General features: G+C 41.4%; 5 protein-coding genes across 5 annotated transcripts in view; 3 read left to right on the top strand and 2 right to left on the bottom strand.

Annotated features, from left to right (window-relative positions):
- Nucleotides 1-8662, top strand: part of INTS7 (integrator complex subunit 7) — an 18115-nt gene extending 9453 nt beyond the window's left edge. Inside the window, exons 11-20 of the mRNA XM_053458687.1 lie at nucleotides 158-397; nucleotides 913-1050; nucleotides 1697-1903; nucleotides 2552-2746; nucleotides 3644-3747; nucleotides 4115-4183; nucleotides 4424-4556; nucleotides 5802-5900; nucleotides 6195-6380; nucleotides 8180-8662. Coding sequence (XP_053314662.1) covers nucleotides 158-397; nucleotides 913-1050; nucleotides 1697-1903; nucleotides 2552-2746; nucleotides 3644-3747; nucleotides 4115-4183; nucleotides 4424-4556; nucleotides 5802-5900; nucleotides 6195-6380; nucleotides 8180-8500 — 1692 coding nt within the window. The 3' untranslated portion in view covers nucleotides 8501-8662. The remainder of the gene's footprint in view (nucleotides 1-157; nucleotides 398-912; nucleotides 1051-1696; nucleotides 1904-2551; nucleotides 2747-3643; nucleotides 3748-4114; nucleotides 4184-4423; nucleotides 4557-5801; nucleotides 5901-6194; nucleotides 6381-8179) is intronic.
- A 16172-nt stretch (nucleotides 8663-24834) lies between these two features.
- On the top strand, nucleotides 24835-56154 carry LPGAT1 (lysophosphatidylglycerol acyltransferase 1). The gene is made up of 8 exons (XM_053458701.1): nucleotides 24835-24992; nucleotides 28831-29096; nucleotides 44580-44698; nucleotides 47544-47639; nucleotides 47860-48133; nucleotides 51248-51374; nucleotides 53440-53546; nucleotides 54737-56154. Exons 2-8 carry the CDS (start codon nucleotides 28859-28861, stop codon nucleotides 54886-54888), a joined length of 1113 nt encoding a protein of 370 aa, XP_053314676.1. The 5' UTR covers nucleotides 24835-24992; nucleotides 28831-28858; the 3' UTR covers nucleotides 54889-56154.
- On the bottom strand, nucleotides 26109-27703 carry LOC128483109 (basic salivary proline-rich protein 3-like). Its single transcript, XM_053459161.1, has 2 exons — nucleotides 27497-27703; nucleotides 26109-26717 (listed from the first exon to the last, which is right to left on the bottom strand). The coding sequence occupies exons 1-2, from the start codon at nucleotides 27701-27703 to the stop codon at nucleotides 26109-26111; spliced, it is 816 nt and encodes a 271-aa protein (XP_053315136.1).
- A 7965-nt stretch (nucleotides 56155-64119) lies between the features above and the next one.
- CENPF (centromere protein F) lies at nucleotides 64120-84968 on the top strand. Its single transcript, XM_053458703.1, has 20 exons — nucleotides 64120-64339; nucleotides 65868-66048; nucleotides 67013-67209; nucleotides 67398-67510; nucleotides 67706-67797; nucleotides 68166-68454; nucleotides 68572-68774; nucleotides 69428-69553; nucleotides 71927-72055; nucleotides 72448-72570; nucleotides 73066-73201; nucleotides 73440-75421; nucleotides 75964-78237; nucleotides 79094-79246; nucleotides 79429-79590; nucleotides 80205-80366; nucleotides 81942-82098; nucleotides 82465-82947; nucleotides 84082-84269; nucleotides 84690-84968. Exons 2-20 carry the CDS (start codon nucleotides 65887-65889, stop codon nucleotides 84888-84890), a joined length of 7332 nt encoding a protein of 2443 aa, XP_053314678.1. The 5' UTR covers nucleotides 64120-64339; nucleotides 65868-65886; the 3' UTR covers nucleotides 84891-84968.
- A 989-nt stretch (nucleotides 84969-85957) lies between these two features.
- Nucleotides 85958-138134, bottom strand: LOC128483108 (spermatogenesis-associated protein 7 homolog). Its single transcript, XM_053459160.1, has 11 exons — nucleotides 138010-138134; nucleotides 133991-134065; nucleotides 122442-122531; nucleotides 117486-117533; nucleotides 104926-105047; nucleotides 101650-102113; nucleotides 100895-100958; nucleotides 98981-99123; nucleotides 96468-96545; nucleotides 93715-93772; nucleotides 85958-86113 (listed from the first exon to the last, which is right to left on the bottom strand). The coding sequence occupies exons 1-11, from the start codon at nucleotides 138032-138034 to the stop codon at nucleotides 85958-85960; spliced, it is 1323 nt and encodes a 440-aa protein (XP_053315135.1). The 5' UTR covers nucleotides 138035-138134.
- Between the last annotated feature and the right edge of the window lie 6045 nt (nucleotides 138135-144179).

The following is a 144179-nucleotide window of genomic DNA, read 5'->3' as shown; positions in this document are numbered from 1 at the left end:
TGACATGGATTCTCACAGTTCCTTCCATTTACTATAATCTATAACTTTCTGTTATGAAAAAAACAAAAAAAAGGGTGGAATAACAGCACGTGCTACAGGGTGCTGGAGTTGGAGTTAATGAACCTGTGCTTATTATTCTTCTTATTTATTTTCATAGATAGCGTTATCGTGCATGGTTAAATTGGCGAAGAGCCGTCCTTATCTGAGCCAGTCGGTGGTGGAGTCCCTGTTAACGCAGCTGCACAGCGCTCACGACTCGGCCAGGATCTACATGTGTCACTGTCTGGCGTCTGTGGCCATGCAGCTCCCGGTCTTGGGGGACGGAATGCTGGGGGACATCGTGGAGCTTTACAAAGTAATCGGCCGCTCGGCCACCGACAAGCAGCAAGAGCTCCTGGTAAGAAAATGCCAATAAGCAGATAATTACCGGAGAATACGTTATTAATGCTCGCGGTGAAGACCGAAGTGTGTGGGTTTTGTTTTCCTGTAGAACGTTTTAATAGATATTTTGGGATTTTGTCAGAATGGAGTCTTCAGATAAATATGTAATATGTACTATACAATAAAACAAGCATATGTCATTTTTTTATGCACCTAAAGTGGGTCTGTTCGCTAGAGAGAGACTTGGCAGGAGAATTCACAAAAGAATAGTCGCCCGCGTCACTATTCATTATGAAGGGCCAACACTGGAAGAAATCCCCAGCATTAACGGCTGAGCTGGCCCCGTATAATGCATAATCAAGTGTTTAAGGAGACTTTCAAGAACTCTTGCTGGTTTAACTAACTATATATTTTAAAATAGATATTTATTTTGTAAGCGGAAGACGGTAAAGAGATTATCTGACTTCATTTACATTAGTGATGTCACTAACTATGTCACAGTAAATATAATGGTTTATTTTGCCTGCACAGGTGAGTCTGGCCACAGTTATCTTTGTTGCCAGTCAGAAAGCTCTGTCGCCAGAAGTAAAGACCATCATCAAACAGCAGCTAGAAAACGTCTCCAATGGATGGACCGTGTACAGGATAGCCAGACAAGCCTCAAGAATGGTGCGTTCTGCGGTCTCTCCTAGATTCCGCTTCTTTCAGTTATATATATATATAGACTTTAAAGCATGAATCTTCCCCAAATCTTGTATTTTATTGTTCATTATACTAAATTAACCCATTGTGGCTGATCCCTTAGATGAGGGCCACTTAAGTCAACGGCCTTCCTGATTTTGAGGCTTGATGGAGTTTAAATGTCTCCTCCACCTGTTGCAAGCTTTAGCGAAGTCTCAGACTGGACCCCGTACGGATTTCCAGTCAGCTGCAAAGTGAAGGGGGAACATTTGCCCACCTTGCTCTCCATCTACCCCGTCCCAGAGACCTGTATATATATATATATATTCGTGCAGCACATCTCCTTGGGGCTGTACAGCGGGACTCCGGATCATTCTGTTTGCATATTAATATACGCAATAGGGGTCCTCCGTAGGTTTATACCATGGGACTCCCTATTCTCACGATCTGCATGATTATTCCTCCCATTAAGTTATCTCTCCCCTATTATTACGTTGCTGAGCTTTTTTTTTGGTTCTGACAGCCTTTGTAAGGGTAGGAGGGAGAGAAGGAACTTGATCAGATAACGCTCGCTCTGCTTTTATTTTAAGTCAGAAAGCACAGAATACATTATTGTCTGTCTTTCTCTCCGTAGGGAAATCATGATATGGCCAAGGAGCTGTACCAGAGCCTGCTGACACAAGTGGCGTCCGAGCACTTTTACTTCTGGTTAAACAGCCTGAAGGAATTGTCCACGGCCGAGGAACGCCTGACCGCGCTGCAAGAAGACGATTACAGCTCGGCCCTCTCTTGTATTTCCGAGTCTTTGAAATCTTACCACAAAGGCATAGCATCGCTGACCGTGAGCACATTGGCTTTATGATCTTTGGGAGGAGAGACATACAGGGTGTCTCTATACGGAAGAATACATTAAAGCTGTAATTGTTTCCAGCTGCCGTTCTAAACCCCCACATGGAATGTTTTATTCCAAGACTGCCGCGTTCGTATATACTGAACGTATCCGCGCAGGCGACATAAACGTGATATGCGAGGCTTATTCTGTATAGCGTTACGTTTCAGACTATTCCCCGTCCTGATTCCTACACCTGTAGAGTAATAGATTTAAAATATTTTCTTCTCTTAACCTATTTAGGATCAAAATTACTGTTTTTATATATTTTTTCCTTTTCACGTGAATATTTATTATAAAAGTGACAACCCATAATGATACAAGCCCTGTACAGTGCAAGTCCTGGAAGCGGCTTAGAGACCCCAGTAGGAATATAGTGTCGTCTTTACTGCTGGATCATTTGAAACGAAGGATGGTGTATTAAATGACCGTGTTACGCATGATGTACGAGCTAAAAATATTAAGCGTATTCCCCTCGATAACTGAATATAATAGTAATACAATGAATGTGTCGGATGTGCCGCTTTCTCTTTAAACATGAACACGATTCGCTGAGATGTTGCTGAAGGACCCCTGGTAATTTTGTCGCTTGGTTTTCAGGCTGCCAGCACCCCCATGAACCCGCTAAGCTTCCAGTGCGAGTTTGTGAAGCTGCGGATCGATGTCCTGCAGGCGTTCTCTCAGCTCATCTGCACCGGTAACAGCCTGAAAACGAGCCCCCCTCCGGCCATCGCGTCCACCATAGCCATGGCTTCCGGGAACGATCTCCAGCGCTGCGGGCGCATTTCAACCCAGGTATGTCCTGCGGCTCCTCACCCTGCGCGCGGCTCTCTACGGTCCTGCAAGCGAGTGGTTTAGTGTGTGGGGGGGGGGGGCAGAAGGATTTATAGTTCTGAAATCTGCTGCTCCCCAAAGCTCCAAGCACCGTCACGCTTTAATACAGGCTGTAGCGGGGCGACAGAAGACAATCCCACTATGTGTATATATATATATATGTATATATATATATATGTGTGTGTGTGTGTATGTATATATGTGTGTGTGTATATATATATATGTATGTTAATACATACAATTTAGCTGGTGGCAACCATTCAGCCCGTCTGGTCTGCCTCTTTTTCCTGATGTCAAGACTCAAACCTTAATCAGTTCTTGGCCTCTTCTTTGATTCAGGATTGATTCCCATGCATGTATAAATTCTCTTACTGTGTTAACCTCTGCTACTACTTCTGCTGAGGGGCTGTTCCACTTATCTACCCCCTCTCTGTAAAGTAAAAGTTCCTTATATTACATATAAAGCTCTGACCCTCTAGTTTTAGATGATGACCTCATGCTCTGACGTTTCTCCTCCTTCCCTCCTGTACTTTGTGAAATCCCTTTAAGTATTTAAATGTTTTCAATAAACTGTCCTTGGCAGAGCTGTGTCGGCTCACGCTGTGTCCTTTTCTCAAAATGCTGCTAAATACCCTACGTTAGAACAAGAGGTCATTAACTAAAACTAGAGGGTCTGGTGTTTAGATAAAGGGAACAGTGACCAGAAAAAGTGGTAGAAGCTAATGCAGTAAGGGAATGTAAACATGGATGGGACAGGCAAAAGCTTTCATGAATCTAAGGCAATATCAAGGACAGACTAGATGGTCCTCATCCGCCGTTGAATTCTGCGTTATTTGTCGCGTGTTATTTGTCTTGCAGATGAAGCACTGTATGGAGGAATTCAAAAATCTCGCCGCACGCTACAATGATCTCTACAGATCTTCTTTTGACGCGGATTCTGCAACTTTGAGAAACATAGAAATGTATCCTTCGTTATTGTGACAATCATCGGAACTTGTTTTCCCCCTACAGAAGCCATTTTTCAGATTAAATCGTATAGACTACTGTCAGAGCGAAGTAAATATACGTATTTTTGGTTGAAGTACAGCTCTCTTTCATGCAGCCCTGCTGCAGCAGCTGCCTTCCTCATTTGTGGTCTGGCATTAGATGTTGCTGATTGGCTACTTGAAGCAGCGCAGGAAAGCGCTCCCATTTTAAGCAATGCTTACCACGAATACGCACAGGGGTCTCTGGGATACAGATTTGCTTTTGCCGATCTGGCCGAGGGAATTTCTTATTTTATTGAAGACATTAACAAGCCTTAACTTTTTGTTATTACTTACGATCCAGACAACAACAGAGCTGCCTTTTGATTTCGTATACCATCGAAGCCCTTATTTTGGACCCGGAATCTTGTAGGTAAGTGTGCCGTGTCCAGATCCCGTATTCATATTTACTTTGCCCCGTGAGTGTCTGCGTTCATTAAAATGCCAGTATTTAGAGCCACGTGTTGGTCTCCAGCCAGCGCATGGGGGGCAGACGATGCTCAACAACCTTTGTGTAGCAGAATTGGACACCTGTGGCCCTCTTGGTGTTGGCTGACTCCATTAGCCTCATCCGACCTTGGTAATTCATGCAAATCTGTTATTTGTATTGCAGTTTCCAGGATTGCAGCCTGAGTGGCTCTGGGCAGGCCGACAGTGAATACGAGAGGAAGATGCTCTCCGTTTTTAACCACGTACTGGAAGAAGTGGAGCTCCTCGGCAGAAAATACCCCCCTGTGTCTTACCTGGTAAGCGACCAGCAAGTTTTAGGTGATTCAGATACCTAGCTGCAGTACGACGCTGCGTCTTCAATGTGTATTAGTTGTACGTGAGCAGAGCGCATAATCCTCCTGAAGTCCCGTCCCCCCGTCTATCTGTTCAGATCTCCTGAGATACATAGGTGGCGAGTATTGCTTTGTTCTGCTCCCCTACCCTATAATAGGAATGTAATTGAAAGCAGGTCATTCTAGGCCTGTTTGGACACTTTAAGAAAAATCCTAGTTTTTTAGGATATTAAGCATATTTTAGTGATGATTTTTTTTTTTTTTTTTTTTTTTTTTTACCGCATCCCACCTTGTGTTTATTTCTGCTTTAATAAACACTAACTTATTCACCTACTCTGAGCTCACTTTACTTTTCCTCACTACTGAGAACCAGGGAGGTGTTTCAATGGGGAGAAATTTTAATGTATAAATACTTATGAGTTAAGGGACATATAGAACATATTATAGTTCAGTCCTTCTAATAAAAAGGGTTTTTTTCAGTAACAGAAATGGTGAAGGTTAAAAGTGAAGTAGTGTCAAAGCATCCTATAGGTTGCTATGGTGATTGCACCATAGTTCCTCCGTAAATGCATTAGTTGCATGGAAATCATCCGTTTAAATTAATATCTGTATGCTGTTGGTGCGACTGATGAAATGCATGAGAAAATGAAATAAATGAGCGTGGAAGAGCAGTATTAATGCGTGCGGTAATTGAATAAACACGTGTGCGCTGAGCCCACGGGAGGGATACACGGGAGGGATACACGGGAGGGATACACGGGAGGGATACACTGGAGGGAATCTCGGAACAGATCTGAATGGCTGTGTAATTTAATGCGGTGAAGCCGCATGGGATGGTTACACGTAGGGTTACCTGGCAAACAGCGGGTATCTTATGTAGTCTGGCTTTACAGACACAAACCAACTTACTTATCATGTTTTTAATATTTAAACATTTTATTTTCATGCCATGACACTTATCTACACCTTCTCACACATTTACAAAACAAATGTATTTGTTCACCCCTTAGGGGAAACCCTCAGTATAATATCTATATATATTTATACTCCTGATTAATGTATTTCCTTAGAGGGTCTGAGATCTGTGACCGCTGCTCCATTCTGCATGCGGCAAATATACTGATCACAGAACCGATCCTTTCACAAAGTAAGTACGCTGGATACATTAACTGACTGAAGTTTTTGTTTTCTGCGTCCGTGTCTCCCCAGCACACCTCCTGCCTGTGCAATGCGGTCATCAGCCTCCTAAAAGTCCCGCTTTCATTCCAGAGATATTTTTTCCAGAAGCTGCAGTCCACGAGCATCAAGGTAAGAACCAGCCTTCCCGTGCCAAAGTGTAAAACAAATCGTGTGTATTGGATTTTGGATTGTCAGAGCAAAAATACTGTATAAATATACATGGGTATGTGTGTGTGTGTATATATATATATATATATATATATATATATATATATTTTCTCTGCATCCTTCAGTGAGTTAAGTGCTTAATGTAAAAATAATAGAATTACACAGCAGATAAGAACCATTTGCCCCATGGAGTCTGCCATATTTTTCTGTATGCTGTAAACCACAAAACGTATAACCGTTTTTCTCCTTGTTCAGCTCGCCTTGTCCCCATCTCCTCGCAATCCCACGGAGCCGATCCCCGTCCAGAGTAACCAGCAGCTGGCCTTGAAGGTGGAGGGAGTTGTACAACACGGCTCCAAACCGGGGCTGTTCCGCAAGATCCAGTCCGTCTGCCTCAACGTCTCGTCCGCGCTGCAGAGTAAACTGGGCCAGGACTTTAAAGTAAGTGCTGTAACTGTCATAGGATTCCCTCATTCATACTCTATCATAGGATTCCCTCATTCATACTCCTCAAAGTTAGCATCACCCTCTGTTGGGTGAAGTGTTGCTCCTGTGTGCTTAAAAGAGAAGGTTCTTATATAAAGGCACAATGCTGCTTTAGGTAAGGATTGTGCTTCCACAGGTGGTATAAATGTAACCTGTACCATTGTCTTGATGTGTTGGGTTTGAATACTGGCGGGTTCTAAATGTTAATCTTATACTGAAGATAATACCGGGATCTTGGCGTGTTAGTATCTGCATGGTCTTTGGTTATTCTCTCCTGCTTTTATAAAGAATAACTACCCTTGCCCCCCCATTAAATACCCCGGACAGAACCCGTCAAAGTTCCCTAGTCTGTTGGTGACCTGTCACCCCCTTTATATGTAATTGGACTTCTTGTTTGTTAACCGTGTGGTTTAACGGCCCTTATGAGAACGTATGAGGTAGTGATCCGCTTACGGAAAGGCGGCCAAGAGTGTTACTTTAAACCTTAACAAGGGTTGTTCTAAAATAGTTGATATTTGCGATGATTTTATCATCTTACCGTCCTGGAGCTGCTTTTACCTTTTCATTACTTTGGAGTAACACAAGGTAGGACATACTGATACAGAAGGATAAGAGGACCCTGCTCCTGCCAGCTTACGATATATGAGAAGTCTATTATAAAGCGTACCTGTCAATGAAAGATAAGTGTATAGGGGCAGCCTTTCACCTATACATCGTGCAGCCATTCAGCCACGGAATGTATCAGAGGAAAGATAAATTAAATTCCCCCCAAAACGTCTGTGCGGGCACTAAGGTACCGGTGATCCTAGCTGGTATCCGAACGGTCGCTCTGTGGACATATGGGCTTTTCTGCTCGTCTGACTCGTTTGCACAGATGGAAGTGCTTAGTATTCAGGTTCCAAATGAAGTGACGCTAGACCTCATCTGCCACGTCGGGGAGAAAATAAAATGTTATACAATAAAGAAGAAGGAATCCCGCCTCATCGCAAAACATAATATACTACTGTCTGAACAGTCCCAGAAATCAAATGTTATACAATAAAGAAGATGGAATCACTAAACATAATATACCTGTCTGAACAGTCCCAAAAATCAAATGTTAAGTAATTCTTCAGCAGTTTATTGCCTTTTTAATCACGGCAGCCTAGTTTTCCCCGTACAACTTATTTCCCCAAAAGCATAGTCAGGAATTTAAAATTCCAGAGCTGAAACATCAGCCAAATTTCTGATTTCCACGGTAACATTTTGGAGAATTCATTTCTTTTTCCTTCCCCGTACTTAGCACTTTGCTGGCTTCTGACAGCGATGCGTGAAATACAGGGTGGCAGCCGTCAAATATATTAACTCCAAATATCACGCTACTCGAGAGTCGTTACAAAAAGGAGGATAATATGAGGCGGGATGGTACTTTTCCGTAGATGGTGTTCTATGCCGCCTAAGCTGTGTATTGTACGCCGTAAATGTAATGCATTGTGTGATGTGTTGTGCTGCGTGTACGCTATATGGGAAGCTGCAGCTTCAGAAAAATTATGAATGAAGCAACATTTTCCGTGATTAAGGAACTTGGGGGGTCCCAGCAGTATGGTGTTGCTCAGCCACTGGGATGTGAGGATATTTAAGCTTGATTTATAACCGTGAACGGCTGCTTTGTAACCCCATATATTTTTTTTCCTGTATTTTCTAACCCATTTAATAATTTGCATTATTCATTTTAATAATAAACCCCGCACTGATGACTTCTTCTTCTTTGCTAGATCTCTGCGGAGGGTGTAAGAAGTGAGATGGAACAGAAGGTTGAGCCGCACAATGATTACTTCAGCACGCAGTTCCTGTTAAACTTCTCGGTGCTCGGGACGCACCAGATTACCGTGGAATCATCCGTCATAGACTCTAACGGGATCCTGTGGAAGACCGGTCCAAAGACTACAATCTTTGTCAAATCTTTAGAAGATCCGTATTCCCAGCAGATACGATTGCAGCAGCAACAGCAGCAACAAGCGCAACAGCCGCTGCAGCAGCCACTCCAGCCGCCACCCCAGCAGCAGCAGCAGCGAAATGCATACTCCCGGTTCTAGTTGGCCGGCGACGGGAGCGTAATACAAATCTATTCCTTTTGGTTTAGTTACAGTAATGGTATTTTGTAATATTACCGTGAATGGGGAAATAGCACAATGTATATGTTAATTTCAACATCTTTGCTTTATTCTGTCTGCATAAAAGTGCAACTTCCTAAAGCAGTATTCTTGTTTACATTTTTTTTTCTTTTCTTGATAAACAACGCTTTGTTCCTGAAATATGCGACCTGCAGCTCCTCGTCTATGGCTGCAATCTTATTACCCTCAGCCTGCCTTTATTGAGGTTGAGTTGCTGCATCATTTTGGAGAGCCAACACGCTTGATGTACAAAGAGCAATAAAGAGGTTAAATGCTGAATGACGGTAATGGCTACGACAATCCCCTTGGTTTACATGGTAAGTGGTCCCAAAAAGGTCACAAGCCCCTAATTCTAATTTTAGGAATAGTTCTCTGTTTGTGCTGCATGTCATTCATGAAGCATATGAAACTGCAGCTCTCCTGCTACATTCAGCATTTCAGCAATTGGTCATGGAAATCATCATCTCTAAGCACATACTGGCTTTACACCTAATATTCCCTGTTGATGTTATTTTCGTTAGTGTATGGACACGGTAATCTGTTTAAAATGTCCGTTTTTGGTACAAAATGAAATGAATGGTACAAAATTTTATGTATGGGCTTTAGCCACGTTATTTAATGTACAGGTGGTGTGATGGTGTGGAATTAATATATTGATAATACATGTAATAAATTCAAAGAACAAACAAGGGCCCCCCAAAAATACTATAACGATTTGTAATTCAAGGCAATTGTAACCATTTCCATACTGAGTCATAAGTTACAATCTATGAGCACATCCTCATCAGTGAATCTACAATCTCAAGCATGAAACATGATGTAAACAAGCTGTACCCAGGAGCTCGTGCACATCGGCGCTGTCACCCAGGGTAAAGGCGATCTATATATGTAATAAAGCACGGTTCCGTGCGGTCACTATCGGTCACTATCGGTCAGCGGTGACGTTGTTGACACAAGGCTCTCGTGTGCTGTAAGGTTACTGTGTTCTGGGATGCAGCCAGATTTCCGGACAAAAGTGCAAAGATATATGTTAAAGGTCTTTACAGGATAATAGTGAGTAGTGGTTGACACGGGTTACTGGGTCATCCAGCATTAAATACTTTCTCGTCGGGCCTGGACTGGTAAAAGAGACATCCAAGTCCAGCCTTCTTGCTCATCCTCTCCCGAAGCAGATCGCAGGCTCTATGGTCACGGGTTGAATGCAATGTACACCTATTCCTAGGCCGTGTCCCAAATGTTGTAATTACCATTACTAATGTTTCTGTGCCCAAATAAAAGGTCATTTTATGAGCTCTGAGGGCACTTGACCAAATGTGTAGCCCATGACCAGCTATCGAAAACGTGTCTAGTCCTGCTCTCCTGACGTTCCTCCCTTTGATCCTGTATGACCTTATATATATGTATATATATATATATATATATATATATATATATATATATATATATATAAGCTTGTCTTCACGCTGGGGCTATATACACAGCTAAAGCAGAGGAGAGTCTATGGCCACAAATGCTTAGGGGCCTGACCCTGGGAAGAGCAGCTTCTCAGATCTGACCAAAGTCGATATTTACCATCCTATGTATGTATGTGCCTTGGTGATAATATCGGGAGTACTTGGGGGTGAAATGTTTTATGGCTTCTTGGAAAAAACGTAAGATCTACTAACATAGAATTTGATGGCAGATAAGTTAATTTTCTATAGGTCTCTTTGGCCGAATTTTTTTTTGTTGAATTCTTAATGTATACTGGACCCGGCAACAGGAAAAAAACTATCCGTGTTTTCTATTCAAGACATTTTATTTTAACTGTGCTACAGTTTTGTAAACCATTAAAAAAATGATATTTCTATTGATTTTATGTGAATTTATCATTTAAGTTGTTTTGAAGATTCCATCCAAAGTCTACTTTTTATGACATAAGAGATAAAAAATACTGATAAATTGTGAAAGTTTCTTAAACTCTTGACAAAGCAACACGGGTAAGGATGTCACACAGCTCTTGATGGGCTGGTGGGGAGATCAAAGATCGCGTGACATTATAGATGTTTAGACCTCCACCATCTTGTACATGTGAAGTAATGAACAGGATATGGCATCATATCCCAGCACTTGGAGCAAGTCTAGTAGGGTGGTTGGATCCAGGGGCGTAACTAGAAACCTCAGGGCCCCGGTGCGAGAATCTGTTAAGGGCCCCCCCAACCCCCAACCCATCTATCCCTTTCTCACGATCTACCCTCTCCCTCCCTACCCCCCCTTCTCACGATCTACCCACTCCCTCCCTACCCCCCCTCACGATCTACCCACTCCCTCCCTCCCTACCCCCCCTTCTCACGATCTACCCACTGCCTCCCTACCCCCCCTTTGTAGGTCACTTACCGTCAACTCCTGTGTTGGGAGCGTGAGGCGTTTGTCTTGGGTGCCGGCGCTTCACTGCTGAGCACCGGCATATGACGTCATATGCCGGCTCTCAGCGTGAAGCGCTGGCACCCGAGACAAACGTCTCACGCTCCCAACACTGCACTCTGGGCAGCGCTGAGGCAGGCGGCGGCTGCGGCAGCAGCGATGGTGGCAGCGGCGGGGAGCGGAGGCATCCTGGATTTATGTCAGGGAGCCCAAGAGTTGCCGAGCGTTCGTTTTCAGCAACCGTTCGGCACCCCTTGGGCCCCCCTGACTGGCAGAACTCCAGGGCCCGGTCGCAGTCGCGACCCCTGCGACTCCAGTAGTTCCGCCACTGGTTGGATCGGGCAACTGGTTGGATAGCAACCCCTATAAATACTTTTCTGCATAGGGCAGCAGGGCCTGTCCTGCAAAACCAGGGGTAAACCTCCCTTGCTCACTTACTACCCAACCCAACCTCCATAATGCCTTTACCTGACACTATGATGCAGCTGAGGGCCACTATATGACATCATACCCTGGCACTCAGCAGAAAGGACAGTAGCGGCAAAGGTGTCCACTCATCAGGACAAACCCCAAGCGAGACAGCATACAACAGGGGATAAAAGGATTGGAGGCAAAAGGAACATGTTTGGGTAATGTAAGAGTAGGCAAGACCTTGACAGAAGGACATACAGAATAGAATGCTGTTTGCGACCGGGACTTCAGAATATTCCATCTAAGAAGACACTTTGCCGTCTGCCTCAGAAGAACAAACGCATCTAATATTCTGAAGAACACAATGGATAGTTTATTATCTGCTTCACGAGGATACTTTGGATTTGCAATATTGATTCATGTCAGTTCTGTCGCTTGTGTGTTTTTATTCTTTATAGATACATTTATAGAGATTTATAGATAACAAAATACAGATACTTGGAAAAAACAAACCTGGTGTTCCCATTTTCATCCCAATTAACCATTCAGTTTGTGAGTTCAAGCATGTGAATAACCATTCGTACGTTTTACATGGCGTTCTGTTCCATAAAAAGTATAAAGTCCATTCTAAAAATATACACCATATCTACAAACATGTCAGGCTGCTCTTACTTAAACACAATTATTTAGTCTCGCTAACATCGCGGGCCCTCCGTGCCAAGTCCCAAATCAACATTCCCAACTCACGCTGTAATACTAAGGACATTGATTCGCACCCAGCTAAAGAACTGGTGCAGATTATTTATATATCACACACATACATACATACATACATACATACATACACTACCGCTCATAAGTCATGCTGGGGTCACTTTCATGGAAAACAAGGACATTTCTGGCTGTAACATAATTACAAAAGGGGCTTCTAACCATCAATTAGCCTTTTAAACCACAACGTGCCACAGGAGTGATGGGAGTGATAAAGGGCCATTGGAACACAGGAGTGATGGGAGTGATAAAGGGCCATTGGAACACAGGAGTGATGGGAGTGATAAAGGGCCATTGGAACACAGGAGTGATGGGAGTGATAAAGGGCCTCTGTATGCCTATGAAGAGATTCCATTATTTTATAACACTTTTCCTGCTCTGGTTGTGACTTAGGGTTTTTACGTTTTGGGTCTCTTATAACACAAAACATTCATAAGTAGGACGATACCGGCCATTATGAAGCAAATTCATCCCATCATCATCATACATCCATCGCTCACTCGCAGGCTGATGCCGAAGGCCATCCTCTTCACCTTCAAATTTAAGAAATGGAGCTGACCTTGCAGATTTCATGAATAAAGCATGTTGTCCGTGTTTAAAGGAATAACTAATTCAGTTAATTTTACCATATTTTCAGGACAAAAAACACTCATAGGTCATTTAAAAAATTTAAGATCAAACGGAGCATCAAATTCCTCCAAACTGAGGCACATATACTGCGAGAATGGAGATTTACTTAAAAAAATCTGTTAAATGTGGGAAAAAGTTAAATATTTTTTTAGCTGCATCCGAGTTAAAGACCTCATACCCTGCTGCTTTTTGCAATAAAAATCTGCAAGTTTCTGTAGCTGTAAAGTTCAGTTTTACTTGAAGATTTCCAGTGAAATGGATTTCCAGCAGAACAGGGGTGATGGGGTCAGGGATGGCCGTAACGAAACCTAAAGACAGGGCCCACGTGTCCACTCCACCCCATGCTCTTCCCACCACCCTGCCCTATGCGCCTCCGAGTGCCCCACCCCATGCTGGCAATGGGGTCATCAGGCTCCAAATCTTTGGAAAGGGGCCACTAGGACCCAATTCCCAGAAAGCAGCCATCTGGGGCCCAACGCTTGAGAGGGCCCAGCCACAACGGACAAGGGGGGCCTCTCTGCTTGCCTGGGCCCCCATACACGTGTCCTACTTGCACCCCTGTGTGATTGAATGTGTTTCCGTATACAAGGTTCTCATTGGGCCCACAGCGGTGGGGTTTGTACTCTTATATCTGATAAACTGGACTTTTGCGCTCACATCCGGTTGGAGATTTGACATTCCGAAAAGCAGAATATCCTATGATGTCATAATGATGTCTACGTACTTACAGGGAATGGGTCCATTCATGACATCACACAACCTCACATGCCGGAAGCAAAAACAAGATGTTGGTAAAATGTCAGAATTTAAACTACGATATACATGTGTGATAAATAATCCTTCTTAGTGTATGTAAACCATGTTGTAAATAATGAAGGTGCTGTTCCACTTACACAAGCATTGCTTGAACTCTCTAATACAAACAAACCTTCGCAGATCCGTCATATTATTCCTTCCGCTGAAGGCTTAATCACATAAAAATGCCAACTGTAATACCTTTTTCAGTTTCTATAGCAACAACCTCTCAATGGCTGCAATCAAGTATTCCCTGAAAAAATACCAAAGATTTTACATGGTTAAAGAATTAATTCACAGCATGGGTTGGAAATTCAACAGCAATAGGAATGACGTTTCTAATGCTGCATTTAGTTGTAAAATTCAGAGGAGTTGGTGGAACCGCATCTTTAATTATTTTTTTTACAGCAATAAACAAAAAACACAATATAAAGTGCAAGAAATCTCCTGTGGAGATCAGGAAGGCGTCCACAGCAAATATATGGAAAAAGAAAAAAACACAATATATATATATATATATATATATATATATATATAAATTATAAAGTATTTTAATACAATCCCCAGTTATAATTACACTGACTTTTTAAAAATGGCATTTTATAGCATGTATAAAATGCAAATAAAGTGCACATTAAACCAGCTTAAAAAAAGCACCCCGTTCTGTATTTGGCTGCTATATCTCAGCGTGACGACGAAGGGCAAGGAAACGACAAAAACCACAATCTATTTCCGCAAGGCTGTGGGTAGCCCCACTTATTTGGCCGTAACATCCACAGACGTGGTAGCCCACTATGATGCCCCCGATGGAAATCAGACAGGGAAAGCGTTTTCCAATGGATAACAAAAAATAATATGCATTACACTCAAATACACAACAGAGTGGGGCGTGCGCCCTGGATAATGGATTTTACAAATGTAGCTGAAAAAATCTTGGGTTTTTAAAGCTATATTACTGGGGAAGAGTTTAAAATAAATACCTTCATTTTGTTGCGAGACAACGTTTGAGGTTTATTTGACACAATGCCCTTGCGGCAGACAATATGTCGGACGCGCCTTGGAGCACCAGGGCTACATGAGACGAGGTTATACCAAACATTTCAGGTAGTAGGTTGTCGAGCTCCTCTGCGTGTCCAGGGGGTCTAAACATCACACCACTGCACACAGCCACCTTACCCAAATGGCTTCCACGTTCTCCTTATTACTTTTACTAAAAAGTTTCCTTTAGGCTATTTTTTTCCATCCATTATTTCCTCCCTCCCTCTCTGCCATCTGTATCCTATCTATATGACACGTATCGTGGTATGGCAACCTCCCAGTCATTCTGCTCAGTGTACCAGGTCTCAGTAACCACATTTAAATCAACATTATTCCCAATCGCAAGATATTTTTCAACCTATGTGTCAAAACATGCTGTGGTTTTGCTTTTTCTATATTATTATTTATTATGCGCTGTACAATGGGAGGACAGGACACAACAAGTAGTAACATAACAATTTGACTTACAGAGACAACAGGCGAGGAGGGCCTATCTATACCTTTCATTTGCTTTCCCAAATCTAAGCCCTGCCCTGAACCCCTTTAATGCTAACTTCACCCCCGACCCTAGTTTAAAATGTCTTAGAACCCTCTAACCATCTTCTCCCCCCCCAGTACCGCAGACCCCTCATCATTGAGATGCAGTCCTTTTCCTACGTTTGTCATTTAGTGCCATAGAATCTTTTTTAAGGACGCCCCGCCTGCCATTAATTTGTCATTAGTACCAACATGGGCTGTGACTGCTGGATCATCACCAGCCCTTCCCAACAATCTGTCCAACCGGTCAGGGGCGTAACCAATTTTCCATCTAATTTTTCTTAGTTGGCGTGTGCTTTAAATTTCTCTTGTGCAAAAAGTTTCACAGAGCAAAAATTTTTGGACATGTGCGCTCTCTTAAAAAGCTATGTGCACGCGCACAAGCGCACAGCTTAGAGGGAACACTGGGCGTAACTAGAAACCACCGGGCAGTCCCATGACGTCGGTGGGGGACCCACTGATGTCGGTGTGCGGTCCCGCTGATGACAGTGGGCGGTCCCGCTGACGTCTGTGCATGGTCCCACTGGTGTCGGGGCTTGGACATCGCAGGAAACACCCCCATTTAAAGGGGAAATGTGCAGGGAGCAGGACGTGTCAAGACCCCGGTCCTGCGACCTGGAGGATCCGGGTGTTGACCCAGAGAACCAGAGAAGCGATACTTCACCCAGAGATCTCTGGGTCAAACCCAAAGACTTCCTAAGTATGGTGGCCACCTCTTGTGTGTCCGGCATATGTTGGTTTGGCCATTCAAGGTGTGTCTTTCTCTAGACAGCTGGAGAGCAACTGGGAGCCGATTCTGAAACATGGGAAGTGGTAGCTGTGGTTCCACGGTTTCAGGTATTACCCCACAAAGCTCAAAAAACTCTTCCTCCGACTCTGGTTTGACTGTATTTGTTGCGTTTTTTGTAGATATTATGGTTTCTATTTTCACAGTTGTGTCTTCGCTGTTACCCAAATGGCTTCCAGGTTCTCCTTATTACTTTGTATAAAATTTCCTTGACCCATGCACTTCACATTATCATTACGGCACTGTGTATTAACTGTTCGAACACCGAAAAAATGACACGGAGGCACATTGGATTTAGAATTGGCGACGGCATTTATTTACTAAATGCCGCGACATTGTTTATTACTCCAAATTTAACAGTATTAAAGAAATGTACACGTCTTAAAATTCTGAATTTAAAACTGAACCGACCATAACTTAATGGTCCTATTGACGACACCAGCCCCGCCAGATACCACCGGTCGTTGTAAAACTCAGGACACGATGGGTCGGGGCAATAAACACCTTGAATGTAGAAAAACCTGTATGGGCATCACTCTAACATCTATCATCTAACCTACAACATGAATGTATGCCCATACCACAAACTAGATCAAGGTCTAAAAACCTCTGGATCACTCCGCCGGATCCCAACGCAATCCAATGCAGCATTCCTCCGCTGAACTCCTAGACTCGGGGAGGGAGGGCGGGAATCTTCTCTCCTCTGTATATCAGTTTGAAATAATAAATATGGTTATTTTCACATAAATTTATACAGTATATTTTCCCTCCAAAATAAATCCCACCCAGGTGATACTGAGTCGCTGACCGATGTTTGACCCCAAATCCTCCCCCAGTTCCTTCCTGAGTGCATGGCTGGGTCATGTAACCCCTTCTGCCTATACGTCTCCAGGGGTCTCTTTAGGCTATTTTTTTCCATACATTATTCCTCCCTCCCTCTCTGTATCCTATCTATATAACACGTATCGTGGTATGGCAACCTCCCAGTCATTCTGCTCAGTGTACCCGGTCTCAGTAACCACATTTAAATCAACATTATTCCCAATCGCAAGATATTTTTCAACCTATGTGTCAAAACATGCTGTGGTTTTGCTTTTTCTATATTATTATTTATTATTATTATTATTTATTGTTTTATATAGCGCCATCAAATTCCGTAGCGCTGTACAATGGGAGGACAGGACACAACAAGTAGTAACATAACAATTTGACTTACAGAGACAACAGGCGAGGAGGGCCTATCTATACCTTTCATTTGCTTTCCCAAATCTAAGCCCTGCCCTGAACCCCTTTAATGCTAACTTCACCCCCGACCCTAGTTTAAAATGTCTTCCAACCCTCTAACCATTTTCTCCCCCCCCCAGTACCGCAGACCCCTCATCATTGAGATGCAGTCCATCCCTTCTATAGAGTCTGTGCATTTATCTCCCCAACCTCCCGCTCCCTCCCTGGTGTAGCGCGGGGTACAGGAGGTGTTCCAGAAAATATTTCCTTGGAGGTCCTTTTCCTACGTTTGTCATTTAGTGCCAGAGAATCTTTTTTAAGGACGCCCCGCCTGCCAATTATTTGTCATTAATATCAACATGGGCTGTGACTGCTGGATCATCACCAGCCCTTCCCAACAATCTGTCCAACCGGTCAGGGGTGTAACCAATGTTCCATCCAATTTTTCTTAGTTGGCATGCGCTGAAAATTTCTCTTGTGCAAAAAGTTTCACAGAGCAAACATTTTTGGACATGTGCGCTCTCTAAAAAAGCTATGTGCGCGCGCACAAGCGCACAGCTTAGAGGGAACACTGGGCGTAACTAGAAACCACCGGGCAGTCCCATGACGTCGGTGGGGGACCCACTGATGTCGGTGTGCGGTCCCGCTGATGACAGTGGGCGGTCCCGCTGATGTCTGTGCATGGTCCCACTGGTGTCGGGGCTTGGACATCGCAGGAAACACCCCCATTTAAAGGGGAAATGTGCAGGGAGCAGGACGTGTCAAGACCCCGGTCCCGCGACCTGGAGGACCCGGGTGTTGACCCAGAGAACCAGAGAAGCGATACTTCACCCAGAGATCTCTGGGTCAAACCCAAAGACTTCCCAAGTATGGTGGCCACCTCTTGTGTGTCCAGCATTTGTTGGTTTGGCCATTCAAGGTGTGTCTTTCTCTAGACAGCTGGAGAGCAACTGGGAGCCCATTCTGAAACATGGGAAGTGGTGGCTGTGGTTTCACGGTTTCAGGTATTACCCCACAAAGCTCAAAAAACTCTTCCTCCGACTCTGGTTTGACTGTATTTGTTGCGTTTTTTGTAGATCTTATGGTTTCTATTTTCACAGTTGTGTCTTCGCTGTTACCCAAATGGCTTCCAGGTTCTCAACCTATGTGGCAAAACATGCTGTGGTTTTGCTTTTTCTATATTATTATTTATTTATTATTATTATTTATTGTTTTATACAGCGCCATCAAATTCCGTAGCGCTGTACAATGGGAGGACAGGACACAACAAGTAGTAACATAACAATTTGACTTACAGAGACAACAGGCGGGGAGGGCCTATCTATACCTTTCATTTGCCTTCCCAAACCTAAGCCCTGCCCTGAACCCCTTTAATGCTAACTTCACCCCCGACCCTAGTTTAAAATGTCTTCCAACCCTCTAACCATCTTCTCCCCCCCCCAGTACCGCAGACCCCTCATCATTGAGATGCAGTCCATCCCTTCTATAGAGTCTGTGCATTTATCTCCCCAACCTCCCGCTCCCTCCCTGGTGTAGCGCGGGGTACAGGAGGTGTTCCAGAAAATATTTCCTTGGAGGTGTTTTTCCTACGTTTGTCATTTAGTGCCAGAGAATCTTTTTTAAGGACGCCCCGCCTGCCAATTATTTGTCATTAGTATCAACATGGGCTGTGACTGCTGGATCATCACCAGCCCTTCCCAACAATCTATCCAACCGGTCAGGGGTGTAATCAATGTTCCATCTAATTTTTCTTAGTTGGCATGCGCTGAAAATTTCTCTTGTGCAAAAAGTTTCACAGAGCAAAAAGTTTGTGCGCACAATATCCGCGCGGCATAAAGTTTCCAAAAAATAATTATTTTTTCCTTTTTTGGGGAAAAACTGCACAAGCGCACAGCTTAGAGGGAACACTGGGCGTAACTAGAAACCACCGGGCAGTCCCATGACGTCGGTGGGGGACCCACTGATGTCGGTGTGCGGTCCCGCTGGTGACAGTGGGCAGTCCCGCTGACGTCTGTGCATGGTCCCACTGGTGTCGGGGCTTGTGTGTCCGGCATATGTTGGTTTGGCCATTCAAGGTGTGTCTTTCTCTAGACAGCTGGAGAGCAAGTGGGAGCCCATTCTGAAACATGGGAAGTGGTAGCTGTGGTTTCACGGTTTCAGGTATTACCCAAAAAACTCAAAAAACTCTTCCTCCGACTCTGGTTTGACTGTATTTGTTGCGTTTTTTGTAGATATTATGGTTTCTATTTTCACAGTTGTGTCTTCGCTGTCACTCCGTCTGCGTTCCCGCTCTGTAATCCTGTTTGTGTTATCGCTAATTTGCTGCAGCATGAAAGATCTAAGATCTTGAAAGCGACGTTGAGGATCCGTAGCATAGGACCGTGGATCGCTTTGACCATGTCAGCGGCGTGAGGCGACAGATCTGTTTCCACAGGTTCTTCCTGATGGAAGATGTTGTCGTATTTAGTGGATCCAGTCATGGCCGTTAGACACGCAGGTAATATGTAGAGCATACAGCACCTTGCCAGCTCTCTAAAGCTCTCGCTGTGGGGTAGTTTGCAGAAGTGTTTGAGTTCTGTGATTGTTTTATTTTTCCCTCTTTTTAGATATTAGGCTTTTAACGATCATATATAATATGGACAGTACTGGGATTATGATGTGGTCATTATTGCCCCAGTATATTCTTGTATATATAGGTTTTTCCCCTATGGGCAGTTCTGTAGATGTGTTTATGGGTATATTTGCAGGGTGTGTTATTCATTTCCCAGTAGGGGAATAGATTAGATTTATATTAAAATGCCTGTCAACGCTCAGGGTTTTTGCCCCAATCTCAGGGTGACGGGGCAGATTCTCAGGGTCACACACTATGTTATGGTTGATATCCCTGCTTGAATACAGGTGACTCAATGGACTGCATCTTTAAATAACGACAAGTCAAGATCTCCACGACGACTGGAATTAGAGCCATTTGGTAACTACGTATAAAGGGTTAATATTTCAGGAGCCGCAGGGTCCGCTCGTTCACAGAGATCCCAGGTATGGTAACGAGATCTCTCTGGGCGACCAGCAAAAGGGAAAATGTTGCAAGCTTTACTGTGTTAAATGGAGATAACAGGAAGTGTTATGCAAATAAGCGACTTCCTGTGCGGCAACGCATGAGCCGGAGCGATTAGAAGGCCGTGTCCCGCTTCTTCTGCGTTGGTGACGTTACGGGCAGTCTCCATACATAACGTTATGTGCTGTCTCGTGCGGGTTAGACGCTCTATAAACCCCCGGTATTATCCCGCGACGGCCTCACGTTCTCTCAGCGATGAATGCGTTCTAGTGAAGGGCCTGATGTGGTTTCACAATCCCAATTCTCACTACTTTTCTTGTGTTGCACATTAGTCGGGATAAACAGACGTTCTAGATCAGGCCTTCTTAGAACGAAGCAGAAGTGAGGAATGTTTGATAGTCATGTGACATGTCCAGCTCTGCAGAGTGTTTCTATAAGGAAAGCTCTGCAGAGCCCCTAATCCCACCAGCTTGAAGCCATACCTGGGAACTCTCCGGGTTTGATCCGGAGTCTTACCAGGCTTAACTTTTTTTTTAATATAAAAAATGCATTCTTTGGTTGTATCGTGAAATAAATATTCTTTCTTAAAGCCTCTAATAGAAAAGGGCCGCGCGGGGGGGAATCAGAAAACACGTCAGGTAGGTGAGGACCGTATCAGATGGATGAGGGCAGCACCGTTATTCCGGGATCAGTGCACCGGTAACGTGGTCATGGAGATCCCTCACCTCTCCGCTATCCTTTTACTGACCCCCCCATAGCCTGCAGGTGCCATGTTTCTGTTTCCGGCCATACATCTTTTATTCACTAACACCTGTCCGACAGATCAGTTAAAGGCACAGGGTTTCTGTTACAGCTGTAAGTAAGAGGAACCGGCGGGGAACACGAGATCCTTCGTCAGGAGATCCTCGGAGATCGTAGCTGCCGTCCCCTCGCCGACACGTTTGTAACTAAAGTCACGAATTCAAAGTTTTTGTGAGGCTTAATAATCGACTGGAAGGAATAAGATCCGCTGGGGTTTATTTGCTCATCATACTGGAGATTGCAAAAAATCCTCTAAGTGGAACAGCAGCGTTAATGGCCCCTGACTATAGATATAAAATAATTGTGTTAACTGTTAGTGATCCAAAGCGTCAGGATGGAAATCACATTTCCGGAGATTATTAGATGTGAAATAAAGAGACAAGGAATGTGTCATTTACGGAATATCCTGATACGGAGCGTACAGCGCGGCAGGTATTCCGTGTAACGGGTACAAAGTGCGGCAGAAGGGGCAGATTCTCCGGGTCACACAGTCTGACTCCTTCCTATTCTCCCCCCGCTGGGATCATATATAAGACTCCCAGTTGGTTTTGCTTTTGCTTCCAGTATGTTATGGTCGAATTTCCTGCTTGAACACAGGTGATTCAATTAAGTGTATTTTTAAACAGTGACAAGTCAAGGTTTCCATGATGACCCGTATAAGCGTGATTTGGGTAACACATCTGATGAGTTACTACACAGAATCTTCCCTATGGGCTATTAAAGAGTTAATATTTCAAGGGTCTCGGGGTCCACTGATTTAGAAAGTTCCCGGGTATGAAGGGCCAACTCCAATGAGCTTCTGCTGCAGGAAGCGCGTGGCTGGCCCTGTATAATGTATAGTGAAATCAGAGAGATAGTCTCCTTAGCCATTGAATTATACATTATACAGGGCCAGCTCAGCCTGACTGTGTTATGTCCAACTCTGACATGATTCAGATTGTGTCAGCGCTGAACCCAGAGGCACCTCCAGCCCCCGGTATTAAATAACCTTCTAACCCCCACTGTTAGGGCTCTAGCTCAGGGGTGTCCAACCTGTGGCCATCCGGCTGCTGCAGGACTACATCTCCCATAATGCTCTTTCAGCTACGGACCTGGCAGAGGAGTATGGGAGACGTAGTCCTGCAGCAACTGGAGGGCCACAGGTTGGACACCCCTGCTCTGGCTGATCAGCCTCGCTGGAGTTTGCCATCGGGGTGGCCCGTACCCCTGCACAGGGCCTGGGCAAGCACAGGGGCCCGGGCTCCCTGATCTCCTCGTTGGCAGAGGGGGCCCCAAGATTTCTGATTGGCTCCCGCGTTTCCTTATGACGCACCAGGAAATAAACGTAAAATAACCATGAAATATCTGCAAATAGAAACTCATTCATGAAACGTTTTTATATAAACGGGGCTTTTAACTAAACGGGGCATTTAAACTGCTGTATTAGAACGTCAGCCCCCCAGGCCTTTACAGTCCAAACGAAGAGTGATTTAAAACAAGGTGATCTACCCCGGCAGCATCTGTGACATCACACACCTTATTACATAACATTACAAGCAGGAAACACAAACTCGCAAGGAATAGAGTGACAGCACAAGAGACAGTCCGCACACAGGCGAGACAGCACGAGAGACAGCCTGCACCCAGGCGAGACAGCACGAGAGACAGCCTGCACCCAGGCGAGACAGCACAAGAGACAGCTCGCACACAGGCGAGACAGCACGAGAGACAGCCTGCACCCAGGCGAGACAGCACGAGAGACAGCCTGCACCCAGGCGAGACAGCACAAGAGACAGCTCGCACACAGGCGAGACAGCACGAGAGACAGCCTGCACCCAGGCGAGACAGCAGGAGAGACAGCACACACACAGGCGAGACAGCACGAGAGACAGCCTGCACCCAGGCGAGACAGCGCGAGAGACAGCCTGCACCCAGGCGAGACAGCACGAGAGACAGCCCGCACACAGGCGAGACAGCACGAGAGACAGCCTGCACCCAGGCGAGACAGCACGAGAGACAGCCTGCACCCAGGCGAGACAGCACGAGAGACAGCCTGCACCCAGGCGAGACAGCAGGAGAGACAGCGCACACACAGACGAGACAGCACGAGACAGCCCGCACACAGGCGAGACAGCACGAGACAGTGCGCACACAGGCGAGACAGCACGAGAGACAGCCTGCACCCAGGCGAGACAGCGCGAGAGACAGCCTGCACCCAGGCGAGACAAAGCGAGAGACAGCCTGCACCCAGGCGAGACAGCACGAGACAGTCCACGCACAGGCGAGAAAGCCCACAGGTGAGACAGCACTCTACCCTTACAAAAGATTACCCTGATCTTCTGCCAAAATGTTAATGAGAGCGCTCACCTGCGAAGGGCACGAGCAGACAGAACACACACAGAAAACACATCAGCATCTTAAGTTTTTCTTTTGTTGTTTGACTGTATAAAAAGACACAGCTGCGCGGGGCGGCGGATCTCAGGTAACCCAGCAGTGCGTGGATCTATGCGTATAAACGAAAGCCTGTGAGCGGAGCGCGGTGTGACATCATAGATCTACCTGCTGGGGCAGGTCAGATCCTACTAAAAAAGGAGCGGGATCCATCATTTCCTGGATCATATGATAAAAATTACATTTTTTATGTTTACTTTCTGGCTTTTACTTCTATGTGTCCAGGACGAAATAATATCAAAGCATCCCAACAATGCGCACACACTGGATCCCAGCAATCTTATGCTTCATCCACTGGATCACACTCTCACATCCCACACACTGGATCCCAGCAATTTTATGCTTCATCCACTGGATCACACTCTCACATCCCAAACACTGGATCCCAGCAATCTTATGCTTCATCCACTGGATCACACTCTCACATCCCAAACACTGGATCCCACTCTCACATCCCACACACTGGATCCCAGCAATCTTATGCTTCATCCACTGGATCACACTCTCACATCCCACACACTGGATCCCAGCAATCTTATGCTTCATCCACTGGATCCCACTCTCACATCCCACACACTGGATCCCAGCAATCTTATGCTTCATCCACTGGATCCCACTCTCACATCCCACACACTGGATCCCAGCAATCTCACTCTTCATCCACTGGATCCCACTCTCACATCCCACACACTTGATCCCAGCAATCTCACTCTTCATCCACTGGATCACACTCTCACATCCCACACACTGGATCCCAGCAATCTTATGCTTCATCCACCGGATCAGAGCAATCTCATATTATTATTTATTGTTTTATATAGAGCCATCAAATTCCGTAGCGCTGTACAATGGGTAGACAGGATATTTTTCCTCAGTACACAACAATCCCAGATGCCACTCAGTGGGTCACCCAGCAATGTCACATTCACTCACTGGATCACAGAAATCATACACTTCGTCCATTGGATCACAGTCTCACATTCCAGCCATTGCATCACACAGCCACTCAGTGGATCGCCCACCGATGACACGTGTCACTCAGTGGATCACAGCAATCTGTCACTTCATCCAGTAGAGGAAGGCAAGCTCATGTTGGAAATCACGGCAGCCCCATACGGTTCCCCAGCCGGATCACTCCCCGCAGCCCAGAGACCCGGATTAAGCGGCCGCCAGGGCCCGGGTTAAGCCCTTATCACGCCCCGTCCTCTTCCCTTATCACGCCCCGTCCTCTTCCCTTATCTCGGATAATGACCCTGGCGACCACCCCCTTCCTCATGGCTCTGCCCGACCGCGGCCGTTCCAACGCCCTCTCTCCCCCGTGACGTCACAGGCGGGGGAGGTTTGCGGGGATCAGATTGGCCGATCCCCCGGCGCTTCGTCCAATCGGCGGCTAGGCCAGTGTGAGTGCGAATAGCGCTGGAGGGGGATCTCAGTCCGCGCTGCTGGGAGGAGGCGGTGGTGGAGGCAGGCTCTCCTACCCCCAGCTCCTCCAGCCGACACCGCCGCACACCGACAGCCGAGGGGGCCCACAGGTGAGCCTGGGACGGAGCGGCCTGGTGGAGGGAGCCAGGGCCATGGAGGGGGGCGAGCGGGGAGACATACGCTGCGAGCCGTTATATGCAAGGAGTTGTGCGCGTGCGCTGTACACTGAACAGCGTGTCCATCCGTCCGTCTGCACAGTGCTCGTTACTGATGTGTATGGCTCCGTATCACTGGATGTGCTTTTACACCGATCGGGCTGCACGGCTGCTGTCCCGGGATATGGCGCTGAATGTCCGGTAATAGCAGTATATCTACTGCTAGTGCATTGGGAGGCACGCGCCGGTCTTAATGAAAGGGCTCTGTATTTATGGGACGTGATTTTGTCTAATAATAATAATAATAGCGCATGACACATATAACATGGTAGATATCTCTATATGATGGGGGGGGGGGGTGTATCAGGCATGTGCAGTTGCATGAATGTGTTACCCGTATAGCTATATGTTACATGATGGGTGACAGACAGAGATCTGTGTATCTGCACATGTCATATATGTTCATATGTATAACGTGTGTTCAGGCTGTACGGCAGCGTGCGGGTCGGGGCCCAATGGCAGCGGATAGATGTCTCTTCTTAGGGTTTTGTTACGTGTGACAGCAGGTCGGATCGGTTTGGACCGCCTAAGTCTGCCTGTTTCCCTGCTGTGAAGATTGAGGCCTTAATCGGTCCTTGTTCTAGATCCAGGAGCCATACGCCTATCCCATGCATGTTTAAAAACCCTTACTGCTGGGAGGCTGTTCCACTTAACTACCACTCTCTCGGTAAAGTGAAACGTCCTTGCGTTTCCATTCTCTCAGTGCGCCAGAGTTACAGGGCCATAGCGTGCTTTGCGGGGGATACTGGACTCGAGGTTTCATACAAATCTCTTTAAAACTAACGACTAATGAACAGACAGTGCTGGTTCTACTTCGTAATTCTACAAGAAATCTAGAACCTGCGACGATGTCATCGGGTAACTTGGCAGCTCTCTCCTCTCTGATGTCATCCAGGCTCTGCCATGAACTTCTCAAAGAAAACTTTGAGGCCGAACACAAGATCCCAGGCCCGTCGTATTCTCAATGACATCCGGTGGGCAGAGGGATTCCCGGGATGTCCTTGAGCTCATTCATCCGTCAGCGGTTCCCTGGTGGAGGATCTTCCCGAGGGGGGGGTTCCCTGGTGGAGGATCTTCCCGAGGGGGGGGTTCCCTGGTGGAGGATCTTCCCGAGGGGGGTTCCCTGGTGGAGGATCTTCCCGAGGGGGGGGTTCCCTGGTGGAGGATCTTCCCGAGGGGGGGTTCCCTGGTGGAGGATCTTCCCGAGGGGGGGGTTCCCTGGTGGAGGATCTTCCCGAGGGGGGGGTTCCCTGGTGGAGGATCTTCCCGAGGGGGGGTTCCCTGGTGGAGGATCTTCCTGAGGGGGGTTCCCTGGTGGAGGATCTTCCTGAGGGGGGGTTCCCTGGTGGAGGATCTTCCCAAGGGGGGGTTCCCTGGTGGAGGATCTTCCCGAGGGGGGGTTCCCTGGTGGAGGATCTTCCCGAGGGGGGGTTCCCTGGTGGAGGATCTTCCCGAGGGGGGGTTCCCTGGTGGAGGATCTTCCCGAGGGGGGGTTCCCTGGTGGAGGATCTTCCCGAGGGGCGGGTTCCCTGGTGGAGGATCTTCCCGAGGGGGGGGATTCCCTGGTGGAGGATCTTCCCGAGGGGGGGTCTCCTCGGTGGCACTGGGGTTAGTTTGTGGCTTGTAACCGTGGGCTTATGTGCTAATGAAACCACCCAAGAGCTTCAGAGACAACTTGCTTTACTTAATGGACCTCCAAGGACGTTCAAGGAGTCCGTCGGATGTCTGACTTAATACTCCAATCTGACCGCTGCCTGCAGGACGTGTTTTGGGTGAATAAAGGCCGCGTTGATGAGTTTTAGTGATTATTTGTATATTTGAGCTGTTTACGTTTGTTTCCTTCGTTGTGTCCCGGTTAGTATATTCGACCCCCGTGGGCTCTCGGTCTCGCCCGGTATAGCCGTCTTAAGGAGCCCCCAGGCCACGTCGTAAGACATTCTTCTACATACAGAAGCTGCAGCCTGTGATATTAGTGTATACAGTGTCGTGGGCCACTGCCCCGATTTATCTTATTATCATTAAACATTAACATTTTTCTTGCGAAGTCCAAATATTTAATTGTTTTATGACAATCCTCTTGATCAGCGCTGATATTATTTTATTGCTGTCTCTAGCAGGGCGAGTTTAATGATAACGATTGTGCAATTTCTTCTATCTCATTCATTCACTTTTTGTTGCATAGGATATAATAGGAACGTGGAATCTGACAGCTGGTTCTGCCCATTTAATCTGCCCTCTACTCCTGATGTAATCAGTCGTTGGTCTCGTCTTAGATTCAGTAGCCATATGCCTATCCCATACATATCCCATCTTCCTCTTCTGCTGGGAGGCTGTTCCACTCATCTACCACCCTATAAAGTAAACCTTTCCTCTTGCTGTAACATAACATTTTCCTGTACTTTGTTCTCTTTGGTGATAAAGCAGCCAGGATGACCGGCTAAACTCTGGAAGCTGTATCTCCTTTTCACGTCGCAGCTGTGTATGTCCTGCATGCGCGTTGAGACGATGTTCCCGTCTAGCGCGCTCTCTCCCCGTACGTCGGATTGTCTCCTCGGATCCACGCAGATCTCTTCTAATCCTGCTTTCTGCTGACACGCGTGATACATGTGCCAGATGTGTAAAGCATCGTGTGTGCCGAAGTTTCAGTAAGAACGTATATGTTTCAGGTTGTCCATGCCCGGCGTGGCATCCCGGAGTACGTTTCCATACACAGCACAGTGATGTATCCGGGGCAGATGTGTAATGGGATAGAGAATAAGGGTATTGGGTTGTACCGTGTTGGCTGAAGTATTATAGACTGCAAGCTTTTGAGCCGATCTGGGTCTCTCTGGAGGAGATGTGATAGAAGAAGCATTTAAAGGGATTTAACAAAGTGCAGGTTTTTTTTTTTTTTGAACAGCCTCCCAGCAGATGTGGTCAGGGGAATTGAAACATGCATGGCATAGTCATAGATGAGACCAAGTACTATAGACAGTCCGCACAGGTCTGATCTGCCGCCACTTTCTATAGACACGCGATAAAAGACTGCTTTGTGCACATGCACGCCGGAGGGCAGCTTGTTGTGTACTCGTGGGTAAACACGCGTTTTATACCCTGTGTCCCCTAACGGATCAGTGCCATCATGGGGGATTCTGTGCCTGTTGAGCCGGACCACAATATCACATTCATTCAGCCCTTCGCTGTGGCGTGACCTCTATCTAAAATAAAGATATTACACATTTATAATATTTATTTATTTTTGGGTTTATTTTATTGGTAAGAGAGTAATTTTTATTTATCATGCGAGTCATTTCAGGTGATTGGTGTTTATTTATTTGAAATGGGATAACATGATGTCGGTAATCGGTATCGGCTGCTCTGTTTTGATATCTAGTTATTTTTTTATTCTCTGATTTATTTTATTTTTGAAATTTTTTTATTTGATTTAATTTTTTGTTGCATTGCTTGTTCATTTACCTGGTTAATGCTGGTAGTCCCCCCCCCCCCCCGTTCAGATGCCCCACATGGCCAAGTTGAACGGCGGCCTCTCATGCCATCAGAATGATGGTTGTATGGTCACATACCAACTGTCCTGGGTTCTGTAAGGCAGTCCTGATTTTCACTCACTGTCCCGATTTTGCCCCCACTTGTACACCTGAAATGTTTAGGGGTGGGCTATAACCCGAGACGAGATGGGGGGGGTGAATAAAAATGTTTCTTGCTGCTTACTGACGCTTGTTTTGTTTTGATGCAGGGGTTGCGGCAGCGCTGCGCGGGTGACGATGGCCATCGCCGCGGATAGGACGGGAAACATGGGATTTCTTATACTGAAAATGATCCTGCGGTTTGCTTTTATGGTCATCAACAACATGTTTGCGATTCCGTCCTACGTGTTCTATTTAATAGCTCTGCAACCTTTAAGACTTTTCAACCCCAAGCTCTTCTGGTGCATCGAGGGAGTCATGTTTAAATGGCTTCTGGCAATGGTGGCATCGTGGGGCTGGACTGCGGGATACACAGGTACGTTCTCGCGTTCTTACACTAACGGGGGCTTTATGGGGCTTTAAGAACCTTGTAAGATTTATTGCTCGAGCCCCCCGCGCAGCCCCCCGTACCATCCGTAACCCCGCTTCGTCTCCCAGAAAACACGGATACCTATTTTCTGTTTTATTAAATGTGGCCGCTGGCAGAGGGTTGGACACAAAAGTATTCTGTGTAACGTACGAGTTCCGATTGATTTTTTTGGGGGGGACTGATGCCTTTTAATTAGTAATAATGTGCTTTGTTAGGACATGAGAGAACTCTCTATCTGTGTGTGTATGTACTGTGTGTACATATGTTAGTATGTGTGTATGTATATATGATTGTGTGTGTATGTGCTGTGAGTGTGTGTATATATCTTAGTGTGTGTGTGTACAGTGTTTGTATATATGTTAGTATGTGTGTATGTATATATGATTGTGTGTGTGTGTACAGTGAGTGTGTATATGAGTGTGTGTGTGTGTACAGTGTGTTAGTATGAGTGTGTGTGTATATAAATGAGTGATTTAAATTGCAAGCCGTGCGATTTGCTTATCCATTGATTATTCCTGAAATCTGGCGCGGCTTTTCCGCCCCGGGGACAGAGATGTGAAGCGGACGGATGTCCCCGGTTGGTGTAAGTGACGATAATGACTGCGCGGCTGTGACTATCGTGTCGCTTCTACGATAACCTGAACGCGTCGCCTGGTTTTTGGTTTAGTTGGAGTTGTTTTATCATTAAGTTAACGCCTGGGCTCGGTGAGAGCTCAACACGAGCCGGATGTATGTATTACGGCGTTTTCTCTGTACATATCCGCCGTCATGCGTTTTATCACCAGGTATGGTGGTCTGTCGGTACGCGCCATACGTTCCATGGAAAGACCCTTTTTCGACGCCTGGAGCTTTTCAGAACAAGGGAACCTATTTATTTTTAAGGCAAGGCTAATGGAAACTCCTTAATACTTCTTGTTGAATCCCCTTAGCAAAATCTCAGACGTTAAAGTTTGTAGCAGATCGGGACACGTACCTTCCCTGAAATGCATGACGGGGAATCGGACCGAAGAGCTCACAATCCGCCATATCTTGGGCGCGCAGGAATAAAGTTTTATGCCACGTTGATCTACCAGAGTGCGTAAGAATTGGTAACAAACCATTAGAAACCGTATGTGGCCATTTGCCCCTCTGCCAGCAGAGGTGTTTATTAAAGGGGCAGTTACTGTCCCAGGCAGCTTCGTGAAAGGAAGGTGGGGGGCATCATGGAAATGTATCATTAAAGTGAGCATGTTGTCAGTGGGTCCCTTTAATTATGATGCCATATTAATATTGACACTTTAAATGATTATTGATTGATATAGCGCATCGTATACCGCAGCGCTGTAAACGATGACTGTGTCGGTACGGCTGATTATTTAGACGAAATCTCTTCTGTGTCGGACGAGGGGCATGCCTTGTGTTTTGATAATTTGCTCGTCTGCCCGGAACGGAGAACATGCGGTTCCTTTTCTTGGTATGTTTAGCGTGGTGTCATACGGTGGACGCAATCTTCGCCCAGCTCGCTTAACTAGAATATATCTGAAATGCGAGGCATTAAGCCGGCCGGCGATGCTGTCCTTTTAAGGAGTATTCATAGAACGCGGGTCGTATCCGTGACGTAACTGCAAAGTTTTTCACAAGAAATGCACCTAAAGGTTTTTTTTTTTTTTTTTTTTTCCCCCGACTTCCTGGAGTGTCGGTGGGACTACGTGGCCGGCTTCAGGTTACCAGACCTCGGTTTGTAGGCAGTTTGGGGAGGGTCGGCGATTGTCAGCCTTAGGGGGTAGTCCGAGTGCCAGAAGTCGTCACAAAGGTCATCGCATTATGTGAGCTCCAGTGCCTCTTTAGTAGATCGCACCCCACCTCCGAAACACAAAGCCGCCGCTCCATACACAGTCGCTTTCTTGTGAAAATCACCTAAGCGTCGGATCGTTTTGCTTATCGGGTTACGGTAAATGGTGTTAAGTAGATCATTCTTTGTTACGGAAGGGCAGGGTCTTTAATAGTTGAATTGTAGAGCGCTGCGTAATACGTTGGCGCGTAATAAATAAAGAATAATAGCTTGATTTTATTTTGTTTTGGTGTTGTGTTCGCATGCAAATGTTTGGATTGGAATGCTAATTATGCCTTATTCAGCATCACAAAAGGCTTCTCAAAAGCTTCGGTGCCCTTGTGAATAATAGTATACATCTTCGCTCATGCATGACATCATAGCATGAATTCTCTGTCATTTTATTGGGGGTGGGGTATTGGCCACATGCAGAAAGGAAACTGATTATCATTTAAAATGGTTGTTTTAAATACTCAAACATTTCAAGTTTCTTTACATTATGAGGATACGTGGGATTCATTCATTCATTCATTCCTTCATTCATTCTCTGTAACTGGAAATCTAGTCTCGGGTGCCGTTCTAGCGCTGTTATGTTCCAACAGCCTGCTTTAGTTTTACACGCCGACTTCCCCTTTTAAATTGTGCCAATAAAAACTATGCCCTTTTGTACGTTTAATAAAATAAGACCTGTAATACAAAACCTCATTTTCCGTCGGTGCTTCGTGGCTCTTATTGAGCCTGACCCTGGGGCTATTCAACTTTCACACCCCAGGCTTAGCAGTTACTTGCCAAAGAGGAGCATGACTTAAGATAAATGGATTGCTCTCTTTATTATTTTTAGGAATCCCCTAACCAAATGGCTTTAGTGTGTGCTCCGCTTGTCTGGAGTGTATGTTTAAAAAAAAAAAAAAAAAAAAAAAAAAAAAAATATATATATATATATATATTAATAATAAAAAGTATGTATATATATATATATATATATATATTATATAATTTTTTTTATTTATTTTTTTAAATACATCTATATGATGTTACAAAGAAAATATTCTGTTTTTTTGTTTTGTTTTTTATACCATTTAGAATCTAGTGAAGGTGAATTAATTTGATTTCCCGCTATATTCCGGTATAGTGCCTTTTATCACAATTGTGACTTATGATGTACAAAGTTACATTTATCATGACCGAGGAAATTAACGTGACCGGATTTCTTTTCTTTTGCCGTTGACATGAGTCATTGTCTGGTAACAGTCTGCTGCTTATGTATCTTTGTGACATTAATGCTAAGGAATGTATCTTGGCCGCCGGCACATGCTGCTTTGCTATTGGTCAAGATCATTTAGTGGGATGGGCCTTCTGTTTGTTTGGTATGTTCCTTCAAAGGTCATCAACCCGCCCCCCCCGTCACCTTGAGCCATTCCTAATTCTGTACATTATGGAGGTTATTTGATATTTGATCCCGTCTTGTCATACCAGGGAGGCAGCCGGCGTATTAATAGAATAATTCTTAATGGTGTACAATACTTACACACAAAAAAAGCTCGTCGACATAGAGCAACTGCGTTTGGATTTCAACTCCCATCACTCCTAGCTGGATAGCAGTGATGGGATTTATAAACCTTCAGCAGCTGAAAGCTGCCTGGCGTTGTCTCCGCATTCTGTCACAATCCCATTCATACTGTCATATACTTTCAGAGTACTTGCATTATTACTGTATATATAGGCATATATAATAGGCAAAGTGTGTAAGTGTGACGATAAAGTCCTGATGTTGCCTATAAAACAGTTCTTTTAATCCAGATCTAAATAAAAAATATTAAGAAACCAAAATTGAATTTAAAAAATGACTAATATTAGGTCGCCTTTCAAAAATAAGACTTAAAACAAAGCCTTAAGGGGGCATGCATCCCCCTGATGATTAACGAACGTCCGGACCAAGAAACCCCGCAGAGTATGAGGAAGCTGGAGCGGGGGAGAGCTTCAGTTTATTTGCAATGAGGTCACTGTCCCCTTAAAAATAACATTTTTCATATATTTACCCCCAAGGTGTTGTGGTCTAAATAAGATCTGCGTAGCATGTTAAGCATGTGTCATAGCCGGTGTCTTATAGTACATTTTATTCCCTATACAGCCTTGGCAAAGATTACTGTGTATTAAAGGGGAAGTCCAGGGGGGGAGGAGGTTAAAAAAAATATTCTTAGGCATAAACCCCAGCTATATACAGTAAAATATAACCCTCCCGGCCGCTGTATACAGTAAAATATAACCCTCCCCGGCGCTGTATACTGTAAAATATAACCCTCCCCGGCACTGTATACAGTAAAATATAACCCTCCCCGGCACTGTATACAGTAAAATATAACCCTCCCTGGCGCTGTATACAGTAAAATATACCCCCCTGGTGCTGTATACAGTAAAATATAACCCCCCCCGGTGCTGTATACAGTAAAATATAACCCTCCCGGCCGCTGTATACAGTAAAATATAACCCTCCCCGGCGCTGTATACTGTAAAATATAACCCTCCCCGGCACTGTATACAGTAAAATATAACCCTCCCTGGTGCTGTATACAGTAAAATATACCCCCCCGGTGCTGTATACAGTAAAATATAACCCCCCCCCGGTGCTGTATACAGTAAAATATAACCCTCCCCGGCGCTGTATACAGTAAAATATAACCCCCCCCCGGTGCTGTATACAGTAAAATATAAACCTCCCCGGCGCTGTATACAGTAAAATATACCCCCCCCCGGTGCTGTATACAGTAAAATATATACAGTAATGTCGGTCGGCATTGATGACAACCTGGTTTTATCTCATTTTGTCCCAATAAACTCCCTTTATCTGCTGACCTGACGGCGGCCATTGTTGTCAGTCATGTGATATTTTGGGTGACTTTCCTGCCCAATCACTGCACTGCGCTGGTGCTTTATCCCTCTCAGCATCTGTATCCTCAAAAAAAATAACAATGGTGGCCGTCGGCTCTCATATTCTCTCACATAGGCCGGAGCGTCGCTTTAAAAACAATTTATTGCACAGACCTATAGAATACGGGCCTCGGGTTATTCCCGGAATGCGATCCATTCTTCAGCAGGGACAGAAAATGGTTTTTATTTGGTAAATTACCCGTTTACAGCATATTTTGTACACCTCGATCCTAAATTGATTTGTTTTGTGTGCTGGAGTCTCTTGCGAATGGGCATATGTTTGTGTTCATTCCCGAGATAGAGAGATTCCTCGGAGACCAAATTAACCGGCGATGCTTCGCAGGCAACTGAATGTCTCTTTCCGAGCGGAATCCCACTGCTTGTGATTGCTCTTTAAAGCGGAGCTCCCACCACATATGATGTCATGCTAAAAATTAGATTAAAACGAGGTTTCTGCTTAAAAACCGTTTTTACGTAACCTGACATTAGACAGCTGTGCGTTAGTCGTGTGTGTGTTAGTCACGTGTGTGTGTAGAGCTCTGGTATCCGGGCCCGAACGCCCAATTCATATTATACTGCCTTGTAGTAAACAATAGAGTGACTCAGTCTTAATAACCCAGAGGGACACTCTGACTAATGAAGGGTCTATGTATGGAATTATCACTGTCCGCTGCAATATGAATTGGTTAATGTGCCACAACAAATGGCCAAAATGCCCCCTTTTAAGCTGAAATGTGCGGAATGGAACCCCCGCTTAGCCCTCCGCCTAGAATTATTTACACAAAAGAATAACCCAGCCGGACCCTATGATTAATGAAAGTCTGTGTAGGAAGGGACTTCGTTAACATCGCCATAAAGCATCAGCTCAGTGTGGTGACTGCAGGGGGGGGGATTTCCCTGCACCTGGAATTTTAATATGAATCCTTTACCTTCTCAGGGTTTCATTTGGAAGAAGTAAGGGTGTGAGGATAAATTCTAGGGTCTGTAATGTACTATACACGATGCCGATTTCTGTTTAATTCCCTGCCATGTCTGTGATGGAGCCGTGCGGTTTAGAGCGCAGGATTTTCCTGACCGTCCACTTCAGAGACGTATCGCTCTCTTTCTGTTTGTCATGCGTGACATCCGTTCCCTTTAAAGGTCATTTTATGTAGTAAAAAAAAAACAGTGGGGGTTTGCGAATGTGATTACCGCGGCCGATCTGCCGACCAAGCTTTATTTAATGATTTAAAGTGTGGTCAACGCTTCCGCAAAAAAGATTTTGTGCGATAAACCACAATTTTATGCAGTCTTTCAGTATTTGTATGTAAAAAATCAGTAAATATAAATGTATTGTACCTTTTTTTTTTTTTTATTTTTTTTGTGTGAATTATTATTTTTTTGTTTTGTTTTCTGGCGTGTGATGGGTTAAACACCAACTGTTGGGAATGTTCTCTCCGTTGAACCCCTTTATTATTTTGGTACGGGAGGGAAGGAGTACCTGTCGCCGTGCCGCGCATGTTACTCTTTGGTCCTGTGGCATTGCAGGCTTATTAGTACGTGTTATGGAAGCGCTTTAACCCTTCGCATGCTGTAACACTGCGGGTAGAGCTACTATTCGGTAGTATACTGAGGGTATTGCGGTGCCAGCCGAATACTTCTGTTTAGATCGTTAGGTCACCATGGTTACTATGGTGAGATTTATTTTTATTTTTTTATTTATCTAATCGCCTAAACCTATAATTTATTAATTTAAATTTAAGAACAAACTTTTTTTTTTTCTCCCCAATGCTTTAAGCTGGCTATGATGATTCGCTAAAATTCTCCTTATATTAACAGAATGGGAATCAAAAAATCTTCTTTTTCCTAGTCTGATGCAGAATGAATGTTCTCATTCTCATTCTTTGCACAGAGGATGGATTTCATTCATAAATGTGTAATTTGAATTTTGATTTCTTATAGTAATAAACTTTAATATCTAATGGCGATGGAGGGTGCGGAGTTAGATATCTGCCATCTTCCTCCTCCGAAGGGTTCACTATATAGAAGCTGAATTTCCGCAGATCGGCCCTTTTTGGCCCCCGTCTAGTCACCCGTTCTTGCTGTAAAGACTCTGACCTTAATCAGTTGTTGGTCTCGTCTTGGATTCAGGAGCCATATCCTTATCCCACGCATGTTTACATTCCTTCTCTGTATTAGGCTCTACCTTTTCTGCTGGGAGCCTGTTCCACTTATCTACCATGCTGCAGCAGAATAGGTAAATCAATAGCGTATTCACCACGCCTAAAGGTACTTTTTTTTTTGTTGTGGCACATTGGAGCTGGGATGCTTCTCAGTTATTACGTTAGTGGCTTTACGTGGCATTAGATGAGCGCGTTTCCCGTAAGCTCCGCGTACCACAGACATCCAACTATCATTACAGCTCAAAGCCGCACATCGCTGAGCCCCGGCAATAAGGCACCGCCGTTTGCCCCATTACTGACCTTTTATCTCCACTGCAGTCACCAAACCTGGTCCCTCCTTCTGGATCATCTCTATTTGTTTTAAATGTAAAATACGGATTATTGGTTTTTAACCCCCGCTCTATTTGCTACTTCTGAGAATCAGCGGATATTGTGCCCGGTGGTGATGGGGGGTCCCTTGTGGGGTCTCCCCATGCAATGGGTGGGCAGCTGGTCTGTTCCCCCCCAAAAGCGACGCTCTATTGATTTTTACTTTATTTCTTTATACACTTGAAGGGGCTTGAGCTGAACCTGTACAATGTATAATTCAGTCTGGGAGGAGACTGACGACAGATCACTGCTTTAACTACACATTATACAGGGCCAGCCAATCCCTTCCTGCAACACAAGCTCACTGAGGATGGACATTCATAATGTTACGTGCCCTGTCAGCCCTCCCTTTAGTGAATAGACCCCGGTATTGCTATAACGCATATTGTGTGAAAGGCAGAAAATGCTAATTACCCATATCCAGTTTTGGGGTAAAATGTGACCCCAAGATCCCGTCGCGTTCATCAAGTGCCTTCTCCGATAAATCGTATATGACTGCGTTTTGTACCGTTTATAATAAAAGGGGCTTTGTGACGGGAAGACTTTTATTATAGTATCGGAGAAGACAGATGGTTTAGAACTCAGACTCTCTGGAGAGTTAATCAGTAGAGCATAAAAACTGTTTATATGCCGTGTTATCATTTTTATAAAGCGCTTCAGCAGTTCTAAAGCTTATTTTTAGCGCTCCAGATTTACTGCTGGGGGCATCGGGGCGCATGCTTCGTGCTCCTGTCCATTGAGGATTAAAAGGGCACGTTCTGTGATTTTACACGGTGAAGTTTTAGCGTCTGTAGCTTTCGTTTTCCAAAACACGACCCGCGGCCTGAAACGGGGACGTTTCCGTGTACACTCCTGTTCGTACACAGAGCCGTTCTGTATGTACGGCCTACGTGTACGGCTGGGTGTACCCTGTATGGATGTGTAGTGACCGCCATACTCCGTCAGGGGCTTAGATGTAAGGAAGTTTAACTTTACTGAGAGGAAGGTGGATAAGTGGAACAGCCTCCCAGTAGAAGCGAGCATGCATTATACAGTGGGGGAGTTTAAACATGCACGGGATAGTCATATGGCTCCTGAATCAAAGATCAGGGGCTGATTAAGCTTGGAGTCTTTACATCAGGAGAATGTGATCTGCCGTCACATCCTACGTTTCTGTGCTCTTGACCCACGCTGTTGGCGTGGTTGATGGCGATGTGGCATTAGGTAACGGAGGGGCACTTTACCCTACTGGGGCATGTAGGTGGGCCTTTTGGACTAGTTCTATCGAGTCCAAAAGGCCCACCTACATGCCCCAGTTGGGGGATGTTTTTCCTAGGAGCCGAGATTTGGGGATTTCTGTGGGAAATCTTACACATGAATGCAATGTGCAATCGAGCCAAGCCATTGTTGCTACCGGGGTCCTTTCTTATTAAAATCTTTAATGTTACACGTCCTTCCTAAATATATCCCGTGCCACCTGTCTCTGACCCGCACCCTGTAACTTTCCCTGCCACCCTGATCGCTCGCACGTCGGAGCTTTCGGTGCTTCTATTCCTGGAAACCCGTCAGCCGCTTGCCAGTGACTCCTAGAAATTATCACCAAAGTTCAGCAAGCAAGACACGAGGAGCCCTTTAACATGTATTTGATAAAGGGCCCCATACTGAGTGTCCAGTGAACCGGGCAAATTTGTGTAGAAGTTGTGAGCCACTTGACAAATCTGGGAGTCTCCTCATTAAATAACCAGAAGGCGCTGCTCCTCTAGAGATCCGTATAAAATGGCGCAAAAAAAATCTCCGGCTCCTGGGATTTTAGACACTTTTTTTTTCTCACCAGTACCTTTCAGTCCTTGGTCCAGTGGCCTGGAAGTGAAGCTCATGAGTGCGGCCCTCAAAAGCCCACCATACTTGCTGGGAACTTTGTATGAAAGTGCCATAAGGCTAAATTGGAAGCTCATGTGCCCCCAACTGCTGTATGGATCCTTGGTTGGATCGAATCTGGTGGAATTGGGGGACCTTTCTCCACATTTGGTGGAAGTGCCGACTGATGCAACCTTTTTGGATGAGAGTTCAGTGGGATGTGGTGAGCGACGGTCTCTTTAACGAAACATCTGTTTAAGGTGCAAGGTCCTCTCCTTTATGGACCGCGTAAATACCATGGATGAAATTAGAGCCATGGAGGAGTTGATCCACGCCGCCCCTGATAGCACGACAGCATACTCTGGAATGTGGGTCAGTTGGCTTGATTTTACTACTGACGAGACTGGCAGATTATTGTCCGGATTTGCACCCTCGGTGAGGGGTTGTCAGAGGCGACTGGCTCCTTCTCTTTTCCCTCTCTCTTTTCTCTGTGTCCTTTCCCCATAAATTTGACGCGTACTTCTCTTTCTATATCATTCCCCAGCTCTGCTGCCTGCCTCGGTTGATTTGGGGAGCTGTGTGTATATCCCTGGTTGGGTCCTTGGGATGACCATTCAACTACCAGCTGCTGGGGTAGGATTCTTTGGATCCTTAGAGCCTTACAGCCCTTGGACGGGATTATCATTATTATTATTATTATTTATTGTTTTATATAGCGCCATCAAATTCCATAGCGCTGTACAATGGGTATAAAGGAAATAACAAGTAGCATGTAATATAACAAATTGACTAACATAGAGACAACAGGTGAGGAGGGCCCTGCTCACACGAGCTTACAATCTAGAGGGGGATGATTACTTACTGTCTGCTGGAGCCATGTTTCTACTCTGGTAATAGTGTGGACATAATGAGTGATGACAAGAGCTCAGCCCCATATTATGGCCTTGGGCCTGTCTGCCTATCTCTTCAGGCATCCTGCTTTGGGCCTTGGTGGCCTCCTGCCCTGCAGATTCCCTGCCTGTCTACCTCTGCAGATCCCCTGCCTATTTTTTTGTCAGGCCTCCAGCCTGGGCTTGCCTATCTCTCCAAGCTTCCTGCCTGGGCTTGCCTACCTCTGCAGACCTCCTGCCTGCATATTTCACCAGGCCGCCTGCCTGGGCTTGCCTGCCTATCTCGCCATGCCTCCTGCCTGGGCTTGCTTCTGCGGGCCTCTCCCCGGTTCTACTGGCCTCCTGCCGGGGCTTGATCTGTTTTGCTCAGAAGGTTGTAAAGTTTGACCCCCAGCAGGAAAATGAATTAGCCTGTTCTAAGCTAGAGTCAGTTGCAGAAGTAACAGACTTCTACAGGCTACATACCATCTCTGAACTGCTATGTTCCCTCGGACTTTTTCAGAAGAAACTTTTTCTGTGCATGAAGTTAAGTTGGCAGCCATTAGATTGTTGTTGGAATTATAATAGATTATAACCAGAAGGCATCTTGAGCATTGCTGTTACTTCTGTGGCTAGATCAGTCAGGATTGAGCTGCAGCAACTGGAGGAGCTACAGAAGAGATTCAGGAACTTTACATTTGGACTCGCTTCAGTACCTACCTTGTGTCTTTTTACTAAGCTCCCCGCAGCTATATTAACGAAGGAAGGCATGCAATTTATTCCTTGCCTGGATGTCTGTCTAATGGATAATGCATCTTCTATATTCTCATATCCAGACAATCCCTGAGAGACTTTAGGTGGATGTTTAATATGTTCCACCTTCAACCGTGCAGACACTGAGGTCCAGAACCTCATAACGTATTTGTTACAGCTGTGCAACAGCGAAGATGCAGTTTTCAGATTTTCCCAGATGTTGCCTGCAGAAGGAGAGACTGCGACTAGGAGTGTCCTGGGCAGATCATGTGCAGACAGTCTTCATGACATACACTGCCCTCCACTAATATTGGCGCCCTTGGTAAATATGAGCAAAGAAGGCTGTGAAAAATAGTCTTTATTGTTTAACCTTTTGGTAACCTTATTCAATACTTGCTACCTCGGAGTGGTCCTATAATGCTTAATGAGGCTGGAGAATATGCATTAAGGGGTCGGAGACCGTTCCTCCATGCAGAATCTCTCCAGATCCTTGAAATTTCAAGGTCAACAGTGGTGGACTCTCCTCTTCAATTCACCCCACAGGTTTTCTATGGGGACTGAGATGGCCATGGTAGAACCTTGATTTTTATGGTCAGTAAACCATTTTTGTTGCAAGATCAGAAAGTATTTTATCAATCCCTTGGAACTCAGTCTGAGAAGCTCTAAACTGAAGATTTCCCAGTGGCCCTGTATGGATTAAAATCACGTGTCCTGACTGAAGACAATTCGAGAGCTCTTGGAGTCTATAAATGGCCTTTTCCCTGTAAGTAGTGAAGGCCTGACATGTGCTGGACATAGATCAGATGGTATCTGTGCGCATCCAAGCTCTGTCCCGCTGTATTGATCAACATCGATTATCTGAGATGTTTCTGTCAGCCAAATATCAGATGTCCTTCAGAAGGGATTTGAATAGGTCTTTAACCGGCTACCCTGAAGATACAGATGCTACACTAGTGCCTTCTCCAGCTAAAAATAATAGTTCTTCATCTTTAAGAAGGTGTTTTCTCTTGGAATTTGTTAAATGCAAGAAGCAGATTCTCAACTTTCTGGGTTGTGAATTTTGCCTTTCGAGGCTAACCTCAACCCCCTTTGATTCTCCGCAAGAAGTATGTTAGATTCTTCGTAGCTCTCGCTGCAGCTAGAAGAGTTGGAGGATTTCTAACCCTCTCCATTAAGAACCGCACCTCCAGTTTGTGGTGTCTCAAGCATTCCACTGTCTACCTGGATCAGATTATTTGCCAGTATTGTCCCAATCCAAGGAATGTGAAGGAAATCCCGCTCTATGCGTTTTATATGTTATAGGACAACTTCCCGGAGAAGTGTTCAGGGCTACCATTGGTGTTTGTATTATGTTGATGGTTCCACAGCTTATGCAGGCTGGAATGGAACCTTCTCCTGAACGATGTGCTCCTGGCGTATCTATGATCAGGTTTGGGAAGACATCAGTTTTGGAAGAATCTGCTGGACACTTTTGGTCTGAATCTTCTCTTGCTGAAGTTTTGTATTTGGCAAGAGTTCTGCTGGCAGTTACTTTGTTTCCTCCCTGCTGCTTTGTAATATCTCCTTCCACGTTCCACCGACAAATGACATTTGCTGTTTTTCTGGTATGTCGGCATTTTTACCTTGGAAACTCTCATAGTTTGAGGTACAAAAAATAAAATAAAGAAGAGTGAATGGGGCTTTTCCTTGGCAACGTTCTAGGAAGCATCCCATTTCCTGATGCCGTCGCTCTGGGTTAGCGTGTCTGGCTGCATACACCGGGGTCGCCGGCCTCTGTACGGCTTTGGCTGATAGCCATTCTTTTTTGGCTGCCGTACAGTTTCTGGTAGTAGGCCTGCGAAGCATGACTTTGTTTGTGTACCGTGGCGGTTTGCAGCCGACCAAACTCATGCATATATTATATTATATTATTTATATACATATGTATAATGTACAAATTATTTTAAATTTTTCCTGATGCTACTTTAACCAGCACGGGGATCTGTAGGGGATTTTAAAATGTATTGTTTTATAGCTGTAATTGTTACAGTTCGCAGTACAAAAATATTGTATTAAGATTTCCTGGATGTGGGGTATAGTGAGCTACAGCACTTCCGTTCTACACTTGTGTCGTCCCTTTAAATTAACATTTGTGGCCCTTTTACAAATACATTGGGGGATTCCGCATAATCTCTCCACATGCATTGGCCCCATCCCTCACCCCCAGATATTCTTACCGCCAATCAGCTTCAGCGCTGGCTCTGTGAGCTTGGTGGGCGGGTTTTGTTTCAGTGGGAGCGCTTTCCTGCTGCTGATTGGATGATTCGAAGCCAGTCTGTGGCAAGAATAGTCCTACCATGGAGTTGGGCATCTGCAGCTCTGTAGTTGCAGCTTCTGCATCAGTTAAGTCATTGTTTTCCTTATTGGGAGAATGCATAATAAAGTACACAGAGAGCGCTTATGCAGTATGCGTTCTTCCTTAGTGGAACGGAACTATCCGGTCCGTTTGATAGAAAGGAGCGCTGGCTCTATAGCGACCTGAAGTTCTATAATCATTCCTATAGAATTCCTGTAGATTTTATCGAAGGACGTTAAATGAACGTATTTTTTACAAACACAACAAAAGGCTTCTTTAAACCACGTGTTTGTAATTAAACATTTTGAGGAAAGGTTTAATTGTTTTTCTATAGAAACAAAGTTGTTCTAAGTAGCTTTAAGTGGAAAAGTGAAGGTCAACAGCCATATTGAATGGTTTTACGTCCACTTAAGCGATGATGGGCTCCTTTTTGGTGCTGATGCAGGCTGAGGGTCAGATGCCGTGGATTACAAGGACGGGGAAATATTTGTAACACGAACATCTCTTTGGCCGGAGGAGGCAGAATGCTGATCCTTCACGTTGAAAGGTCTGTCCTGACATACACTCGTTTTATGGCCTTGGGAAACGACTCGGAAAGCCGATGAGGCAGACGAGTCGAGTTAACAAGTCAACTTTTCAGCAAACACAATCACAGGTCGTCTTTAATCTTCCATGAAGTCATTGACTTTGTGATCCCTGGGAACCTCCTGGTTTGCCTGGTTGGTTAACTCTGTGTGTGTGTGTGTGTGTGTGTGTGTGTGTGTGTGTGTGTATATATGGTTGGTTAAACTCTGTGTGTGTGTATATGGTTGGTTAACTCTGTGTGTGTATAAAGGTGGGAAAGTTCCTTAAACTCTAGGGGCTTTCTGCACGTTTCTAAGAACCGGCTGACCGCGTAACTTCACGGTTATTTAACGACTGAAAGCTTTTTGAGGAAAACAATGTTCTTGAGCTAACAGAATATGAAAATAATTCACTTGAGCACTGGTTTCCGATTGTGTGAACTTTTGCCGGTTCTTTAGATAGATAACTTTGGACAGTAGAGGACCGCTAATGCAGAAGAATTAACAGCAAAGACCACCTTCTCACTCCATGCAACTTACGGTCATACATATTACAATACATAAGTATAACAGCTTTGATTTGCCTGATCATGTCCCAAAATCATGCATTTTACAGTTGTGTGTACTAAACAAATCTGTAAACACCATTCGATAGGCACAGGTTTATGAAAACCCATCTCATACCGCAGAAGGAGCCATCTCCTCAAGATCTGCATTATTCCTCCTCGTTAAGTTATCGCGCTCTTGTTAAGTTGCTGATGGATGTAGATTTGTGAGGGACAGATTAAGGAGAACTTCAGGATAGGAGATAAGACCGGGCTCAACAAACCCCCGGCCGCCATGAGGACTAGAGACCACTTACTGGTGCCTAGGGTTTTGCAGAGTTGCCATCATGAATCCGTGGGGCTCTCCGTTCAGATAATGCACAGCACTCACCACACCCCTGCAGGAAAGTATACTGTATTCATAGTGTTAGAGTATGTAAGTATAGTGTTAGTCTGTGTGTGTGTGTGTATGAGAGTGCGGTGCTAGCGTGCATGGTGGTTGTTACAGTATGGCATTAGCATGGGTGTGTGTGTGTATGGTGTTCTGTTTGTACATGGGTGTAGAATGGTAGCATGACTAGTGTGTGTAAATGAGTGGTGTTAATGTGTGTAGATGTAGTTTAGTGTATGGCAAAGCTCGACAAACCTTAGGCGCCCCCAAAAAAACATGATTGGGGAAGAAAAAAAAAAAACTATCCCTTAACATTTTTTTGGGGGGCTGGCTCCTATGTCTAAACCAAATTTGTCAACCCCTGAGATAAGATATTGCTAGTTGTGTCATGTATATCCTGATATCTCAATGCCAATAAGGGACTGTTTCGGCTAGGTGTCCTCAAAACGATGATGTTTCCCGACGAGTGACAGATCCACTTTAAAAGCCTCTCCGGCCGTCGTCGTCGTGTCATTGCAGCCTGTACAGAACGATCAATATAAGTTGTAAAAGAAAAATACCAGAAAACATGCTCATGCATAATTTATCAGCAAGCGAATGGATTTACTGTATCTTCTTGTGGAATGCGTTTCTTTGTACAGCAGCGTGTTTTATAAAAGACCCTTATCTGCACAGCTATTGTCCCTGAAACCATAACCACCACTTCTCAATCGGTGGAATAAATTGGCTCGGACGTGAGCTCGATTTTATGAACAGTTTAGTCATTACAATAGCAGCAATAGTAAGAGTTTTATGAGTTCTTTTTTTTTTTTTTTTTTTTTCTTGAAATCGTCTTAAATTATAATTGTTGCATTTTCTTTAATTGCAGTTGTAGAATGGGGGGATGACGTGCACACGATTACAGAAGATGAAGCGGTCATGCTTGTGAACCATCAAGCAACGGGAGACGTCTGCACGCTTATGATGTGCCTACAAGACAAAGGCATGGTATGATGTCTGCCTAGGGAAACATGACCGCCGTTATCCTCTTAATGATTTTTATTTTAACTTGTTTTCGACACCATGGGCCATTGGATGATTCCAACCCCAGTCCTCAAGGCACTCCGGGCTTATGTATCTCCCTATGGAAACAGACTGGCGTAATTACTAAATGCTTTCCTGACGCCGTGACTTGAAGACTGGGTTGAGAACATCTGATAATGTACATATGATGTATACATACAGTACTGTGCAAAGGTTTTAGGCAGGTGTGGGAAAAATGCGTTAAAAAAATAGACATGTTAATGGAAATTTTGTTAAATGATAAAAAATATAGTGAGTGAATAGAAGGAAAATCGAAATCAAATGAATATTTGGTGTGACCACCCTTTGCCTTCAAAACAGCATCGATTCTTCTAGGGACACTTGCCTGGGATTTTATAGGCATATAGTTGTATGATTAAACACTTATACCAAACAGGTGCTGATGATCACAACTGTATTGTGTAGGTTAATACACAATTATTAACTGAAACAAACAGATGTGTAGGAGGAACAAAACAGAGCGAGGAACAGCCAAGCTCTCTAACAAGGTTCAATGTCAACACTGAGCACAGCAACAAGACACAAGGTAGCTATACTGCGTCAGCAAGGTCTCTCGCAGACAGAGATGTCACGGCAGACAGGGGTTTCCAGATGTTCTGTCCAAGCCCTGGTACACACATTTACTGTCCACAGGAGTCTGGTCAGAAATGGTCTTCATGAAAGACTTGCAGCGAAAAAGCCATACCTCAGACAATGAAACAAAGCCAAGAAACTCGACTTTAACGAAAACACAGGAACTGGGGTACAGAAACTAATGGCAGCAGCTGCTCTGGACTGATTAGTTCGAAAATTTAAAACATTTGGCTGTAGCAGAAGGCAGTTTGTTCGCCGAAGAGCTGGAGAGCGGTACAAGAATGAGTGTTTGCAGGCAACAGTGACTGAGGTTCCTTGCAAGTTTGGAGCTGCATTTCTGAGGATGGAGTTGGGGATTTGGTCAAGATTGGTCTCCTCAGACAGATACTTATCCATAATTCAGTATCATCCAGGAGGCATCTGATTGGCCCCAGATTTATTCTGCAGCATGATGACCCCAAACATACAACCAAAGCCATTCAGAACTATGTCCAGCGTAAAGAAGAACAAGGGGTCCTGGTGATGGTTTGGCCCCCACAGATCCCTGATCTCAACATCATTGAGTTTTTCTGGGATCACATGAAGATGTGGCACCCAAATCCACAGAACCTGCCGAGTTCCTTAAATAACCGTGCGAGTGTACCTAGAAGAACCGATGCTGTTTTGAAGGCAAAGGGCGGTCACACCAAATATTGCCTTAATGTTTTCTTCTGTTCACTCGCTTTGCACTTTGTAGAGTGATATAAATAAGCTATTAACGTGTCTATTTTGAAGGCATTCTTACGTTACAGCATTTTGTCACACCTTCCTTAAACTGTCTATGTGCTGTATGTTGTGTTATTTAAAGGGACGGTACAATAAAAAAATATTTAAATGTCATTTGTGAGTGAAGAACACATCCGTAAACATAGTCCCATATCTGTTACTGCTAGGTAGCGGTATTAACACCAAAGGTTTTTTCCTTTTAAATGTATTCTCTGTATGGCTTTTCTTTATTTGGTTGTAAATATAAGCCTGTTTACTAGGCGAACGTCCTTATCATACTGCCTTTTGTTGAACAGTAGAGAATGTCTTGCTTATCCGGAAGGAGCCTCCGATAAATATCCAAGGTTGTTGTAAAAAATATTTTTTCCTTTTATGTTTTTCACCATGTTTTATATACGTGTTCCGAACCCTTTTCTGGCCCGGATAATTATGTTGTGGTTTCCATGAGGATATCATTAAATCCACTAGGAATATCCAGGCCTTGCATGTCTTGCAGTAGGAAAGAAAAGCTTAAAGCGATAACAATACTATTTACTGGTTAAACAATAATAAGCATAAAATAAAATACCGTATGCAGAAATTCCAGTTTGTAAACCGCCTCTATCTGCCCGGAAACATTACAATATGCAAAACCAAGAACGGCTTTAAAAGAAAGCGACACGATACTTCTTAATCCTATGCCAGTAATAGAATTTTAAAATAAAATTAAAAAAAGCCAAAACTGAACCTGACGCTGCATATAAATAACATTGTTGCCCAGTTTTGTCTTAGAATACCGCTGCATTTTTCTTTTAACGGCATTTCAGAATTTTCTGTAATAAGTGATATATTGTTTGGCAGGAGACGCAGCGTTGGTTACTGCTGCCTGCAGGCATTGTTTGTAAAGTTATATTATCTCCAGGGGAAAGTAAACTCGTAAAGGGTTTTTCTTTTTTGCATTTTGGGAAACCGTGCCATGCCTAGGTCCTAATTGTCTAGCAGTGGTATTATTTATTATATATATATATATATATATATTTTTTTTTATTTATAGATTTTATGTATTATATTATTTAGATATTGTATTATTTATATATAAATAATACAATATATAAATAATATAATACATAAAATCTATAAATAATAAAATATATATTAATATATATAATTTATTTATTCCTGCAGCACTTTTTACATTCCATACATTCAAAGGGTCTGACAAAACTAGAACTGACGGACTAAAATGTACCGAGCCGTTAGGTAAAGAGGGCTCACGAGCTTACAGTCTAGAGGTTCAGCAGTTTCATTGCCATGTTTCGGGTTCTGATCATTGTTACCTATACATAGTACCTGCAAATAATACACTAATATTTAAGAGTAATAATGGCATTCTGGTTCTTCTCCAGTTAACGGGCTTCCTCTTCTGTCGCAGGTTGTTCGGCAGATGATGTGGTTAATGGACCATATATTTAAATACACCAATTTTGGGATTGTATCTCTGGTGCATGGAGACTTCTTCATCCGACAGGTGAGTTAACTTCTTCCTGAGCCATTAAGAGTAGAGATTATTTTATTTCTTTCTTTTAGAAAGCAGCTTGCCTTTTTGAGGTATAGGCTGCTTCCTTGCAGACCGGTCAATGGCGGACCTCTGCGTGCCTACTGTTTAAACTCTTGGCTTCACCCCAGATCAGGCGAGCTTGTTTCATTTATTTTACTTGTCCGTCCAAATCTGTTGCTTCTCATTGCAGGGCAAAGCCTATCGAGACCAACAGCTTGTCCTCCTAAAGGACCATCTTGAAAAGTACTACCGGAGTCGGGATCGGAAGTGGATCATTTTATTTCCAGAGGGTGGCTTTCTGAGGAAACGAAGGGAAACGAGTCAGACGTACGCCAAGAAAAATAACCTGCCCTTTCTCACACACGTCACGCTCCCGAGACTGGGGGCAACGCAAGTTATACTGAAGACCCTGTTAAGCCAGCAGGAAAATGGAACGGTTACCAGCGGCGATATGGCTTTCACAGGTCAGAATCATTTTAAATGTGTAACTGTCCACAGGGGCCAGTTGGCCTGGTCCATGGATCTGTGAAGATGCGATCCATTAAAGAGATCGTGTGAATAACATGGCACGGTGTAGGTAAAAGGTAGCGTGTCGATCAGAACTTGTTTTCACTAAAGCTAGTGTACTTTACTTATTTCAGCCAAACTCGTGCTCCCTGGGGGTGAGATCCGACCCGGTCCGCGGCGGCGCTCTGCTACGGCCTGGGGAGGATTTAATGTTACTTCGCTGTAAATATTTGGGTTCCGTCGTCTGCTAATTTAGTGAGGAATGTGGAGCCAAATTGAAAAGCGCGTTCCGCTGTCCCTTTTCTACATGAAATATTAATGGCCTGGGATGGATGTTTTAGATTTGGGTTACTTGTTCAATACCTAAGTAGCTGAAAATGAGCTGTGAAGACGTTCCAGAGATCGGATCCGGGGATTCCCCGCCACGTGTACACCGTTCCTTTTCTGGCTTGGATCTCAACAGCTTCAGCAAGGGGTGGAAAAAGGGTTACGACAAAGGGTTTAGTAGACAAGCCCCTGAATACTTAAACAAATTATTGCAACTGTAGATTTTTCAGCAGCGGCATCATTTCTCCATCAAAATAACGCAAAAAACCCTTCCTTTCCATGATTCCTGAGCTAAGATCACAAACCCCTTTTTGGTGGAGTTCGTGAACCGATTTTAAAGAGAAACTCTCTTTTTTTTTTTTTTTGTTTTTTTTTGTTTTCTGTTGGTGTCGTATTTTTATTATATTATAAACTATTTTTGCGTCAGTAAGTTTAAATGTTTTATGTAATATGTGGCATAATCATTGTGATGCAATCCGCTCCGTGTTGTGATCTCCAAGGGGCTTCTTCTCGGATAGCAGGGGATCACCAGTAGCAGAGGACTCTCTTTAGTATATCCCTCCTCTGATTGGTTGCGTGACCCCCCCAAACAGATTCTCCATGCATTTGCAAAAGGGCCACTCATCTGCCATATGTAATAAATTGGTTATTTATATCCCTCTAAATTGAAATAAATGAGAGCGCCTGCTGCGTGTGCATGCAGTTGGTCTCACCACCCTGGGGGGTAAGTATGTGTGCATGCGCGCTGCTGTGGAAGGCTCCCTTAATGGATTTTGTTTGGGGGGGGGTTACAGAAAGGTACCGGCTATTACTGTCAGCAGACATTGACTGATAGGTTTCCCTCGTTTTATTTCATTGTTTTCTCCTTTTACGTTTGGCAGCCATTCATCTTCAGGGAAGATTGGGCTGTAAAATCATCATTTCTGATTGATTTATATAAACGGAAATGTATTTATCGGATTGATTTTCGGTAAAGCACGATGTTGAGTGCTTTGTTACCAGGCTTGATCTTTTATTCTTGTGCCGCGCGATGTACGTTTACTAATAATGTGTCATTGGGGTGGCTGGGCGCTGTATGGTAATTTAATTTGGGTACAGGGGGGGTGCTGCGTGCGGCACCCTCCGGGTTTATGGATGTCTTCTGACTCCGGGGTCACGTCGAGCGACGGTAAGAGGAGATCTGTAATATCTTTGTCCTCCTAAGCAATAAATTATTATTTCACGCCGTTATTTTCTGAATGAGTTCTCCTACTCACCAGGCATGGCTGGTCCTGTAAGGATCTTAATTTTGTGCAATCGTTCTATAAAGATAAGTTGTTCGTAGCGGACAGTGGAGTTGAGTCCCTTTGAGGCGAGGGTTGTGCGGAACACCATGGGCAGGAATTGGTTCCGGGGGTCAGGAGCCTGGTCTTCGTGCGGATTGACAGCTGTGAGATATAAAATGACATTACTCAGCGCATGGGCTGTGTTTGCGAGTTAATCGGATTATGCCCAAGTGCAAAGGTTGATTCCATTTACTTCTGTTTGAACAGCCTCGTGGTTGATTTGATCATGCCGGCCATATGGTAACACGTGTTTGGTTACATGGTTATAGAATGGATATTAATGGTTTGATGTTCTGCATATAAACCATGCATTAATCCATATAAAATACTTTGCTTTCACTGAAGGGGAGAAATGTCTGTTATGAACAGAAGGCACTTGGTTGCCTTGTACTTACCTTTCAGCAGTCCTGCGGCGAGTCTCCCTGCTCGGTCTTGGTGCGGGCTTGTAATGCTGAGCGCCGGAAATGACGTCATCTTCCGGCGCTCAGTATTACAAGCCGGCACCGAGACAGAGCTAGAGGGCTCTGGCAACTCTGAAAACCACTCGGCGCCCCTCTCTCTCTCTCTTCCGCTTTAAAAAAAAAAAAAAAGCAGTTGCCCCACTCGGCTCCATTGTCAGGCCGGCCCTGATCGAAAGCTATTCTTAAGAGTCCTTTTGATGACCAGGTCTAGAGACCATCCAAGGTGCCCACCGGTATATGAAAGAACAAAGGGCAATGTAGGCAGTCTGGTGGTTTCTCTGCCGTCCATAAACATTAAACTCTAAAACTCAGTTCCATCTCCTACATCAGGACTTCTCAATCTACGCTGTGTGCGCCCCTTTGGATGCTTCTTGTGGGGCAAAGGGGTATATCATGACCTGGGCATTTAATGGGAAGCAGAAGCTGTTAGGGGTATTTATTTATCGGGCTGACGTTGAATTATAATACCCTGTCAGGATTTTCCCGTCATTTTGGAAGCCTGGGAAACTCGTTATCGGACTACTTCTCTGTGATTTAGATTACTGCCCAGAAAGAGAAATCCGATATCAGTCTTGAGCGTCTCCTTGGCTGTACACACTTGGTCGTCTGCTTTCGTATTGAGACTTCTGTCTTTTGTTTCTTTATTATTGAAACTTTGGTAACTTTAGACTGTAGAACTATATTGTATGGTGAAGCTTCCACAAAGCGGTGTTTCAAGATTCTGAATCTTCTGTGCAAAGTCCTTCCAGAAACCCAACGAGGAAATCCCATTTACTGCTGGTGTCCGGCCTTAGCAGACAATGCTTTGTGCCAAGAAAGGTTGGCTTAGAAACTCTATGAAAGTGATATTTATTATTATTATTATTGCTGTTGGAGATTAGTAAAAAAATAAAAATAAAAAAAATGGTAATTTTATATTAAGGCTTTTTTTTGTATTTTTTTTTTTTTTTTTAAATAGACCGAAAACCAAAAGGCCTGCAGTGGATAATAGACACGACGATTGCTTATCCAGACGCTAAACCGATGGACATCCAGACGTGGATTCTGGGCTACAAGCGGCCGTCGGTCACGCACGTCTACTACAGGTAGGACATAAGTCCACGTTATTTAATGTGTGTCCATTTTCCTAAGGATTTTGTGTTTCTGGTGGTTGGGGTGCAGACTTTTCAGGGAAACAAAGACGCTTAGTTAGACCTTAGTCCATTCCGCTGGTTTCCTTAAATTTTTTCAGTCTGGAGGGTGAACCCCCGTTATAAATCCCCTTGAAGGCCGCTGGTAATGTCGCTGTAAGTGTATTAAATAGACCAGACCCTACATCTTATCCACTCAATTATCCACACATGCAATTTACAGGCCATCTTACCGTGTGCGCTTTACCGGAACCTAAAAAACCCACGTGCACTGCTCCACCCTCCATTATTTTAGTTATGGTGTTGAAGATCTCGTCTGTGTGTTTATGATCTGTGGTTAATCCGTTCTGCTGTAGATCATGTAATATCTTTACGCTTTAGATAACGAATGACTTCTGGTTCTTTTTAATAATCATTTCATTAATGAGGTGAGACTTACAGGCTCGTAGTTCCCAGCGTGTTTCCCGGCTGCCGTTTTTGCGGCACGTTTAGGACATGAGCGATTTTCCAGTCAATTGGAACGTCTCCTGATAATGACTTTAGCGAGTGCTGCATAGACCTAAGCTTTTAATACCCTTGTGTTTAACCCATCGCGACCCACCGACTTGTATACCTTTTTATATTTGGTCAAACCTAAATTCTCCTTTCCTGGAAAAAAAACCTTGTCTTATATTTTGTTGCTTTCAGGGTTTCATTCTCTCCATTAAATCACACGGTTTTCTAACAAGCCCCGTTTTTTTGTTTTTGTTTACGCTAGTCTTACCCGGTGGGCTTTATTCACTTTGTCGTTGCGTGCTGCTTTTGGCAGCTAAGGAGTTATAACTAGTACCAGGGTCAGGATTATCTCCTGGTGAGAAGGCTCTGGAGAGCTCAGCGCGGGTCATGGGGGAATATTTGATCACGATTAGGCTTTAAGCCCCTGCTTTTAAGCATCGGGTATGTTTGGTTTGAACAGTAAGCCAGTTCTGCGCAACACCTCCGTGGAATAAACCTTCAACCATTTAAAAGGACAGGAACTGTACAACTAAAATGACTACATGGAGTGTTACATATATATATGTGTGTGTATGTATATATGTGTATGTATATGTGTATATACTATATATTAGCCACCTTGGACGGCTTTTAATATAAACACAGGACATGGTTACATCAATACTTTGTTTTAGTAGCAGCAGGAACAATGCTTCACACAACCGGTTCGATTTTCTTTTTCTTCTGGTATTTAATGTTATGTATGGATGAAGCTGGACCTTTAAAAGCCGCCCGGGGTCCCTGTTACGTTACTTTATGGTAGACCAGCTTTTCTAAATAACTGCGGGATCTTCAGGGTTAAAATATTGCATCTGTGATTGGAAAATCATTATTTTTCTTTATAAAAAGTTTAAGTACACTTGCTCATCCTCTAGTGCATAACACAGTAACTTGTGACTTTGTAGTAGTTTGAAGTGGCTTTTTACGTTAATCCCGGTTGGTTGCAGGTTTGTGGGTACAATATTTCGGAATATGCCGCATTTATATTTAGAATGCCAGAATTTAGTAGGCAGCAATCCCTTGTAGGGTTTCTTGGGAACCAACCCTTCATTGTAAATCCTTCCAAGGCAGTCCTTTCCACGTCTGATCTGCCGCCTGGTGCTTGTGAACAGACTGGGACGGAATTACACCCCGGTACAGGCTGGAAAGGCAATCCCTGCTAATGAAGATGGGACTATATGAATTTCCGCTTACTTCCTTAAAATGTAAATAATGTTTGTCCAACATCTATTTGAAGCGTGAACCAGACGTGTAGTAAAGGCTGATGGATATATGGGATCTATAAGGGTTTATGTCCACATGCCTCTTTTAAATAACCAAAGTATTGCCCCGCAACCCGTAGAAAAAGTACACCGTGTAGTTGCTGGGGGTCAGGCGTTCATTAGGTGAATGTGAGATGCCGTCATACAGTGTAATTTCCCGACAGCATTGGGACCCGGCCCCCACCTATGGAGCTAATCTATGTTTCATCATTCATTCCTTATAGAATCTATGCTATAAAAGATGTGCCAATGGAGACCGAGGCCCTGACGGACTGGTTGTACCAGCGTTTCGTGGAAAAGGAGGATCTTTTGTCGCACTTCTATGAAACAGGTAAAGTACGAGGTGGAACGGAGACAACAGATCCATCACTGTGTTAACCGGTCACGCGTCAAAGTCCGTCTTAAGATTAACGTTGTAAACGTGCCCTTCCCTGATGTGTTCTGTCGATGGGGTTTTGCTAGGAAATGGTTAGTACAGTTTGTCTTTTACGCATGGACCAAAACTGTGCCGGGTGATGTCTCGGTGAACCAGAGATGACCGTATCGGCAGGATAAGCAGCTACTTAATCTGTCCCTGACGGTCTAAGGTGTCCTATAAAGAATGAAGGGTAAACGCCTATACAGGTTTGACTGATTCTCTATGATGTTATACTGTGGTCTACTGTCATCAATAGCTCGTTAGTCCATTGTTTGGCTATAAAAACTTAAATACATATATTTTTAGCTTTTTTTTATTGGGGTTAATGGGTTTTTTGGGGGGGACGCTTGTGACCTCATGATCCCTGATCTCTAGGGGCAGCGAACACATGGCGTTCCTCCTTAACAGAATAAGCGTATCCTTTAACCACCAGGTGCGAGGGCCGCCGATGCGTTCTTCTTCAAGTTCCATAATACATCACAATGCTCTGCACGGCTCAAATTAATCTCTATGCCTCCTGTGAACGCAAAGCGGGGGGTGTCCTCCCCCTATAATGTACAAAAATAATAATGGAACGCTGGTGCTCGTTAACATTCTTCACCATCAGTTGAATTAAGGTCGGCCAAACTGGTTAGGGAGTCCACCGGCACTTTGTTCTTCTTTAGTAATTTGGGTTTCACCGTTATTTATTTTATATAGCGCCATCATACTCTGCAGCGCTGTACAAAATGTGAATCTGACATAACAGTACGTAAATTAACAATGTGACTTAAAGAAACGAGGTTAGAAGGCTCGTTGGTCATTTCCTTGTTTTTCCAGAAATGCCCAGATTACAGCGTTTACGCTCAAAATTATTTCAGTGGTTTCTGATTGGCTGATCCTAAAAAACATATAATAGCAATTTATTTCATCCCGCCTGGCTGCAAAACAATTATATATATAAATATATATAATTTTTTTTATTTTTTAATGACCCTTAATTATTTTGCCATGCAGAATTTTTTTTTTTTTTTTTTTTTTTTTTTTTTTTATGGATAACCGATTTCAAAATAGAATGTTGAGAAATTGTTGAAAAATAATTATTATTTCTGACTCTCTTCCAGGGGCTTTCCCTCCACTGCCAGGACAAAAGAAAGCCATTCCAAGAGAGATGATCCTTAACAACAGGTGGCTCCTCCTCGTCCAGCTGTTTGCGTTCTCGTCCGGTTACTTGTGGTACTGCGTTCTTCACTCGTTTTATCAATGCCTGTTTTAAGAGCGGAACAAGAGCAAGAGGACTCCATGTAGGAAGTTTCATGCTCTTCCCAGAGAGCATCATCTTATCTGTGTGAATGTGAATAAGCCACAGTAAAGAAAACAGTGGACTCAATAATTATTATTATTATTATTTTACCTTTCCTGGGTCGTTTTTTAATTTCGAACAAAAAGTACGGCTAAGTGTCAGTGAGCCGCTAACAACTTTAGGAAGCGGAACAAGGCACGTGGCCTTTCGAACCGACGTTCTAAGGGCGAACAGCTAAAATAATTACGGAAGATTTAGTGCATTTTTTTTTTATTATTTTGTTTTTGTGAGATGTTGAAAAGAGATCCTCATGTTTGATGGGTAGTGACAGCAGCCGGCCGCCATCATTCATCGCCAACGGAAATGCGACTGCGCCCAGGCTCCGTGCCGTTACTGATCTGCGGAACGCGTCGCCATGCTTTACGCATTCGGTGGCGTCGGCGCATAATGAGTTTAGCAAACGCCTTGTGTCTGGCATTAGAAAATCACACATCAGATTGAGCCCAGACGTGAAAAGGAACGGTCGCCCTCCATGTGTGTTTACCACAAAGCACCTGCTTTACTAAAGTGTCATCCCTCTGGAGGATAAATGTCTACTTGCTTGTCAAGACTTTTTTTTTTTTCTGTTAATATACATCATTTTTGTATGTGAATTTTAACAATGCAGTGTTTTTGTGTTGGTTTTTTTTTATTATTTTTTTTAACGTCTCCTCTAATTGCACTTTTTAAGATGTAGTTTAAAACGCTGTGGATTGTTTGGTTTTTGAAGAAGCGCTAAAAATGTCTAACCCTCGGGTGTGAAACCCGTGGCCCAATTTATTCATCGGTTAGCCCTGCGGCAAGGAAAGGTTGAGAACGTTTTTACAAAGAGGATGTCTCTGCTTTAATGTCTGTCTGGCCTCTCTTAACCGTATTAACGAAATGAATGTGTGGATCAAGGTAATTGGAAGTGTGTCTGATGCCAAACCAGAAGGCCCTCTTAACCAAGAGACTCGGCCCGCATGGCCAGTGTTCCTCTGAGACGAAATATAAAGCAGATGAGAACACGATTTCTTTATCTTCTTCTTAAACCTCTTCTGCAGATACACAGCCCCCTCTAGTGGCTTCCATTATTACTTAGAACCATTGGTTAACACGCCATGGTCTTTAAGAGTGTTTTGGGTCGTTTTAAGGGCAAAACGGATTTCTGTATCTTGGCGGTAAATTCAGAAGAGGTTGTTAATAAATTCACCAACAAGACTTAATGGCCGTCTCCACATTACGCACCCGTTTCGGTTTCTAGGCCACTGATGACACATTCCAAAGCCACGTTCCAGCGCCATTGACGGTAATTTTTATAGGTAGAAGGAGGATAATACCTAAACCGTTACTGAAACGTGTTGAGTTTTTTGCAATGGAATTTTCAGTAGATACCTGGCTATAGCGAGACAAGGGGGGCTTAGCCACCGTGAGTTGGTGATATCTTGCAGAAGAAATCTAGAATTAGAGGAATCAACCAAAAATGAGATGTTATGCATTTAGGCCCACCAAGGGGTCCATCTTATAACTTAGTAATACCCTTCTTTCTAGTTATTTTCCCGTTATCTTGTAGGAGAGGTCCTTAGCTGCATGTATAATCATTGTGCTCTTCAGAATGTCCACCCATTGACCATATTGTCCATATTAAACACTATAGGCGTGTGGCCCTCAACTGTAGTTCCCAAGGCTCCTAAATGGTCCAGCGCAAGCAGTTGACGGAGTTCTTCCAGATCTGAATGTGCTAAATCGAGGTCAACCTCTTCATTTATGGGGATGTTCTGACAGGTGATCCTTGAGAACCGCTGATCTCGGTAGGATAAAACTCTGGGTGGTTCTTGGTTTATTTGACGCTTCTGACGGAAAGTGTGGACCGTTGCAACCAAAACCGGAGCCCTCTGTTTAGCTTATGAAACACTTGGGTTATAAGTGGTGATCTCCATTCTGAATGGAACCGGTTTGTTACAGTTGTGATCGTTGCCACTGTGATGACGGGATAGAAAAAGTTTATTACACACGAATTGTGTTGCACTAGCCAAGTTTAACTAGATGGAAAAGTTAAATGCTTATATGACATGTTATACTGTAGGAGGGAAGAAATTGTTTTCAGTCCCATCTCATTAATTGCTTACATTGCTTTCTTTTTTGCAACCAATGAAATAGTCAGCAGTGAGACGCTGCTGCCTCGTATGTATAGTTGAGTTCAAACTCCTCGCTGCCTGGACAGATGAGCCGAGTTGTCCCGTAAGCGCTATATTCATATTCATTTTTTTTTATTATCATTTTTGGGGGACAGGGCATGACGTAGGTAACCGGGAAGTATGACAAGGATTGATCACAACGACCACAAAAATCCTAGACTTCCAAACACTATAAGGAAAAAATATTTTGCTGTTTTCAGAATACAATTTATTTTTTCATTAACCGGATATTTAAGCTACTAAAATCCTTATTTGAGTTTTTTTTTTATTATTTGTTTTGTTTTTCCTCCAATCGTGGATTGGAGGACCAGATAAGCAACTTTCATCTTTTTAACGACCAGCTCTTTTAAAGATTGAGGAAACAAAATTGCCAACTACTTTTGAAAATATGAATAGCGAGCCAAATTCTAGTATGTTTCTCATTGTATGTTTTGTAAAATGTGTCCCACCTTTTTTTTACATTTTTTTTTTTTAATAAAAATAAAGAATCCTTTTAATTCACATGATTCATCACTGTGGAGCCAAATCTTTTCTATCAATGCTGCTCTAAACTGCCTGGCTGTGTCAAATATATGATACTTCATTAAATGCTACAGTTTCTAATCTAAATTAGAAAGTACTCGCTCCACCCTGACCTCATTTCCATCAAAAAGTTGGTCATTCTTATAAAATGTGTTATTTTTTCTTAATGAACTGTTTTCACTGGCATTCTAATTATTTTTTGGAATTCTTTAAAAGATCACCTTGAGTGATTTGGATTTTTTTTTCTTGCTCTCAGCCACTGCAGCCGTGCACTGATGTGTTAAAAATTAAAAAAAAAAAAGTTTTTTTTTTATTGTAATAAAAGCCCGTGGTACGTTTAAAAATTGCCTCCACAAAGGAAGCAAATTTTTTTTTGTTTTTTTTAATGTTTAATTTTTTTGTGTTAAAATGTAAAAATGTTTCACTTAAATCTGGTGTGTGTTATAGACGTGAAAAAGTTACTGCCATCAAAAATGCATATCATACATTGCCCCCACCCCGTGATTCATAAAATTTTATTTACATTTTTTTTTGTTCTCGTATCTGTCAATTTTATATAAATTTCTACTGAACGTGTGCGTTTGCCAACAAGTCTTCCCGGTTAAATGGTTTGTGGTTCGAAGACTCGCCAGCTTCTGTTCTTAGGCACTGAGCTGGTCTGAGAACCTTTTTATAGGTATATAGGTATAGGTATATTCTAGTTTACTATATGGTTATTGGGTCATTCATAATCTACCCTGGCTGTTTAACTACGAATCCAGCAGATCTGATTTTATTGATCTGCAGTCTATTAGGATCTCTGATAAGTGATCGGATTAGAATGAGTTAACTCGGATCAGAACTGCTATGCAAACAAACATTTCTTATTGTAAAGACCGTCATCAATGGGGTCATTTAAAGACAGAGTTCCTTTATATGTCAAGCTTTGCACAACTAGCTTCCTGGTTGGGTCATTAGCGTGATGATGAGCGTGCTTCTGCGTACCCCATGTTGGATAGGCCACTAGAGGTCAGTAGAGGACTCTTTAGTTTTGTTACCCTTCAGGCTTGATGGCTGGTTCATCAGATCATTATAGTCTTTTACTTCTATAGCGCCAACTCTTTCTACAGCGCTTCTTACGTTCCGTACATTCAAAAGGTCCGACAGACGAAGACAGATCACATATCCTGGAATTCAATGTAAAATGGTGTGTTTTTGTTTAACTGTATCTTTGGCATGGAGATATTAAAGAGTTAAGCAGGAGTAAATAGAATTAGCTGCTGTAATATCGCCAGGTTTTTCCTTTTTTAAAAATGAGACCTTTTAAGCATAAACGTAAGTAACGGGGTAAATGTCGGTGACGTTATGTATGATTTTCCTGCTTGTTACCGGTCAAAGGAGTCAATGGTTGCCCATATTTATAACCAGTAAACGGGAAATAGAAGGGTTATAACCTACTGACCATCTGGCATATCGGTCGAGAGCTTACCGGTGCTGCTGCAAAGAGAGCGGCCACCGGCGGACTAAGTAATTCGGCGGCGGCTGGCCTTAAAGTACCAAGGCTCCTTAGCCACCCGCAGTCTGACCCTGCTTAAAGCTGGTTATTAAAGTGTGTTTTCTTACAATACGCAGTGGAAGCCAGAAGACACGGCCAGCATGCATGGGATGCGGGAGAGCGCGTGTTCGTGTTTGCTGGGCCCGTTGGGCGGCCGGGGTAACGGGCCGTAGGTGTTGCTTCGGATATGATATGCTTGTCATCGATCACAAACTAATCCTGTGATTTTGGACAACGTGGATCCGTTAAGGCATCTACTTTTTAACATATCGAGTTCCTTGTCTTTCTCGTGTTGCAGGAATAATAACTTGGCTTTGATTCCATATTCAGTGCGGTTACGCAACATATAAGGTTTTGGGTTAGATAGGAGCGCCGGTACAGCACTATTTTAAGTTGAGAAACATAAGATAAGGTTCCCCACCTCTAGTCATGTTTAGTTTTTTTTTTTGTTTTTTTTTTATGTAGATCCTTGGCAAATTACATTTTCTTTGTATTTCCCTAATATGAATTCACTAAACCAGAATAGTTAATCAATTCAACACAAAGAAAGCAACTAATGTTTTGTAATCGGGTCAAATGGAACAAAATTAGGACCGTTTCCCTGACTTATTTTTTTTTTTTTTATGCTGGCTGTTGAAACAAAAATTGTCAATCTGTTTACACAGAAACTATACTTTTTTTCCCCACATTGTGTCGATTTGTAACTGAAATTACCCTGATTTTGGCTAATATTTAATGGTGGCTTTAAAACAATAATATATATATATATATATATATATATATATATATATATATATATATATATATATATATATAAAAATGAGCTCATGTTTCCCTATATAGACTTTCAAATACCTCTCATAGGGCTGTAGTGTTTCTGTGATTTAAAGGGATAGGAACATTATAAATGGATACATTTAAAGGCGCTAAACATTTGAAACTCGCGGTTTTCTTTGCCTAATGACTGGGAAGGGTCACAATTCTCTCGGTGGTTATTGGGGTTAAGGAGTGCGGGTTTGGGGCACGGCAGCATCCCAAACTTTTATGTTCTCGAAGCTGCTTCTCCACGGCCAGCAAAGCTTTATTTTGTTCATAAATCCAATGTTTTAACATACCATCTTGTAAACGTATCTTTTTAAATTAACAAAAAAAAAAAGGAGCTTCAGTGGCATTGGCACCGTATACAAACCATGCGCGGCCCCTTTGCGTGTGTTCTGTGTTGAGACTCCGCGGCAGAGAAATGATTGCGATAAAGGGCTTCATGTTTGCAAAATTAAAATCTCCCGTCGAAGTAAAAAAAAAGTGGGGCGAAAAATGAAACTTCTGTTTTATTAACAATGTCTGTATAACGTTTCCTTGGGTGGCTGTAAAACATCATTGGGAGTTTATTTCCTTTTAACAAATTCATTTTTTTTTTTGGGGGGGGGACTTTTTCGAAATGCTTCAACAGATTACTGCGTTACCGTCTGATTTTGGGTGCGCTAAATGATTTGTCCGTTATGAACTCTTTCGATACTCCTTTTTGACATTGTATACTTGTATTTTTTTTTCTCTTGCATTATTTTATTTGCACTGATTTGAAATAAAATAGGATATCTAATTTTCTTCCGGATTTCAAACCAGAAATATTTATTGTAAAAAAAAAATATATATATATTATTTTTGATGTTGTTTTGTATGGAATAAACACTTGGGACCAAACCTTCCATACATAAATCAAGGCTACAAGGAATTTACAGACATATGGAGTTATATCGCCGTCCGCTGCGATATGAATTGGTTAATGTGCCACAATAAATTGTCAATGTCCCCTTCTAAGTTGCAATGTCCTGAATGGAACCCCCACTTAGGAGATACATACCCCCCTTCGATTAATTTAAACAATAGAATTACTCGGTCTTAATCATCCTTCCTGACACTCTGATTAATGAAAGTCTGTAGAGAAACGGACTTCATTAGCATTGCCATAAAGCATCAGCTTAGTGTGGTGATGGAGCCGGGAAAGTCGCCTAATATATCACAGGACCGACAACAACGGCGGCCCCCAGGTCTGCAGATAAAGGGAAGTTGATTGGAACAAAATGAGATAAAACCATGTTGTTGTCGATGCTGCCCGAGATTACCGTATACAGGGCCGGGGGCTATTACTGTATGCAGTGCTGGGGTTTTATGTACTTCTTTAAGTACAATGGATTAATGGATACAAAAAAAACCCAAACTCATTTAATTGCTTTCTTTTTCTTGTGCATTGCTGTGTATACGATCTTTCTCTGAGGAGTGGGGTAATGTATGGTATAAATGATCATTTCTGTGTCTGTCTACAAATGACGTGGTTCAACACAATTTATTTTACAAAAATTTCCAATTTGATTTTGTTTTATACAGCAACCTAACTGCCATCATGTCTGACTATTTTAAAAGCGCTATCTGCCCCTACCCTGCATGTCACGTGCGATATGAATGAGTGTCCATGATATAGTGACTCATATCTTTTGTAAAGGGCTGGACATAATTGGGGGAAAAACTGTACTTTTTTTTCATTTTTAACTGGAACTCTTTAGTAGATCATTAAAAAAATTTTTTTTTTGTATTTATATTTAGTTTTAATTTTTATTTCTTATATTCATTTTAATATTTAATGTTGGGGAAGAAAAATAAATTTCAGCTATTTTTAAATTAAACTCTGTGTGGGTTTTTGCCCAAACTTTTGCCAAATTTAATGTTTCTTTACTTACTGCTAGAAACCAAAAAAAAAAAAACCGCAGAAACTAAATTGGTATCTAGAAATCAGAAATGTTTTTTTTTTTTATTATTATTTTATTCTGCAATATAAGTAGTGGTTTAGTTTTTTTTAATCTCCTGCCTAAAATACAGGAGAAAATGTCCACATGGTTGTATTTGTAATTTTAATTATGTTGCTTCATTAATACTAAAAACTAAATAATAAACCTTAGAATATGGCATCAAAGTATATATTTTTTCCTACCTAATGGTACAACTCAAATTGTATATATAAAATCCCCATGTTCCCGGTGGAGATCCTCAATAATAATTTATCTGATCTAAATATACTTAGAATTTGTTCCTCGTTTGAATGTGGGGGCCGCTGTGTTATTGTTCGGCGTGTAGACTTGGATGCACACTATATAGTATTGACTGGGTTTCTCTATTCGTTGGAGAAAACACAAAAAAAATGCTATGTCCTGGTGAATTCAGGACTTTAATGAAATGTGTATTTTTCCCTCAAAATGGTACAATTCCCCCCCCCCTACATTTATCTACCGGTATTTGTAAATATATTGTATAAATAAAAAATACATTTTACAATAATAAGTGGTAATGCTTGCCTCCTGCCCCTCGTCTTCCTTTTTCTCCATCCCGTGTGTTACCTTAGTGGTTATACGGTGCTGGGATTTTAACATGCGCGGGACAGGCATGCGGCTCCTGAATCTAAGACATGACTGATGACAGGGTTTGAATTTTTATCTTTAAAGCTGGAGAACCAAGCAAGAGGAGATGGGAAAATGGGGCTTATCTGACGTCGGATTCTATGTTCTGACAAATACGTGTTTAAGGTTTAACCCTGGAACCTTTTCCTCCGAGAGCTGAACCGTCCAGCAGAATATATATAGAATAAATATATATATATATATATATATATATATATATATATATATATATAGAATATAATATAGGGACAGCGTACTGCCCCAAACAGTCCCACCAAAAATAAAGTTCTCAAATGCAGATGAAATGCTGGTATTTTAACCCTTTCCATGCACTAATTTTACCACCAGCCTTTGTTAAACTTTATGGTAGCAAATCTTTTTCACACGTTGTACTCCAGGTATAAATTTACCGCTCCTGGTATATGTCCGTGTCAAACAACATCTCCTGAGCGCAGTGATATCCCACATGCAAGTTTTGTGAAGATATAGCGCTAATTGTAGGACTCGCTCATAAAAAGTTTTTTTTGTATATATTTGGAGTTTTTTGTGGGGGATTATTTTGACATGTTACCTATTCTTTTTTAAATATTTTTTTTATTATACTAATCACTTTGCTGCATGGTCAGCCTGCAGGGGGAGCTCGAGAGTTCTCAGGAGGGTCTGGATAGATCCTCTGTGAGCTCATTGATTGACAGTTTGCATCGCCATCTTGTGAATGGCGGCAATGCCATTCACGGATGGCGATTGTGGTTGCTCTTCGAGCTATCACAAGGGGTTTGGGGTGGGGGGCTGTGTTATTGACACCGATTATGCTTAGGAATTGATTTTCTAAGCCCTATTTTAGCCGGCAGCCATTTTTTTCGGCCGCCGAAGCAGGTAATTAACAGCAGACCCTCTGACTGATGAAAGTATACGGCAGAATGGGCTTCACCAGCACTGCATCAAGAACCAGCTCACCGTGTAAGTCGCTGAAAATATAACAATAGCGGCCTCCACGTCTGAAGATAAAAGGAAGTTCATTGGAACAAAATGACAACAAACTAGGTTTATGTCAATGCCGACTGGGGGTTATATTACTGTATACAGCCCAGTGAGTTATCACTGTATACAGTACGTGACGGGGGGGTATTACTGTATACAGCACTGGGATTATGCTCGAGGAGAAACAAATTTATTTCCGGTTCCGTCCCTTTGTGTTTTGAAAGCTGCAGCTCCCGCTCCTGACAGGATGTTTTTAGCCCCGAGTAGCTTCTTATTCGGCCTCCTAAGCGGAACATTTCGGGTGTAATGATGTATACGTTGTCAAGCAGGTCGGCTCAGCGTCCAGACGGGGACGCCAGAACAGCGTCTACGGCAGCGTTCGGATAAACCATCGTTTTAAATTCTCCATTCTGCGCTCTGATTGGCTCGCGCGTCTACGAATCGGTTAAACAAACAGGGAGCAGCGCTACTGCCTCGTGTGACCAATCACGTCAGGTTCGCAGTCTCTTTTTAAACTTAAGTCACACCCACCCCAATTCAAGCGCTGGTTGTTCATCGTGTGTGGGCGTGTATCTGTGTCTAAGCTGGCCAATCGCGTGAGCCTACGATTTGTCAATGGACCAATGGGCACAATGCTTTGTCCCGTTTGCTGTAGGCAGCGCGGAGTTTGAATCGTTACGGAGTGATCGCGACATGAGAACCGGGACATTATAAACATCCAGGTAACTGACCGGGGAGCCGCTTTGTGGCCTTTGTTTTCCCCAGGCGTGCTGGGAGGGAGAAACGGACCAAGCTGGGATTAAATATTTCTGTGAAGTTTCTAGTCACACGTTGATACCTTTATTGGGCCAAACGCAGAGCAAGACGTAAAGCTTTGGAGACCTCAATAGTCTCTTCTTCATTCCTTCTGAAAAAGAGACTCCTGAGGTGTTTTTTCTATGTTTGGTCCATAAGCCATTTTCACCCGGGCTGGCTCTTTTCTGTTTTTGGCTCTCGCACTCTGACAGGATAGGTATTTATACATTTGGGTGAAATATCCTGTCCTCTGCTGAGCTGAAATGTAATTGTTTTCTGATGATGTAATGTTGTGACGTCAGACATTTTATAAAACTTTTGAATCATTTGTATGTGTGTCTTCCCCACTCTCCTCGCTTCATCTAACATGTGTCATTGCTTTTTCTTGGCTCCATGACTCTATTAAACATGATGAAGGGCTTACAGTACAGGTGCTGGGCCCTGCATGCTGTATATTTAATTCATTGACGTGTCTTCTCACCCACTTGCATAGAATGTGACGGCAGATAAGAGCTGTCTGGCCCGTCCAGTCTGCCCGTTTCTCCTGATCTAAGGATTTAATTTCCTATCGGGCTCAGTCCGTCACCTACTGAGGATCGCTTTACTTCTATCCCGTGCATTCTCCCTCACTGTATCAGTCTTTTCCGCTTCTACCGTGAGACTGCTCCATTCATCTACTACCCTCTCGGTAAAGTAGAACGTCCTCGAGTCGCATCGAAGCCTCTGGCCCTCTGAACGTCTGCCTTGTCCCTGTGTTAATAATCTCCCGTCAACTCTCCCTTTTATTAACCCCTTACTGACACTTAAGGCATGTTAATGCTCTCCTGTCAAATCTCCCTTTTATTAACCCTTAAGGCATGTTAATGCTCTCCCGTCAGCGCTCCCTTTTATTAACCCTTAAGGCATGTTACCGCTCTCCCGTCAGCTCTCCCTTTTATTAACCCTTAAGGCACGTTATCGCTCTCCTGCCGTGGGACAGGTGCACGTTTTGGATGGATTTGCCGGATACGGATGCCGAGTTTCTCGCGGATTCCTCTTTTAGGATTGCTGCATTTATTATCTTTCTCTCCATTCTGTGCCGCTAGGAAGCCGGCAGTTTCTTCCGTCACATCGTGTAAATTCCGTAAAGATAATAAACGTGTATTTTTAATCAGAATATATAATTCTTTGATGGTTAAAGCTTATAGAATATTAAAAAACGGATACTTTTTTTTTTTTTTTGAGCAGTTCTGTCACAACAGTTACCATGGAAACCAGTGAAGTGGTTTATGGCTCCACATTTAACATGTTGACGCAGAATAGCAGATATGATTTGTCGTAAAAAAATATATAATGTATATTTTACTGATAAAATGCCCCCAAAATCCCGAGCCCAGCACTCGGCTGGTGTCTGCATCAGCCTACCCGGCCGTTCCCTTTCTGACACGTAATACGGCGTGAATTGTAATGTTTTAGGGATTGCAGAACGCGTGCGATGAGTTGGGTGGTGGAAGAATGGAAGGAGGGACTTCCGACAAAAACCCTCCAGAAAATCCAGGAGCTGGAGAGTCAGCTGGACAAACTGAAGAAAGAGCGGCAGCAGAGGCAGTTCCAGTTTGAGTCGCTGGAGGCGGCGTTCCAGAAGCAGAAGCAAAAGGTAATATGGTGGGATCCGGCGGGGGTCCTGGCGTAGTGTGAATAAATGCCCCCGTCTGTGTTACGTACAGCGCGTAGAACACTTTATCCATACATTTCCGTCGCCGGGAATAAGCATTCCCTTTAAAAAGAACCCGGCACAGACACTGTTTTTATCCAGCTCGCTAAAAATGTCATGTTGTTTACAGTGTAAAAAAACAATATATGGGTATTAGAAACCCACCTTATGTATATGGCAGCCGTCCCAACTTCCCATTCTACAGAACTGTATGGTTATTCCACCCCGTTAAGTTTACCTTCTCCTGTCGTTCATTGGTTCAGGAAATAGCCATGGCAGCCAGAGATCTCCCCACAAAGTGAACTAAATATCTCCAGTAGGTTGTCAAAAAAATAAATAAATAAATAAATAATGGGTTTTGAGAAGTTTGAGTGAATGAATGTAGTTGTACTACACACTGTACTGTTCCTGAACATGCGCTGCATATTATTTTGCTGAGCATTTATGCTCTGGAGAGGAAGGTTAACGCACTCTCCCGTATAGAATTATTAAAACCAATTCCAGCAATTCCAAAATAAATGAAATAGTGGTTTATGCTCCATTTTCTAATACATACAAGGGACAGGAGATGCCGCATATTTTATAACAGGTGGCTAATTTTGTATCAATGATTAGCATTTTCCTCAGTAGAAAGGGGGAAAAATAAGCTTTTCAACCAATTTTATCGCTCTCTCATTTTCTCTCTCGCTCTCATTCTCTCTCTCTCTCTCATTCTCTCTCTCTCTCTCTTTGATGAGGGGAATACCTTTCTGACAGTTGGTGCCACTTTAGGAGTCACGCTGTAAACCAGCCCCTGTGACTGCCTGTAAGCGAGTGAACACTGAATGAAGGGCATCAATGGTGTATGTAATGTGATGATTGTAAATTGCTGCCCCTTTCATCCATCCTGTGTGAATCTATTGGACAGGTTGAAAGCGAAAAGAGTGAGGTGACTGCACTCAAGCGCGAGAACCAGAGCTTGATAGAATTATGCGACACCCAGGAAAAGACAAAGCAGAAGCTAATTCACGATCACCAAGTCAAAGAATCGCAGGCCAACTTCCTGGAAGGGCAGCTGACATCCAGCAAGAAGCACATTGAGAAGCTGGAGCAAGAACTGAAACGGTTAATAAACCAGATTTATGGGACTTTAAGCAGCATTTAGTGATCAGGCTTCCTGAATTTTAACGGGGCCGCCGTTTATCATCTGATGCAACATTGTTTTATCAGTGACGATGAAGCCGATTCTTAGTTTTAGGTGCTGGACTTGTGATTATTAACAACTTTTACTTATTTTGTTTTCCTTTCGCCAGCTATAAGAATGATTTGGAGAAAAGCCAACACTCCTTTAATGCCGGGGACATGTCTCTGTGTGTCACTCCGCAGAAAGCTTCAGCTGTTGTGTGTACACCTAATAATTCCAGAGGTAAGTCATTTAACCCCGTCCTTATTCCCGGTCGCTTGTTCGTTGCCCCCGTCGCCCGGTCCCTTGTTCATGCCCCCGTCGCCCGGTCCCTTGTTCATGCCCCCGTCGCCCTGTCCCTTGTTCATCGCCCCCGTCGCCCTGTCCCTTCTGTAACTGTTACGTTTAACACGTTAATATTATCTGACTTTTATTCAGACTCCAAATATGATGAGCTACTGGACAAATACAACAAAGAAGTTGAAGAAAGAAAGAGGCTGGAAGCGGAGCTGAAACTGATTCAGTTAAAAGTACGTGAAAGTAGAGATCGTTTAAACATATCATGTGCTTGTAGCTTTAACTCTTTGTGACGTGTTTCAGTTTAGTGCATAGTACTTACGTCCAGAGAACTAAAACCCATCGCTCAGGAACGCATGATGTTTAGTATTATATAAAAAGAAAAGAAAAACCGATAGAGGCAGATAGCCCTGAAATGTTTGCACCGCTTGGATAAGTTTGTAATAAAGTTTGGTGGCGCGGGTGCAGTACTTGTGTTCGGTGCGGCTGGTATGGTCTGTTTGGATGGTTAGATTACCCATTATTGATGCATTCTTTATGCGCTTTTATTACGCCTTTTATGTTATCCCTTTTATATAAAGTATTCTATTTCAACTTATAGACCGCAAATCCGCCTCCTCAGCCCTCCTCCCAAGGCACGATGAATCACAGGGACATCGCACGTCACCAGTCCTCCTCCTCTGTGTTTTCGTGGCAGCAGGACCGGACGCCAAGCCGTTCCTCGCACGGCAGCCACGAGACCCCTCTTAAGAGAAGCTTCGCGTCGACTCACTTTCCGTGGGAGCAAGAGGAGACCCCCATCAAAAAGGGCTACAAACCGGATAATTCTCTGAATGCACCCGATTCCTGCAACGTGCAAGCCCACGAGCAACTGAGAATTCAGAATCAAGGTAGGCTGAGTTATTTTCGGAAGAGAAGCTTTGATGAGCGGAGACGCTATCACTTCTGTTCAAGCGGATCGTTAGCGGCCATTATTTCTCAATTTTTTTTCTTCTCCTCTTCTTCAGAACTAAAGTCCAAGATAAGCGAGATGGACATCAAATTACAAGTGCAAGAAAAAGAGCTGAAAAACCAGGTCAACAGATTTCAAGAAATTCAAATTCTATTAGAAAAAACTCAGACGGAGCTCTCCGAAAAAGACAAAGCACTGACAAAAAGCAGGGATGATCTAGCCCGAGGGAAGATGCAGCTGGAGCAGTCTAATGATAAGGTACGGGAATAGATCTGCTCATACAGACTTGTAAACAAGGTACACACACACACACACACACACACACACAGTAAGCTCTTTGGAGCAGGGCCCTCCTCACCTGTTGTCTCTAAGTGAAATTATTATGTTATATACTACTTATGTCCTGTCCACCCATTGTACAGCGCTACGGAATTTGATGGTGCTATATAAAACAAATAATAATAATTATTATTTTTTTTTTTTGGTAAATTATTTCTGTTAGACTGCTGTATACAGGCTCGGTTTACATTCACTCAACTTTTGTTATGATACCTTGTTAACATAATTACTTGGTTTACAGATTAGACCGTTTAATACACTTGCTCTGCTGTATTTGTTTGGCTGCGGGGGTCTCGGATGCTGAATGCGTCCCCTGCCAGCCAGGGAGCTGGGGAAACCATGCAAATGTATTGAAGGAACTCTGATGAATCCCCCCGTGCATGTACATTAACAAAAATAGCGTGCCCATAACGGCTGGGGATCACGGCTGGCATATGTACTAGCCCAATATTCGTATTTTCCAAGACCCCTATTTGAAAGAACACTAAGCGCACTTCTGATTTCCCTCTTTCCTGTAACCAATGCTCGTCCACCGTTGGTTGGGAATAACGTGGGCTCTTTCTTTCTTTCAGTGTGTGTTAATCGAGCAAAAACTGAAGAAGGTTTCGGAGGAGCTCAGCTGCCAGAGACAGAACGCAGAAAGCGCCCGAATTACTCTGGAGCAGAAACTAAAGGAAAGAGAAAAGGAAAACCAACAGGTAGACCGTCAGTGGGTATATTCTGCGATATGCTGTCTCTGTGTAATATGTGCTGCCGAGGCCGTAGACTGATCATGTGAGTCAGGAAGGCATGTATTCACTAAGCATGTATCGAGCCTTGTTCTCATCTCTACAATTTAATATACGCTCATGTGGGATATACAGTTAAAGGTAGGATTCCTTGGGATAGAGCTGCATTTAGAATCTTTGCACTTACTGCGGCCATCTGGAGTAGTTTATATACAATTGGGGTTTATGTATAAAGAGCCGTTCTGGTGCAAAATGATACAAGCTGAGCATTCACCATAGCAACTAGTAGAATGTTCCTACTGATTGCACAGGTAAGATTATTACACGTACACACAACTCCTTGATCAGAGAGAGAGGGTTATTGCTATTATCCTTTTTGACTTGGGGATATAAATACTGTATCGGCAGTCATATTACAGTTGGGGTTGTACAGCCTGTTTTTTTGTTTTTTTTACTGCCTCGTCTTCATGTTATAACTGCACCTAATCATGTTGTCTATTAAAAAAAAACTAAGCAGAATTACAAGTCTTTTTTCCCAAGATTCTAAATGCGACACTGCTCTCTACACTAACTAAACCCATGTTTGTGTACAGATTAAAAAGATGCCACATATACCGTATTTGCTCGATTATAAGACGAGGTTTTTTTCAGAGCAAATGCTCTGAAAAATACCCCTCGTCTTATAATCGGGGTCGTCTTCTAATCAGACCTCAAATAGAGGTCTGATTATGAGACTAAGATCCAGATCCCCCGCACCGCTGCAGGGGACCTGGATCCTCCTGTCGTCGCCCCCCCCCCACACACACACACACACACACACACACACACACACTTACCGGTGCTTCCGGAGGTGAAGTTGGCAGCGGGGATTTGTATGCGTCCGTCGCAAATACCTTCCCCGACTGTCAGAGATCAGAGTTCAAGAGTTCCTGATCTCTGACAGCCGAGGAAGGTATTTGCGACGGACGCATACAAACCCCCGCTGCCAACTCCACCTCCTTCCGGCTGCCGCGGAATGAGACGTCAACCCGCTGCCCCGGCAATACAGCAGGAAATTGGAAGCACCGGTAAGTAAGTGTGTGTGTGTGTGTGTGTGTGTGTGTGTGTGTGTAGGGCATTTCTGGAATGCCTTACACCCCTATATGCCACTCTGGCACTTAGGGGGTTAAAAGGCATATTATGGGGCAGAGTGGCATATAGGGAGGTATAAGGCATTTCAGGAGGCAGAGTGGCGTTAAGGGGGCATTTAATAGTGCACTCTGCCTCCTGAAATGCCTTATACCTCCCTATATGCCACTCTGCCCCATAATATGCCTTTTAACCCCCTAAATGCCAGAGTGGCATATAGGGGTATAAGGCATTTCTGGAGGCAGAGTGCTCTATATAATGCCTTTTAACTCCCTTAATGCCACTCTGCCTCCTGGAATGCCTTATACCTCCCTATATGCCACTCTGCCCCATAATATGCATTTTAACCCCCTAAATGCCAGAATGGGATATAGGGGTATAAGGCATTTCTGGAGGCAGAGTGGCACATAGGGGGTCAAAAGGCATACCATGGGGCACAGTGGCATATAGAGGGTTAAAAGGCATATCATGGTCCACAGTGCCATATTGGTGTGGCAAGCCTGGGGGCAGATGTGCGTAACTGGGGGACAGGTTGGAAAATACAAGAAATAAAAACAAAAAAAAATATTTTTCTCAATCATAGCTTTTATTAAAAAAAAATAGTTTACATGAATTAACATTTACTGGTAAAACTTTTTTCCTTTAGGGTCGTCTTATATTCAGGCTTTTTCTTTTTTTCCTAAGTTAATATTCAGATTTTGGGGGGTCGTCTTATAATCGAGCAAATACGGTATATGTATTTCAACCCTATAATTAGCTTACTGATTGTAAACGTTACATTGGATTAACCAGCAAACAGACGGACTATAAGTAATCCTGACGGAAGCCGTGAAGGTGACCGAGCCCTTTAAAGCAGAAATTGGTGTCTCTGCTGACACCTAGAGGCCACTAGTAGTACTGCAGAGGATAAATATGCAGTCCAGGGAAAAGCATTAAATGGTAAAAGAAAATACATTGCAGGTTATGTACTGATAACGAGGAATTTTAATATTGATAGGTTGCTTGGTATAGATCTTAAATTAAGACATGGGAAGTATTTTTAACACACCCGGCCAGTGCATGCAAATGAGTTATACACGGAAGACTCTGTTACACTGTGCCGTCGCTGACTTTTAATATAAGTATATGTTACAACATTAATACAACAAAGAGCCCCCTGCATTTGAAAACGCCATACAGGATCAAATTTTGGATGTTTTGTTACTTTATCTTTAGGAACTTTTGCGCCTACAAAATTCCCTTCAAAACATGGAACAGCAGCTCAACCAGACAAAGGCGAGACTGAGTCAGGAGTCTCAGCAAGCAAAGAACGAATTCAACGCCGTCCAGTCTGAGCTCGACAAAGTAAGACTTTCTTTGAAATTACAGCCGAATATAGCTTGGCCGGCCCTCCATTAATGGATAATTGCAATAAGTGAGAGTCCACGTGGCAGTCTCGGCTCTTCTTGTTGCAGGGGAACCTGCATGTGTTTGTCCATCATAATGCATAATGAAGTTGATGAGCTAAAACCACAACTCTCCTACAAACTCACGGTCAATAAAATAAAGTCTAGCCACCCCATACATTCACCCTAGATTATTTACCCCAGTAGGTCTTTGCAGAATACTTCCCAGATTTATAAAAGTATTGAAGCTATTGCTAAACTCAGGCCCTTCCTGGGGCTTTTCACGATTAATCATTTGAAAGCAGGGTACTTAGTTGTTGTTTGTTTTTTTGTTTGTTTGTTTCTATGCAGATGAACCACGCAAAAAGAATTTTGGAAATCGAAACAGAAGAACTGAAGCAGAAACTTTCCAGATCAGAACAAGCTTTGAACGCATGCCAGAAAAATGAGCACGACTTTAAGAAACTTATCGAGGCGAGTATTTGTGTACCTTTCTGACGAATGAAAATGTTTGAAACATTTTCTAAAATGTTTGATTAAAATTAACATAAAATGATTTAATGTAACTCAGATTTGGGGTGATATCAAAAAGAATCAGTTCGCTGTTAGGTGAAAAAATAAAGTACAAGCCTGCCTATTGCAGCCGGTAGGGGAAATGCGTCGCTGATGTTATGCCAGACCATAAGAATCTAAGCTTATCTGTAGGACTTAATGCCCGGGGTGGAAAAATGAAACTTTTTTTTTACATGTTTACTTAAATGTGCTCTTTCTGCTTGTACATTTCTAACCCAATTTGACAGACAAGGTCTTAAAAATGTATCCTGCCATGGTGAATAAGATGGCCTCGAGTAGTTTATTTAGAAGAAGACAATACTGAGGGGTATTTATAGCTCCTTAAATTTTATCGTATGTTATAAATGTACACACTGCCTATTTTTTTACATTCTTCTCTGCTCGCAATCTTTCTAGGAAGCAAAACGCGAACAAAACGCCCTCAAAAGTCAGTATGATCAGAAAAGTAAAGAGGCGCTTAAACTGGAGGAAGAGCTCAAGACCGTCAATCAGACTTTAAGGCAAAACCAACTATTTGCAGAGGAACAGAAAAGTAAGTTCATCTCGTGGCATATGTTGTGTGTAGGACATGGGCGCGTTCGTTGTCGCCCACAAGTATGACATCACGCGGAGCACAAACTCGACCAAACTTTTTCACAAGCATGACCATTTTCAAACGATTGTTTTTAAGGCCATATTTAATAAGGTAAACGTGTTGTTAAAGTGATACAAATTTAGGTAAAACTGCATTGTATAAGAAACTAAACCGTTACGTTCTGGTTCTTTTCTAGATAAAACCACAGCCCTAGAAGCAGAGCTGAAATCCGCCCTTGAAAAAATGCAAGATCAAGATTCTGCTAGTTTTGAGGGTCTGAAAATGACCGTGTCTAATTTGGAAAAAGAAAGGGATTTCTGTTCGGAAGTGTTGAAGAAGAGAGAGCTGGATGCGGAACAGTCAAAGATCACGCTGGCAAGAATGGAGGAACAATCCGCGGCTTTAAAACATCAAGTGAACTCTAAAGAGAAGGAATGCAAAGAGTTAATCGTTGCAAACATTTCACTTTGCGGTTTGAAGAATGAGCAGGAAAAAGCCATCGGTGAACTTTCCAAAGAGAGAGAAGATCTGGCGCAGAAAATTGGAGGCTTCGAAAACGTCATTCAGACTCATCTGGGTCAAATCCACCTGCTAGAAAACGATAAGAACAATCTAAACACTCAGATAAAAACCCTACAAGATATAGTGGAAGCTAAAGGGGCCGAGCTGGAAATCCAGAAAGCCGCGTGCCGTGGGCTGGAATCTGAAAGCCAAACGTTCAGAAACGAAATGGAACGGTTACTGCGGCAAATATCCGACCTGAAAGGGCACGTTGCGGAGCTAAGTTCTTCATCTTCTCTGGACCGAGCATCTTGTTTAGAGAAGGCGTTGGATGAAGAAAAGCAGGCGAATGCTGAATTGCAAAGGCAGCACGACGAGCTTCTGGAAAATCACACGGCCCTGAAAAACCGCCTGGCGGAATATGAAGCTGCTCACCAACAGCTTGTAGCGGAGTCTAAAAGCTTAGAGAACAAGGTTGCCTCTGAGGAGCGTTATATTGAATCGGTGGTCGCTGCCATAAAGGTAAAGGATGAGGAGATTGATTCCTTGTCGGAAAAGTTAAGACTTCAGGAGAAAGACTTGCAAGCCGCCCATCAAACAAACCAAAAGCTCGATGATAAACTGCAGGAGATAAATCTAAATTCCGAGTCGTGGTCTGCTGAGAGGGAAGCGCTCGGTAACCTGATAAGCTCTAATCAAAGGGAGATCGAACGGCTGGCTGATGAAAATAAAAGAATCTATGAGCTTTACGATAAAGCCCTGAATAGCCAGAAAACAGAAGCGTCAAAAACAAATGATTTAATTCACGTTGCAGACGAAAAAGAAGAGGCGCGCCACATTTTGGTTGACGGGCGCAGCGAGGGCTCCAAAGAGCTTGAAGATCTAAAGTTAGAATTGGCAGAACTGAAAAAAGTTCATCAAGATGTCCAAAAAGCAAATGGAGAACTCCGGAAACTTGTTTGTGATCTCCGAAGCCAAGAGCTGTCTCAAAGCAGAGCCTTGGAAGAGTTCAAGGCGAGTCCGGGGTGCGAAGAGAGAGACCCGGTTGAGTTTGAAGCTCCTGAGATGGATGTTGATGAGAAACAGAAGCTTCTGAGATCTCTCGCAGAAAGCTCTGTCGACCTCGATGACGTTTCTATCCTTGCCGGCTGCGATAATGAGAGGAGCTGTACCCAAGAGCATCCAGAGGGCGGCGGACGTCGACTTGAAACGGCTTCACATAGTATTTGTAGAAACAGTTTGAGTGAAGAACATGCTCCGGTGCTTTCTGATATCCCAGCGGACGTTTACGATTCCGTTGATGCGAGCGAGGCGGGTGCAATCCTCGAAGCGAATCATTTCGGAGGCCGTCGCTCCATTTCTGATCGTTTTCCATCGAAAAAGCTAAATACGGAGTCAAAAGACACGGATGTTTTAGAGCAAAGTCTTGACGCCGGAAACTTAATACAGCTGCTGGCGTTATACCAAACGGAGGTAGACGACCTAAAAAAACAGCACATTTCAGAAATGGCCGTTCTGCACCAAAAAATGAAAGCTAAAGCTGCAGAGATGGAGACAAAGCTGGCGGAAGAGAAGAAGCAGACCGAGCAGTTATCGTTGGAGTTGGAAGCTGCCCGACTGGAGCTGCAGTGCCTTGACCTGAGCGCCCGATCGATACTATCTTTTGACGTCGACGATGTAAGTATCTGTTTTACAGGAATACAAAGAGCCAAACTATGATCTCTTGGTACACACAATTTTTGTAAAGTTTATATTGTAATTACTTAATGGCTTGAATGTTACATGCAGTTTTTTTTGCAGAAAATCTAGAATAGCTTGTCTTTGTTTATGTAGCACAATCTGGTTTAACCAAAGTTTATGGATATAGAATACTTCCTTCACATCTCTACATTTTCTGGTTAGTAAGCTAGACTGATTCCCCCCCTTCCCCCCCTTTTTTTCTCCCCCCCCCCCCTTTTTTCTCTCTCTCCCCCCTTTTTTCCCAATTATTTCTATTGCAAGAAGCGCTGAGCTGCAACCGGTGATCTCTTCTTGCGGTAGAAATTACTGGGATCGGCAGCTTCTTGAACATTATCTAATCTACAATTGTTAATTCACCCAATTCAATCAATATTTAGACATCAGGTACCGTTTATAATGTGTTGCTGTACATTTTGATGAAGTTTAACTATACATATCCTAGAATTTGTTAAAATATTTTGTTTCTCTGTTTCTTTCAGTTAACAAGAACCTTTGATGCCACAAATCAGAGCCTGTGTTCTGTTTTACCAATAGGAAGTTTATCCCTAAATAACACTCTTTCTCAGATTGTCCACGATCCGAAAGACCCCATCCAGAGTCCTTGTTCTAAAAATACAGGGGAAACAAAACAGGGGGCAAACCTTGTGGTCTTGAGTCAGGACAAGTCACCTGGACAAGAAGAACTCACAAGCGAGATTACTGAAGACGTTAAACGTTCCCCGAAATCAGCTGAGGATTATAATTCGGTTAGTAACCCTGATACTCCCTCAGACCGCTTAAAATCTCATATTGAAAATCTCAGGGTGCAAGCTCAGCAATTTTCCAACGAGAACTTGAAGCTTCTTGAACTTGTGAAAGAAGGAGAGGCTAAGATTGAAACGTTGGTTGCCGAAATAACAAATCTCAATGTAAAGATTGAGATGCAGAAATCTGAATTTTCTGGAAAGGAAACTTCAACCTCGGAACTTCAGAGCAAAGTAAAGGAACTCGAAGACGGAAGAGTTCTTTTATTTGAAAAACTCGAGTCGCATTCCTCCGAGAAGCAACAGTTAACTGCAAGAGTCGGGGACCTGGAAAAAGATCTAAGTAGCCTTTCTAATACAGCAGAGATGCTGAAAATCCAGTTGTCCGACTTGTCTGCCATACGTGAAGGTTTAGAAATATCTAATGGAGAACTGAGGGAAAAATATCTTCAGACCGAGAACGAACTGAAAAGAACCAGGTCTGAGAAGTCAAACATTGAGAGTCATGCGCTGTCCATGGAAGCTGATCTGGATGCTCTTCAAGCTAAATGCCAACACCTACAGGATGAAAATGCAGAGAACTTAAAATCCGTAACAACCTTACAGGAGAGAATTACCCAAGTCCTGGAAGAGAAAATGTTAATGAATCAAGAATTAGAGAGCTTGACTGAAGAGAAGGCGGAGCTTGAGAAAACGTGCGAGAGAATGAAAGCAAAGGAAAACGAGTTGGAGATGAATAAGACAAACACCAGAGAACTTATTAAAATACTGGAAGCTGAAATACGCGCTCTAAAGTCCGAGCTTCACGATGCAAAGTCCGTCACAGAACAGATGTCCAGAGAAAGAGAGAGTCTGATTGGCTTGCAAGAGATCGAGAACAGCAGAAGTTCGCAACTAGAAGACCTACAGAACCAGATCCAGCAAATGCAAGAGGAGAGGTCCGTTCTGCTGCAACAGTCAGAAGAAATCCGGGCCGAGCTGAGTGCTGCGCGAACCGAGAAGAACGAGTTGTCTGGAACCCTAGAACGCTGCCAGTCCGAGAAACACGAAATGGCCACGAGTTTGCGCTCGGCCCAGGAAGAGGTTTCCCTGATGCGCGCCGGGATAGAGAAACTCAAAATTAAAATCGAATCTGACGATAAGAAAAAACGCCACGTGTTCGACAAGCTTAAAGAGGCCGAGCGAAGCGTAGACGGCCTGAAGGACAAGATCGAGAGTCTGGAACGGGAACTGGCCATGTCCGAAGAAAACCTGGAAGGTGTAATTCTTCAGACGGAGACGATCAAGGAGGAAGCGGAAAACCTGAAGTCGCAGAAAGAGGTTTTGGAGAATGAAATGAATACTTTCAGGAGAAAGGCAACCGATCTTGAAAACAAACTTATGGTGAAACAGGAGACAATAGTGACGTTAGAAGCAACGATACGGAGTCTTACGGGCGCTCTGGAAAATAACGAAATGGCGCAGAAAACATTTAAAGAGGAGTCAGAAAAAGAGCAGCTGTCGCTTCAAATGCAGTTAAGCGAGTTACGTGAACAAAAGAAATTGTCTGAGGAGAAGTTTGAGGAAGACCGGACCAAACACGTTAACCGGATATCTCTCTTAGAGCAAAACGAAACCCAGTTGTCGAGCCGGTTAGAAGAGGCGCAAATCAAATACAGGGATCTGGAGCGTTCCGTGGAGAAACTTACCGCTGACTTGGACATCTGCAAAACGAAACTGGAGGACAAGACGGAGCGGCTCCTGATTCTCGAAGACGGACTAAAAGGAGCCGAGCGGCTGGAAAATAAATACTCTGCGGAGCTCTCGCGGTCCGAGGTGGAGAGAGAGAATTTGAGAAACGAGAAAGAGACGCTTCGGGCCGCGGTGGACAAACTGGAAGCGATGTTGCAGAATGTATCCGCGGCCAACCGCTCGCATGAGGCGACCATAGCGGATCTGAGGAAGTCCTGTGAAGATTTACAAATCAAAGCGGAGTCTTCTGCCGCGGAAAATACAGCGCTTCTGCAAAAGGTATGTGTTATATGTGTGTGTGTGTGTGTGTGTGTGTGTGTGTGTGTGTGTGTGTATATATATATATATATAATATAATATAATATATATATATATTATATTATATATATAATATAATATAATATAATGTATATAGCCCTGGCCTGGTCGCCCCATCGGGGTGCATAATTTGTTGATCACTTTTATACGTTAAGTAGATCAGGCCTGGACTGGCCATGTAGTATTCCCAGTGGGCCGCTGGCCGCGCTCACATTATCTGGGGGCCTCTGGCCTTAAAGCACCATACTTTACTCAGTCATCGCCATTCGGGTCTCCTAAGTCAATTGAAATGTAACATTTAAAAAAATAAAAATTAGTTACATTTTTAGTTCTTGAAGCGGAGTTCTTTGTTTTTAATCTGGCTGTTGCCTCCTCTCGTTTCTCTGACGTCGCCTCTGAATACAGCGGTTTTATGTGACCTTTCCCCTTTGGTTCTTCCTGCGGTTTAGTAGATAATTTCAGGCGGGCAGAGCAAATTCAGCCGTGCACAATGGAGATTGGACTCTCGGAGCGGGTGTTCTGTCAGCACCCAGATCCACTAAGACCCCCAGCTGAAAATATAAACTCCGCATACACAGGAAAAAGCACAGAATGTGTACATAAAATAACACAGATTATTAAAAAATGGGCAAAAAACCCCCCATATCTCCTAAATTATCCTGTCAAATCTAAATTTTTATTAAACAAAAAATGTATAAAAGAATAAGCTGCTGCTGTCTTTTGGCAATATGTGGCTATGGCTGATCGCCTTCTGTGGTTTTGATGGTCGGTTTGCACCGTTATTACATGTGTTCCATTCTCTACTCGTAACGCGCAGGCAGACAAATTGTCCGAAAACTGCGATGAATTACAGCAAAAGCTACGCGAGGCCGAGCAGCGCATCGAAACACTTCAACAAGCAAGCGCTTTGGAAAGGAAGGCCCTCGAAGAGCAAACGCAGACAGTAAGGCAGCAAAACGAAGAAAACAACGTGAGTTTTAAACTCCAAATAGCTGATAGGTCCAGGTTTTTCTGTATGTCGTGTGTGTGTATAATATATATATATATATATATATATATATATATATATATATATATATATATATAAATACATTTTAATGAAATTCTTCCACATTTTCTACTTGCATTTCATTTTTTCTATGCGTTTTCTAGACTCTTCTGCTCTCTATGACATCGCAAAGAAAAGAAATGGAAGAGACGATCGCAAACCTTCGCCTTCAGGCGCAGAATATGAAAGGCGATATAGAGGGCTATGAGAGCCGGCTCCTTCAAGCTGACGCGGAGCAACACGCTCTCCTGGAAGAAATAAAGCAGGTGAGGAACGTAATATTTAGCCTGATTATGGGTCAGCTTTTGCAGTTTCAGCGACGGCTTTTTACAAAATAACAAATATTGTAATTTGTAAAAAAAAAAAAACTTCTATGTGTTGTATTTTGTTTAGTTTTAACCCCTTAAGGACAATGGGTGGTCCCTAAACCCATTGAAAACAATGCATTTTAAACCTGTACATGTACGGGCTTTGTCATTAAGGTGTTAAAGGAACAATAAAATGTGCGTTTCTTATGATTGCTTCCGTTGTTCTGATCTTGGCTCCTGGCGGACACTGGGAGCAGGTTTCGTGATTTTCATTTACAGGGTTGTCCCAGGGAGGCACTCTGTGCTCCTCTCGACCCGGTAAGCAATCCTTGCTTGCGCACTTGACTGTTAAAACCGCTGTAATGGTGCGCTTCGATATCCAGACTGCAATTTAGTACTGCGGTCTCCGTAACCCAATGCCAGAGTAGCTGAAGCTCCGATGATAGAATTGTTTCATACGCACCAATATAACAAATAACAAAAAAATATACACAAAAACACAAGCATGCATTAAATGGGCCGAGACTGGGGTCGTTTTTCATAGTAAAATGTAAATGTTTTCTCTTGTATAGCACAAAGGAGAAATTCAAAGCTACCGAGGGAAATTGGCGCGAGTCGAAGCTGATCTTAATAACCATAAGCTTGAAATTCATCGTTTAAAAGCAGGCAACGATAAATTGAAGCAATCCGCGGTACAATCCCAGCAGCAGCTGCTAGAGTTTAACCAGCTTAAGGTAAGTGTGCACTTGGCAGTCATCTTCATCTGTAATGTGATATTCATCAGTTTAATTCCAGGAAGACCTGGGAAAAAAAATCCACTTAAAGGAGACATGCAGCCCCCAGAAATCTAATATATATATATATATATATATATATATATATATATATATATATATATATATATATATATATATATATAATATATATAATATATAGTGTGTGTATAATAATAATATTATAATATATGTATATTAGTGTGTAAAAACGGGAGTAAAAATTGTTTATTAACAATATTGTATATGCAACACATTGTGGAAGTGACGCTGCAGCCATCATATGTACTTTAACCCCTTAATGACAATTGATGCCCCTGGCACGTCGCCCGAAAACAAAAGGGTTCACGACAATTGACGTGCCTGGACCGTCATGACTTCAAACAGGGTTGCTTTAATGCCTCAACATTTTAAGTAATTAATGATACAATCAAAACAATGACATCTAAAGAAAGTCCTTCTTGTCCTGAAAACCCCCCCAATATATAACTTGTGTGGGTTCAGTAAACGGGAAAGAAGAAAATTGCAGCTAAACATGAGCAGCGCAGAAATAAATACAATCGGCCATTGTCACAAAGGGGTTAATGTTTGATTTTCTAATATTTTTAAATTATTGATTCATTCATGAGGGATTATATACCTACCGCCAGTCTGCTCCAGCACTCGGCAAATGCCACCCCCCCCCAGCGGTGCGCATGCGCGGCAAGTGCTCCCGTTATGCATTTCTGCCCCTGATTATCCGCTTCAATCACCAGACCTCATAAGAGGCGGGGAGCTGTAGCTTCTCCCTAAAGTAAGCCATGCTCCCCCCCTTTTTATATTATTAAAAAAATATTATTCAGAAAATAAAAACACTTAAATTTGTAAATTTTATATATATTTTTTGTTCACGTGAGCAAGATGTCAGGACTCTAACCCAGTTCAATACTTTTGTTTTAAAAACATTAAGTCACCAATCAGGCCAAAAAAATGACCCCCTGTGTCCTGGATCTAGCGTATTTTTGGGGCGTTCTGAGGTTAATTACAGATGAATCGAGCCGAGGTTCTCGTCAGTTTTCTAAGACTGATTTCTGTCTTGGGATTTACCCCGCCAGCTGTTATTCTTGCTTAACACGAAATAATAATTCCTCGTCGCCTGTAGCGCTGCGGGGATGTTTTATATCCATTTCTGATGAAACCGCGCCGCGTACAATTTCCAGAACAGCAGGCGACTCCGAGCACAAAAGAAATGCCAGGGTTTAGCTGGAGATGCCTGTCATTCCTGCATTCGTATAAAAGGCAGGTGTTGCGATATAATTACCAGCTTCTAATCCAGGCTCTAAATGAATGATATCCCTCCCGGCCGTGTATAGAACGCTATTGTGAGTTTACAGTCAGCGGTGATGCCAAGGCTTTGTGGCCCTTTATAAAAAGAAAGGGGTGATTCCAGGACTTGGTGTTTGGGTTCCTGCTAAGCGGCGACTAATGAGGGGCCGCTGGAGTCCGAGCGCTGGCCGCCGTCCTAATCCGGCTCGTGTTTCTGTAAATGCGTTTTAGGCGGAAGTGGCCCGGCTGGAAGAGGAAAATGCCGGGACCTGCCGCAAGCTGGACCGGTGGGTGAAATCCTGCGAAGAGCTGGAGCGTGAAAAGGAGCAGCTAGAAAACCAGATAAAGCAGCGAGAAGAAGCAGAGAATCGCTTACACGGAGTGCCAAGTACGTTCTTTCCTCTTTCAATCGCTGTTAACCGGTGTTAGAGTGTGTGTTAGTGTGAGTGTGTATGAATGTGTGCCAGTGCATTTATTAGTTGCAGGGGGGAGCTATGGGCCGATAGGGCTCATCTGGCTTTACCTAACACCCGGGCCAGAATGTGCCAGCGCTACCCTGTGCCCATGCCATTGACCCTCTACACACTTTCTCTTTTTCTCACAAAAAGTGCTTTAATGCTCTACAGAGTGATTCCTGCAGAAACACCCCGCGGCCATTTTTTTATTTTGGCCCAATAGTTTAATGAATCCAGTCCTTGATATAGGGGGATCATGTGAAACTTCCATGTGTTAATCGACCTATGCTTTGCTACAGATGCAGATGGCGAGACCAGCCTCAGTGTTTTGATGGCAGAGTTAGAGGAACTCAAACAGTCTTTGGAAGAGAAGAGTCTGGAAGCAGATGAGAATGTCGAAAAATACTGCACGTTAATAATTGAAACCCACAAACTGGAGGAGGCCAATGATTCCTTACGGAAAGAAGTGGATTTGTTGAGTTCAAGGCTGAAAGAACTTGAGACCCTCAAAGAAAGCCCCCCTCTCCCGCCAACGTCCGAAAGTCCTTCGAAGACATGTAAAGGGAGAAGAAGTAAGGACAGAAGGTCGGTGCCGGGAACCCGGACCTCAAAACGCCAGCGAACCCAGGAGTGCACAGAGGACGTCGGGGAGCAAACATACACAACGCCTACATCTCAGCGAGTGACGAAGAGAGTTAAGAAGACCGGCTTGGCTTCTACTCCCCAGACCACTGAAGATGTGTATTTGGAGCCAGAGGGGCTTCCGGAGGCTGTGAAAAAGGGTATGTGTCTTACTGTATAGCAGACAGCGGGAAGCAGGCCCGGAGTGGGACAAAAAATAGGCCCGGGCAACTAACCCCCCTCCCCATTTCTCACTATCTAACCCCCCTCTGCCCCTTCTCACTGCACCCCCCTCCCTCACCCTACTTACCTTGTTGCCGGAGCAAGCAGCAACTGCGGCCGGGCCCGTGGCAGGACCGGACTGACTGGGCCTATGCGGCCTCTACGGCCACATTAACGAAGGGGAAAAGGGGCACCTGCCCCTTAAGCCCGCGGCAACTGCGACCGGGTCCGCCACTCTAAGGGGCCGGGAAGCCCCCACCAGGGCCGGCCTTAGGGGTCTGCGGCCGCACAGGGCTTACATTAAAACATCGGGGTTTTTTTTTTTTTAATTATTTAACATCCTCCATGTTAAATAAAGTTAACAAAAACTTTATTTAACATGGAGGATGTTAAATAAAGTTAAAAAAAAAAAAAAAAACCCCGATTGTTTTAATGTAAACCCTGTGCGGCCGCACACCCGTAAGGCTGGCCCTGGTGGGGGCTTCACGTCCCCCTAGAGTGGTGGACCCGGTCGCAGTTGCGGCGGGCTTAAGGGGCAGGTGCCCCTTATGCCCTGGGTTAATGCGGCCTTAGAGGCCGCATAAGCCCAGTCAGTTCGGTCCTGACTGGGCCTATTTTAAGGTAGGGGCCTGGAGCTCCAGCTCCATCAGCCCCTAAGTCAATCCGGTTTGCTCGATGGCCAGTCCGGGCCTGGCGGGAAGAGAGGGTGGAATATGTTACATTAGAGTTTTTAGTGATTTAAATTCTTTTCTGCACAGCGTTTGTAACAATCTGATAGTATAGATAGTTCCCAGCACCTTTGTTGAAAAGAAGCGAAGCAACGTACCAACCACGTCTTAAAAAGTCTTTCAGCCATCTAGCCGGACAGTCCTGGTACCCAAAATTGTATTAATTTACATTTTTCTTAATTCTTAGACCTATAAAGATCCCTATAGACTACAAAGACTGTTTATTTTTTTTAAATTGTGTTTTTGTGATTAATGATTAATCAACTGTTTTCGTTCTAGAATATAGACCGTTCTCTCACTTCCCCCAACATTGATTTTAATAGTTTTTCCTTTTTTTTTTTGTAGGATTTTCAGATATCCCATCAGGTAAGCAAAGTCCTTACGTTCTCAGAAGAACCGAACTCCCGCGGAGGAGAAGTCCCCGTCTCTCTGCACAGAAGCGATCTCCTTCCAGCCTCCTAGCAGACAGCGACGACCTCGAAAACCTCGGAAATGTCCCCAACAGGACAGATGGGGGCAGCAGATCACAGAAGGTAAAAACACGGCTATTCCTGGAAACCTCTTAGCACCAAAAATGACCCCAATACGCACGCAGGGTCGTGGACTACTTGGGTCCACGGTTGTTTATGTAAAAGCCATTATTCCGAGCACTCGCGTAACAAATAACCTTTCTAATGTTTTAAAAGCATCCATAGCGGCAGTAGATTCAGTTCCTCTCTATTTGAGTTCAGTACAATGTGATACGAGGGCTGTGTTCCTGATGTTTTTTCAGTGTTTTAGTTATGCGCAAATGTAGTGATTTAGGAAAATGATCGTATATTAAGCTGTAAAGCATTTTCTGTCCCCCCCCTTAAACTTTAATATATAAAATATATATTGTAAATATATATGTAAACGTGTGTATATATATAATATATGTTTACATATATATTTACATGTTAACTGTTTTGCAGGTTAATAAAATTGAACTATTTCAACTGGAAGCCGCAGTCGGATCCATGGAGTTATCATCCCCGCTCTCCACTCACAACAGATTAAAGGGCCCCGTGGCTCAGAGTCCACGCGTTGGCCACGCAGAAAGAGACCGAGGGACGGCAGACGTCGGCACTTTGCACGAACGGTCCGAGAGCGAGGAAACCTGCAATGTCCAGTAATCCAACCGACCTCCCCCCAGGAACGGGAATTTCTTACGCTGTAACTTTTATTGGCTTTTATACATTTTATATAAGTCTTGATTTCTAGGGTGTCAAAAACTGCTCATATTACAAGTTTTCCCTAAAGTGAGAAAATGTCTGGGGGGGGGTCAACTTGATTCCTCTTGCAACAAGCTTTCGTATAATCTGCCCTGCGTCTGAATCCTGGAATGCACTAGATGGCGGCACTCAATCCTCTCTACGCGGCAACAAGAATTTCCTTTTAAATCCAGATTGAACTCTATTTTTTATATATTTTTCATCTAAAAGTCCTGTTTGTAAAATTGTAAATATATTTTTTTATATAACTGACCATGTTTTAATAACTTTTTTGTATATACGCACGTCTTCCCCCGTTACACCCTGTTAGTGGGACGCAGAGAAACGTACTGTTAGAATGTGCTATACATTTGCCTATGGTTTTTCTATAAAGACACTCGTATAACAGACTGGTTCTTGCATTTGGTATTTTTCCAGCACAAGAGGCGCCTGAATTGAGGGGATTATTCGCTAAATTGAAATTGTCTCTCGCCGATGCATTATAAAGGGCCAGCCAAGGTCAGCAGTAAGGGCTGAGTTAACCCTGCGCGATGTATCGGTAACCGCACAGAAATACACAGACATACTATATGCAGGCAAAGGAAGGAAAGCTTATATATAGAGCTACCTCCAGGCGCATGATGTCAATCATAATCTTACTTATTATCACGCTATTTTTTTAATTTATTACAAGTATTTATACAATCCATACAGTACAGCTAAGCGTAAAAAATACGACGTAAATATTTTAAACATACAAAGTGATTTCTGCTTCTATTCGCAGAGCGGATAATATCCAAGCTGATCTTGAATCGCGTGCAAAATGTCTGCTCATCGATTTGTATTTTCTGTAACTCGTGTCTAGTATTTCTTATAAAAGGTGCGCGTTGGCTTTATCGTCGTGAATTGGGTCTGGTAGACGCGTACGTCGCACCGCTTCGGATTGGGGGTCTTTACGTTGTGATTCTCAGTAACGGGGCCAAGCGTCTTTATCTTGTTTGGGCATTTAAAAGCCTGTCCAGTTTTCCACCCAGAGGTATGTTATGGGAATCGTACGGACGTCCATCATAGCTGATTGAAAAATCTAATTTTTGATCCATCCCGAGAGAGTCCTTCAATTCATGAATTAGGATCTTCTTTCTCACCTAAAAAAAAACAAAAAACATTCATCAGATCTGGCTTAAAAATATTGTCACAAAATAAATTGGTCAATTTAATTGATTACTATTAGGTCATGAATGGGTCATTAATACAGCAAAATGCTTATTCTCTCCAAGCTGATGACATCACAGAAGGCATTTTTTTGCCATTCCATGGTTTTCCTTTTTAATAGTTTAATTCATGGATAACCAGATCAAAAACTCCATGTTTTTCTAATGGGGGTCAAAGTATGATGTAAAACATTTTCAATAGTCTAATCCGACAGGGATTTTGCTTCTGTATCTGCGGGATATTTCCTAGCACGCCATGCAAATGCTGTTATTAATGACATCATTAGCCGGACAGCCTGCTGAGAGTCATCTTGACCGATCAAAAAGATCCTCCCAGGAATTATTTGTAGGGAAAATCCTTGTGACGATAAACAAAATGGTCCTTAACCGGCTGGAAATTAGCTTAATTTATGATGAACTCCAAGCGTCCATGTAGCCTTTTGTTAACACTATGAATGCCGCAAGCTATGGTTAGATATTTTGTAATTAAAAACACGGTCATCATCTCCAGAGGGTTTTGGAATACCCAGCCTGACACCTTGGGATAGCGCGGTATTCTCGAAGCAGAGATTAATTAATTTTTCCAGCCATTCCACCCAAGCTCTGGCGAACGTGGCAGAAACTCTGGGGATTCACTGGGAATGTTACAAAGACTGAGTTCTGCCATGTTGGGTGTGCAATGACCCAACTGGGATCTCTGGTTTTAATTTAAACTTAATTAGAATTCCATATTCTTAATTAGAATGCTAGTTCTATGGAACATTGACTCCGCAATGACCATGGTAGGATCCAGGCCTACTTTGGAGTCTGTTGGGTTGTTTAATACTTGAATGCAGTCAATGCTGTGTCTGATTGTCATTGAAGCTGGTCCAACAATGTTATTCAGTATTAGGCTTGTGTCTAAGCGATGTAAACGAGGCAAGTTGTTGGGATATCAGACAAAAGCCTAAAAAGTTTTGTGTCCCATATTGATATATTGTGGGGATGGGTAGTTGATACTAGACTTGTGCAAACATGTAAACGAACACGAAGGGTGCGTTTTAGTTCTTCAGCCCAAACATATGAACAAGGCGGCAACAAAACGTATACGAAGACTCACAACACGAAGAATCTTGTGTTCGTCTTCATCTTCGTTTGCTAATCTCCCTGGTCCCTTCCCCATCTAGCCCACCTTATCTACACAGCATCACGGGGGTTAACGGGAGCAACAATCCGTAGGTTAGCCGTCAGGAGTTAAAGATCCGTGCGAGTGACTCTATTGGTCGCTTGCAGGGGCCTCCTCTGGCATCAACCAATTGTATATGTATTTCATTAATAATCGGTAAATCCCTGTCCAGTGGAAAAAGACTACATTTAAAATAAATTCACGCAGCGGCTTCATCTAAGGTCATTTTTTCCTCGAGATCTTTCAAACTTCTGTAGAACAGTGCTATACATAATTTATCAGCTAACATTTGGCACCGATGCATAATTTTACCATTTCTTTAATATTGCATTTTGTGCCGTGAGAGGTTTCCACCGTGGCTTATAACTCAATAACTTTTCCCGTACATCCCATTTCTGTCTCGTTGGAATGAATGCACCGTTACCACCATGCTCACAACACACAGTATGGCGTTTTTTGCATTATTTAAGAGGTTAAACGTAGTGCTAATTGTAGATAAAAAAGAAAATTATATCAGTAATTGGCTCCCCAATTTAGGATGGAACGGCTCAATAAGAAAAATCTGAACGAACGTTGTGGACACCGCGAATTAACATTCTGATTCTTATTTTCTATCAAAAGAACCCGATTATGAAAAACCCTCCTTATCTATAAACATAAAGGAGGGAGGTAGGGCAGGGATACAGAAGGAAAAAGGGGGGGGGGCAAGGGGGAATCAGGAAACCGCGGCATGAGACAGAGGAACACAAAAATACATAGCAAGGTACATATCATAAGTACAGTCAGAGGCGTATACCAGCACGCAAGCAGCGTTACAAACACCCATCACAGGAACAATGGAGAACATAAATCAAGAAGTCAGGACAGCTCGCGGCCACGAACATCGGCCCGCTGAGTAGCCGGGCGGCCCCGGGCGAAACTAGGCAACTACACATCGTGCCCAACAACCGAGGACAGCCAGTAAAACCACGTGGCCATATAGGCCTCCCTAAGTTTCGGGGTCGAGGCGGAGAGATCCTCAACCCTCCTGATCTCCTCCACCCTTGCCACCCAGTCCCGACGAGAGGGAGGGCAAGGTTGTTTCCAGTGTAAGGGTATAAGGCTTTTAGCAGCGTCGAGGAGATAGTCTTAAATGTTTTTATGATTATAGAGGGGGTCACGCTAGGTGGGGACCCAGGGGCAAATGTGACAAGAGGACATTTATCATAAAGTTGGGATTTTTTTTAGCGTTTGTTCCTGATAAAAGTCCCCTAATTAATTTTATTTTGAATAGCAATGTATGTTTCGGTAATTTCCCGACTATTGAGTTCTAGTGAAAAAGTTTAACATAAGCTATGCCATAAACTGAGAGCAAAGGCAGTCTATTTGCTTCTTATTAAAGAAGAACCCCCCCCCCACACACACACACTAATTTTCAATATAATAGAATAGTTATGGAGAACAAAAAACAGAAATAGAGAAAACGGTCCATTGAAGGACACGATTACAAATATCTTCATATGTTGCTATTCAGAAGGGACCATGTCGCTCTCTCATCCTTTCCTACCCTGAGTATGAGCGGATCACAGGGTTCTATAGGCCTAAAAGTAATTTACGATACATTATCCTCCTAAATGCATTAAACATTTACATACATGGCTCAGTAGTAAGTGTGTCTACACTGCCCAACTACCTAGCTTGGCCTCTACACACTCCGACTCCCTCTTTTGATACCTCAAATGCTGGAAGTTATTTATCAACCTTGGGCCCACATATAGGTGCACCCTGGGCCAACCTATACAGCAGCCGTTCCCAACAGGTCCATCAGCTCAGGTGTGACCATGACGTCCATCACATTGGGCCAAACAGAATAGACCCATCACCCGTCCCTGCTCTGTTCTCACAATGTTTGGTCCAGAACTTTTCATAGAAATATTAAATAGCTTCAGCTGTCCAAGGACCATTACAGTCAGTTCCAGATTGGCCATGAAGGACATGGGGAAAATGACCGGAGGACCGGTGCCCATTGGCGACTCCCATATACCTTTTACTGTTTCATATGTGGCTGACCTTGTCCTTTAGCGTGCAGCTCCCTACTAGATGCATTTGGCTTCAAAAGTCTAATAGTGTGTATTGTTCAGCCACGTGTATCCAGCAGGCGGCCACATGCATGCTATTTATTGCCGGCTTTAGAGAGCCAGGGCTGTTTTAAATCCACAGTCCGTTTCTGTCCGCAATTTTTTTTCGACAAAGGACCTTAACGCTGCTTAGTAATTTTCTCCCTATGTACTAATGTTCCAGGCTAGGGCATCTAAGGAGAAATTACGCAGTAATGAATGAAATCATTAGAAAGACCATTTGGGATGCATTATACAAATGGGGTAATGCTAGCAAATCATTTTTTAAAATGTAAAAGGCCATCTGTAATTAGACGTCTTCCTCGTATTTATGACTTAAAATAGATACAGTATCAGTACATCCTGCCCCGTTTGTATATTTACTTATTTTGACCTTTCCATGAGAACTCCTTTCTCGTTAATTGATTTTAAACAAAGGTTTTTAATAAAGAATACACGATCTACAGGCTCCATTATGCTTACGCTCTATTCCCTGTGCTGCAAGACTTAGACTGGTGCATTCGGATTTGTACGAATTAGAAATTTAATGAAATTTGCTGATTTTGCCAGTTTGTATGAATCTCCGAAAACAAGGCCAGATCCCCATGAAGCAAAAAAAAGCTGTGATTTTTCTTCTGAAATGTGTGGGCTCTTTAACGCCCTGTGTCTGAATGTCTCCCTACCTTCTATGCCGACCACTTCTGCTTCCGTGTTCCGCATCTTCTTGTTCTTTATCTTCTTGTTCTTCTCTTTTCTCTCATTTCTTGGTCCGAATCTGGGCCGAATCTGTGAAAAAAGCTTCCGGTGACGTCCTCTCCCCCAATCGGCGAGTCAGGGTAGTGGATGCCACCGGAAGCTCCGCAATTTTTCCCCAAAGATGACTCTGTGCAAACCTCATCCAAAATGGCGGAGCTTCCCTTGATGCTCTTTCCCCCTAATTGAAGGATCGGGGAGAGGAAGATAACCTTCTGCGATCTTCCACCCAAATATTCTTTTTCGATTATGCGAGACCCACACGCTATTTAAAAAGATTAAATGTATTTTGTAAAATACACATATTTTACACCCAAAGTGCTACAATTAATCAGCTTTCAACTTGATGCCCCCTCTGTGGGATATTCGACAAAACTGGGTTCACTGAGTCACATATTTAAAAGCATTCAATTATTTAAACATCTAAGTCATTTACAATTACTTATTGCAACTTCCTTGGGGATAATAGTCGGGCTGGGAACAGAACTGCTTTGTAGATATGTAACCCGTAAATAATTCTGTGGTTTTTTTATTCTGAAAAATTGATCTTTCTTGTAAATTCAATTATCTGGTAGCTACGTTATAATTACTTCTAAATCTGGATATATTTATAAAAGCTTCTTTTTTTTTTCATTCCGTAGCCTGTTTTTCTGTCATTTTATTCTAATCACATAAAAAACAGTAGTAGAGACGATGCTTATGATGTTGGATTTAGGTATGAAAGTGTTAAATTCAGCACAGCAGGTACGATATCAACCAGAAAGTAGGAGCGCGTAGGAACTGTGTATTTTATACAAAATATATAAAATTTTAGGATTAACAACTGAATGAAACATGACATTTTGTATCACTTGATATTTATTTTCTTCTATAACGGCGTGCGTGTAATCCTCAAGCGCCGGAGTATCCCAGCCTTGCATTAGATTATAAAGTTCTGTATGTCACGTTCAGATTCTCTTAAAAAGGTCGTCGGGTTTATGATGGTTTAGTAAAGGGAGGGTTAAAGCATAGGTCTGTAACGTAACTACATAGTGCAGCCGGGAGGTGAATGAGACCTATGGAGACGCCAGGATCTTCGGGAATGAATAGGGTAATCATCATACCTGGGAACTCTCTGGGTTTGACCCGGAGATTGCCGGGTGAGCGCCGCTCCTCCAGTTCTCCGGGTCAAGACCCGAATCCTCCGGGTCCCGGGAGCGGGGTCTTGACACGCCCCGCTCCCCGCCCATTTTTCCTTTAAATGGGGGTGGGCCGCAAATCCACTGTGCCAAGTCGTATCTCCCCGCTATGCTTCCATAAAGCTGTGACTGCTGTTCTTGCTACTTCCACCATCATCGCGCAAGGGGAGGCTCCGGGTGGCGGGAGCCAGAAAGTTCCCAGGTATGATCATGGGTCAGCGTGTATGTGCGTAACTCCTGTAGGGTGTATGGACTCTGACGGGAGATTCGCTGCCGTGCTGGGATGATTACTGTCATAGGGATCAATCTTTGGTGATCCATTAATTATTAATAATAGTCCACACGATAAAACATCTCCAGGCTGAAAGCTTTACATACTGTATGTACGCCTTGTACAATCCAGAACATTCTATTTAGAACAGACGTTTCCACCTTGGGCTCTATGTAGCAAATAATAAAACGCAAAGGTAATGAGATGTTTAGAACTCTGGCTCAGGCACTGTATCCACACTTTGTATATTATAATTCTTCTGGGGGGGATTATGACCAACCTGCGGTAGGCTAATAGAGAACTTTAATAAGTAGGGGGCCTTTTTCACAGCCGACCATCGTTCTGTGATATGTCACAGGAGAAGCGTGGAGTGTGGTACCCAGAGACAGAGGAGGGATCGCCGCCATACTCCTTGCTCCATCACACGGCCCGTAACCTTGGATAATCCGACCTTAATCCCTTAAAGGGACAACATCATAAAAATAAAATATTTATTTAATTCATCCATATAAATTGTAATGATTCTTCTGTGATCAGTCTATTTACTAAAATACTGCATTTTATGCACAGGCTGGAAGATATTAGTTGCATTTCTTTAACCCCTTAAGGACAATGGGCAGTCCCTAAACCCATTGAAAACAATGCATTTTGAGCCCGTACATGTACAGGCTTTGTCATTAAGGGGTTAAAGATTTGATGTTTGCCCCCACCTCACTTCACACGCTCCTGGGAAAAAGATGCAGAAAGATTATATAAATTATCTAATGCAAATTACGAAAAGTGACTGGACCGTTCCATTGGTTGCTATAGTGATAAGACCTCTTTTAAAACTCTCTCTCTATTCTCTCCACCGTGTCGTACCCCAGCACTATGATTACTGGTGTATGAATATTTAATGTGCTCATTAGTTATTTCCGGTATCAGACTGGCGCGATAAAAACAGCCCTGGTACCATAAAAACAACAAAAATAAATCAACTAAATCCCGACCGCACGCTGCTTGAGCATTAAAACGTAGTATGTGGCCTCACATATCCAGCCGCCGGCCATGTTTATGCCATCAGGTGGTCGCTGGCTTTAAAGCCCCAGGGCCGTCCGTCATCGCCAGTCCAGCCTTGTTTAGGATTAAATTACATCATGTTTATTTTGGGGATATTCTGATGCAAACCAAGACCCTATAGGAAAATATGTATGTCTGCCACCTGCTACTATGTATCTCTCAGCTTTATTAGAAACTGAATAAAGCCATATATCATGTGAACATTAGATCTGGAACCACAGACTTTCTAAGCAAGCCATAGATTCCCATGCATATGTTTTAATTGGTTTAACCCCTTATTAATAATCAGCTCTGATCTCCAGAGTAATGCATTCAAACGTTCCCCTAGCCTTTCATCCTCAGCAGTAAAGAGGTTAAAAATCAGGAGATGGAGGAATATTTTATGAGTCCAAGTTCCGCACGCCGCCAAAAATTTGTAGTATGCACGAACGTCTTAATTATAATTCATATTTTAGCTAAGAAAAAAATCAATTAGAAACAGTACCTGCTTGGTGATTAATTATTCTTTCAACGCTGTCTCTAAAAATAATTTCATGCAAAATGTAGAATGTCACGACGAGAAAGAAGTTTAACGTCATATGAAGATTTACGGTCCGGCTTTAACAAAAAGTTTAGCGATGCCTCTGTTATTATATATATATATTTATTTATAACTTTACTGTCTACAACTCAACTTAAACCATTAGGAATAATCCTCAGGAAGAGAAACCAAAGAGGCGGTGCAAAAAAAAAGTTATCTGAACAGAAACTTTTTAATACTAAATACTAATACTTTTTTTTTTATACTAAAAAAAGTGCCCTTAAATATAAAATCGGTGTTTTTCCATCGTGCAGGGTTTTTATTTGGAAAATCGATGGTTAAATTGTCAGTATATGCTCCTGTGTGATATATTGGGTAGTCAGGGAAAAACCAGCACCCGGTAACCTAAAAAATAACGCCGTAAAATGAAGTACAAGGCAGTTGTGTCCTTTACAATATTAACCGTGAGTATAATATTCTTCTTATTACCTACCTCGTCGATGCCGTGATTTGCTCGTTGAAGGTGATCTTGGAATACATGCTCCATCGCCCTGGCAATGTAATAAGATACATGTAAGTCGTATTAAAGAACATTTTCCCCCAGAGCCGAGATGCTCATGGGAGTATAATTTGCCTATGTTTATCTGTAAAAAATCTTTCATTTGCCTGAAGATTGCCGGGGGCATTTCTTTGCGGCTGGAAGAAAAACCATAATGTAGGACAATCACGCTTCGTAATCACAAAAGTGCAGTTTAAATGCATTAAAGCGATTTTGTATTAAAAAAATACATAACCATGATAGTATATAAGGGCATAAAACCGAAGGTCTGCAATTTTTTATGTATTTTGTTAAGCGTCCGAATCCCAAACATTCACAAAGAACTTGGAGGGGAGGCTTGACAGCACTAGAGGGCTCGTACCTTCTAGCCTGGGGGCAAGCACAGCGGACTGCCCCCCCAGCCCTTAACCCCCCACTTATATCCTCACTCACTGTCAGACATTCACACACTAAGATACATACACACTCGAACACATATACCAACACATCACATACACACTCACAATAACATTAACTGACACATATTTACAGAAGGGCCATTATTTATTTTCTCTCGTGAAGCTAATTATGTTAGATAAATGTGATTTTCCAGAGGTAAACTTAAAAAAATGTACACTGGTTGTCATGGTTTTAGGTTTTTGCAACAGTAATACTAATTATTAGCGAGCATTCCCCTTTTAGAGCCAAATGAACATCGCGACCGTGTACTGCTGGCGTTAATTGTGCCTCACAGCTTTCCCATAATTTGCCATTATTTCGGTACATTTAGGTAAATGGAAATCTGGGTGACTTAATGTTAAGCATTTGGTAGAAGTAGAGGAATACGGCATTCACTATTGGTATACTATTCAATTTTCATGTCGCCATAATCATTATTCTACTTGAGGTGTCAAGATTGGATTAAAATTGTTAAACGGAAGATGAAAGCATCATTACTAGAAAATAGATTTTTTACAGATTCCTAGAACTGAAACTCGAGACCGTTACACTCGCTCTCATCTGACAAAGGGACAAAGGAGAGCATTTCTCTTAAATATTGTGCTAGCCGTTTTCATAGCAAACGTAAAGAAGGGGAATTTGAAATGTTCCAAAAAGTTTCCAGCCTTTATCTTAATTCTGATGCAGGAAATCAGCATTGCAAAAAAAAAAAACCCAAAATGCAAATATGGCTGCCAGCGTGCGTTCACAACCAGCTGTGTAGCGTCTAAGTACATATTTTGGAACTTCCCAGGGTTGGCTGCTCAGAGATCCCCTTCTTCTGGGCTAGGGGTTTCATTGAAGGGCAACGTCTAGTCCCGTTTTGACTCTAGTAGGCAGGAAGTAGGTGGTAATGGGTGGGAGTAATGTGGAAGTGGGTGGGACTTTGGGCAAGGAGTGGGTGTGGCTAAATACTGCTACCCTACCCAGTGATTGAAAAAGCTGACCTAGAGCCCCAGGGATGCAGTGCTTCACCTGGAGACTCCGGGTCAAACCTGACGCCCAGGTCTGGCAATGTGCAAGAACCACCAATGGTTGTCCCGCTGCATGTAAAAATCATTGTACATACGTGTGACAGCAAATTCGCTATCACAGTGTAGATACATAACTGTGGCGACTCTCCGAACCATATTTATCTATGACGGGCCCACTTTACAATGAACAGTCAAAATAATTCAGACAAATAGATAAGAATGTTGATTGCATTGATGAAATCTGAACAAGTTTGGGCTTTAAGAGTACCCTGAAAATCAATGACTTCATTTACCTCCTCCTAGACTAGCCTTGAGATTGAATTATCCCACTTAAGCCCCCATTTTTAATGTCATTATGCTCCAAAACTGCTACATTAATACATTAATACATTAATACGTGAAAACTTTTCCTTTACGGAATCTTGATTTCCATGATTAAACATTTATTGGTGAATTTTTAATGATTTTGCATTGCACAAGGAACATTCCACTAGTAAATTTTGCATCAAAGTTAAATTATGCTTAACATGAGCAGACAGATGTTTGAGATGATGAGTTCTGGGCAAATATCACATTTCTGCAATAAACATCTAGCTGCTGAACATATTCCTCCCATTATTACCAAAACGACCAAAATTATAAATACAACCGACTATCATGGGAAAAAGATCTCATAAATAAATAAATAAAACTTTTTTATTATTTATTGTTTCATATAGCGCTACCATATCCCATAGCGCGGTACGCTGGGCTAAATAAAGGTCTAATTTATTTTAATGGGTAATGGTCATATTAAAAAATATTAAAAATATCATATTGTTTTAATTGATTCACCTCATACAGTATTTCTAAACAAATCAATGAATTTATTGATTTATAAAAATAAAATGTAAATTGGTTTGTCATCTAATATAGAAAAAAAATGGGGGGGGCGGGGGTTGTTAATAAAATATTACAACAGAATGTGGTTCCTTTAGAGAAAAAAGGTCCACTTTATAATTTATTATGACATATTTTATATTTTATTTATTTTATTATTATTATTATCCTGAACATGTTGCTCAGTCAAAATTAAAGATAGGCAAAGAGAAACAATACAGTAAGAAGAAGAAGGTAAGAGAAGAAGTTGATGTTGATGTTTTTAGTCACATGCAAATAAAGTCAGAAAGACCACCGGTAAGATCAATTGATGGCAATGGGGGGATCCAGGGCCAGTTGCAGCCACTGTTTACCTACCTGCTGGATCCACAACCTCTTAGTAAAAGGTCGTTGGTCAGATCTTGGAGAAAGTGAAGGTATTTCAGATCATCTTCCCTAGAAAAATGGGAAGGGAATTATTAAATAATACATAAGAATGTGTTAAAATACATAAAACCTAATCATCGACCAGCCAGATACCTGATCTTCACTGATTTTTCAAGTTAGCCCACATACACCTAAGATGTGGTGATACTCAGGTATGAAATTACTAATTGGCGAGAAACCCATTGGGTCCCACATTCTTCCAGCTACCACATACTGAATATTAGCTCTCAGAACCTGTAACCCTCTGAAACTTAATAAAAATGTACTGATGCTCCAACCAGTTGATCTCCAAAGCATCTCTCTGTTACTTTGACCCCAGCCCAACCAGCGCTCTGATGCAGACCCGATTTCTCATACACGCCATTGGAGAACCGACCCGGAGTAAGGATCTGGTAAATTCACAAATAATCAAACAGTCAATAATCCCCAAAAAAGTCCTTTGTTATTAAAAAAATCATTTGGCTTCTATGGAAACGTCAAGTTAATGTTCCTTTGCTGTAGGAACTTTCTGAACATGAGATGTATGTGTGTATTTCTGCGAACTGCGCATTTGTTACTTATCTACAGAGAACAAACAATAAGATTAGACAATCTCCCAGTGGAAATATTGTTTCCGTGCATTATATAACATAAGACATTACAGTAACAAGAAAAGCAATTAACCGAAGAGCAAGCAATCAGCTTAAGCAACACAACAAGAAACAAAGTTATGAACATCTGAATCCAATATGAAATGGGCAATTAATCCTCGACCGGTGCTTTCCTCTCCGGCATGATCTGGTTCTGCGCCTGTTTATCTTCTGTGCTAATGAAGAAACTACAGATTTGTCCTAATGTTCCGCTGTTCTGCACTGAGGTGACACTTCACGTGATCTAGATACAAGTCCATCATCAAAGTCCTCGCCAATACTAGATCAATGATATTATAATATACAGTGTTATATTCTGACAGATGAGACGTTTCCATAAAAAAAGATGCAATCGTCATACAAAAATATTGATATAAAAATACAACGATTTAAGGATAATGATATATTCCCTTATTTTTACATGTTTTCACCCAACATTTATAGAAGGAGATTTTCAGTATGCACAGTAATGAAAAATAATTCTCCTAAAATGAAAAGCACTTACGGTGATTAAATATTGCGTAATGATCGTTTCCGAGTGTTAAGAAGGCACCCAATTGCTTAGAGATCGAATATATTCACTGAACCGGGAAATGAACATTTTCACTTGATTTTTGGAGATGAGGAGAGACTGGGATGTGGTTGGACAGCACTTGAGAAAACCCGTGAAACACAGCTAACATTTTGTAGATTATCACGGGAGACAATGTTGTTGAGAGATATAATGAGATGTTTGAGACATTTTTTTAATGAGTAACTAATTGAAACATTTACATCACCATAGGGCCATGCCTGTAGGAGGAGGGTGGTGTAAGAGGAAGGAGGAGGAAGGAGTGTTTTTAGAATGAGCGTGTACGTGTGTGAGTGAGTATGAGTAAGTGTTTGCATGTGTATATTTGTGTGAGTGTGTTTTAATATGTGTGCCATAGTAAATGTTGGACAGGGGGGCAAGGGCAATGATGGCACTCACAAGCTGTTTGGGGACAAAAATGGCACAGATACGCTGCTTTGGGGTAAATGTGGGATTCACAAGCTGTTTTGGGGGCAAGAGTGGCACTATGGGACATGTTGCTTGGTGAAGTTGTGGGGCCCCGGGGCAATTTTCGCACCAAGGCCCTGTGGTTTCTAGTTACGCCACTGCCAGTGAGCTTGTGCAGCAGGAAGAGCTTGGCTGGCCCTGTATAATGTATAGTTAAATCAGTGACATTTCTTCCAAGTCTCCTCATCTCTTATTATAATTATGCTGGATACATTTACCACATTTTTCCTGCTAACTCTCCTTTTCCTGAATAAACCTCACTAAGTTCAATCGGACGTTGAAGCTTCGTTGAATTTCTCCCAATTCCACAATAAAGAAGAACATTTGAATATAAAACGAATAAACCTGGCAGGTTCCACAGTGCCAAGTGAGTCTATTGAGTTAAGTTCCAACAAAACAAGGGGATTTATGGGCTTGTTAGGCAAATTTGGACTTAGTTGATAGACCAATAAGTTTTCAAAAGGACCGGTAAGGCTCTTGTCTCCACTGGGTTTTATACAGGAACACCAGTGGCTCTAGTCCACAATCGGCCATCAAGTTCCACCGCAAATAGTTCTGAACCTCAGTCCTCAAGTCTTCTAAAAACAACGCTGCCTCCAGATCCCCTCACAAATAATCAAGTCGCTTTTTATTTGGGACAAACAGAACTGCCAAAATAACATGTGACTAATTGAAGTGCTTGAGTTGATGTGAAAAATTTGGCCAGTTCGATGCACCTTGAGGACCAATGTCGGAGACCCTTGAGAACAAATGAAATGAAAGTACACAGGACTTACTGTTGAAGACGGCGTGAATCTAAATCTTGCGGTGCGGCATGATATTCTGATGTCTGTGATAATACCAAATAAAGAAAATGATAGTTATTATCCGAGAGGAGCCCAGAAACGGGAATTTCACTGATTCCTTGGGGTAGGAATGTCTTGTAGAAAGGTCAATCCTTCAAGCTCTAGAAAGGAAAACATCACAATATATTGGGCACATCGCTGGCACTGCAAGCTTTAACGTGGGGTGGTTGGCAATAAAACCCTAATGTTGTGTGAAACATTGTTCATTAATTCGTCAAAATTAACTTTGTTATTATAATTGTGCATTGAAACTAATACCCGTCCTGAATTATCCTTTTGGGTGACACAGAGACTACGTTGGCATATAATGGCATATAATGGCCGTCTAGTCTGCCTGTTATTCCTGATGTAAAGATTCAAACCTTAATCAGTCGTTGGTCTCGTCTTAGATTCAGGAGCCACTTATCTACTACCTATGAAGATTTTCTTCTAGGGTCAACGCTGCTCTTTATGTTGAACCCCCCCCAAGTTGTAATAACGTGACCGATTCCCATGGAAATCTGAGGGTTGCATTTCTCGATAGAGTATAAAGTATTATGCAAATAAAATTGATGTTTTCCGGTTCGTTGTCCCAGTTGGGTAATTATTGCAGATATAAAAGGTAATGACAAAATTACAGTCTGAACAAGCAGAGATTTAAATAATGCCAGAATCTGCGCGATCAGGGCTGGAAGTGATTTTTTTCGTTTCAGGTAAATGGTTTCTGTGACAAACCGCCCCAGTAACTTCAGCACCCGCGCGGTTTAATGGTTCGCCGCTGTGTAAATTACGGGCTCCTTTCTGTTTGAATGCGCACGTTTTCCCCAAAGGTAGCTTAGCTGCATTTTATGAAGAATATAAAACCTATACAGTGGGAGACAACCTGTAGCTTGCCAGATGATCAGCTATATCTCCCTCGACTGAACACCATCAGTTACGGGGAAAATACAGTGTATGTTATTGCATTTCTGAATAGAAGAAACACAGATGAGCCGGAGAATTTGTATGATTCAGAATGTTTTGGCACATGCGTGTTACATACTGAGCCAAGCCGTGTGTGCTTTGTGCTTCATCCACCGGTATAGACGGAACTGGGATGGCACGATTATAACGGTCTGTTACTCGTCGGTAGTTGGGTTTTAATAATTTGGGAATGAACTGGGAAGGAGAATTGCAGGGACCATTAACACAGTTGGTAAACGCATGAATCAATGGTAGCTGTGATGCGAGGTGCCAAGTCTACGGTTCCATCTTTGCTTGGAGGAGAAAATGGCGCTGGTTGACCTACCATGTAATCGAGCAAGACGAAACGCATCAGATTTTTACCACTGTGGCAGTGAATAAAAAGAGTAAATCACATTTACAGCTAGGAAATCACCCGGTGATCCCAAAGAAACTCAGAAATTGATGGTGGATAAGACCCATTCATCTAGTCTGCCCATCCTGATGTAAAGACTCAAACCGTAATCAGTCATGTCTTATATCAAGAAGCCATAGTACTATCCCATTAATGTTTAAGTTGTGTCACAATTTATCACAGAAACCATACGACAAACTATGTAAACGCAAGATGATTATGGTCCCTTGGCCATAATAGCCATTATATGGATCATACCATCATTCTGCCTGTGTTGGGGTAGGATTGTTGTGCTTTCACTTTTTTATGGTTTCATTGGTCCAAATGACCAGAATAAAAAGCGACTGGGGGATCCCACCACCTTGCTTGGGCTAAATGAACAAGATTAACTCTAGTTCACCCAATAAATATATTCATTCCGTATATCCATATTCTATACTGATGATCGTGCTGACGTTTAAAGTCCTTGTTTACAGTCTTATTAATAATTTGAAAAGAAAAATGTTTACCCTTCTTGTAGGATAAAGTTCTTCAGTGATGGGTCCCAATTGCATATACTTGTCTTCTAAAGATCTATACAATAAAAAAAATATAATTATCCACTATCAATTATTAATATCATTAATCAAACCCATACCGTAGAAATAAATTGCGACTGGCATTGCTATGTTTGCAGAACAATAATTATTATAATGTGGAAATAAAGTGGGAACCAGCAGAAAGATCCATGTCTTTGATTTGGTACTCAGACAGTTAACTTAAGTACAAGTACTTACGGAGTAATTAACAAAGTTATTTTTTCATGCTATATCTACGACGTCATTAGTTTGAAAACCAAACTATTATGTATGTGCTCTGTGTTACGACATCTTCATTAAAGGAAACAAATTAATTTGGGGGATTACAGAATAAAATTACATTTTTTTTGATGATATGATAGGGGGTGCTAAACCAGCTATATCAACTATACCCTCATTTTTATTTGTTTTCAAGTCTACATGTGACCTCAATAGGCATCCATGTAGAGCGGCTTGTTGGCCAGGATCAAATCAATCCCATACTAGACTGTTTCTGTTGGATTTTCATGGCGGACGTGTTACTGAGGATTGGTGGACATTGGCCAGTTGGTGAGAAGTCTACCATGATTCGGAGCTTTGTACCATTGGCCAGGTCTTTTGGCCCGAATTCTCCAGCCTGCCCCTTATTCTTTATTTGTTTCTTGGGACTAAAATCCGAGTTGAATGATCCCATGGAGTATCATTACCTGTACAGCTCATTAAGGTTTTCGGCCTTGGTTTGGCCAGATTTTGGAGTCAACCGATGGTCAGCACTTTTCTTGACAGGAGGTTCATAATACTTATACTTTGAGAGAAAAGATTGGGCTGATTTCTTTAATAAGCGAGGCTTGAAAGGCTGTTTTACGCCCGTAAAACTCGACGAATGCTTATCGAGGAGATCTCCGCTGTAGGTTTTCTTTTGAGGGTCAGAATACGATTTCTTCCTTGAAGCTTGATTTTTGAACGATTTGTGGTCACATTTGGGCCGTGAAGATATCATCGCTGAATAACTTCTGTGATATTCTCCTTGTTTAACCCCGCGCACGGTATCTCCGGCTATCGGGATTGGCCATCGAATCCATTCGGTTGACTTCTCTTTGCGTAAAAAAAACTGGTCAGCCGTAGAAGCTGGATGTTCTTCTTCAGTGAGATGAAACAACACATTTGCTGCCTTCCAATAAGGAAACAAATAATAAAAAAAATACAATAAATAGTATATAGTATATAGCAATAAAATAAATAGCATCTATTTTCAGTTGGAAATGCATTTTTCTGTACCATAACTTGTTTAAAATGTATTCTGCTACAGAAAGGTGATACCCTCTGATATTCATGGAAACTAAATAGTGAATTACTCGCTCTTATGACGCTTGAGCTACAAACGGGATTTACGTTTACAAAATCCTTAATTACCCCCGCGAGAGATCTTTAAACTGACATTACTGAACTTTATCCAAAAACATTATTTTTTTCTGTGTTTTTTTTTTATCTAACATAACTACTAATTTATATGCATAGGTCCTCCAAATGTTTACACACAAATATATTGAAACGATGCATATTAATTAAAAAAAAATCATCTCTTCCACATCTTGCGGGTCATAGAAAGTCACTTTGTGCCATATCCCTTTCTCAATATAAATGCATATTTTTCTTTAGCTGCTCGGGTGTGTGCGTAGGGATGTAATCGCGCGTGATTTAGATTAATCAGCATAGCATTTGCCATAACGTAATTAAAACAGGCTTATAATAATGTAGATTCTTATACAATAATTAAAAATTTTATTTTAAAAAAAGTTTATTTTTAAAGAGACAGTAACATTGCCTTTTCTGATCCCATTTAACATGATCACAGGCCACACACGGTGCAACATTGTAGCTTTAACATAGTTATCGACGTAAATTCAGCAAAACGATAACACTGTTTCAAATAATTTAGAGATTTTTTTTGGGGGGGGGTTAAGCAACAAAAAGCAACACAATAGCTATTTCCCATCGATCTTTCGAATTCTGCGTGAAAGCTATGCATTAGGACAACCAAAAGATGGCATCAAGCTGTCATTTTTAGCAGACTTGGAGCAGGAACAGTAAGGAACTGGCACTTTCAGGACACATTATTTTTTTAGTAGGTTTTATTTTAATATTGTTTTTGGTAGATAAATAGAAGGATACCCACCGCTCATCCTTATGCATGGACAGGTTTACATTTTAGATGCCATCAAACCTGTAAATAAATTAGTATTGCAAGTAATATATTTCAAACTTGCAAGGAGCCTCCGTCACTGTGGCCTGCAACCACTCATTCAAGCCCTCCAGTAAACAAACTGCCTTCTGCTCCAGCCAAATATTTAATATTTTGACTCGTCAGCCCAGAGCAGCTGTTGCCATTTTTCTGCACCCCAGTTCCTGTTTTTTTTTTATGAATAGTTGAGTCGCTCGGCCTTGTTTTCACATTGTAGATATGGCTTTTTGGTCACACTTCTCATCTGACTTCTCCGAACAGTATATGGGCGCACCAGAGCCACACTGTTTTCTGCCAATGCTGAGCTGATGGTACTGCTGAACATCTTTCGATGTTCAGCAGCAACTGTGGTAGGCAAAGGAAATTTAGTGCAGCAGATGGATGTGTCTTCCATCTGCTGCACTAAATTTCCTTTGGCTACCACAGTCTATGGTCCTCAACATTGCCTGTTTCTTTGTGCTTCTATGAAAGAGCTTGGACAGAACATCTGGAAACCCCTGTCTGCCGTGACATCTCTGTCTGCGAGAGAGCTTGCTGATGCAGTATAGCTACCTTGTGTCTTGTTGCTGTGCTCAGGCCTGCCATGATGTATGACTTATGACATTAAAGTTTCTTAAGCAACCAAACCTTGTTAGTGAGTTTGGCTGCTCCTCACCTCGTTTTAATCCTCCTACACAGCACTTTCTGTTACAGTTAGTGATTCTATTTCAACCTATACATTAAATTGATCATCATTAAGGCCTGTTTGGAATAATTGTTTAATCATACACCTATAGCCCTACAAAATCTCTGACTTTGTGCAAATGTACCTAGAAGAGTTGATGCAGTTTAGAAGGCAAAGCGTGGTCACAAAAAACTTGATTTAGATTTTTCTTCTGTTCACTCACTTTGCATTTTGTTAAATTATAAAAATAAACTATTAACATGTCTAGTTTTGAAAGCATTCTAATTTTACAGCATTATATATATATATATATATCTATATATATATACAGTATATATATATATATATATATATATATATATATATACTATATGTGTGAAATAATCTCAATATATACCTCAGGTCCTAAAATCTATTAAACAAGAGAAGAGTTCCAATAAATATTTGATAAAACTGAAATAGGGCCACAGCTTATCCTAGCATGGTCTAATGTTTTGCACCACTGATTGGCTACTTGAACCATCCAATCAGTGGCATGAAAGCTCTCACTCAACCCCCCAGATCACTCACTGAGCCAGCTGATTGGGGGTAGGTATATGGATGGAAGTATGGATCTTCTGCACACCATATTCTGCAGATCCCCTCTCAACTATCATATTCATTACATTCATTTTCATTCCAGTATGAATGGCCAACAGGCAACTATCAAGATTTTCTTAAAAGACATTTTCATAAACCAAAATTTGTCTGGATCCAGTTAGGCCATGAAAGTTGCAGTTAAACTTTTACTGAAGAGATACCTGAAGGACCTCCGTTAGTGTAACAATGGTTCTTATTAGCTTTTTTTATTTTCCCTAAGAATAAGAATGTTAGTTAAACTATACATGTGCAAAAATCCATTTTACATGAATACGATTAAATAATGCCTCTGTCTGAATGATTACCATTAATACCATCCGTTTTGTGAGCATAGATCTCTCTGGCAATATTAACTTTTTCTTGGTCTCATCGTAAGGATACATTAAACCTAATTAAATTTATACTGAGCAGTAATAAAGGAAGGAGCACATTACCAACCTTCCATTGTTCTGGGAAACCGCTTCTTGAATTATGATGAGATGGAGAACAAATCTGTTGGATTTCTTTCTTGTACTTTTCAACGGCTTTGATTAGTCTCTCTTTTTTCTGCTGATCTTTAACTGTTAGAATAAAAAAGTGAAAAGCTTGGTCTACAATAACCTGTATCATGATTATATAAATTGATTGAACTATTTATTAAATAATAGATGGCCGTACATTCTAAGGAAGACATTGAAAGTCATATTTATGGGAAATAATTGAGCAATTTGGTGGTTGGGCGTATTCATGTTGGAACGAGAAGTTGAAACATTCCGTTTTTTGCAGTGTAGTTTTGGGTATTAATGGTTCCTGGACTTGCCCCCTAGGCCTAGGTGGTCTATACCAGAAGATGCCCGACCAACAAATAGTAAATATATATATGAACATGCTATTCACATAAATAAGAAATACTATTCATGAATGTATGCCTGTATATAATGGTGAGTTTTAACAATGGCCCACACTATAACATTTCGATGTACCGTATATCACATATATGTAGTTTACATTAAAAGGTGTTATCAGTGCCGAACACAAATTAAGCAAAATTCACTATGTTTGTTAAACTTTAAATTAATGTTATATTTAATTAATCATATTATCAAATTTTCTGAATAGCCAACAATGGACCCTGAACCAATAATTTTCTTCTCGTTTTAATTAGTTATATTTTTTGGATATTAATATATAAAATATTGCAACAGTAAACTGCATTTGTTTGATTTGATGAACCATAACTTTGCATCCACTGTATTTTTAGGAATTATTTCTATCTTTTTTTGGTTTTTAGAAAAAGAATCGCTTATTTCATGAGTCAGTGATTAGGAAATGTACAGTAAATCTACAATGTTATATTTGAGAATATATCCAGTTTAAATGTCAATTAACTGTAATGCATTTGGACAGCAGCCATGTAGACTAAATTAGGTTTTGTGGGTATAAATATAAGGGAAATGTCACACTTTCATTGGAGCCTCTAAAGCACACCAGATATATGAAGGTTCAGTCTTCTATGTTTTGAACATTCATCAAAATAAATCTTCAGAATGATGAGTTTTTATTGCAAGATCTGTAAGAGGCAATTTTTGTGATTTCACTTAAATACTTTAGAATTTTAGAATTTAGAATGCAACATCTTCAAAATCCCTGTTGGTGTAATGGTCAAGTGTCCCAATACTTTTGTCCATATACTGTGCGTTGGTTTAAGTGGGTTTGCTAGAGATACTTGGGTGTTCTCTGGTTTGCTAGGATGCCAGAATCCTTTAAATCATGAAACACAAAAAATGTGCAATTCTGCATGTAGGGGATCCTCTGTCACACAAGGTTTAGATGGGGTTCACAAGCAGCCATCCAGGGAATGACCACCAAATCTCCCGTGAGAACATTGCAGAACCACAAAGGGCTGGTCTGACTTGGACCAGGCCCATCCGAGTCAGACTAGCCCTTTTTGAACAATCTTTGACTGGCAAGGGGAGGCAACATGCAGCATGGTCACATTATGTCACCCTGTGGTAAAGGCAAGGCTGTTTGCACAGAGTTTGAGCACCAGAGGTAAGCTGCGGAGAGTGTGAGAGGGAGGAAGGAAGTATGAATGAATGAATTAATGTATGTTAGAATGAGAATGTATGTGTGTAGGTGTGTATGTTATTAATGGATGTTAGAATGAGAATGTATGTATGTGTGTAAGTGTGTATGTTATTAATGGATGTGTCAGTGTTTGGGTGAGTCAAAGATGGCACAGGCAGGCTATTTGGTGACCCGGAGAAGCTGTTTGGTGGCAAAGATGGCACAGACAATCTGTGTAGGGGTAAAAGATGGCACAAGCAGGCTGTTTTGGAGTGCTGACAAGCTGGTGGTTAAGATAGCACTGACATGCTATTTGGGGGCAAATCTGGCACTTACAACTGTTTTGGGGAGGAGCAGTTTTTCCACCAGGGCCCTGTAGTTTCTGGTTATGCCCCTGGTTATGAGATTGATATTACCCCTGTTGTAGAAAAATGCCATACAGATAGAACGTGCCAGCTGTCTGTACAGGGAAGGGTGAATTATAAGCTTACAAGAAGTTACGTAAAATGAATACAGGAATTTGAGAAATGACATCTCTCCCAAGGAACTGGAGGCAGTGAATGCTTGTTTCTTGCATAAGTAATCATGCAGAAAACAGACATCGCTACTTATGCCAATTCACATCTGTTACTGCAATAAGACATTAAGAAGACAATGGGCTAGGGCTTTTTTCTCATTTAAATTAATCTGTAAAATGTTTTAAAAGTGTTATTATTTCAGCGCCGCAGATAATCCTTCCATCAACCATCAATGAATAAATTACTAAACAGAATCCTTTAAACCTCCTACCTGTGTTTTTCACTATTATTTGCTGGTTTTTATTACATATTTATGGTTCTCTGTGATCACTTGGTAACGAAGTCACAATGGATCATTGTTTTCAGGATTTTAAAGTATATACTGTAGTATAATAGTATTTTTTTTTAGAATACAGGCAATTCTGTGGATTTGGTGACTGCTAGGTAGAGTCTACACTAAAGGTGAGCCGGAGGTTTTACAGCTTTTGACATAAATGAATTTATCAAAACTACCTACATTTTGTGTTCTTGTTTGGGAATCAGTGTTTTTTTTTCGAACGTTACCATTTTTAAATCAGTTTCCACCAATGGCTGAGAAGGAAAAATCCTATAAATCCTGAGAACTGGAAGTTAGGATCACTGCTCCCATGGTAGGTTCACTAGGTGGGTTCTTAATATATATATATTCATATATATATATATAATTACACAGGTTTATTTGGTGTACCGAACTAGCGTTTGGGAAACATATGACATAGTCAAAGAATGAAGTCTCCTTTTCTGTTCGCAACTAGAAGATTGACGCACTGTGCAGGAGTTCTTATCAAGGTACCTGATCTTGTAGAGGATTGAATGACATAGATAATGAAAGCAGGTACAATGCAGCCATCAGGGAGGTAAGTGCGGGTGACCATGTTATTTTATTAATAATTCAAGATCGCACAATGAGATTGCTACATGTTCAGATACAATGGGGTTTATGTGATAAAATATGGTAAAATCTGAGTATCATAGAAGTGAACTAAACTGGTACTTTTTAATTTTTTTATTTTATTGATTTTTTTTTACTGGAATTTATTCTCAATATTAAGCCCAGACAGGGTATTAAAAATGAATGTATCCTGTTTTTGATCTGGGTAGAAGCATGTTACTGTGTATAAAATCATTGTACGGTTTTATTTTGTAGCAAAAATGTGCCTATTTACAAAGAGATGAGCCACAGATACAGGGACAAACATTAGTTTTATTGGTGCAAATCTTTAAAACAGCTAAATAAAATAAATAAAATAAAATTCAATATTATAAAATGATGTCATCCTCCATTTTATTCTGCCTACAAAGCTTTCTTCTTTATAACTCAAGGGAGGTTGCTATTGCCTGCGGATTTTGACTTTTTATATATAGCTATAGTTAATTGAGTTTATATCAGTTAATGTAATTCTATAACCCACCCTTAAAGAGGTCAGTTCACCAAGAAAACTTTAGGATTAACTTGACTGATCAGATTCGACTGAGGCTGCATTCGCACTTGCAAAACAAGTTATAATTTCGCTAAAATGTGAAATGTTTGCGAGGGCTTGCAAGGTCCTGCTGATTTAACTTTTGCACGTTTCAGGCGAGTGCATGGGAGTTCAATGTGAATGTTAATGCAAAATTACCCTATAGGAGGCTCAGACCCCAAGCCATGCCTCGCCCTTACCCTCTTCCCCTGCCCCACCGTACAAGAGGTGGGGGAAGAGAGAGTGGCAATCATCAGTACCCCTTGGTTCACAGGGGTCCCAGGGACCTACATTTTGTTTATTTTTTAAAAGAATTTTGCACCTTTTCCAGCTCGCACTTTTCCAGTACTCGCAGTTTAGTGAATAAGTGCAAAAGTGTTTTAAAATATATGTCCAAGATAATTAATAACATTGGACTGTGAAAGATGTTTCCCGATACACTAGACATAGGAAAATTAGCTCTTATGTCTACTGAAATCCTTGTCAATGGAGGAAAGTATAAACGCTTATTAAGTATTAATTGCAAATACAGAATATCACCTTTCTGGTTTAGATGAACCTTTGACCAGTCTACAACTTTCAGGCATTAAATGCTATATATATATATATATCTGTTCTCAAAGAGGCACGAACATTTTATCTCTTTTTCCAACTGTCTGCTCCTGTCACTTGATTTAAATTATATTTCACGTTTTGTGATCAGCAAGTTCATTAAAAATTCTTAGAATAACTTTGTATAATTTACGACAAATACGTGAGCCGACATACTATGAACTTGCAGCACACTTATACATAGGAATTAATACAAAGCTTGATTTAAGCATCCATGCACTTGCCACTTGCCGGTTAGGGTACCCAAGTTGTGCAAAATCCAAACACCCTAACAATAATCAAATAAAAACACGAAAACGTACTGGATGTTGACGCTTCAACGTTCTTCTTTGATAACCTGAATGCATGAAAAAGACATCACTGCATTGGTAACTACTAATAACTCTTTCACTACATATAATATCCAGCCAACACAGGTGGTCCCAAACACATCACCGGTCATTATTTCTTCATTAATTCTGGGACGCTAACTCATCTGATATACCTTTTTTCCTTTTCCGATCACCATCTTTTTCTTACCACCACCACCATCTTGTCCATATCTATAGCCGCCTATGCAAATAATCACTTGAAACTTTAACCTAAAAACTAGGACACCTTACCCCAAAAAATATTCAGTAAACCAAAAAAACAAAAACCAACTAAAATATCTTGCTAGGAGGAGTACACCAAGGGTTCTTCTCCAAGAGGGTCAGGCTAGGTCATGTAACCCCCTCCTTCTATATGTCTCCAGAGGTCTCTTTATTAATTGTACCAATGCACAAGCAGAAGAGAATATTTTTCATATAAAAAAGGAGAAAAAATATACAAGGAATTGTTACACCGAAGACAAAAGATGATTTTTACAGAGGAAGGGATGGGATCTCAGTTAGAATATAGTAATATTGATCTTCTACTTCAACTCTTCTACATAAAACAGATAAATCTATGGTACCTGGTGGGATACAGCTAAAATAATTAAAGGGATTCAGACTTTGCTGGTAAAAGTGTTAATAAAATTATTTGAATTACTTTCAGAAGATCGGAAGTTGGCCATTTTATTTCCACCTCAAGAAACATACAGATGTTTTAGAGAGATTTCAAAGAAGAGCTACAGAAATGGTGAATGGTTTTCTGGATAAAAATTAGATTGTAAGCTTGCAAGTTCAGGGTCTCCTTCTCCCCCTCGCCAACCAGCTATATTGTCAAATTGAAATGTTAAGCATTAGATTTGTGCAAATAGGCCAAAAATTATTTAGACACATTTTTCACGTTTTTGGCCCATTTGCTGAAAATTCAGGAGCATTTTTAGTTTAGGAGCAAAATTTGTTGCCCAGTGCCCACATTCACGCTCATTAACACTGTCACTCACTCTCTTACACTCTCATTCATTCTCTCTCTCTCTCTAAATGTTTCCCTACCTTCTCTGCCGACCACTTCCGCATCTTTTTATGCATCTCCTTCTATCTTCTCCCTCCTCTTCTCTATTCTATCTTCAATCCTTAATCTGGTCTCTTCTTTATTTGTCCGCATCTCCACTGACATAACCGGGCAACTTCTGCGGTGCTCCAGTGACATCGTAACCGAAAGCACCAACTGAGGGCAATACGGCGTCACTTGCTGTGACGTCTTCTCCCCAATCCTCCAATCGGTGGAGAGGACGTCACTGCAAGCACTCGCATTTTGCACTCACGTGAACTGACCTCACGTCATGGCAAGCGCCGCCATATTGTCCTCAGTTGGTGCTTTTGTGATGTCTTCTTCCCCGATTTTAGGATTTCACGTCGAGTTACGGGTTATGTCTGTGAGGTTGTGGACGAGGAAAAAGGTTAGCAGATTAAAGATTGAAGATAGAACAAAAAAGAGGAGATATGAGAAGAAGATGATGCAGAAGTGAACGGCGTAAGTGGTCAGCAGAGAAGGTAGGGAGACAGTGAGTGAGAGTGTGAGACAGTGTGGACCCAGAAATTACGGCCGACAAATTTTTAGCTTTTTGCTTCATTTTTGTACAATTCGTGGACGTGGAAATTTACAAAAATTCTGTAAAATTGCAATTTCAAATGTTATTGTTAATTTAGATATTTAGTGTTGCTCATTCTCGGCTGAGTCAATCTCACATTGTTTTTGAATGAATTATTAACTAAGACTTTGATGAGAGCGGTGATTAACAATGAATTGCTTTTCTGACATGGAAAGCATCCAGAAACAAATCTGTTTGAGTCTTCTCTTAGTTGGTGACTAACAGCCTTGAAAGCAGAAGGTCCTGTAGGCGTTGAAGAAAAACTAACCCTAAAATGGAAAATCCAGTCTGACACTTTCCTCAAAGCCCGTTTTGGATATTTATCAAAGAACATTGCTAACGTTGACAGAATTAACATGCTTAATGTTAGATAAAGGTCACGTCCTCTCTATATAGCTAATTAAATGTCTAGGTTTGATATTCTTTGTAGGAAACACAGTGAAATATATCAGTGTCAGTATGTAGTATGTAGATAAGGGAATTCCTTTAACATCATTCTGACATTATAATAGTCAAACCAAAGCAATTAGGTTATGTCTGAATGCACACGATGGTTGACAAGTTTTCTTTGTAATAATTGAATGCCTGAAGCCCCAAAACATCTTCCTTCTTAACCCCTTCCTTACTCTTTGGACGTACCGCTACATCCTCAAAATCCTTGGCAAGACTTCCATTAGGTTGTAGCGGTACATCTTGTTTTTCTTGCAGTGGTAGCGGCCGATAGCTTCTGGTAGACATCCCTGGTGACGTCAACCGGAGGGTAATTGGAAGACAGGATATCTAGAAAGATATCTGATTGCCCCCCTGTTGGCCAATTACACGCATTGCAATCAGCAATGCAAGTCAATGGAGACTTGCATGCTGATCACAGTGTGATCAGTTCAGGGGGTATCAGAAGGAAAAAAGGTAACATTTCTGGTAACATTTACATAACTACATAAATATCTCTCAATGTGCTATTGAGTTTTAGAAAACCTTGTTGTATTAAGGTGTTGATGATCGTTTCAAATAACTTTTGACCTAAACATCCCTATATAAGTACTTTATGCACCTGCTAAATGGTATTAAAGCAACTGCGGATATAATTCAAGCAGAAATAGGGAGTAAGGTGAGAAAAGGCCAATGTATGATTGACGAAGAGCAAGATGTTAGCTAGATAATGGAGTTCGGTATCAGAAAACAGACCTCAGCCGTAGATAAACTACATGAAACCTGAGCCGCCATGAAAATCATAAGAAAACTAACTGAATAAGTGCAAAGGGTTAGGAATTCTATATTGTTACCAAGCTGAAAATGGCTTAAGATGTCACAGAAGGGGGAGATTGCTAAAAGCCTTTGCGATTAGCTGCTGGACTATAATCTTAATACACTTTATCTCGTCTACAGGGAAAATTGGATTTGAAGACCCTGCTAATGCATCAATGATACCAAGCTAGGTGCAGGCAGTAGTCTGAATATCTGAAACGTTTGTGATTCATACTGATATGATATGCCGACATTACAAAACATGCCAGCAAGTCGATCGCTTGCTACATACAGTGGAATATTTTGACCCCTCTGCTATTAGGCTGCTCAAAGGGCAGGTTACAACAGAGATCACTAATTTCCCCAACTGGTCCGTTTATGCTGTGGAGGACTGTGTTGAGACGGCATCTCCTCCATAGCCGTCTATCCTCCGGTGCAAAGAAAGGACGCCCTAAAACGGCACTCGGCAGCAAGCATGGTGGCTTTGTGATCTTCCCTGTAGCCGACCACAATGTTTTATATCTATGTTCGACCTTCAGTGCTTCAGCTGACAGGGAAGAGTGATTTTTCTGCAGAAAACACACATGCTTATGCTCACACCTGGGAACTCTCAGATTTCAACCGTCAGTCTCAGGGATTTTAGTCCTTTTGCTACCAGTATGTCATGGCTCATATCAATTAAAGTAATTGAATAATGACAAGTCAAGATTTTAATTAAGGACGAGCATTAGAGTCACTTGGTTAACGGATTCGATGAGTTGCTACATTGAATCTGAATGCTGGGCCATTAAAGGGTTAATTTAAAGAGTCTTAAACTGAGCTCAGGATGTTCCCAGGCATGCTTATGTATTTGGGACTGTTTCTTTTGGAGGTAACTGTGGAAACGGGTTAATACCCGAGAATCTGTTGAAAAGAAACAAGCCGACAATTCCCAGACTCTAAGAACCAACAATTTAGTTCCCCTCTCAAGAAATGGCGTCTGTTTACATGAAATTGCTGAAGATGATGTCTTATTTGTTTCCAGTTTTCAATAACACTTTCTGTAAAACTATTTCCAGGATGAAAACAACAACAACAACAAAAAATATGAGCAAAACAGAGTGGTGTATAATATATCTGTCCGAGGAGCACTTTTAAAAGTGAGTAAACAATATAATACAGTCTCCTTTACCACCGCAGACCCAACAAACAAAAACACGGAGCTACAGAACACATCTCGGCGAGCAGAATCTAAAAATAGGGCTGCCATCGATCCGAGTAATAAAACATTCATGAGTGAGAGTCAGACACCTGTCCAGGCTTACTGTCAACGCAATTTACCATTTTCACCTACTGGAACAGATGTTTAAAATCGTGATTTCAGCCAGCAACATGCTGAATAGAACGCATTCGATAAACAATGATTATTAGAAATTCTGTATAATACCGCGTCGGGGTTATGGAGAAGAAACGAAAAGTGAAGAAAAGGATAAACAATCCCCAAATGCCCTGGAAAGAATAAATGGAACTATATATATATATATATATATATATATATATATGGGTTGGGGCCACTAAAATCTTTGTTTGGAGGAGGGGGGGCTGCTCAGAAGAGCTACCTGACTCCCCTCCTCACCAGAAAAGCCGGACCTTTAGGGGACCCGGCTCCACCGTGGCTTTTCTGTGTTGTGTTCGTGTCCGTCCATCAAATCACAGTTTTGTATCAATAAACTCAAAATACACAAATATATAAAAAAGTTAAAACACGTGTGCTGTGAAAAAAATCAATTCAATCATGTGGCAAAACTACCGGTATATACAAAATGCTCCCAGCAGAAGCCCCAGCCTTACCAGCTGGTGTGATAAAAAATTGTTCATATATACCACATACAGAGACAGAAGATTGGGGCTCATACATACACAAATAAAAGTGCATGTGGCACGTGAAAGAGTGCAGTGTGCGCAGCACCCAGTCCTAGATGGAAGACCGGGGACCTAAAAACAACCTCACAGCATCACGCTTTCCCTCTCTCGCAGCCACTCTCTTGATCGCAGCAAAAAAGCCAAGAATGATCAGCATGAAGTTGTGATGCTGGTTTAATCGTTGAGGCTTGGGGTAGCCAAGAAATACCATTACATAAGTTATGGTGGGTAAAGGTGATGGAAAACCCTTCCACTTATATTTAAGGGGTAATAGAAGCATTATTAAACACTCATCTACAGACACCAGACAAGCCAGAAGGTTTGTTTTTCCCTCAGAAATCTCATGGTGCTGCCACAACCACAAGGGATTCTGGGTAGGCACATGCAAATAAGGTTAATGGTTTATATATAGATATACAGATATATTTATATATATAGATATCTATTGTATATACATAATTTGGCAATAATACATCTGTCAGCAAATTAACACACAACCACGCCTTCCCTATCCCATCATGCCAGATGCGCCCCACGTCTTATTACATTTCAATGCAATAAATTAATCACAATGGAATACAAAACAAGAATTCTTCAGGAGAGGTTCAGAGTAAGAAGGTTGACCCCGTCTAGGAATATGCTGCTTCTGCAAAACTGTAAAAACAACAATAGAGGAATAAAACGCACTAAATGAAATTATTTTCCTGCACATTAGCCCTTTGCCACCTATTTCCTTTTGTAATTTCAGGTGTGGATTTCCCATTCATCACGAATGCTTAGTAAGCAATAAGGAAAACACTTCCATAATGTATCGCAGGAACCCAGGACCGTGTTATCATAACTTGATTTTTTTAATGTAGGTATCATTTTCTTAACCCTATACATTGCAACCATCACTGGTATCAGATATAAGATCATACATTTTGTGTAATCTAAGGAAAATAGGACATATGAATTGGGTTCATTCTAACCAGAAACGCAAGACGCATTCTAGAAGCACCCCCATGAGAAATCCATCATTTCTGAATTAGGGCTTCTCTTGTGATCCCATCACAGATTTTCGCAATTTCCGTTGTGTAGTATGCACAAAAAAACAATAGATTTCTTCAAAACATTATGTTTTATCTCATGGTCTATCTGAGTCAGAGATAAAGTGGTGAACGTTTCTTCACTTTCCTCTTAGTAAGACCCCTTACGGTTAGCCGGGGTCCCATACAGCACTCACTGGCCAACTCCCATCTTCTAAGAGCCGACGCCAAGTGGATTCAAAGAAGAATCAGCTTATAGCTTCCAATTGTTTAATAAGAGATTCAGGAAGAACCAAAGAAAATGATCAGATCGAGTTTACTGACATGGAAAAGCTCTAGATCTTTCACCCACCCAATTCTTATTGAATAGACATCCGACTTTCTGACTTAGATGCACAATTCAATTTTACACATTTATGAAGCGTCACATATGAACGCTTTTTACCATATCTAAGAATTCAGAAAGCTAAGAATTCACAGTTGTCTCCATATCTCTTTGATTAGTGTAAGAACGGATGTCTTCAAACTATTAGTTGGATTACTATTTTAGATGTCTCCCCATCTGGTCACCAGCAGATGTCCAGGTTGGAGTCAACAGACACAATGTAGCCATTTAGCCAATTATGTTTTCATCTATAAAGCCGAGCATCTCATTTTTAAACATTCTCCCCCAAAAAAATGGTTACGCCACTTTAAAACTATAGATCATAACTCTTGATTATCAGGTGCTTTGTGTATATTTGAAAAAGTAATCCATAAACTGTAAATGTTGCTTGTTGTTTGGGAAGACATAAACTCTGTTAGATATCCCATCGAAACAAGAGCCTCGAGACCATAATTCACACCCTGATGGCTTAAGTCAGAGAAAAGGACATTTAAATCGCCCACTATCACAATGCAAATCCTTCTGGATTTATAAAGCTTACACTCCGGCCCCAAAAAGGGTTAAATATAGAATTAAATTATAGACCCTTTCTAAAAGAGTGACGTATAACTGTCACATACCTATATATATATATATATATGTGTGTGTAAATCCAACATCTATATATATAGATATATAGATGTGGATTTTGCTTTGCTATATAGTAGCTTCTTATATATGGTAGAATTGCTAATTATTTGATCAACACATAAGATTAAGTATTATTAAACACTCATCTACAGACACCAGACTGCTTGTTTCTCCCTCAGAAATCTCATGGTGCTGCCAAAACCACAAGGGATTCTGGGTAGGCACATGCAAATAAGGTCAACAACTTTCATCTTTGCCTCTATAGCCACTTTATACATGGATCCCTTGAAAGTATTATTTGCATGCGCCTACCCAGAATCCCTTGTGGTTTTGGCAGCACCATGAGATTTCTGAGGGAAAAACAAGCTTTCTGGCTTGTCTGGTGTCTGTAGATGAGTGTTTAATAATACTTCTACTACCCCTTAAATTTAAGTGGAAGGGTCTTCCATCATCTTTACCCCCCATAACTTATGTAATGGTATTTCTTGGTTACCCCTAGCCTCAAGTATTAAGCCAGCATTGCAATTGAGCCTAAGCATTTTAAGACGCTATCCGTAATCTACCCCATTCTATGGTTATTATGTAGCCTATAATTTAGGTGCTTGTGCATGTGGTTGCTGTAGCAATGTCTAATCTACCACTTCTTATTTCTTATGTCTTTGACCCCTGAGGATATTAGGTCAAGAACGTTGCAAGATGTAGGAACCGGAACATAGAATTTGACAGTAGAGAAAAAAACGCTCATCGACGCTTTTCTGCTCATTTTGATACCTGCGGTAAAACCTGAAACCTCATTCGGTCCATGGCTTTGTGTAATGTTGAGGATAGCTTTAGGCAAAGATACCATTTGTGTTTAAATAAAAGGCATGTTCCACATGAGACTCACTCTTACAACTAGGATATCGTACAAATGTCACTACTAGAATAAGATGTAGCATAAATAAAAAATAGTATTGATAACCATTTTTGATAACAAAATGCCTAGAACCTAGAAAATATTGCACACCAATTGAAATAAAAGTTAAAATAGATATAATGAAAATGAATAAAGTAGTATATTTGGAAATGATACACGAAGAGAGTATAAATGTACTGTGTATAATTTAAAGGACATGGTTTTCTCAGTGTACTTACATTTAATGCTACTGAACAAAGTCTTGGGTGCTGATGTGTCAACAGCGGCTGGAAAAACAAATAAAATCGGATTATATCACTTAAATATTTAATATTCATGGCAAATATGCATTCTTGTAATCAGTAAATGTTTTATCATAAGAAATGTGTTTTTAAAATGGATATTTTAAAAGGACGAATGGATGTGTTTTTGGATAACAGGCTCACAATCTGTTTTTTTTAATCATTTGATAATTTAAAAAAAGATCTGTTTTGACGCCTGGCTTGTCTGACTACCCCCAGCCTTGAGATTTTGTGCCTTGCCGACGTGATCTGTGTGCCATACCTGACTATCCTGACTACAAGCTCTGTGTACTCACCTCGACTTCATCTGTCTACCCGTTTAGTAGACCTGAGCCTCCACACGGTTGGGATCATCAAAGTCACTGTTGTCTTATCTTGGGGTTCAATCCCTTGTTAGGTGTATCAGGTGTGTGTGTGTGTGCTCCTGGCAGTCATGATAATAGGTGTTCCCATTTGGACACATGAAATATTGAGGGGGTATTATAAAACTAAGGAGTTCTTTGAGATTAGTTGTCTGCCCATAATATCCACACATAGGAGCCTGAACTAGCCGACAGTTACCTTTCCTGACATTATTATATAATAATAATACATGTATAGATCCATGCCAGACGCAATATGTGGCTTCATATATCCAGCCGTCCGACGCACTTATATCATCAAGCGGCTGCTGGCCTTAAAGTGCCAGGGCCGCTCCATCATTGCCAGTCTAACCCTGACTACATAATTAATACATATTAACTCCCAATGATGCTTAAGTGACATGGATCCGGAGAAATGCTGACTCCCTTGTAACCCTTGGCCTTAACACACCAGGCTAATGTGTAGGTTGGTTCATCACGGACTTTATTTTCACATTTCTGAAAGCTAATGATCAGCCAGATGTAGATAATATTAATCAAGTCAGATATATTCCAGTTCTATGAATATAAAATTATAAATACACGGAACTTAGATTCTACTGTCAGTCACGGAGCCACCTGTGAATAATGTTCAAGAAATGCTCCGCTTATCAGATAATATCATTTCCATATGGAAAGATTTTATATCTCCCAGTTTGCAGAGTAAAAATGGTGATGTCATGTGACTCTGCTGTAAAATGATGGCCGCACATGCAGTATGCAAGCAGCCATAAAGGAGAGCTCCAGGCTGGGTAAGTTTGCGCTGAGGTGTGATGAGTGAGGTGTAATGAGTGAGGTGTGATGTGTGACCAGAGGAGTGAGGTGTGATGGAGTAAGTGTATATTTCTTAGTGTGTGTTATGTATACGTCTGGGTATGTTAATGTATGTCTGGGTGTGTGTATGTCTGGGTATGTTAATGTATGTCTGGGTGTGTGTATATCTGGGTGTGTGTTTGTCTGCCTGGATGTGTGTGCTGGTTGTGGTAGTGTAAATGTCTGGTTTGGATGTGTGTGTTAGTATGAGTGTTTGTGTATGATAGTGTACATGTTTGAGTGTGTGTGTCCGTCTGTGTGTGTGTTTAAGTGTTTCTGGTTGTGTTAGTGTTGAATGTTTAGTTGTGTTAATGTCTGGATGTGTGTGTTAGTGTTGAGTGTGTGTGTTACACGCTGCCCCTGTAGATGAGTATTTTTGAGGCACTGCTCGCTCTGCTTGTAGCCCCTTCCTGTCCCACAAAATGTGATTCCTGGACACGATACTGTCTACTTTTTAATTACAGGCTGAATTGTGCTGTGACTGTCTATGGGTTAATAAAAAAAAGGCACAACAATAGAAAAGCAGAAATCCCTTTGTGTCAATGACTTGCTAGTGCACTGTGTGTGCAGGTCCAACACGCAGCTTCTTCCATTGGCAAGATGGATAAACTTTGGGTTGTAAAGCAAAGAAATTGTTGAAGCTGGGGGATAATGAGGTCCGTGGGGTTTTCGCATTGCCTGCAATGCCTCCTACCGGGTCCAATGGTTCTAGAATGCCTGAGGCTCCCAATCCACGAGCGTGACTGCCTGGTCTACTAAATAATACATCACAGGACTCGTATAATCAGCGAGTCACATAGAGAATATATTTTACAGACATACATAGATCGCTTCACATACTTCAGTAGAACTCCCATTGGTTTCCCTTATGTAAACCCCATAAATGACCCTGATCTTAATGATGAACACATTTGTCTTTAATAGCCACTAATGTTCCATCGTGAAAAGGATGAAACTGTAAAATAGATGAGCAATGGGACTCATCTGATGCTGTAGAGGGTATCTCAGCGATCAAATGCCATATCTAACAGAGATAGCCCAGGTTCCGTATGGCTGACAAAACGTGTAGATCATACAAAGGTTATTAGATAGAAAGATTGGTGAAACGCAGGAATTATAGAAACCACTTGGGACCCGCTATCTGGGAAAACTGGAATACATCATTATTAAGATAAGAAAAAGCTAATCTGGTATTCACTTTCAAGTTCATGATTATTTTATAATAATTTAGAACTCATTGTGCATTAGACATTAGTGATCCATGACGGCTACACTGCATAGAGAGGACCATCTCTTCAAGTCTCAAACATGTCTTCGAGATGATTGACAGCTGTGCAGGGCATGGTGGGATAAGGGTGAGGCTGAAGTCTCATCAGCTGGCGTGGAACGTCCTATGCGGGGTAATGCATTAGTCTCTCAACCCCACAACACATAGGGTGGGGGAAGAAGGTGAAGCATTTGTTCCATAAACTGGATGGCCACTCAAGTTCAAAGTCGTAAGCACTCGCAGTACCTCTCAAGCCCCTCATATATATTCATTTGTAGGTAGCTTTGCGAGTTGTTTTCATGTCAATTAAGTCACACCAGTCAAATCAACCTTTAACTCAACTTATTATTAAATTATGAAATGAGAAAGACCCGAAAACATCTTTGTGCCGTCTAATGGTAGCTTCATAATAACTGGGGAAATATATGTGTTTTTTGTGTACCTGAGTTAAATAAGATCATTAGTTATTTATAAAGCACCAAAAAGTTACGTATTGCTGTACTAAGCAATTAAGTTATAAAGGAATAAAGATACTGCAAACATCTAATGGAATGAGATCCCAGCTAGTGAGATCTTGCAATCCAAAGCAGTCGGAAAGCTCTCAACACTCCGAATGGCCAAAGAGGGACGTTTTTTTATTTAGGGATTCAGGTGCGACAAAAGGGGAAAGAAATACCAAGAATGTTATGTGACAAAGTAGAAATTGCAGATTAATTGGGGTTGAATATTAAATAATCTAAATGTAGGTAGAAACATAATCTTAACGTAACATATCATCTTCTTAAAAACAAACGAACAAAGTAGAACTAAAAAGATAAAAAATAGCAATTCATTTTCACCTTCAGATAGTAAAAATGTTAACATTTTCTGCGCTAAACTATGAGAACCAACAATATCTATTATTGTAGAGCATTGCCGAATTGCTCATAGCTGAAACTTCCTAACCAACACCGTGCTCAACATGTGGTTCAGATGAAGGCTTCATCAGGAGGTACATATGTACAGGTCTGGGGCCAAAATACGTGATGCCCTGCAACATTGATATCGGGACACCTTCTTTGTTTTGATTGGCCACTGTACAAATGTCTGAAAAACATTGATTACCAAAAAAACTACATATTTTGGAGTAAGCTTCGAGAACAGGTCAGTTTTTGTTATGATCAGGTTACGATCACCATATAGTCCATTCGATGACTTAAAAAGAGATTGGCGGATTCCTTCTATTGTTCTTCTTTACTAATTAAGATTAATAGATCTATGACAGCAGAGAAACAAGAGAAACAAAATCGCTGGTCAGAGGTGGGCTGCATCAGAGGCTCCTTCTCAAAGCGCTTTGATTTTCCATTAGATAAACACCTACCTCTATTGATCATAGTTATCAATAGATAACAAAGAGAACTACAACGCTGCAGCTTCACACTGTATCTCCTCATACGAGTGAGAAATACATTGCATCAAAAACAACTGATGCCTATGAAAAAAGGATAAATGTACGGTTTCGGGTGAAGTGACAATATCTGCAGCTTTTCCCTTAATACTTAATCAACATGTTTGTTTGTCATAAATGAGCTATGTTTTCCAACCGTCGCATATGTTAACCATTTTACTCCCAGCTGGATGCCACCAAAACACTTCCTTGTGCTGCATACCATTTCATTTCACCATGGAAAACATATAAACGGAAACTATGTTTACATTATGCCAGAAGATCAATGTCATTTTTAGGTAAATACAATTTTAGAGGGAAAATTGCAGAAAGTGCTATATGGTGTTCATTTAAAGCATAGCCTTACCCCCCAAAATAAATAAATAAATATATATATATATATATATATATATATATATATATATATATATAATTTAATATAGTTTCCTATGAAAAAAATAAAAATAAAAAATAAAATAAAAAAAATAATAATAAAAAATAAAAAAATAATAATAAAAAATAAAAAAAATAATAATAATAAAAAAAAATTAAATAAATAAATAAATAAAAATAAAACATAAGGCACTTATTTCAGGGAGAAGCTACAGCTCCCCACTTCCACGATGGAAGCAGCCAATCGGTGGCAGGAAAGCACTTCCATTCAAAACAAAGGGAGCACTTAATGCTCATATGCACGGGGATTGTGAGCTTGCAATCTATTAGAAGGAATGCTGATGAATGAAATAAAAAGAGAGGGACTGCTTGGGTTTGGATAATTTAATTATAGCGAGAGGATGTGTTGTTCGAAAGATAAGCATAGATATATCGCCCATTAATACCTTGAATACCCTAACTTTTAATGCAACGAGATATTGCACAAAAAAATAGAGGAACTTTATAAATATAAATATTTTTTTTTTAAAATCTGCCAATACGCGTAAACCTGAATTTAGCCTCAAATGCTCCCTATTAATGTCCACAATTACCTTTCGCAGACAGCAGTCTTCTGTAATGCGTTGCTATATGATCTTGAATCATGTATTGGGTTGAGAGTTTACTTGATCCATGTGAAAAAGCTGCAAGCATTAAAAATATAAAGACATCTGGTTAACGCAACAGGAATTTATATGTTGTGGCTTAAAATGGGACAGATTTATCAATGGAGAACCTAATAAGTAATTGTGATGTAATATTAAAGTTTATGAACCATAATAGTTATCTAGAAATCAATAGAATGTTTAGGTCACTCTACTCAGATCTATCGAGTTGTCAATAAACTATTGCTTCCAAGACAAATTCACAATAGAATGCAGCTCTGAAGCCTATCACATTTTTATTTTTTTAATTTAATATTTTATATTGATTTATATCACCACCAAAACCACAGCCAGGATATTTCATATATTTCACGCAAAGTTCCCCAAGTGAAGACCCCATTGGAATTTTACTGCAAACCCAAGAAAACTGAGGTCCAGAGAAGCATCGATACAATAAATAATGACTAAAGTAGTAATTACTAATCCTTACAGTTTCCTTGGAAGATAAAATATATATTTTCTTCATAGTAAGTATGAATGTATAAAATTAACTAAATTAATTACAAAATTAAAAAGAGAATTTGAAGATATTAGTTATGAAGAGAGACAAAAAAAATTTACATTTTCATACACTACAGAAACAGCATCTTGGAGGGGATATTATAAAATTGTATAAATATATAAAGAGCTCTTCATTGACCTGTTCAAAGAACAAGAGGCCGTCCTCTGAGACTGGGAGAGCAGAGATTTCATACACAACAAAGGAAGGGATTCTTTACAGTGAGGGCAATAAAGGTACGGAATTCACTGCCAATTACAATGGATGCCTTCAAAATGGGTTTAAATATATTTTTTTTAGAAAGGCATGGCATACAGGGCTAGAAATAAATAGAATAACATTCATATTTTAGGGTTTCTTGATCCAATGGGAAATCCGATTGCCTTTCAAAGTCAAGAAGGAATTTCCCCTTGGGGTTGAACTTGATGGTCTTTTTTTTAACCTTATTTACTATGTAACTACAGTATGTAACTATGTAAAGGAACACACTGCAACATATGTATTCACATCTCCTTGAGACACTCACGAGGTTAATGGAATATGTGTTACATATAATTATTTATTGATTTACATGCAACATTCTAGCTTGCTTGGACGTGCTTGCGCTCCTGATGATATACAATTGCTGTCTGTATGTGTAATACATTGTAACTGCTAACAACTTATACCGCCCATGTGGGGAACCAACAAAGTCTATAAAGGAATACAAGCTCATTGAAAGCTCGATGACCCTTTAAAATGAAGACTGCGTGCTAAAATCAAACTCACAACTAAGCAATCCATAACTCTGACACACATCCGAAAAAAACAATGATGCTACAGATTTAGTGAGCATATCTCATAATCACAGCTCCAGTATGCACCGATTCCACATCTAAATCACCGATAACTTTAAAGGAAAACATCTAATTGATCTTAGCACAGATCATTGCCACAGCTGAAGCTCATTACAGTCAGTAGTGCATGCATTTTTCTCAGCTGTATTCACATATATTATGTAGATATGTTTTATGTATTTTTATAATCACATTTCATTTAAAACACAATATGAGGTTACATTTTAAATATAATCAACAGTTTAACTTAAGAGGGCTAAGGGAAATTTTGTGGGGAATAATTACCAGGAACATACGTCTCAATCAGTGCACTGCCCTTTTAACCCCTTAAGGACAATGGGCAGTCCCTAAACCCATTGAAAACAATGCATTTTGAGCCCGTACATGTACAGGCTTTGTCATTAAGGGGTTAAACATCCGCAGAACCATACTTAACATGGAAGAAAAGTGATCAAATGATTTCCATTTGGGGCCCAGGGCAGCTGTCCCTTGGGCCTCCAGAACAGCCAGTATGGTCACGCTAAGGCTGATGGAGGTCTATACAGCCTCCATTACAGACCAACCCAAAAGTACTTCTTCACATTCTACTCACCTACTTTCCCAGGGTAGCCTACCCAGAGATCTTCTTGGATATGTCTATCCAACATCTAATATTTCACCGCGCTAGAATATTATAGAACATTGACCTGTGATCGTTATGGTTGGGTGGCCAGCAAAGGAGGGGAATATGGAGCACTAGGGGAGGCTAGCACAGGTCCCCATTATTCTTTATGACAGCCATAGACATCTGGCCACCCTAAGACAGCTTTTGCTGTAAATGGTTAAAAAAAAAGTTAAATTAAAAAAAGAAGATCCTTGGTGGAAGGTAAAATAGAATCATCTTATACTATTTAGAGAGCGTGGGAGAGAGTGAGCCAGAATGAGAGTATGAGAGAGTAAGCGAGAGTGAGTGAAAGGGCCCACACATTTTGGATGAAAATTCTGAGATTTTTGCTTTGTTTTTATCCGCTTCGTGGGGGGCGTGTTCTAGTTTTTGTGGCTTCGTACGAATCCGTATATATATATATATATATATATATATATATAATTTATTTTTTTTACCCATATGGAACCTATATTTCGCTACGGTCTGTATAATTGTCATTGATATTCTGCCTTTAATTCTGCCATTAATTCTGCCATTAATTAAATGAACGTGAAACACCAATGCGCATACTCAGAAGCACCACATGCAAAGTTAAATATCGCAGCAGTTAACTTTTATCTATTTATTTTACTTTTGCAAATTTCTGCTGTTCTCAACAGCCAGGTCAGAAAAAGGTTACAGATCCAAACAACGGGGAACAGTATGTATTAATTATGATGCGTTTGGTGAAGCAGTATAATATTAAATTACTGATAGGGAATATTAGGCTATGACAACAAAACAACACAATAATAAGCTTCTTCTGAATAAATACTGAAAAAGATGGTACCGTCTCCATTCCTATCCCTGCTAATGACACTAAATTATATGAATTTAAAAACCAGAGCAGTATGCAATATCTCTGTGGGAAGATAACAAATGTAAGTAAGTGAACGGCTCATTGGCATTTATTAGATGGCATTAGAAGTTATAGAAACACGGAAATGTACAGTAATAATCAGAGCCACCTCCACAAATTTACGTAATTATTTCTGACCCACATAATTGGTTAGTATTTCAACCCCTGAACATTCTAGAAACCCCTCTTTCTACTTTTTTTCTCCACCCCTTTGCCTTTTCTCTTCTCTTTTCTAAATCTCGTTTGTCTCCTCTCCTTCGCTTTATACTTGTATGTTCTTCATTTCCTCCTTTTCCCTATTTGTTGCCCTCTTTGTCACTTTGTTTTGTGACTTTTGGTTTTCATCACCATAGCAACCAGTGGAATCCTCCCCTCAACATAGAGGATAGCCGCCATGTTGCACCTTCTCTTAAATGTTAGCCATAGTTAAGTTATAATCTAAGTTTTAATCTAAGTATTCGACTTCTGAAACATTGTAAAGCTGCGCATTCGAATGTGGGAAGAAACTTTATTTGCACTACTATCTAGTCTCCATTGGGCTAGGACTGGAAACTCAATACATTTCTCGGAACAGTCCTATGAAAGCAATATGATTAATCTATTGTTATTCATTTACGGACAATTTTAAGTGTTGAAAATTTTTATCGGATTTTTTAAAAAAAAAGTATCATGGACTGCAGAATATTTCTTAACGCAATAGGAGCCAAGTAGGAAATGAATAAACGCTGATGCCGGAAAGACGATAAGCAAAGTCCAGTGAGTTGGTGACAAAGCCTACCTGGCCGGTTCACCTCGCTTGACACAGCTCCTTATCTTGCCTGTTGCTATCAAAACAAATTTCTGCATTAATAACCATTTGTGAAAATCAAAATCGGGTTCATTAAGGTCTCTTCAAGGAAATGTTCCAAGCACAGCCAACAAAGATGTTTAATCATAATAACTTCTGAACGTATATATATATATATATATATATATGTGATCGCTCCACGGGGGTGAAGACTTTTCACTCCGGTATTAGTACAAATAATTGGAACTTTCAACGCACATTTGGAACTTTTATAAATGTGCGTGCTGCAGGAACCTTAAAATTTGCTATTGTGAATAGAATCATTAGCTGTAGAATTCTTTGCATTTTAAAAAAATATATCAGTGCAATTATATATGACAGGTGCAAGCAGAATAAATATTATGCCCTTGGGTGGATTTGATTAAGGCTTCCACCCAGGGAACATATGACATTCTGCGAGATTCTAACGTGTAGACCTTGTGAAGCGCACCCTTGCTTTTCTATATTCTTTACCCGTAACATTCATTTACATACAGTTACACAGCATGCGAGTGTCAAAGAGAAAGAAAAACCCTACTGATTACAAACAATAAAGGGCCAAATGAGAAACTGGGAAAACTCCAAGAAGTAGACAAGATCGATCCATTGCTCAGTGGACCAGAACACATCTACATAAAACACGTGAGACAGGAAAGAATATTCCTCAACATTGGAAAAAATGGCAAAAAAAAACGCCAAAAAAAAACAGCCAAAAAAAAATAAAAAAAATGGCAATTTTAATTTAGGGATTTTTTTGGCCCTTTGCTGTATTGTTAAAGAAGGCTGCCAAGGTAATTAAGATCACAGACTGTACTTCAAGGCAGATATTCCACGCTGGAAGCCGGTAGTCAAGTTGGAGCACTCAACTGTGTACCCATCTTGCTGAGAAAGTTATCAAGATTTCTGGCGCCTTTAGAAGCCTGTGCCATAAAGTACGAAAGCAGTAGCTGGTTTCCAAGGTTTTCATCTCAAGGCTTGCAATGTTAACTCAGTAGGGCTTTACTCTTGATCTTTTTTCGTATTTGTTCTTGGCTGAGACACAGGAAGGAAAAGATGAAGAAGACATAATCTGTTGAGGGCGCGGACAAATAGCCCTGATGGGAAACAACAATGTAGGCTGGATGCAAGATCCAGCGTTTGTCAAGTGATGGATTCGGAGACCTCTCTGTCAACTGGTACTGGTAGTAAATTGACAAAAAAAAACATTTGAAAAGAGATTCTTCCACACTGAGAATATACAATGCAGATAAATTATACAGTAATGCTCCAGATGTAGAGTTGAAAGGTTGTGTGTCCTATCCAATGAAATGTATTTAATTCAAGGCCGGACTGGCGATGACAGCCCCTGGCGCTTTAAGATCAGCAGCCACCTGATAACGTAAGTTTGGCTTATGGCCGGTTATTTCCATATATTTGTTGGCTATACTTGATGTGCCAAGATGTTCTGGTCCAGTGTTGAATCGGTTCATAAGAAAATCTTACAATTGTAATTATATGAGAGAGGCGGCTTTAAGGCTTTGAGGGAGTCTGTAAATCCAGTGTTACCAACAATTATGTGCACTAGACTATATGGCCCCCTCTAACAGAGGGTCCACAGTGTGTATTTTCAGTAGATGTGCCTGGTGGCTTAGATCCTTCAAAGGAAATATTTATAAGAAGCTACTGTATAGATAGGTAGCCAAATGTGAGCTTTAGTTCTACAAACTATTAATTCATTCTCGAACCAGACATTGGCCGACACATTGGGTTAAAACCAAAGACAGACAAACTTGTTTATTTTTCCCAATAGGTTCCACAGTACAGGGTTCTTTCCTGTGGTTATTTTCTTTGATTGTAGAAAAACAGTACATGTAGCAGAAGGTGACAGACAGAATGAACATTGTTGTATACACGTTTAATGTCATATTCTATGGCTTAGAGTTAGTGATTCAAGACCAGTGCCCCATCGATACTAGGGCTCTCAAAGAGTTGTGAGGAACAGATGAAATACCACCGACAATACAGCTAAACATCCCATCCCAATCGCTGATCTATCTCCCTCAACAAGTGTTGTTTTCTGGAATATATCATGTGCATCACCCTGAATGTCTGTTACCCGAGCCAAACCCTTAATAAATGTCAACAAGAGTAACATCTTCTCCATGGATGGTGCTTAGTGGCAGGCCAAGTTATGCTGACTAGATGCTACCAGCATTAGAATAATTCAACATATAAATTCTACATACTGCACTCATCGCTCATCAAGACCCACAGAGGTTCTGTAGACTTCAGGGTTGCCAGGTTTTAAACGGCTCATTGGGCATCCATATGTATACATTGTATGAAACAAAAATACAGTTCATATGGAGAACTTTAAAAGGATTTCACTCAAAGTGAGAATGCCCGCAAACTAACATGATACATTTGAAATCATTCAGCACCCTCTCACACATTACCATGGAGCTGGCATATTCAGGGAAACGCTAGTTTATTACGCTAAAAGGTGACAGATCCCCTTTAGATGACCTAGCTTGGTATCATTAAGATAGCTTTTGCATGACACAATCCAGAGGTCATTAAATAATGAGAATGTTTTCTGAGCATAGACCAGAAAATAGAGTCAACAATGTTGTTTTGCCAGACAGTATCCAGAGGAAGTTCGGAAAAAGAACTAATGTTTTTTCAGTTCAGCCTATGTACGCCTGAACTAATAATGCAAACTTCATGTATGCCAAAGGAATCCAGCACTACCTGGAGAATCAACATTAAAGAACTTTCTCACCAGGAACATCTAGATAATATGTTCGGACAATAAAAAGCAAACTTCTGTTACCATGGCAATTCCGTGACATATGAAATGTTATAAATGGTAATTTGTTAACTCTCATCTGTTTTTCTGGTTGTTTTCTTTCAACCATTCTTTCTAGAGTCCGGCTGAAAGCTGTCACTGTTAATGGAGCACCTGGGCATTCCTGGAGATGACAACCCCAAAGCTGAAATGGCAAAAAGTAGGTATCATGGGCACAAAAGGACAATGCACAAGGTCAGGACTCTATTGAACCAAAAATTCAGCCCTGGTACTTTAAGTTAAGTGGTCTAAAATTGTTGAGGTGCATCCACTGACGCTACGCTGCTTCATTCACCCACCTTTACTGGATGTAAAAGTCTAGCAGCCATGTGTATAAAGCAAGCATCCGTGCACAATTTTATTACATCAGCCCAATGGGCCAAGGCCGCCATGAGGAATCTTGGGTCCCAGTTTGGGTTTAATGCCTGGGCCCCCATGCCCCTCCCATCAGCCCACCCTATGTGCATCCCATTGTTCCATCCATTACTCCACCCATCACTTCACTTTAAGATCCTCCCACAAGCACACCTTATAAGAACAGCGGCAAGTGTAGAGTTAGTGGCGCCTTGGCGCAGTATTTCTTCAGGGCCCCCGATAACTAACACACATTCATACTGACACACTCAAACACCTACTGACTCTATGACTGTGCCCTTACATACACACACATTCTTTCTCCTGCTCCTCTTCTCCATCTCCCAGGCGCCACTAACCCTAGGCACACCCCTTGACACTCCAAAACTATATGCTGAAACACAAACTCACGATAACATCATATACCGACACACACACACTCATGCTAACATGATTAAAAATGCTAATGATACACATAATACTTAATGGACATAGGTACAGATTGAGAGCAGGAGTGAGGTTAGGTAAATTGAGGCAGATGTAGGTGATTGAAGGGGCTGATAGGCTTCCTTGACGAAGTGGGCCTTGAGCGATTTTTTTTTTAAATCTCCCATCTAGACAATGGGAGAGTCTGTGAAACCAGGGAAGGGCATTCCAGAGGATGGGGGCAACCTTAGAGAAATCTTATATACTAGCATGAGAGAAGAGGACAGATAAAGATCATCAGATGAGCGGAGGAGTGTATTTGGAGATAAGTGTTCAGATGCAGGTAGGGCAAACGCTATGAAGACCTTTGAAAGTAATAGGATTTTAAAAGAATCCAGAAGTGTCCAGGCAGCCGGTGAAGAGACTGACCGACGGGAGAAGCTAGCAGAGCGTCGGGTAAGTATGATAAGTCTGGCAACAGCAGTTATGGTGGATTGTAAGGGGATGATACCGGTATGAGAGAGACCCGCTAAGACAGAGTTACAGTAGTCAAGACAGAATATAATGAGGGCATACAATAAGGATAATAGTACAAGAATCAGGAGCACAAATTGCAACCATGGGCCAGCCAACATGTGATCATAGATCTGCCCTGTCGCTGAGTTATTATGAACATATTAAAGTTACACACCTGCTATCAAACGTTTCTTACAAAGGTGTGAAGTCCACTGCACACATTACTTTCACAGTCTGCAGAACGCCGTCCATAATTCATTATTAATTGTGTTTCTCTTGGCACAAAGACACTTCTTTTCAATATTTGCAATTGTATTTGCTTAGTGAAGTAAAAATTACTAATGAGGGGGAGTTTTAAAGCCCATTATTCTTTTCACAAATAGAACAGGGGTGTAACGTTACACTTCTTTTTCATTCTCTGCTAATATATACCCAGAATGCATGGAGAAGCGAGACGGTGCCTGACATCGTACTGTGCATGGTTGAAAACATTCGTACCATAGTGAATAATTTCACAAAGCTCAAGGGAGCAGTGTTTTTCCAGCAGGAAAATGGACAGAAAAGAAGGGCTGAACGGCTCTTATCTGCCGTCAAATTAAATTTTTCTGTGTTTGAACTTTTAACAGTCTTGCATAAAAGGCGCGTTGTTTTAAAACAGTTGCATATTAGGCTCCAATACGCATTTATTCTCATGACCTGCATTTAAAAACTAAAACAATGTATCAAGTATAGTATGTAAGAGGTGTGATATCATATGCTTGAAGTTAATCAGAAATTAGTTAATTTGCATTAATGTAGATTGAATTACAAGCAAGACGATTTTCGAGGACAGTTGCTTGCCTACTTTGTGACAAGTTTTTTCTCATGTCCTTCATGACCAACAATGATGAATAGATCGTGCATGGCCACAGTTAACGTCCAATCTCAAACAAATGTTGTATGCTTCTTGCGTATTCTGTTACCCATTCTTAAAGGCGGATCTTCTGCTCTAGGGTGAGATTTACTTTATTGTCTACTGGATTCCTGAACGGACTCTGATTGAACTCCTCCTGCCCTGACCTCCAGGCCTGTTTATTGTTTTTTCCTACGATACTTTGACCTGGGTTATTTCTTCACCAAGGAATCACCTGACTTGATCCCCGAGGTCTACATCCTTTTGGTTGTTTCACTAGAACCATTATTTTCCCCAATATCCATCGATTATGGGGAGCTTAAGACTTTTATGGTGCAAAAAACCTACTTGGAGTATATGTCGAGCACTTGCTTAGTGGAAAAATATCCAGTACGGTAGTAAGACACTGATGAGTGCCGAGTATCAGGGGCAGATTTTTTTGTAGGCATTCTTAGGTAAGAAGATATCCCTTACAAAAAAATTATTGCAGTTTTTCTGAAGTGATACTGCAGTTTTTTGGACATGAAAAAACTGCAATACTGCACCTTTACTGCAGTATTACTGCACATTTACTGCAGTTTTACTGCATTTGTACTTCACTGTACTGCAGTTGTACTGCAGTTTTTTTGTACGGAAGCACAAATGCAATAAAGCTGCAGTATATTGAAGAACAACTGTAGGTTTGCAATATATAAAAAAAAAGTGCAGTAAATGTGCAGTAATACTGCAGTAAAAGTGCAGTATTGCAGTTTTTTCATGTCCAAAAAACTGCAGTATTACTTCAGAAAAACTGCAATAATTTTTTCGTAAGGGGAACACTGTTGTCACATTTGTAGGCAGGGCAGAGGTATAAAATGGTCACGAAACAAGCAAAAAAGAAAAAAAAAAGGTGAAAGGGTGTGAGGAATGGCTGCCCCAGGCCTGATGCAGGGCCTATTTATGCCACTGTTCCCATTGCTCTGCCATTTTGCACCCTTTCACTATGTGCCATAATTCTAAAGCATTGTGTTGCTTTATGAACCCTATTATTCACAATAATGAAAGAAATTGACATAAATATACATAGGTCATTTCACACCAAGAATAACATTCTAGAAAATGCCTGATGGTTTCTAAAAAATGTATTTAAAAAAAGTGTTTTTTACTTCTGATTTTTTCTCCCAAACATTTAAATAATCCAGAAACCTATTGTGTATTAAACTTGTAACAAAAAGATTAAAAAATAGATATATTTGAAAAAAAATAATAATTTTTCTTTTATGGGTTGGTACCCCCTATTGCATTTGACTCCCTCTGCTTAATAAAAACTTTTAATTTAATGTCATTCTTTACAGAAATATATTTTTTTTGTCAGAAAAGAACCATTTGGCTCATCTAGTTTGCCCCGTTGTATACAAGGCCTTTCATTATTTTCAAGTGTGAAGAATGTGAACTGAATGATAGATAGGAAAACAGGGAGATGGACAGATAGAATTTTGTATAAAAGAACTCTAAAACACACAAAAAAAATCCATAATTATTCTATCGGTCAATGTAAACTTTTGAAAACAAATTATTCATAATTTAAAAAATAAGAAATATATTCGCCGACTTGCAAACCAGGACACGAAGGTCAATAGAACTTATTTCGTTTTGGTTAAATTGGTCTCTTAGGAAGTTTCTGTCTATCCTGATATGCATTCATGATGTTTCTAGTGATTAGACCACAAGGGATTTATAGACCTTGGTGTACACCAACAATCAAATATTTTTGTAAATTTGATTATTTCTTTAATATAGGAGCAGAATCCTATACAGCAGTCAATAAAGATATTTACAACACACGCTACATAGAACATCTGAAAGAAAAACATTCTTAAATCTAAATGGAAGATTATATCATTTATCAAGTAACACGGTTCGTAGTAATAGTTGTTCACCAGGTCATGATATGGAGAGGGCAATGATAAGGATTGACAAGAGATAAAGTGGGTGAGATGTTAAATCTTGCAATGAAGAATAAATGAATAAATGAGCCATTGGCAAGACATCTGACACTGTCAGAAGATGTTAAATCAGCAGCAGCAGCCACACACACACACTGTACGGGAAAAGTAAAAAAAAATAAAATCTAAATGTTTCAGAAGAAAAAAAAAAAAAAAGAAAAAAATATTGGAAAATAAGTAAATAACTAAATAAATAAATATTTCAACTACAGTTAAAATAATATATGTCCAAAAGAGAAAAAAAAACATAATTCCCAATACTGCTACATGGCATTAAAACTCTGGGGTGGCCTAAAAGTTAAAAAAAGGTTTTTTTTTATAGCCAGTAAAGTTGATGGGGACTTAACTTGGCTTACGTGAGTATGGTTTTGAGTCAAGTTGAGCTCAAGTAGGCTGAGAGTTCCTGTAGCGTAATTGTTAAATTCTGAGATTTGTTTTTAACCCCTGAAGGACACTGGGCGGTCCCTAAACCCATTGAAAACAATGCATTTTGAGCCCATACATGTACGGGCTTTGTCATTAAGGGGTTAAGGTTAAATCTGTTGAAAGCCACAGTAAACATTTTAGGTACAGATAAAAAGAACTTATTTTATAAGCAACAGATAATGTACTTGAATAAGCCTTTAACAAAAATAAAACATAATTGCCTGTATTCTAATGGCATGACAAATATTTAGCATTTAGGACACCATTTACCCAGGTGAAAAAGGTAAGAAAACATAAAAATACTTACGGGTACTTTTGATGCTCATATGGCCTCTGAATGGCCCCATCAATGAGTATTTTGGAATTATGGCAGCCTGGCTATCTACAAACAATACAAAATATGTTACATTTTATCCGCACATATACTGATTAAAGCAAAATCACACGCAATTCTCTTTGCATTAGATTATATTAGTATATATTGATCCACCATGTAATCACAAAACATTTGCACAGATGATGTTTGTTCGTTGGGGTTTCGATTCTGATTTTTGTATTTCTTTCGGTAGTAAGTGTGTGCATGCCTACGGTGTTTGTGTGAGAGTATAGTGTTAGAGTGTGTGTGAGCATATTGCGTTAGTATGTGTATGAGTTTATAGTGTTAGCGTGTGTGTGAGTGCACGGTGTTAGCGTGTGAGTTAGTGTATGGTTCTAAGCCTAAGTGTATGTGACAGGGTTAAGCCTAGGGTTAGGTGCCCCTGAATGTGGGAGAGAGTGTGTGTGTAAGTATGCAAAAGTGTATGGTATAACAGCATCTGTGTGATAGTGTGGTGTGTTAGAGCGCATTTGTGTGTTAGTATGTGTTATTTAACCAACCTAGAGACCCAGGGAAGCAGTGCTTCCCAGGTATGATGAAGATGAAGCTATAGACATAGTTTATTCAGATTCTAGTATGAAATGGAGTACTTTGAAAGGACGTAAGGGTTACTAGTAGAATGCATCAGGGGTCTGTTCTAGTTAACTTATTTACTAATCGTCTGCAAGAGACGATATACTTATGGATGACAAAAAAGATTTGCAACAAGGGGTAACATTTCAAGTGTCAGACGATGATCTTATTATACTGAAGTAGAAGATTACAGTTCATGACCTATAGTTTAAGCTAGCTAAAAATAAAAGAATACATTTGTTATGCAAAAATCATAAAAAGATGCAAAACAGACCTAATAATAATTTGTTGGCACCTGTGTCAGAAGAAAGCGGCTTTAAATTATTTAAAGGGGGACAGGCAGTGTAGTGAAGAAGCAGTGCGGTGCTAGGTTTACAGAAAGAGAAAGCTGTAGTGGGAAAAAGATGTACTAAAGCTGCTTTATAGATCACCGGTGAGAACACATTCGGAATACTGCGGCAAGTTCTGGAGACCGTGCTTTCATAAAGACATAAATAATTTAGAGTCAGTTTAAAGAAGGTTCAATAAAATGCTACATAGTCTGACTATTGCTAACAAAACATACTGGAAAAGGTTATAGAAACCTAAATATGTATACCGAAGAAAAGGAAGGAGATATATATATATGGAATATAAAACAAAGTCTAGGTTGCTAAAAGGGTAGTAGATACTAGATTATAGGGGTTATGCTGCATTATTGTCAATGTCTGTCTCAATGTATAGTGATAGGGATTACGCTGTACCACCATCAATGTGTGCCTCAGTTTATAGTGATAGGTGTTATGCTGTACCGCTGTCAATGTCTGCCTCAGTGTATGGTGATAAGTGTTATGCTGTACCGCCGTCAATGTCTGCCTCAGTGTATGGTGATAGGTGTTATGCTGTACCCCTGTCAATGTCTGCCTCAGTATCTAATGATAACAGTTATGTTGTACCCCCATCAATGTCTGCCTTAGTATATACTTATAACAGTTATGCTGTACCCCTGTCAATGTTTGTCTAACTATAGAAGCTATGCAGTTTTCAAGTATGTGTGTGTGTGTGTGGGGGGCACATACAGGATCCACCCCAGGTGCCAAATACTCTACGCCCCTGCCAGTTTGTCCCAATTTATAAATAATATTAATAATAATAATACACTAATCCAATCTGTAATGGTACAATATCATAAAGTGGAATAAATAAATTCACTTACTTTGGGGTATTTTTAAAACAAAAAGCTATGAGTCTGATTTGTAAATTAGTGTTAGGACACAGCTGATCCTGTTTGCCAGGGCAACAAGCGTTTAGGATGGTCCTTGACATCTGAAGCTAACTGAGCAAAGGTAACTGGTACCCTAGCTAAAACAAGTAAAATGGTTATATTTTTGTCTCAATAATAAAGATAAAAATTCTTTAAGCAAAAGAAATTATAATAACCAAACTTTCTATTATTTTATGATTTTTTGTATTGAATTACAGCAACATTATTTATTCATATTTAACCAGGATCAATTGCATACTATTATTATTATTATTATTATTATTATTATTAAATATGACACATCCTTGATGTGGAGGAGTCCCATTTCTCTAATGTGTCTATTGAAGGGGATGTCTCTGTGGGCTTATTAAGGAAAAAGCATATAGTAGTAAATAGCCCATGAGATGAGCCGGAGAGGCAATGATAAGGTGGCCCTGGCACTTTAGGTTTGGCATTTGTTTTGGCATATCCAGCCAGTGGCCGCGTGCTGCGCTGTTGGCCAGAGGCCCATTCATTGGGCATTCACCCGATGTGCCAGATGGCCAGTTCTGGCCTGCCACGAGAAAATGGAGTCTTTAGATTACATTGATTTTATTGGGCCACATGGGAAAAAAAGATCAAACGTTAAAAGGCATTCAAGGACCTCAGAGGTCTCCCTGAAGCCAGTTGTTGTGGTTCATTCAATCTGAATCAATTAGAATACAAAAATAAATGATTCCTTTTCTAATGAGAAATATTTAGGTTGAACAACCTTATCTTTTCACTTAGAGGGTGGTAGGTAAGTGAGCAGTAGAGGTTAATACAGTGAGGGAATTTAAACCCTGCGCGGAATAGTCATATGTCTCCTGAATCTACGACGAGACCAATGACTGATTAAGGTCTGAGTCTTTACAGCAGGTAAAATGGGCTGACTAGATGGCCGAAATGGGGCCGATCTGCCGTCACGTTTGTTTCTATGTGTTTTGACCCATATTTTCGGATTTGTTCAAAATATTAGGTTATAAATGAAAAAATTAACATACATTTGCCAAGCCCAAACAATTGTATGTCCAAGGATGAATAATTCATGTGGACATGAGGTTTGAGAGAAAGGAGAGGGGCCCTAAACGCTCCCATACATGTCTTACTTGCCGACTTCTGCCTATTTACTGTCCTTTTTTTTGCTCTTGCCCCATGACCTGCACTCAAGACCTTTTTTATTTTTGTAAGACCGCCGTGAATGCCAGTTGCCTATAAATCCCGTTACATTGAACGTCCATTGTTTAGATAATTTTATCATAGATTAATTTCCAGGATTAAAGGATGTATTAACAATGAACATACATTTTCACAACACAATCTCTTTCAAGCAACAGAAAGTTTGTTCTTCCTGCGCTTCCCAAAGTGATGAAGTGATGAAGTGCTCACAGCCGAGGTGGTTACATTTTGATGGGTTATTTAATTCTCTCTGTTCTGTACTAAAGGGAGCTCTTAGCACAGATGGATAAGTCAGACGGTAAAGGCTTTGGGGTTCTTTTATGTGTTTCAGATACTGAAGTGTTTCACAAGGTTTACCTTCAGCAATCAGCCTTTGGCTTCCTCCGTGTACCTAACCCATGTTCTGCATCTTTTAAAGACGACATTTACTTTATCTAACTGCCCAACAATAGAGGAAATCACAAAATCAGGGCAATATTGATACTGGAACCTAACATCCAAGTTTGCAATGTGAATTTAGTGAAGTAGTAGCTATGAACTCGCTTTCAATATACAAAAGAATAAACAGATACATTATACATATGTACGAATGACTTGTTGGGACAATTAAAACAATTGATACAGGTGGCAAGGGGTTAATTAATTGATTACAGGTGGCAAGGGGTTAATTAATTTGTCCCTATGGCAGCAGGAGGAAACCAGTAATGTGATATAGAAAGCAGCCTTGGTGTGTGTGGGGGTTATTACTTGGTGCCTCTGTGGTTTTCTATGCAGTTTCTTTTGTTCACAAATGGAGAACAAGATAAACAACAACAATAAATGTTTTCTTATTTTTATCCACGTGAAAAAAGCTGTAATACAAATTCATGTAGCAATATTCCAAAGAATTGCCCCAGATCTGCCAGAACTCTGTTTTTGTATATTTCGTTTTACTCACATTTTGCCGCTTGCATATTTGTCATAAAACTATTCCCACGTTCTTTTTTCAAAAACGTTCTAATTTCCAGTTAATGGTTCTGATGAAAAAGATTTATGTAAAAATGAGCAGCAAGAAGCCAGGGTGTGATACAGGACAAAATAATTCCCATATCAACAGTAACAGTACAACAAACATAAGGTGTTTGTTACTTAGGAACTAGAGAAATGCAAGCTAGCTTTATGATGAAAGCAAAGTCAATAAAGAACAGGTTCCCCGACATACGTATAGACTGGTTCAACTGACAACACTTACTATGTCAAAACACTACTACTATTACTACTGCTACTACTACTGCTACTACTACTACTATTAGCATTATTATTTTCAGTAAGTATAAGTAATATGTTATGTAAAATAAAATGTCAATATATAAATCATTATTATTATTTTATTAGATATAATACATGATGTTAATATGTTGTTAATATAACAATAAACATAAAAATGTATTATTGTTATTATTAAAATCCCTTAATCTTAGCACTCTATTATATATATATATTAATATTTTACATCCCATAGTCCAGGGGTAGGCAAACTTCGGCTCTCCTGATGCTGTGGACTACATCTCCCATAATGCTCTTACAGCCATAATGCTGGCAAAGCATCAAGGGAAATGTAGTCCACAACATCTGGAGAGCCGAAGTTTGCCTACCCCTGCCATAGTCCATAGTCTTGCGAACCAAGGAGATGATATGTACAGGCTGAAGATTTTGTAGCCAAGCAATAGAAAGAGTAACCTACAAGATTAAAAAGGTTATTTGTTTTTGATATGTTGAAACCTTTTGAATAAAGCCAGTGGCATAACAAAAAATGACAAAGCCCCCTGCAAAACTTATGGTGGGTTACACACACTATAACATACTTACACACACAGTAACACACTAACAGGCTTAGTGTTAACCTATCCACACGAATATACGTACACAACAAATGTACACATGCACACACAGTAACATACTGACATTCTTACACACAGAAGCAGACTTACACACACAGTAAAATATTTACACCCATGCCAACATATCTACTTAAACACACACACACATACTAACATAATTATACAGACAGTGATATCCCTACGCAGGCACACACAGCAGAGCACACTACAAGGGGTGGCGAGGGTTTAGAAAGACTGTGCTGATGTTTGGGGGAGCCAGGGGCCTCGGTTAGGCCGGAATTTTTATATTTTATATTTTAAAATATAAAAGGACAGAGCTGCTTTAAGTGTGTTTTGCGTACTTTGCTATATCACTCGTTTATTGTTTTGCTTCTGTGAAAAAGCCCTTTTTATCTTTTGTACCAACATTTTTCTAATTTCAGCATTTGCATGTTTAAAATCCTTTATGCAGCAAATTAAAAAAAACAAGAAAAGCAAATATCTAATAAAGGATAAATGTTAAAGCTACATTCTATTATATATAACATATACTAGAAAATATAGATAAATGCAGGATCTATGTACTTTAATGTTCTATCGCTTAAAAATGCATATGTTGCGTTTTATCACACTTGGAGAAACGATGAATTTGCTTGCCTTTTCAATTCTGGAACATTTATTGTCTGTTTTTTTTTATTTTTACAGAAGGCCACAGTAATGTTGTGTTGAAAGTGAAGGCTTCAAAGGAATATTTAATAAAGTAACCTTACTTATAATTCTAAGCATGTATGGGTGAAAAATTCCTCCTCTGAACAAAAGAGGTAAAAAAAAATCTGCTTCTATTCACTACCCCCCATTAGTGCAAAAACGTACGTGGCTGGGCAAGCTGCTTGAAGCAGATGGTTGCCTCCGTGGCTTGGTGGGAGCCACATGAGCTGGAATGAAGCTGGAACTGGCATCAACTTGCCACCCTCCTCGGGCAGGGTACTTGCAGCTGATAGAATTAGCTTGGCCATGGCTCAGCTCATGCCCGGCACCAGCATGCGAACATAAGCATCACAGTCAGACTCGGACCAAAAACTGTCCCAGCTATTTTAAGCACACCATCCCAGAAACGTACTTACACCGGCACTGCCCTAGACGTGAACCATTGCAACACCCTCAGCCACCCACTCTGCGTTCTAAGGATATGCTACAAGGGACGTAGACTCTATGGCAGGGGTGTCCAACCTGTGGCCCTCCAGCTGCTGCAGGACTACATCTCCCATAATGCCCTTTCAGCTAAGGAGCTGGCAGAGGAGTATGGGAGATGTAGTCCTGCAGCAGCTGGAGGGCCGCAGGTTGGACACCCTTGCTCTATGGTCAGTTGACTCCTAAACACTCACGCATGGTAGCACCAAAAGTATCCTGCGCAATGCCTCATCATGGCACTGGGTATTTAAATCTGCCGCGTACTCTGCTGCCTATGGGCGGCCAAAAGTGATACAAAATACAAAATTCCTTTTTTTCTTTCCTATAACATTTTGAAAATGGTTACGTTACCAATGATTGTTATTCGGATAAATGCCTTTGTGTTACATCCAAGCTTTTTCATAAATTAAGAAGAGCGAAAGCATGTCAGACGGAGAATGGGACTTATATAAATCATCTCGTTAAATAAATTCTGTTCCATTGCGGGACCGGTGCATGCGATGTTCCCATAATGCTTTATACGAGTCCTAGCCAATCTACTAATATGCTACCTTCACTAACCATTATCATTTAACGTGCTCCTATTAAGAAGGCACTCGGTTATTCTTATGAACCTGAAACCTCAAAACATAATTTGTTTACCCTTAGCTTGTGATTGCTTCTGATTAAATATACTGGAGTATGTACGCATCCTACATGTCAAGGAAATTGCTCTATTACTTACAATAACAAGTAAGCATTATCCTTATAGGTTTTAGCCAATATAAACGTTGGCCTCAATGAACATTGAACTACACTACAGAGGTTGTTTTGCTAAATATTTAACGATCCAACCCACTTTTTTTATGTATGGATCACTTAACGTACGCCGATTCCTTTTTTTAGACCGGGGATCTACAAGAAGAGACCTGATTGTAGAGAAAGAAACTCTTGTATCTTTACAAAAAGGGGGGGCGCTGATCATAAATCCTAACCTAAGACCAGAGAGTTGTGAATGCGGGGCATTACGCATGCTAATGTACATACAGCCATTTATAGATACTCCTGATTGTTGTTACTACATATCGCATACACTATATGGACAAAAGTGGACAAAAGTATTGGGACACACGTCTTAATTACTGAATTCAGGTGTTTCAAGCAGACCCATTGCCCCAAGTGGATAAAATCAAGCACCGAGCCATGCAGTCTGCATTTACAAACATTCTGAAGAGCTAAGGTAAAGCTGTAGTCATTTCATGGATGGTACTGTGATAGGATGCCACCTGTGCAATAAGTCAAATTTCACCCCTGCTAGATATTCTACCATCAACTGTAACTGGTATTATCGAAAAGTGGAAGCGTTTAGGAACAACAGCAACAGAACGGGGTCACCAAGTCCTGAGGCGCATGGTGTGTAAAAGTCACTGAAGAGTTCCAAACTTCCGCTGGCATTATAATATCAGCACAAAAACTGTGCGGCGGGAGCTTCATGGAATGGGCTTTCATGGATGAGCAGCTGCATGCCAGCCTCGTCCAGCATCAGGGCCTCATCTCACAAACGCTCTACTGGATGAATGGGCAGAAATTCCCACAGAAATGCCCAAAAATCTTGTGGAAAAAGGGGAAGCGGTTATAGTTGCAAAGGGGACCAACTACATATTAATGTTTATGTATTTAGAATGCGATGTCATCAAAGTCCCTGTTGGTGTAATGGCCAGGTGTCCCAAAACTTTTGTCCATATAGTGTATAACAGTCACAGTCAGAGTGATGCCAGCTCTTGAGATAAGGGCCAAAGGTGTAGAAGGCCTGTGTGAGTTGCCGATGTTATCAGTGGTTGATATTAATCCAGAACGTTGGGGGCCTGCAAGCACCAGTGATGTGTTTAACAGGGGCATTTTCTGGAGTGCCAATGGCATTTTTTTTTTTTTACCCCTATCCCCCAAGAAGACAGCTATTCTTTGTACAACACATTAAAGAAGACAGCATAGGTGGTTAGGAATTAAATGACTTAACGGTGTTAATGAGAACTATATAAAAGGAACAACATTCATTTATAAAGAAATAGAAATTGCCACAATAATCTGTTTTCAGTATATGTACATTTAACTTGCTATTTCATTATAAACCAATTGTCCAGAGAATGTCCAGATGAAAATAAAATTAAACCAATGTTGGGGAGAAACCTATCTTGGGCTTTCAGCAGTGATAATTGATGTGTCTCTTAATTATTATTCCCCCCTTATTATTTTGCTAGTTGTTCTCTCATCATTATGGGACCATCAGATTATAATAAATCTATAAATAATAGGTAATTTAAAATCCCTTTCAAGTAAGGAAGAATCCCTTGTAATGACCCTAGTGCTATAACTCCAGTAACATCGCAAGTCCTTACATGCCTCGCAACCAAATTGGAACAGGTGTTTCAGCGGCTCAGCACCTGCTTTCACATCTTCTTCTCTTCTGATGCTGGAAGATAATCCAATCTATAATAGTTGCTAAGAGTCCTGATTCTCAAGAGTAGGACTGCTGTCCCACTGGCTGTCCTTACCATGGCGCTGAAGCCACAGAAAGCCAGGTACACTGTAGTCTGAGCATTACACGATGGCCCATGTGCGATAAATTAGCTTGAGGTAGCCCACTTGTCCTTTTCAACACTATTAAAAAAGAATGCAGAGTAGCCGTGTTCACATAAATTAATTTACATTTTAATAGCTCATTTTAAAATCAAACAAAATAAATGTGTGAATACGTGGCCCTTTCCATAAATGCTAGTGCTAGAGGCTCATCAAGGTTTCCTATTTAATTTTATTATTTCATAATATTATTAATTTTATTATTATTATTATTATTGTACATGCTGGAAATGCCACAGTGGAACCTGGAACCCGAACATTTGGTTTTGGTGGAGATAGGCTGGTCTTTTGGCTACCAGCTCTTCTTGATGACTTCAGTTGGTTCCCCTCTTTGGAGTCTCAAGAATATCCACTCCTCCGAGTGGCCATTCAATCAATGGTGGGAAGCAAGTCGCCACATATCCCTGTACGGAGAACGCGGCTCCAGAAGAATAAAGAAACAAATCATTTGTACTGCAAACTGAAAAGAAAACTTAATTAGTATGCGTAAGACTCGGGATCAGGAATGAACTGGAAATTCATATTTGTGATAGCTCACCGTGAAATAATCTAGATGCACTTTACCTTATTAAATAAAAATAACCAATTTGCTGTATAAAAAAAATGTTTGTGTTTTAGAAGCTGGATCGGTATCAAACATTTCCTTTCCTACAACATTTGTTAACAAAAGGGACACAGGCCAAATGCTACTGTTGAGCAGCTTGAATAAGCCTTCCAATTAAAAAAATAAAAATACACACAACACAGAGGGCCGGCTTCATTCATCCGCAGGCACTTTGGCAAAAACACCCTCCATACTTGCTAATATATGTAGTGTACAGGGTAAAGTCAATTTGGATCCATATTTTTTGCATAAATTGGCATTCCACACCTTTTTTTTCATAACTCTTGTGATTTGATTTTTTTAGTAACTGTTTGATGACCAGGACATATCAACTGATATTACGTACGATATTAGTGAATTTACAAAAGTGAATTTTAGTCCGATTCGTGTTAGTTTGCATTTTTTGCTGACTTATATACACTGGCTGTTTAGTAAATAGATCTCGTTGTGGCACATGAACATTCCATTGCGATGGTACACTACCCGGGCTCCTCCTCTTCTGGTGGATTCGCTTCATGAAGGGGTGGGGCTAGCCATGTGGGGGGAAGGGCCATCTATACATAGAGGAGGGGCTAGCCCCAGCCAGTATTAAATGAGCAGGGAGTAGGAGGGAATGTCGGCGAAGATTGATTGTGGCCAAATGCTGCAACGTGAAGAACGTGCCATGCAGACCAAGGAAAGCAGCCCTTCACCCAGAGACTCTGGGTCAGTCCCGGGAAAGCTCCTAATTTTTCCAATGCCACAATGGAACGAAGCAGTGTTTTTAATTAGTTGGAAACATCAATGACCCTAATTAGAAAGAGTATAGATTGGACTGGCTTAGTCCATGGGGCTTTC

The sequence above is a fragment of the Spea bombifrons genome, chromosome 3 (assembly GCF_027358695.1).
Source record: "Spea bombifrons isolate aSpeBom1 chromosome 3, aSpeBom1.2.pri, whole genome shotgun sequence".
Classification (NCBI taxonomy): Eukaryota; Metazoa; Chordata; class Amphibia; order Anura; family Pelobatidae; genus Spea; species Spea bombifrons.
This window is presented reverse-complemented; position numbering and strand designations above follow the sequence as displayed.

What these genes read in the sequence shown, in the direction of transcription:
- LOC128483109 (XM_053459161.1), bottom strand. Translation starts at nt 27,703, where the DNA reads ATGTATCACGCGTGTCAGCAGAAAGCAGGATTAGAAGAGATCTGCGTG. An exon ending in TTATCACCAAAGAGAACAAA is followed by an intron (nt 26,718 to 27,496) that starts GTACAGGAAAAT and finishes CACGGTTACAAG; the next exon opens with CCACAAACTAACCCCAGTGC.
- LOC128483108 (XM_053459160.1), bottom strand. Translation starts at nt 138,034, where the DNA reads ATGACAAATATGCAAGCGGCAAAAT. An exon ending in GTTTCCCAGAACAATGGAAG is followed by an intron (nt 102,114 to 104,925) that starts GTTGGTAATGTG and finishes CCTTATTGGAAG; the next exon opens with GCAGCAAATGTGTTGTTTCA. An exon ending in CAAATCACGGCATCGACGAG is followed by an intron (nt 86,114 to 93,714) that starts GTAGGTAATAAG and finishes GTTTTTTTTTAG; the next exon opens with GTGAGAAAGAAGATCCTAAT.
- CENPF (XM_053458703.1), top strand. Translation starts at nt 65,887, where the DNA reads ATGAGTTGGGTGGTGGAAGAATGGAAGGAGGGACTTCCGACAAAAACC. An exon ending in ACTGAGAATTCAGAATCAAG is followed by an intron (nt 68,455 to 68,571) that starts GTAGGCTGAGTT and finishes CCTCTTCTTCAG; the next exon opens with AACTAAAGTCCAAGATAAGC. An exon ending in GAGAAAAGGAAAACCAACAG is followed by an intron (nt 69,554 to 71,926) that starts GTAGACCGTCAG and finishes CTTTATCTTTAG; the next exon opens with GAACTTTTGCGCCTACAAAA.
- LPGAT1 (XM_053458701.1), top strand. Translation starts at nt 28,859, where the DNA reads ATGGCCATCGCCGCGGATAGGACGGGAAACATGGGATTTCTTATACTG. An exon ending in CTGGACTGCGGGATACACAG is followed by an intron (nt 29,097 to 44,579) that starts GTACGTTCTCGC and finishes CTTTAATTGCAG; the next exon opens with TTGTAGAATGGGGGGATGAC. An exon ending in GCCTACAAGACAAAGGCATG is followed by an intron (nt 44,699 to 47,543) that starts GTATGATGTCTG and finishes CTTCTGTCGCAG; the next exon opens with GTTGTTCGGCAGATGATGTG.